Source organism: Motacilla alba, chromosome 4A (assembly GCF_015832195.1).
Source record: "Motacilla alba alba isolate MOTALB_02 chromosome 4A, Motacilla_alba_V1.0_pri, whole genome shotgun sequence".
Lineage (NCBI taxonomy): Eukaryota > Metazoa > Chordata > Aves > Passeriformes > Motacillidae > Motacilla > Motacilla alba.
The window spans coordinates 5,016,366-5,134,422 of record NC_052045.1 but is presented as its reverse complement, the minus strand read 5'-3'; the positions used below and the strand labels follow the sequence as shown (position 1 = coordinate 5,134,422).

Sequence of the window (118,057 nt, the reverse complement as noted above, 5' to 3'; positions counted from 1 at the left end):
ACTTCTGTCCTCTCACACATCTTTCCTTTTACCAGCACTGTTTTATTTGCTGTTTTGTCACATGGTTGCTCAACATCCTGAGCAGAGTCCCCATTTCTCTGTAACCCGTTAGATTTTCCTGCTGGGGTTGAGGCAGCTTTGACACATTTTACTGCACTTTTTACTTCCTTTTTCACTTTGCTGTTAAAAATGAGCCTCAGCCCCAGCTCATGGGGTGTAAATGCACACACAGAGCACCCTGGCACTGCTGGACTCTGTTCCTCAGACCTCAGTAGCAACCTCCAGAAAGTGACTCAAATATGAGCCATCCAACACAAAAAATGAAAAGCTAAAATCTTGTCACAGATGTTTTGATAAACATCATGACCAAAAATAAGCTGGATCCATCAAGGCAGTGCCTGCTTCATGCTGCCAGTTAAGTCAGGGCAGAGGAGCTGCAGCTTTTGGGGTGATAAACTCTGAGAATTTGATCCACACCATCTACAGCTGTGGCCAAATAGCTGATTTAGAAAAAAGATTTGGTTATGTAAAATCATGAGAACAAAATAATAGAGAAAAAAAAAAAGTAGTAATGTCATTGCCTCAGAGGGGAAGACCAGAGGTTCTGGTTCCTGCTTCCAGCTCTGCTGCTGTCCCTTAGGTCACACCAACCCTGTCAGGGCCAGTGTTTGTCCTGGGCTATCCAGAGGGGCCACCATGAGGTTAAAGGAAGGGGGAAAATGAAGCTCCTTGGAGGTCAGGTACCTCCATGGTCACCACGAGGTTGAGCTCCAATCATCAAGATAATAATTTTTGACACCATTTTGCTCAAGTTTCCTTCTATTGCCATTTTTTCCCCCCTGAATTCAGGGAAAAAATGAAAAGTCCAAGCAACCAGAGAAGGAAGGATGAAAACAGTGATGTGACTGAGTGCCATAAGGAATTGTGAGAATGATCCACTCAACTCATCTCCCATTGTCCCAGGGGCCCAACAGAGCTGTGAAAAGGGAATATCTTGGTGAGGCTCCAGCTCATGGAAGGTCATGGCTTTTACCACCCACAACGTCCAGCTTTGACTCCCCACATGCACTCCCACAAGTCCCAAGGGGAAAAAACTCATTTTGAAGGACTTAACCCACCCAAGCTCTTGTTTTGGCTGACTCCTTTCCCTCATGTGCCATCAGATCACCAGTCCTGTGACCAGTGCCATTATGTGGGACAAATCCACAGCCACAGGACACTGGATATTTAAGGGCAGAGTAACTCCCTGTGGTCACACAAACCTCGGCACAGCTCCAGAGAAAGTTCTCAGGAGACCTGAGTGAAACAGAAAGAGAGCTGTGAGGTTCTGTTTGAATGAGGTTTCTTAATTGAATCAACATTAACCATCAAAGCCCACAGCCTGGCCTGTTCCTGCTGCTTAACAGCCTAAAAATCCTAAAGCAGCACCATCCAAACCCAAAAAGAACAGCAGCACTGCCCACTTTGGTGTCATGCTGCTCCTGGAGTTCCTTCACTCAAAATTTCTCCCTCTGGGCTCATCTGCCCCAGCCCAGAGTCTCTAATGGGACTTCAAATCCCTGGTGAGATCTAGTTCAAATCACCACCATGCTCTGCAGAGAGGACACATCTTGCCTTCAAGCACAAGAGGGTTCTGGTTGGTTTTTTCAAAGAAAATATAAATGAAAACACAAAAAAAACCCTCAGAAAATCAAATGATATGGAGAAAGCAGAATGAAGGGTTTTGTGGAAGAAAACCATCAGCTCCACTGAGAAACAACAAATATTGGGATTTTTGGGTCTGCAAAATATAAATGTATGTGTTATCCAATATATCTGCAAATGGGATATTTATTGGAGAAACGCAAAGTGTTTCTGGTCTAGGGACCTGGTCTGGTGGGAGATGAACTGGCAGGGGATGGAACTTAACGGGCTTTAAGGTTCCTTCCAACCCAAACCATTCTGGGATTCTGAAGGCTTTGAAGATCTGCAGCTCACTTTTTCCTCAGACAGCCACAAATTTGGTTTTCCCTCAACCAAAGAGAAAAACAGGGCCTGAGAAATGCCCCAGCAGGCAGCAACCCTGGGCAAGCTGTGCTCAGCCACCTCCACCAGCACAGCCTCACCACGGCAAACCTTGGAGATGGGGGGAAGAGGAGCAGCCGTGGCTTTGGAGCATCCTCCAGGGATGCAGCAGTGCCCTGTGAGTCCTGAGCAGCACGGGAGCTGAGGGAGCAGGAAGGAAGGCAGCTCACAGTGAGGCACAGATGGATCTGATAAGCACAGAGCCCTTCCTGTGCCCCCGGGCTGCTCACGGGCACGGAGCAGCAGCAGCCCTGCTCACCACGGAAGTGTCGGCTCGGGTGTGTGAAAGTCTGATCCTCCCGCCTGTTTGGGGTTTTTCTGGTCATGAGACGAGGAGGCAAAGCTGTAACTGCTTTCAGCTTCAGGCTGAGTGACAACACACACGGGTAAGGAAAGGCTGGTGTGAAGTGAGGCTTCTACATCACTCTTCTTTTCAAAAAAATTAAGGATTAATTAGTGCAAAGGGCTGAGAACATGAGATAACAAAAGCTACAACCACCAAGGGCAGAGAATCCAAAGGAGTGAATTTCTTATCACCAAGTGACCACTGAGATCATCACCCCACAGAACCAAAGAGCCTCCAAAGCCCTTCCCTCCCAAGGGATTTTGGGGCATCAGGTGGAAGGTGCGGGTTTATCCATAAAACCATGGAATGGCTTGGGTGGGAAGGGACCTTTAAGGTGATCTCATTCCACCCCCCACCATGGGCAGGTGCAGCTTCCACTGGCCCAGGGTGCTCCAAGCCCCACCCAACCTGGCCTTGGACATTTCCACGGATCCAGGAGCAGCCACAGCTTCTCTGGGCCCCCTGTGCCAGGGCCTGCCCACCCTCACAAGGCAGGATTCCTTCCCAATATCCCACCTGAACCTCCTCCATCCATGGATCCGTTCCTGATGAATCCCACATGCTGACACTCTCATTCCAGAATAAAAGCACTGGGTTCCACACCAACAAGGGATTAGGTTTGTGGGAAGGAAGTTCCTTGTTCCAGAATCAGGTGTCCACCCATGGATTCAACCCACAACAGCTCCAAACATCAACAAGCCCTAAAATGGAACAGCTCAGGAGAGCCCAAACACTTCTGCAAGACACAAACCACCATCCACAGGGAGAATGAGTCTGCAGACAGGAAATTCACTCTCACATCTGTTAATGTGGAATTCAGGGCTGTCACAGCACAAAAAGAGAGAAAATACATTCAAGTAAACAGAATAGTTAAACTATAAGAAATAATTTCCTTGGGAGGTGGAGTGGAAGGTGGAGAGCCTCTAATTACTTCAAGACAGGAAATACACCCATCCTATTGCCTAGGCAATATCACAAATATATACTCATAATGAAGAAATAATGTTAATGCAATAATGTCACTGTAATTATCCATATTGTAATTATTTTGGTGGCAGCCTGGAAGCTTCAATCAGTGCTGGCATTTGGGCTCTGTGCCACAGCTGGCAGCACAGCCATCCCCCACCCGGCCTGGAATTAGGACAGGCAAAGCAGCTTTAATCCTTCCAAGCCTGACCTCGAGCTCAGCCCTCCCAGGGAGTTGATTCAGCCACAAACTGGAGGTTTTGGGGGCTGCACCCCATTTATCTGGTCCTACACAGCTCTGCTGTGACCCCACCTGCAGTGCTGTGTCCAGTGCTGGTGTCCCCAAGGGACTGAGGGACATGGAGCTGTTGGAATGAGTCCAGAGGAAGCCAAGCTGTCAAGGGGCTGCAGCACCTCCCCTGTGGAGACAGGCTGGGAGAGATGGAGATGTTCTGCCTGGAGAAGGTTCTGGAAGAAGAGACCTTGCAGTATCTGAAGGGACTACGAGGAGGATGGAGAGGGAATGTTCATCAGGAAGTACAGTGACAGAACAAGGGGGATTGGGTTCACATTGAAAGATAGGAAATTTGGATACACAGAAGAAATTCTCCCCTGGCACAGGGTGCCCAGAGCAGCTGTGGCTGCTCCTGGATCCCTGAAAGTGTCCAAGGTCAGGCTGGATGGGGCTTGGAGCACCCTGGGATAATGGAAGGAGTCCCTGCCCATGGAGGGGGATAGAATGGGATGAGTTTTAAGGTCCCTTCCAACCCAAACATCCTGGGATTCTGGGACACAGGTTCTCTTCAGGGTGCTCAGCGCTCAGATTTCAGCCATGGCTCACCCCACTCTGCTGAGCACAGCTGGATCGTGGGGAGTTTTCCAAGAACTAACCAAGTCCACCGGAGCCAGCCCAGAATTGCTGGAGTCCCAGCAGGCTCTTTGTCCCCCAGCCCTGCACAGCCCCTGGGAGTGCTGCTGGGGGTGGGAGGTGACAGTTTCTCACTGCCACATGGAGCACAGCTGCTCTGCAGCAGGCCCTGCTCAGAGCTGCACTCATCACCAGCAAAGCCTGGTTTGGACAAGCAGTTCATCAAGTCTGAGGTGCTAAAGCTCCTTTTCATACCAGCCTGAGGCCTCAGGGCATCTTTCAAAAGTCTCCACACTATCCCTATTTTTTTTTCTCCAGATCTTCATCTCAAGATATTTATACATGCAAAGAAGTTCAATTTTGATAGATTTTTATGAACAGTAAGCCTGGAGGAGAATGAAGTTCTAATTTAGACCATTACACACTCTAATGGAAGAGTCTGTCACCACAGCCACCCACGCCTCAGCAGTCACACAGAGCAGCAGGCTCTGCAAAGGGCAACAGCATCTCCTCTGAGAACCAAAATCAACTGTGCTCTTCATAATTGTTTCTCACATGTTTTTCTGATTAAAAAACCCCCAAATGAACTCACATGTAACGCTGGAAGAAGAAATATCCAGAGCGCCGCATTGCCAGCTTCATGTTGAAAAAGGTATTTAAAATTTACATCTAATTTTGAATTTCTTGGGTCAGAAAATGAACCTGCCAGCTCCCCGAAGGAAGCTGCCCAAAGTCCCTGCAGAGATCCCGCGCCCACAGGATGCTTTTGCAGTAAACACAGATGTAAATGAAGCTCTTACAATAATTGAGTTTGCATTTGCATCCCGGCAGTGTCACCCCCTCAGTCCCCACACCCATGGCTGTAGTACAGTTCCACTCAGATATTAACAGGGTTTTACACAGGTTAGTTCTACTATAAAAATGTTCCTTAATATAGATAAAAAACGAAGCAACGACACTGAGCAGCACCTGGATGAAGCTTTGATCAAACCAGTTTTAGGTTTAATTTTGGTAAAATAGCTGAAAAACTGTGTGTTGGGTGAACACAGTAAGGTTTTACCACTTACACACAGTTCACACCAAGTGTTTGCTGCCTGTGCCATCTACTGGTGCAAAGGACTCCAACTCGTGCTCCTTCCTGCTTCTATAGCCCAGCTGACACAGGAGCTGCTGAAAGCCAAACAGCATTACAAGATCCAAGGAATACCTTCAAATTCCAGTATTTTGGCTTGGACGCCCAGCCCCAGCCTAAAACACTTAGGGATAGATCACAAGGCCAGCAGAGCACACGTGGGACCAAACCCTGCTCACCTCAGAGCAGGTGAGAACAATCCGTTCCTCCTGTCCCTGGCTCCCTGCCTGGAACATCCAATAACATCCTAAAGAACTGCCTTCACTTTGTTCCAAAGGTACAGAAAGCCTTCCAGCCCATGTGGAAGCAGGTCCAGCATTCCTGGCTGGAGGTGCACCCACTGCATGGACACTGAGCTGGAAAGAGCAATTCCCAGGTTTTGTTTTCCATAAAATCAGACCTGGGTTACAAGCAGGCGATTCTTACTCTCTACAGCCAACACATCTCCAAGTCCTTTCACTCAAGGCTTTAAAAGAATCCATCCTGGTTATCCCCCCAGCCAATCCAGAGGAGCAGGAAATCACCTCGTCCAAGGACAAAAGTCTAGAGGAAAAACTTCCCAGGGCAGCTGCTTGTCCCACCAACACCTGTGAGTGAGGGGAACCTGGCTCACAGGAACAGAATTTGAGCTTTCTACAGCATTTTATTTCACTACATACTTCAGTTCACTGAAATACTCTCCTACACACCCTATTTTAGAGCCAAAGCTCTGGTTTTGGGACACATCCTTGGGGGAAGAGCTGTGTTAGTTCCTGTGCTAAAATTCCTGTGTTCTCCTTTCTCCTGCAAGCGATGACAGAGCAGCAACTCCTACAGCCATCTCTCCCTCCCCTGTTCTCTGTGCAGAAATCCTGTTTTCCTTCCAGCTGCACAATGCCAGGCACTTTCCAGGAAAGCCACAAGGGTTCAGCAACACTTCAGCTCTGAGCCCCAGCACTTCCAGGGCAGGACTCTCCTGTCTGAGCTTCCAGCAAAGCTCAGGGTCAGAGCTGAGGGTTCATTAACCTCGGCACAGCCCCTCATTACCACCCAGGAACACTCTGGGACAGGCAAACCTTCAATCACAGCCTCATCACCAGCAATATTCAAATGAATTGTAAATACACCCTGTCCTTGCAGTGAACACCCCCAGAGCTGGCCCTGGGGATCCCGTTTGGAGAGCTGTCTGTTCATCCCTCTGTTCCTCGAGCTTGTCTGGCACCACAAGGCATTTCCACAACAGCAGAAGAGGAAATTCAGCTTCACAAGCTCAAAAAGAAGTAAGAGGAGTAAGAGAAGAGCAATGCACACTGCCCCAGGCCCACAGCATCACCCCTCACCTCTGAGCACCAAACACAACACAAACACCAAGGTTTTAGAGAAACATTTATTATAGGGTTGCAGAATTTATGCCAATATAAAGTCCCTTAATAAAACTCTCAGGTTTATCAACTGCAGGACACTAACTCTTCATTCTTTTTAGACTGCAGCTTTCCAAAAAAAAGGGAACAATTCTCTGACTGCAGCAGTAATGCTACTTGCTCATAAAAAGTTGATCTAAAAAGTTTTATATAAGCCCAAGTAGTTTAAGTTTACAACTACAGTCACGTTCACAAGTGAGCTATACCAGAACAGACCCTGGAAATAGGAAGTTACAGGATAAACCAAGTCATAACCAAAAATACTGACAAGCTTTAAGAGCAACTCTATCAGAATCTAACAACTAAATGCCACAAAACCAAACTAAGGGAGAAGAACTCAACATAAGCTCAGGGAAGGTTCCAAATATACATACGAATTCAATACAGTAATTGCACAAAAAGAAACAGGGTAGTGTTAAAGGTTTCTGATCACTGAGCTTGGATTTTACATGCTGCACACATGGTCGTTAAAATAAACCTTTAATGAGCCAGATCAGGAAGGTTTTTGAGCCAGGATACGGAGTGCAGAGCTATTCTACAGAACTACACAAGATGTGCAAACCACAGATTATTAATATTAATCATTCTGTGAAAGTTAAGGTGAACATAACTGGTTCCAGCCAAGGAACTGGTTAACATTTTTATATATATATATTTTTCTGCCATTCCCAGATTACACTAAATCAAACACATTCAACAGATAAACTGATATTAGCCTTCTAAAAAAACCTTACTCAAATTTAAGTTTTACATGAGACAACTAAAAAGTTATACCAAGGATCAACAAAAGCTGAAATGGTGACTTTGTCTTCTGAAATACAAGCAATACACAGAAAATGCATAAGGCTTTTGATTATCACTGCACGGTTTAATTGCAGAAGTCGATGTCTAATGCTGACTTCTCCAAGAAGGTGTGACCTGGTCACCTCCCATCTGTCACCTTTCACTGCTGACAGATCTTTGTCTCAACCACGAAAGAGTTTTCAAAGTGTCTGATCGAGTGACAGTTCTCCGCTGCCCGTTTCTGCACACCTGGGGACGAGAGAGGACAAGAGGCTGAGTGAAGGGATCCACAGCCCAGAACAGCACTGCCAGCCTTCCATCATTGCAGGACACAGCCATTCAGTGCACTGAGCTTCTCCAGCCAGGAACTGCCACCAGAGCCTGCTGTGGGGTTGTTTTCCATCCCAAATCCCTCACCCAGTGTGCATTTGCACAGGGTGTACTTTTCAGAGCACTTCACCTTGGGAGGATTTAGCTCACTCTGGTTCTTCCTAACACTATTAAAGTGATTTTCTCTATTTTGGGATCCCAGGCAGTTTACCTGTATCAGCTGTGGCTCAGTAAGAGACAGGAACACAGCAATCCTACCATCAAAGAGCTGCTCTCCTCGATCACTTCCATTTGCAATAATTCAGAAGGGTTTAGTTTTGTTTAATAAGCAGATAATTGTTCAGATGAAGCAGGAGAAGCACCAGCTCTTAACCCAACCCCAGCAGGGCACTGCTTTGGTTTATAAACACCTAAAATCCAGGCTTGTCCTTCAATCCCAAGGCAGCAGGATGGAGGTGAAGTTTCCAGAGCCCACCTAACAGCCTGACCTGGGTTTCTCCCACATCTCCAAGTTACAACTCCAGGGAACTGACACAGCACCTGAGGTCAGTTTGATCTAAAAAATGAACACAAACTCCACAAAAGCTGAGAGCCAAGGCAGCACTAGCTAAATGAGAATAAATGAAAAGACTTTTTCAGAGAAGTTCCAGGAGTTCATCCATTGCAGTCTCATCTCTGTGACATGGCTCATACACTGTGTGCTAGAAATGAGATGGGGAAGGCAAGTCAAGACTTGCCCTGAACAATTTTCTCCTCAGTTGGATCAGATTTCCCACCCTCTCCCCTCCACAGGCAAACAAGGAGAGTTACAGCACAGCAGCTGTACCAGGAAACATTTTCCATTTACCAGAATCCTTTTGTACAAGTTCTCTGCAGGAATCTTTTATTCTGCAGCAAAGATGTCAACAACATGTTAGAGCAGGATGATTTCAGGGAACATCATAAACACTCTTCACAGGGCTGTCTATAGACTCAGCAGCTGTCAATTTAGCCTTGTTCCCAAAATCATTCTCACAACAGCACAGTCACACGCCTCTGCCTCCCATGAGGGCAGGGTGTTTAGTGTTCCTTCATGTGCCCTGCACAAACCCCTCTGCTGCTCCCACAGAGGGAGCCTTGCTTCCATCCACAACAGGATGTTGTGTGCAGCAAGCAGCAGATGTGGCTCCTGATGCTGCAACTGGGCTGAGGAAACTCTTGCCTAAGAGCTTGGCAGCCAAACCAGAGCAGAGAGTCCTGACAAACCAAACATTTGCATTCTGAAGGGCTCTAACTGACAAAGGGTTAGCTCACTGTGTTTGGTGGGAGCAGCAAATATGAAATGCTTTGAAGCTACACTGAAACAAAATTCACCATGTCAGATTTCTGCCCCCCAGGCCTTGTCCCAGTAGTTAGAGCAGACACCTCAGCTTAGTCCCTGGCAGGGGGTGGCAGGAGCACACAGGCAATAAAGGACCAGAGCTCAGCAGTTCCTCTGGAGTGTTCTTCCCCTTTCAGAGGGGAAGTCCGGCATGTCCGGAGCTCACTGTTCAGTTACTTTTTTTTTTTCAGAGCAAGTAAAGCAGCAGAAAATGTTTTTATTTGGTGCTCCTGTAACCCAGTTTTAGATAGGACAAGGACAGAATAAGCTGTGCCTACAGAGACTCACATTATCTGATGGATTATATGAATTTTAGGGTCAAACTAACTTATAACTTCAACCAAAAAACTGGAACAGAAACAGACTTAAATTTGGTTTGGGCATGTAACCTGTAATTGTGTAACTGAAACTTTCTCAGCATGTTCAAATGACAGTTCACATTCAGACAGCAAGGGAGTGGAAATACCCAGCAGGCCAGGAGTAGCCTCGGCTTCTGCTGAACACTCAGATTCCCCAGACTAAAAACTCCCCAGGTTTAAGTATTTATCTCTTCCCTGGTTAAACAATGCATTTGCTTTTTCCTGAGGGGAACTTACCCAAGATCTGGTCTCTGCGCTGAAGCCTGAAGGTCTCTTTTCCCACACAGAGCTGGTAGATGAAGATGCCCAGGTCAGACACGTTATCGATCTCCTCGGTGACCACCATCTCCTCACGCACCAGGTACGTCTGGGGCAGGTAAGAGCCAGTCTGGAAGAGACAAAGCCTGAAGATACAGACTGCTGCTGACAAGGGACAAACCACTACATGTCACTCTCTGCTTTGGAAGGGATTCAAGCAGCAGAGTTTTAACTCTGAGCTCAACCAGTCTCATACCAGGGAAGTTAAAAACTGACAGAGGCCATTTCCAGCAGCTGCAGTTACATTCAAACAAAGCACAATTAACCTCAACTCTGCAAGCCTCACGTGAAGCAAATGTAAATAGAACCCGGTCAGGTTTATCTGTACACAAAGTTTGCAGCTAAAAGAGAAACAAAATATTGTGAAAGACTCCAGGTTTGAGGCAATGTAAGTCTAATATAAAAAAGGCAAGGCAACCTACAAAAGGCTTCACCAGATGCTCCCAGCACTACTGAAACAGCTTAACAGCTTCCTACCCCCAACCCTAAAAAGAGTGGCAAGGACATACACTTAGAACTTGTCTTCGTGGAGCTATAAAAAACAATGCAACAAGCAAAACTAGAGCAGTGGCCTCTAGAACCAGGTGTAAGAGAGCCTATGATTTTTTTCTTAAAGTCTATTTGATGCATGATAGCCAAGTATTGCATTTAACTGGGAAGCAGCAGCCAGCTCTATCAACTTGACCCATAAATCATCTTGGAAAAACACCAGTTTTAGTCACTGAAGAGTCAAACGCTTGTGGTGATCTCATAACTGCAGTGCCAATAACTGGGGAACAAGTTCACATTGTTCTTTTCAGCAAAACCCTCACGGGGCGAGCGAGCTTGCCGGGAGTAACTCTCAGGTTTAGGCTTTCAATCATATTTGGAGCTTTATCAAATTCCTTTCTAACAGCTAAATTTAACCTTATCTGCTGGTTGCTTTCAGCTCTCATAAAGCCAGGTATTAATAAGAGCATTAGGCATGAATCTACTCAACATAATATACACTGACAGCTGGCCTTAACTTCAGTGCAGTGACTGAGCCGGGGGATTATGGACTTTGATGGAGGGAGGAGTGTTCTAGCAAGGGCCTGGAGTTCAGGAGCAGCACCCAGCACTCTCAGCAAAGGCAGGCTGTCAGCAGAACCCAGCAGCAAAGCTCCCACGTACCGCCAGCTTGGCGAAGAGATCCATCAGATTCCTCGGAGGCATGACTATGGAAGTGTTCAGCGGGATCACGTAGCAGTTCCCCAGCTGCAGGTCGAGGTATGCTGTCAAAAGCTGTTTTAAAAACAAGTTTTTAATTAGTCGGGGACCTTTGATTAGGAGAGCACAATTCCACCAGGAGCAAGGCAACCTAAAAAAGCTGGAGATCACTCAGAGCTACTACAAAAGTGATGCACTCAGGAACTGCCCAGTGTAAGTGAACTGTTACCACTTTGGCAAGCCAGCAATAGTTTAAAAAACTTTCCTAGATAAGAGAAAGCTGAATATAAAAGCAGCTTCTGCCATAATTGTAAAGGAGTACAGTTTGTACTAACACAGAGGAAGTATTTGGGAGTATGATCTCATAACTGAAAAGGTCTAATTAAGCACAGTGCAAACAAAAGGTATCCAGCTGCTGATAAACAATGATTCCCTTTAAATAGTTCTTCAGGAAAAGTGCTGGTCCCTACAAAAATCTCATCAGCATTGCCACTGAGCACAAGAACTGCAGCAACTAGAATTATCTGTTTATTCTATCTGCATTGCCAAGGCTGGATTTACAACCAGCCTCCAAGAGCTTTTACAGCTGACTGAGGATAATGTTAACACTATCAACACAACTTTGACAGAAAAGTCAAATGAAAGCCACCCTCTCCTCTTCGCCTTACACAAACTCCACGCAGCTACCACAGCACTGCCAGGTTCCAGGTCTCAGCTGCTTGAAGTGATTTTTCAATGCCCTTCTCCAAGGCTGACACCTGTTTGCAATTCTACATTTTGCTGTGACGTTGTGCTGAGTCCTCAATCCCTTAACTCACATTTAGGATGTTCTCCATTTACATGGGATTCTTTATCCAACAGCAAGTGGCACTTACAGATACCCACGGGCAACAATAAAGTTGCACAGCACCGCGATGCATTTTCTGGGCAACAACTCAGAGTTCCTACGCACAGTGACTGTACCACCCGTGCAGTTAATCCCTCTGTTCCAGAGTCAGCTCAGTCTGTTCCAGGGTCAGCTCTGCCACGCTTAAGCCCAAGGAGCAGCCTGTGCTGACAGCGAGCTCTCCAGCCCCAGAGCCAATCCCAGAGCTGAGGGTGCCCCCGCACTGACCCTGTCGAAGTCGTGCACGATGGCGGCGGGGTCGCTGTCGGAGAACTTGGGCACGGGCACGTCGATGATGGCGATGTTGTCGTCCTCGCGGATGTCGGCCTCCTCGGCGATGGGCAGGAAGTACGGCTCCACCGCGCGCTCCCGGCCCTCGTTCTCAAAGTAGCACATCTCCCCACGGTACACCTTGTGCTGGGACACGAGCAAGGGCAGGTAACGCACAAAGCAGCTTTAGCACCGCGCTTCTGTCTGCTGAGACTGAGCACAGGGCTGTCACACCCGAAGGACGCGCACTCGGCGTGTCCTCATCATCTTTCTTTCCCCCTCATCTTTCCAGTCTAATGATAATCCAGTTATACTTTTTTAACCAATGCTGTTGAAACAAAAAGAACTCTCAGGTTACCTTTGGCATGAAGTACTTGTAGATGCAGGCTCCACCCACAACAACCCCTGCCAAGATGAACGCCAGGCCCAGCAGAGTCAAGAGACATCTTCCAGATGAGTTTTCACCCCTGTGTGTGGCAACTTCTGGGTCCTTTAAATAAAGAAGGGGAGAACTGAGAAAGGGCAGCTGCTCTGAATTTAATGAGCGTTGTTATCAGCTGCTTCACTTTGATCCACTGTCTCCTATTTCTTCTAGGTGTAGGAATTACATGTCAGCACCATAAAATAAAACACTCACATGAAACGTTACTGCATCAGGTTAAGATCAGTCTTCAAACAGCACCAAGAGTATTTTCTGAGTTAGAGGATGTTTCCTAGACAAACCTTTGTCCAGAAGCTATTTGAGATGCACAAAACTTAAATAACTGTAACAAAAGATCCTGTGCTGCAGCCACACTGTAGTACAAAAAGCAGGATTTGTACATCAAGGTCATTAAAGGCACACAGTGTCTTCAGGCCTCTTCCCCTCCTCCTCTCGCTATCACGTGCATTAACATCACTTTTCCTCCCAAAGCTGGATTAGCAGAAGAAGCCAAGATGCAACTTTGGCTCTTGGCTGGCGAACAGACAACTGACACGAGTCACCAGGTTTTGGAACTTTTAATATGCACAAGCAAAGTCCATTATGAAAGAAAACGACTCGTCAGCTTAAACACAGCTTCCAATTATGCCAAATAAAAACAAGTCCCCGTGGCACATCCTACCTTGCAGCCTCAAAATAACTGTTCTCCTACCCAAATCCCAGGAAGTTTTGTTTCCAACAGCCTGAAACTTCTCTCTTTAGCTCAGCAGCTTGTTTTCCCCCACCCAATGTTCTCTCAAACAAAGATGATTGCACCCAAAGGAAACTCCTCTCCGGTGGTGGTGAGTTGTGCAATCCTCACTGCAAAGGCTGAGGTGGTGTCTGAAAGGAAAATTTAACCTTCCAGAGTTCCTGGAGCACCTTCCCAGACTTCCAGCTGTAAGGCAAGTGAAGAGAACAGCAAAAGTGCTGTCATATACCAAACAATCAGAAGAGACATTCCCTCCTGGAATCACACACTGGGCTTGAGTCTTTAAAAGGAAAAAACAAAACACAAAAACAACCACCAAACCCAAAATGTTTAGATAACCCCTATATTTGGTCAAGAATGTCCCTTTAATGATTCCTGACTCCAGGATTTAATAGCTTGCTTTTGAGATCTGCTCTTTGTCCTAGCCAGGAAGGAAGAAAATCGGATTTCGCAGTAAAAGATCTTTTCCTTTGAGGTGTTCCCAGAATCGGTGGCTGGGCACAGCAGCTTCCAGGGCCTTTCTTTATTTGGGTCCTGCAGAACACAACACATTTAGTGACCTGTGTTCCCAACAAGCGCCAGCATTATCACCAGGGCTGCAATATTTCCAAGCTCAGCAAGATGCAGCAGCATAAAAGTCAAAGCCATCAGTTATGCAAGCGCTGAAACAAACCCCAAGCTGTTTTGTGAAAGTCAATACTCCCACATTCCGCTCGCGCATCCTCCAAACACAAAAATGTTGGTTCAGCAGGACACAAGCTGCTACAATTGGCATGTGAAGCATTTGTTAAAAAAGAAACCAACTACAAAACCAAAGCCAAAGCCTGGTTTCAAGTGAGACTGATGCCACATTTCTGTGGCACTGTGTGAAAATCTCTTTTCAGGGTTAAGCAGCTGTAAGATGGAGATTAATTCTGTTCTCTCCACGTTCTCCCACCCTCACCTCCACCTTGGAGCACCTTACTCATCCAGCCTGTCCCTACTTGAACACACCAGTCTGCACCAGTTTTGGCACTGCAGCCATCCCAGCGCAGGGGTGATGTCGACATCTAATTAGCTACACTTGCCCTACACCTATTTCAAACAAAGCAAAGGCACTTGAGCATATTAAGCAGCAATGTGGGCAGCTGAACCTGAGAGGGAAGAGTTGACAGAGCTGCTCAGAGAACACAATGGCAAGATTTTGCTCGGGCAGGTTACAAAACCTCTGCGCAGAAGTAACAGGTAAAAGTCGTCCAAAACCCACAAAGAAAATGCAGCTCTAAGCTGTAACAAGCAAAGCAAACGAGGGATAGGAGACAAGAAGAAAAATCACTTGTTTTAACACTGCTGACAGCCCCAAAGAACCTGCAGGGAGAATATCCTGCAAGCTCAAGGGTTTTCTGCAGATACTCCAGGGGACTTTTATTGTGCTGTTTCAGCCAACATTAACCTTTAAGCTTGTTTGCTCTGCACAAATATTCCAGCTAAAGAAGACATTAACAACCACTCCAACAAGTTTGTCTTGGAGTAAAATTATGAACTTGATGTTTATATGCAACTCCAAGCCCTGAAGTCAGAGTGAAGAGTTGTTAAAAATCCCACGAACGTGTGTGCAAACACACAGGATATTCCAAACTGAGAGGAGCAGCTCTCATGAGAACAGAAAACAGGGGTGTGTTTATTAGAACTATTCCAGTCAGAACTTTCACAGTACAGGGCTAGTAAATATACATATAACCAGTTGCCTCGGGAATAGGTGAGGAGTTTGTCCTCAAGAAACTGGCCAGGCTAATGACATCTTCAAATTTTAAATCCTTTATCTACCTTGCTTTCCCACTTTCTCTCCTTTTGATCCTGCAATTGAATGCTACTGTATTAAATGTGCACGCATCAAACTGACAGCTCAGAAGAGTGCACTGAGCAAGAAAATTACCCTGCATCCCTTCTCCTTCCAAAGGAAGGCTATTTCAGGTGAGGCTGTGTAGGCTGGTAGGGAAGCTGCTTTCCTGATTACAGCTTAGAAGGGAAGGAAAAAAAAAATAGAACTACAGTCCAACTCCACAAGTTTTGTTGCTTGTAAAATTTTCTTACTCTCCTACTGCAAATAAACGCAGCCCATGCCATCTTCCCCGTCTACATCAACTGATGTATTTACCTACAGTCTGAGCTTCTCCATCTGCCCAAAACGCTGGACACCTTCAAAACAAATTTCCCACAAATTGGGAAAGTTCCGCTCAAGCCAGGGACGCGCAGCTCGCTGGGAAGGAAAAGCCAACCACAGGGTGCTCGCCTGGGTTTCTATTTAAAAGCCTTTATGGCAGGTTTCTTAATTTAAGCGCGACACCGACGCCTCACCGCAGCAGCCGGGAGGCTCCGAGCGCCGCCGGGAGCGGAGGACGAGCCTCAGCCCGCTTTGTTTGCCTGGGAGGCGCCGGCCGAGCCGAGCGAGCGCTGCCCGCGCCGGGGGGGCTCTCCCTGCGCTTCCCCGGCCGGCCCAGGGCCGAGCTGCGAGCTTTAAAGCGCCGTCAGGAAACGCGGCGCTGGCACGGGCCCAGCTCCACATAAACACCCGGTGCCGGCGCTGGCCCGGGGGTGTCACGGGACATCGCACCGCGACAGGGCTGCGCAGCGGGACAGCAGCGCGGCACCGGGGCCCCGCGGTCCCTCAAGGCTGAGGGGAGTCGGTCGCTCAGCCCCGGGCAGAGGGCGGCGGGGCGGCCGCCACACGAGCGAGAGCCCCGCGGCCGCCGCCGCCTCCCCCGGCCGCGAGAAAATGGCGGCGGCTCCGTCTCCTCGCGCCCCCCCTCACACCGCCCCGCTCCTCCCGCCGCCGCCGCCGGCCGGGACACCCCTGTGTCCGCACCTTGTCGGCCACCAGCGCCTCGGCCGCCTCCTTTTTGGGCTCATCCTTGAGGGCGAAGGGCGAGTTAAAGGCGATCTTCACCATGGCGCCAGCGCTGCTGCCGCGTCCCGGAGCGGCAGCGGGGACAGCGCGGAGGGCGGGGCGGGGTCTGCGGTGGCCACGCCCCCAGCCCCGCCCGCGGGCACCGCCGGGAGCGCCCCCTGCCGGCCGCGCCCTCGCACGGCTCCGTGCCCGCACAGCTCCCCTCAGGCGCCGGCAGCGCGTCCCGACATGGAGAGCCGGGATTAGGGACGCTGGGAAAGGCCACCGAGGCCATCGAGTCCAGGCTGTGACCGATCCCCACCTTGTCTCCAGCCCAGAGTACTGAGTGCCACTTCCAGTCCTTCCTTGGACCTCCCCAGGGATGAGGAGTACACCACCTCCCTGGGCAGCCCCTTCCAAGGCCTGACCACCCTCTCTTTCCACGGAGAAAATCCTGCTGATGTACAACCTTAACCTCCCCTGGCCCAGCCTGAGGCAGTCTCTCCTGTCCCTGTTCCCTGGGAGCGGAGCCCGACCTCCCCGGCTGTCCCCTCCTGTCAGGGAGCTGTGCAGAGCCAGAAGATTCCCCCCTGAGCCTCCTTTGCTCCAGGCTGAGCCCCCTCAGCTCCCTCAGCCCTCCTGGGGCTCCCTGGGCACCTGTCCCAGTGCTCTGCCTCCCCCCCCCCCGCCATGGAAAGAATTTCTTCCTCATGTTGAGGTGGAACTTCTTGTGGTTTAGTTCATGGCTGTTGCTCCTTGTCCTGTCACTGGCACCCTGGGCAGAGCCAGGCAGCATCCTGGGGCACCCCTCGGAGATATTGGTATGGATTGATGAGATCCCCTTGCAGTCTTCCCTTCTCCAGACTAACCAAGCCCAGCTCCCACGGTCTCTCCTCATCGGAGAGATGCTCCAGACCCCTCATCATCTTTGTGGCCTCTGCTGGACCCTCTCCAGCAGCTCCTTGTCTTTTTTGTCCTCAAGAAACCCAGACCTGGGCACAGCCCTCCAGAAGTGCCTCAGAAGGGAGAATGAAACACTTCATGCATTAGACTGTCTGAAAGAATCTGCTCCTTCATGTGGATGGAAATCTGTGTCGGTCTCTCTAGAATTTGACTTTACAGCTCTACAAAGAAATCTGGTTTGAATCTGGTGCCCACACCATCGACCTCTCCCTCACAGACAGCTGTAATTAAACAGAGCTGAACACTTATGCAAATATTGCAATAAGTAATTCTTCTAAGTATAAACAACATGCAGTGTGTATTCCAGCATTCAAAGCATGTTCCTGTTATTCCACAGATGGAATACGCTGTGTTTCCTTTCAAGATCATAGGTTTGATATTGCTGCCTTTCATGTCCATAAGAGTTTTGACTTAGACTTCAGTCAGGGAAGAACAAACTGTTTTATGTCTATCTAGCCTGACTTGGTCTAGTAACAGAAAACACTTTAACCTCATTTTACCAAGAAACCAGTGCAAAATCAATTTTCCTATTTCCTAGCTTTAGCGTGTTGGGAATAAGTCAAGCTCTACTCTCCAAGTCCCTGGAACACAGATTTAGGACAGATTAAGAAGTTTCCTGTATGGCCAATGCAATACCTGTACTCTCCAAACTGGCAGTTGATAAATGTTGTGAATAATTTTTGGTATCTTTATCTAATGTAATTATTTCATGCTTAAACAAATTGACTTTGTCTTCCAATTACCCAACACCTTTATTTAAAAAAGAAGGCAGAAATAAAACTAGAAAAGAGCAGAAATAGACTCCTGCTTTTTTTCAAGGCTGGTGTCTGTACATCCCAGCTACCTCACTGTCCATGTTCTGTTGCAAGGGGTGGACGCACCTGGAAATATTGTGCTCAGAGAAAAAAATAGTTAAAGAATAGAAGGGGGTTTTTACATTTATCTGCACTCAAATTTGCAAAACTGGAACTTTCATATCATTTGTTGTGGATTTTTTTTAATTGTGGATTTAAAAAAAAAATTAATTTTTTAAAATTTTTTAATTTGTTGTGCATTTCTGTAGTGTATGTGACAATAATTTATCTTAATATGTTCAAGACTTATTTAAAATGTGCAGTGTCTGGGAGAAAGTCATTCCAGCATTAGCAAACAGTTTTACACAGCTGATACTCTCAGTCCAGTCAGCACCAACTCCTTCCACACTCATCTCCTCCTACAATAATCTCAGTGTGTTTTGTAGAATACCAGGTTGGGAAGACATAAGAAAACTCAGATTTTATTTTTTTTTCCCTTCTAGAAATCATCAGGCTGTTTGACTGAATAAATACTAGAGAACCCCGTGAGTGACTCCTCCACTTCACCCCTAAAATGCTTTTTCACCTTAGTCCTGGCTCAGTTTTCTTTCAGACTTTTGGCATATGGTGATTGCAGTTAAGCTTGGAAATCCCAAGCCATCTAAAGAAGTCATATCCCTTTTTCTTTTGAATTCTGCAATATTTCTGCTTTTCTTTACTGTTTAAATACCCTGGGGTTAATTTCCTGACATTTCTTCTGAGGTTGTATTTATCACCTTGGCAGGGAAGAGATTATCCGCTGATACTTAATTATCTTTTCAATCCTTCTGGTGTCTGTAAAGTTAAAGCAACACCCCTTAAAAAAATAACAAATACGTGGAGCAAGTTGTTTTAGAGCCTGGAGAAATTTGGCCAAGGAAAAGGAGAACTGGAATGCTGTGGTGGCTGTGATGCTGTTACCTCTGCTCCCAGAGAAGAGAACTGTATTTCTTAGAAGTGCCACTAAACCCCAACGCCTCCCTTTAACAGCAGTGATGACATAAGGAGCCCAGACAGTCTAAGAATATTAAAGACCAGGCTTTGGAAGGTGAAGTTGTACCTTGTATTGCACCAGGCAGTGACTCAGCAGATAATCCCACTGGAAGCTCCTTTTTGAGCAATGCTGAATTAATTTTTAACGTGTAGGAGGTTTTTTAGCTCTTCTAATACACTTTTTAAAAACTCCAGCCATAAGATGTGTTCACATTTATTCTATCTCCTCTTTTTTTTTTTTATTTCAATGCCAGGAGAATGCTTCCTTACTTTCTGAGAGCAATGGGATCTTCTATTTATCCTAGTTTTTGAAGTATTCTCACACTTTGAAGTAGAAGGTGCTGTGTGTGTGCATAATCCTGACTCGTGTATCTTGTCCTGGCTCAAACAGAGCTGGGAGGAGGAGGAGGCTACAGGCTGGCAGGACGTGTGAGCACATGTTCTGCATTTCAGTGGTCACTCACACTCCTTAAACCTGAATAATGTTTTGTAAGACCTAAATCCATGCACAGAGTTCAGCACTGAAGTGTGAATTCACTCAGCTGAGCCTCACACCCTCACTGGTACTGCAGAGCTCACAGGGACAACGACTCCCAGAGCTCCAACCTGGACTCAGGGTGTGAAGAAACAGCAATTAATACAAGTAATAATTAACAGTTTTAAATATACTCTATATCCAGCAGTTGGTGTTTTTATGAGCAATGTAATTGCTGACAGAAATGCCATTAAAGTAAACAAGTATGTCATTCAGGGCTGTTAAAAATTAAAGAGAAACTACAAACTCTCTCCTTTCCAAAAGACCTTCTCCCAGTTTGACATTTTATATTTATCCAGATGTCTGAAGTTCTGCTTTTTGCCTCCAGTCCTTTCCCAACTCTCTTGCAAAGCATTCCTCCCTCAACACCTCCTCCTGTTTTTCCTCACTCTCCAGCTCTGATATTCCATCTCCACTCCTTCCCTAATCAGTGACCTGGGACCTCTTTCACCTTTCTTCCTGTTCCTAAGGCTGTTGATACCGAATCCATCCAAAACTGCAAAACTCAGAGCTGCCAGTTTAAACTTTTGCAGAGGGAAGTTTTTTCCCACTAAATTTGGGCCCTTGAGTGAGGATCTGTGTGTCTGAAGAGGAAATGTTGTTTGCTCCACTGCCTTCCCCTACTGCCTGGCAGGCTTTTCTCCACTGCAGCAGTGTTAGATTAGGATCTGTGGCAAGGAAAACACACATTACTCACTTCTACTGATGCCTTGTTACAAAACACTACAACAGGAACGTTGGCTGCATGGAAAGTTGCCTATTTCCATGCAGGGAGAAGTCGGGAGTCCCTTTTCTCTGCCGAGTCTAGCTGTGGGAGGAATGAGAAGAGGGAGCCTGAAGGACGCAGAGATGCTGTTGACGTGGTCAGGTCAGTGTTGAAGAGACCTCACTGCCCACACAGCCATTGCCTCACAGAGCAGAATTCCACAAGAAATTCCAGTGCTCTGGAGCATCTGCCAAGCAAGCAGCACGCCCAGGGTGATCGGCAGCCCCAAAGGATGGAAGGGCAAATGTGCCTGTGGTGTAACTGCAGTGAGGCAAGCAGAGATCTGTCAGGAACCCAGAGTCCTGGCAGGTCTGTAACAGCATTGCCACACTCTGCTGCTGGAGGAGACCCAACAATGGCTCAAAGCTCAGAGTGTCTTCTACTGAACCGGCCAAATAGACGTTTTTGGGCAGAGATTTGTGTTTGCCTTGGCACTGAGGGGTGGCATCCGGGATTCCCCCTCTTTCCTTTCAGGCACGCTTTCCTTCAAACCCACTCCAAGAGTTCTCCCTCTGGCCAGGTGGGCTGGCAGAGGCTCAGCTCTTCCAGGGGCTGCTGTAGGGAGGAGCCCCAGGCTGGGTTTCTTTTTGTTTGAACGGGGGCTGTTACTTTTTGGACACCCTAAATGGAAAAGTGCTGAAGAGAAGCCACCCCTTCATCCTCGGCATTCTCCCTGTGGGCTGATCCCTGCTCCAGCAGGAGCTTTAGTGGCTCTGTCGTCCTGCTGGAATGCTGCACATCAGGAGAGCCCACACCTACACATGCAGATGTTGCTGCAAGGGGCAGCCTCTTCTCAAGCTGCCCAGGTTGGATCCTGCTGTGCCAAGTCATGTTTGAGCTCAGTTTAACCATGAGTGTGGACGTGGGAATGTCTCGTTTGGCTGTGCCGTCCAAAACTCGACGCTGTCCCTGCCTGGGCCGGGTGAGGACATTCCCAGATGCACAGGGCTGTGCTGGCAGAGCCCCCAGTGCCCTGGCAGCACTCTGCAGTGGGTGGGGAAGCTCGTTTGACTTGTTCCCTGTGGGTTCGCTCTGTGCCTGTCGATAGGGCCGTGCACACAGGGACAGCTCTTTCCTGCTTTAATGGAAGCAGTACCCACAGAGCTGGTGCTCCTGGACTCAGGAAGGATCGCTGGGAGCTCACATCATCAGTTTAACATCCATTAAGTATTCCAGTGAGTCACAGAATCATTAAGGTTGGGAAGACCTCCAAGATCATCAAGTCCAAGCTTTGACCAAACACCATCATGTCAAATAAACAATAGCACTGAGTGCCACATGCAGTCATTTCTTTGAAGACCTCCAGGGATGGGGACTCCAGCACCTCTCTGGGCAGCCCCTTCCAATGCTTCACCACCCTTCCCATGAAGAAATTCCTCCTGATGTCCAACCTGGCGCAGCTTGAGGCCGTTTTCTCTCATCCTATCCGTGTTCCCTGGGAGAAGAGCACAACTTTCACCTGGCTGCCTCCTCCTGTCAGGGAGTTGTGGAGAACCAGCAGGTCCCCCCTGAGTCTCCCTTTCTCCAGGCTGAGCCTCCCCAGCTCCCTCAGCTGCTGCTGGAGCTCCAGCTCCTGCCCCAGCTCTGTCACCCAAAGATGCAGCTCTGGAAACAACCAAGGAAAGGCGAGCCCTGCCTTGGTCTGTTTACATCTGTGTGTGTTCCATGCATACCACCTGCACACGGAGCAGCTCCATCTGTTCATATGACATTCATGAAGGATTTATGGCCACACCACATTCCAGCTGGAGGATTTTCTTATGTACAAGATGCTGTAATTAGGCACCTCTAAGAGACTGTAGAAGGTTTTGAAGCAAGGGTGAAAAGTCACAGGTGAATCTTTCAAGGGCTTTAGCAGAGCTCTGTGCATCATTCAGAGCTGGATCCAAACTGGAATTGGGAATATCCAGGGATTAAAAAAGGCATAACTCAATTACAGAGACACCTTTTCTACAAACGTCATTAACACTAACAGAAATCAGCCCTGAACTGTGAGTAAGAACGCATTACCAATTTTTGTAGCCAGCTTTTACCGGAAGAAATAATACAAACTTTAAAATTAAAACTACTGATGGAAAATGAACCTCATCTACTTCACCCTCATCTACTCCTGTGGGTGCTTTTTTTTAGAATACAGGTGTCCCTTTTCATCTGTGCAAAGCCTGTCAAAAATAGCAATCCCACAGAACACCTGTGCTAACAGAGCCGGAGTACAAATCTTGTCAGTTAAAGAGATTTATGGGGCTTTTTGTGAAGTTGTGCAGGTTTTCTGTTGAGCAGCAGAAGTGGCAGTGGTCTCCTGTGCTGATGTTTATCTGTGAGCCAAGGCCTGCCAGCTCCGAGGCAAAGCCTCAGCAGAGTGTGGTGTCTGCCGCTGGGGACGGTGCCAGCTGGGGGGTGACAGTGCCAAGCCTGGCCTGTGCTTCCTCTTCTCCACGCAGAGAGCAGGAAGCCTCTGATCTGAGCCACGAGTTTCCTCTGTGCAGTGCAGGCAGGAACAAACGTGGTCACACACAGGCACGGCCTCAAAAAACCACCTTTACTCCGTGTATGAAAAAGTCTGTTGGAACAGACCTTAAGAAAACTCGTTAAGTTTTTATGTCGTACTTCGGAGAAGATGCCTTTTGATTTGAAGCAAAAGCAAATCTACTGCCCACACCATTTTTACAGAGCACTGGTTTCAGTGCAGGAGGTGTTTTTGTTTGTAGCACAGACATCACAGCATGATATGGGAAATAACTTGCGGTTCTTTCTTTTCCTGTTCCAAAAAATCTCTTCATAGTCAGGAGACACCTGGTGATGGTACAAGGCTTTGATGGGACCTGTGCTGCTGCATGTGAACGTGTTGACTCTCCAGCAGACAGCAGAGTGAACAATATTTGTATTTTGAAGGATTGGAATTAAGAAATCCCCCAAAAATCAGTGGCTTTCTTCTATTGCATTTTAGTATGAAAGCTCCCAGTTCAAAAGAATGTTTAAGGAAAGCAATTTGGGGCATATTGAAATCTCCCCAAGTTAACATTAAAGACATGCATTGGCCTGAATTTAAGATCACAGAAATATGGGAATGTTTGTTGGAAGAGAATTCTTTTGGTTTTCAGCCCAACCTCCCACTCAAAGCAGAACTATCACCAACATTAGATTTGGTTTTGTGCAGCTGAATCTTGGAAAACACCAAGGATGGAGAGTCCCCAGCCTCCCTGGGTAACCTTCTCCAGCACTACACTCCCTTCCTACTGTTTTTAATTTCCTTGAGGTCCAAGCTGTGTCTCCCAAGCCACAATTTGAGGCCATTTTCACCCTTTGGCCATCACTTCCTCAGGGACCAGTTGTTAAATAAAATGTTCTGAGTCTATGCTTCAAATAATTAATATTTAAAAATTAAAAATCCACTGTACTATGGACTGATGGGAATAGTCACACCCACAAACCCTGTGTTGGGATGCTGGGAGGATGCAGCTCTCGGGCAAAGCCCTGGGGATGAGTGGGAACAGCTTTGGGACACAGAGGCAGGATGGCTGCTCCAGTGCCAGCCCTGAAGAGGGGCAGTGTGGCCTCTGCTCTCTGACACCATTTCCATTCCTTAAGGACCTTCCAGTCTCGAATGTACAGGAGGAAATCATGTCCCCACTGCCCCATTTCTAACCCCTGGCTGTTCCTCTACCTCTCAGCTGAGGGTACAGGATGAAGGACTCCCAGCAATGTGTCCTTTTGGTCAAGTAAACAAACCCCTAGAAATTTCTTTACAATTTGGCATCTCTTTCTAAGTGCCCATTGTTTCCATGCTCGGAGCTGTTTCTTTGAGGTGGCAACGCGGTCATCCCAAAGGAAGAACCTTGCCAAGAGGCAGGGGAAGGGTTTACTTCCACTTCTCCAAGGATTGCATCCCACAGAAATACAGTTCTGGGCAGTTCTGGTGCAATATTTCGTGTCCTGGTAATGCTTGGATAAACCAAAACTGAATTATGGCCCATGTGACAATAATCTCAGAATCTTTGTGTTGGGAATTCCCACAGGATCATTTTCCCTAGAGACGCTTTACAGACTCTCCTCTTGGGATTTCTGATATTTCCAAAGAAACTAGAGCTGCTTCCACTGCTGCCTGTGCTGCCGTGTGAGGTGGGATCCTCATCCTTGTCAGGCTCGGCAGGAAAATGAGTTCAATCTCAGCACTGCTTGCGTGTCCCCTGGGGCTGCCAGGGGAACAATGACCTTATTTCTGGGTTATTTTCTCCTCCTTCTTCCCAAGTGGATATTCCCATTAGTGGAGGATGTGACCTCCCCTCCTGTGCCCCCCTTACTCAGTGTCACACTGGAGGCCTGGAGATGATGCCACCTTGAACCTAAATTTAACCATTCTCCTAAAATTCACCTGCTTGCTTTCAGCAGAGTTGGAGGGTGTTTTCTGATAGGAAAAGGTGCTGCTGAAATTGATACAGCTTTAGAAATTCTTCCACTCATGTGCTGTATTCCAACAGGGAATAATAAATACTCAGTGTAGAAGTTATATCCTTGGAATTGCCTGCTTCAGTTTCTTGGATGAGCTGCTTTTTCACCTGAATTAGCACAGCTGGATCTGGTTCCTTTCAAGGCTTATTGAAAATTAATCTCAGCTGAGGCAGTTACTGTTCAATTCCTGCATTCTAGGCCAAGGTTCATCCCCAGTCCTGGTTTCCATCATGGAGACATTAGAATTGGTCTTTCCACTACGCTGCTTTCCTAATGAAGTGACTCCCTGGGTTTTAATTAGGATAGGAAGGGTTGGAAGGCACAAGATGGAGCTGGGGAGACCAGGAAAACACCTGGCATGAGAGACACAGTGATGCAGGGCAGTGCTGGGAAAAGCCAGAAGGAAGTATTGCCACAATTCAAAATCCAGTGTTCCTTAAGAGCATTCTGCTCTTCAGAGTACTCTGGAGAGCTCAGAGCCCCTTCCAGTGCCTAAAGGGGTTCCAGGAGAGGGACTTGGGACAAGGGATGGAGGGACAGGACAAAGAGGAGTGGCTTCCCTTAGATGGGATATTGGGAAAGCATTCTTCCCTGTCAGGGTGGTGAGGTCCTGGCACAGGGTACCAGAGAAGCTCTGTCTGCCCCATCCCTGGAAATGTCCAAGACCAGGTTGGGTGGGGTTTTGAGCTACCATTCCATGATTCAGAGATCCATTCTGGGCAAGTCCCTGCAGCCATGTGGGAGCCCTGCTCTGAGGGCAATCGCACAGCTCTGGTTTTTCTCAGGAATTGTATCCTCAAGCTGAGCCCATCCCTGTCTCCTTGCATTCCTGTCTCTCTGAGGAACACTGACATTTTCACTTAGAAAAAAGGAGCAGAATCCTTTGCCCTGCCTCAAAGTGAAGGTTTGGGCACAGCAGAGTCACAATTTACAACTTCTATTTTTTTTTTTGTTTTTTTTTTAAAGAAGCTGGTACAAGAAAGCACACGAAAGGGTGTTGGCCTTTTATCTGGAAAAGGCAAAGACCTCTCCAAGGGTGGGGTTCCCAAGAGAGGGATTGCTCAGCCCTGGAGCTGCCGAGGGCTGGAGAGGCTGCAGGAAGCCTGCCCAATCCTGCCTGTCCATGTGCTTCCCAGCCTCCACAGGCTCCTGGACTTGTTGGCTGGGGATGGGCAGGGACTGGGGAATATTCCACACGAAATCCTGGCCAGGGAGACGGCAGCAGTCAGGCTGCTGGAAGGATGTGGCAGCTCCAGAGGGCTGGAAGCTCGGAGTGCTGACATCCAGGTCAGGCTGACCCTGGCAGTGGATGTGCTGATCCAGCCCTTCCTTCTCTCTGCTCACGCTGGATTTCAAGCCTTTGCTGCTCCCTTCTGAGCTAAAAATAATCCCAGACTGGTTTGGGTTCTAGGGGACCTTACAGAGTCACCCACCCATCTCACCCACCTGGGCAGGGACACCTTCCCCTATCCCAGACTGCTCCAAGCTCTGTCCAGCCTGGCCTTGGACACTTCCAGGGATCCAGGGGCAGCCACAGCTTCTCTGGGCAAACTGTTCCAGGGCCTCAGCACCTTCACAGGGAACAATTTCTTCCTAATATTTAATTTTATGTGATGCCAAGGGTGAAATTCTGCATTTCAACTCTTGATCCATGAGCAGGACCATTCCTTTGGGATCCATGACCTAGAGGAGACAGAAGGCCAGAGGGATGGGGATGCCAAGAAGGTTTTTTGCAGGAATGATGCCTAAATACACACATTTGTGGTTTTTTTTCTTGAAACCCCCTTTCAGAGAATTCTCTAGAGGAGAATTCTCTAGAGCTCAAATGCCCTCATCAAAAAATCCAAACCTCACTTGTTTTCCCAGTTTTTCCAGAATAATTTCAACTAGAAAATGAAAACTACCCACCAGGAAAGTACTGTGTGAAACAAAAAGGCCAAAGGGAAGTGAAATCAAACGAGAGATGAAATTTGTGCACTCAGGCTTTATATTTTGGGGAAGTGCTTGATGGTGAGGGGCAGGGAGGAGGATCTTGCTGGGAGGGGTGACTCAAATGCAGCTGCTGATATCAAATCCTGGAACTCAGCACATCATTTACATGGATTGTTACCCAGTGCACCTCAGAAGTAACTGTGGGATACATAATTAGGGGATTTTGCAGAAGTAAACATGAACCAGGAGGTGAATAAGAAGAAAAAGAGGCTATGGCTGCCCAAATACCCTTCTTTTGTCCCCATTCATGCCTCAGCTTCCCCACAAAGTGCCCTTTTTCTCCATCTCCTCCCTCCCAGGTAATATCACCTGGTTTGGAGCATGAATCCTTATTACAGAAGAAAAGCTGCATTGTTCAATTTCTCCCTCCTCTGAGTTATGCCAGTGGCACCTATTTTGACAGAGTCTTCATAGTTCCTCATATCTGACTAATTAGAGATGATGAAAGCCATGATTCATTAAAAAAACACAGATAATAATCTGAGCAAATCCAACCTCCATCTTCAAAAGGGGCTGAATTTTCTTCAGTACCCATCAAACCGCAAACAAATGATTTAATCTCAAGGCTCCATCTTGTGGCAAAGTAAAGCAAAGTCACTGATTGAGAAATTAATATTTGTTCTTCCTTAATATTTGTTTTCCATTAATATTTGTTCTGCCTTAATTTTCCCTGCTTCTTCTTTAATAACCTCATGGATGTGTTTGCTCATGTCCAGGGAAAGTTTAATTTAATACCCTTGAAAACCTAGGGCAGTATTCAGAGCTGTGGTAATTCTGAAATATCCTGAGATTCCCAAATTTCTGATGTCCATGTCCAATATAATCGTGCTTGGGTTTATTTATATTATTTATTTATATTATATTTATGTTTATTTATATTATATTGCGTTTATATTAAAAATTCTTGTAAAGCTGCAGGATTTGGCATTAATTTTTGGCTGGAATCTCTCATGGAGCTTCTTTAACTCCTTCATTTTGAATTGCACCAATGGTACAAAGCAGAGAAAAAGTTTTATGATTACCAAGAAGGATTTTTCACCTGTTAGAAATTCTGATTAAAAAGATCGTTTACAAGGGGCAAGGCGGTTACCTGGTGTTTGATCAGGTAATTCAAAAATCATAGAATCATTAAGGTCAGGAAAGACCTCCAAGATCATCAAGTCCAACCTTCAATCAGATCAAATCCCACCTCTACGGCCCATCACCAAGGGCCACATCTGCTTGATCTTCGAACACTTCCAGGGTGGAGACTCCACCGCCTCCCTGGGCAGCCCTTCCAGTGCCTGGCCACTCTTCCACGGATTAAATTCCTCCTGATGACCAACCTGAACCTCCTCTGGTGCAACTTGAGGCCGTTCCCTCTCCTGTCCCTGTTCCCTGGGAGCACAGCCCGACCCCCCGGCTGTCCCCTCCTGGCAGGAGCTGTGCAGAGCCACAAGGTCCCCCCTGAGCCTCCTTTGCTCCAGGCTGAGCCCCTTCCCAGCTCCCTTAGCCCCTTCTGGTGCTCCAGACCCTGCCCCAGCTCCGTTCCCTTCTCTGAACTCCAGCCCCTGAAACCCTCTGTCCCCAAAGCCGTGTCCCTGGCCCTGGAGGGGACAGGCAGCGTGGCCTGGCCAGATAAAGCCCGGGGGGGCCGGGCAGGAAGGGGAGCAGCTGCTCCTTATCTGCCTTCCTGCAGCTCCCCCAGCGCCGACGCTTTTTCTTTTTTTTTTCTTTTTTTCTTTTTTTTTTCTTTTTTTTTTTCTTTTTTTTCTTTTTTTTTTTCTTTTTTTTTTTTTCTTTTGCTAATAATAAAGCTGGTTTTTAGCAAGCAGGAGCTGTCAAGCTTCCAGGAGGGTGTCCTGGGCAGCAGAGATAGCACCCATGGGTGCTCCCTGCCTGCTCATCCACCTCCTCCAGCCACGGATCTCCAGGTGCAGGGTGCAGCTCCTGGGCTGGGCTGTTCCAGCTGGTACTTTTATCCTGGTGCTTTTATCCTGGTACTTTTATCCTGGTACATTTTTTCCAAGGCCAAGGAATGGCAGGACAAGGGGAATGGCTTCACACTGACAAGGTTCAGGATTAGATGGGATATTGGGAAGGAATCCTTCCCTGTGAGGGTGGGGAGGGCCTGGCACAGGGTGCCCAGAGAAGCTGTGGCTGCCCCTGGGAGTGTCCAAGGCCAGGTTGGACAGGGCTTGGAGCAGCCTGGGACATGGAAAGTGTGGAATGAGATGATCTTTGAGGTCCCTTCCAATCCAAACCCTTCTATGACTCTGTGAAAATGATTATTTCTCCTTAGTGTCACAGGGAGCAAGGCATCATGTCCCACGTAATTTCCTGGGTCCCCATGTTGGATATCTCACTGATAACAGCTCCCAGGCTGCTTATCAGCAGAGCACCACCATTCCTGCCTTCTGTGCCCGCCTGAACTGGTGTCTGTGAGAACTTCTGCCTTTGCTAAACTCCTGGAGAGCAATTGCCATTTGAGGGGGGATAACTGGAGTGATCCAGAAGCATTTAACAATTGGAATATCATTCTGCTCCGTGGCTTTTTATTTTTTCCTGTTCCAGCTACAATGTCATTCACTAATGAGTGCAGCATGGGCTGGGATTAGGTTTAAAGCAGTATTTTCCTGTTGCTGTTCCCTACATGTTGGTCGCACCCTTAATGATCTTCCTAGGAAATATTTACTTTGAGGAGTTTGCTTCTAAGTCCTCCAAGTGATCAAAACCAGGCAAGGCATGGCTTGCTCTCCTATGACTTCAGTTTTTCCTGGAAAGAAGCAGGAACAAAGAAAAATTCCTGCTTCCAAAATTAATGCAAATCAGCTTGAACATCATCTTGTCCCAATAAATGAACTCTCCCTTCTTTCTCAGGCAGGCTAATATTGGCTTTTAAGGGAGAAGAAACTCCGGGAAGAATCAGCACTCATTGGCAGGATGGGCCTTCTGTGAGTGGCCCCTGTAAGAAATCCCAGCCAGGGGTGCCAGGATCCCTCTGGAGCTGAAGTTTGAGAAGCAGTTTGGGCAAATCAGCAGCTCAGAGACTGCTGAGCAGGAGACTGCCACGTTCACTCCTTCCTTGGACATCTCCACCACGTCCCTGGGCAGCCCCTTGCAGTGCCTGGCCTCCCTTTCCATGGAGAAATTCCTGCTGACATTCCAGAGGATGCTGCCCTGAGCCTTCCAAGAGATCCCTCTGCTCTTTGCAATGCATTTGCAGTTTAATTTTGTCTGATTGTCAAGGAACCCACAGGACATAATTACACCCCAAAATTCCCCAGACTTGAAAGCCTGACTGTCCCTCCCTTGTTCTCCTCGAGCTGTAACTCAATGCAAACCCCTCTGTCTCTCTCCATTTTCCAGTTCTTTCATTCATTCCTGCTGAGTAATTAAAAATGGCTTCTAAATAAACAGCGGGGATGGTTTCCGAAATGTTCTGTATTTCCTTGCGGGGCTGGGACTTCTGTCATTGGCCCACTTAAGTGGTTTTGAAAGATTGTATACAGGTTCCTTTTACAATGTATTTGAAGTTTGTAATCCTGCTTAAACGCACAAAAATAGGAAGGATTAACAAACTGCCACGCTGAGGCCAAAAGAAGACAGAGCTAAAAGCAATCAAGGAGCAGCCTATCAGATCCATGAAATAAATTGGGGGAAAAGTGGAAAACTGTCAACAAAAATAATATGTTATGGATCCTCAAGCCTTTGTGTTTATGCTAGAGGAAGCCTAAAATAATCTGTGGTTTCTGATGCTTGATTTAGTTTTCCACAAGCCTAATTAACACCAGATTAAGTTTGCTGCCACTATAGGTTATTGCTTAGACTGACAAATCCTGGCTGTTTATTTGTTTCCTAAAAAAATGACTGGAGGCAATAACAGCATGACACAGTCAATAAGGGTGAAAACAATGCTGTAATATTCAGTTTTAGAAACTTCATCTTCAGGAGAAACCCCCTTGACTTTCTGCATTAAATTCTGGCCTCAGAGTCTTTACAAAGGGAAAAATCCCATTGATTGATTGTCCCTTTGGTTTAAGACGCAGCCCTGTGAATTTAAGCTAAAAATTATGGATTTGCTGCAGTAGATGGGTTTTCCCAGATGTTTCAAGCAACCCAAGGGCTCGGGGGCTTGGCCAGGTGTGGGCCAGGGGCTCATGGAATGGGGCTGAACAGGGCCGAGACTTACAGAGAGAAAATCCCTCATGTTGGCATCGTCCCCTAGTGTGGATTATTTATAGGGAAAACAGCCCAGAGTGGCATCAGCTGTTCTGTGACTCTGTCAGTGTGAATGTCACCACATCAGGACTGAACCTGATACCCAGAAACAGGGACAGGACACAGGGAATGGCTTCCCGCTGCCAGAGGGCAGGGTGAGATGGGATTCTGGGGAGGATTTCCTCCCTCGGGGGTCGGGCAGACCCTGGCACAGGGTGCCCAGAGAAGCTGTGGCTGCCCCAGCCCTGGAAGTGTCCAAGGCCAGGCTGGAGAACCTGGAGCAACCTGGTCTGGTGGCCCTCTGGTGCTTTTGGGGGCTGCACTGGGCTCCTGGCAGACCATCAGTCCCCAGAGAAATCATCCAGCTGGAGGGAACAGATTCTCCTGGAATGACTGAAATGCGGGCATAGACATGGGTGAACAAGTCAAATACGGATCTTCCCGCAAGGCAGACCCAACACAGTCACTGAGTTTTCATCCTTGAATCTTCATCTCCCTCTGAAGCAAAGTCCCAAATCCTTGTCTTGGTGCTGACCTGAACCCTGATTATTTCTGGAAAGGCTGAACAGAGGATGTGCCTGCTCAATGGCACAGCTGGGAGAGAAACAGAAATCCCAAAGCCAGCCCGAATGTGTGATGATAAGGGACAAATTTCAGCATTTAGTGGCTTCCTGCTCTTTTCTGCTCTGGCCTAAATCCCTGACAGCAGCAGCTCATGGAGCGTGACCCTGGCTGAGAGGAGCCCAGCCATGGGACAGCTCCCACCTTTCCTGCTGGCCAGATGTGGAGGTGGCACCTTGGATCATCCAAGGATTGTCAGGGACTCAAGGTCCTGCCTGATGCCTGCTGAGAGTATCTCAGGGTTAGTGCTGTGTCTGAATCCACCTTTTAGAGGATTCTTTTTGCAGCAGACCCCCCCTGTATCTCTCTGCCAAACTGATTTGTGCCCAGGGCAGCCTCAGTCGCACTCTGGTGCCACCACCCTGCCACAGCCACCTCAGCAGAGAAGGACAGGACTTACAGCAATTCCACCAAAAGGAAGAAAAATGATGAAAACCTCTCTTTTCTTCTAACATTTATCTAAAAACCTCCCTGAAAAAAAGCTCTTGCTGTGTTTAAGGTGCACTTGGGGAGCGGTTTTCCAGGGCTGCAGTTCATCATGCCCCGAAATATTGTAAATGTTGGTGTTCAGTGAGTCCGGCAGGCCAGGGCTGTGGAGCCATTTGGATTCAATCACTCGCTTCCATCCCTTAGCCCGGATTCCTCAACCAACTGCGCCGGGATTTATCGTTTGTGAGCTGTAAGGGAATGACTCGGGGTAACCCAATCCCGGGAGATGGCGGGAACGATCCGGGGCTGGGATCGGGGCTGTGTCCACAGGTGCCTCCCTTTGCTGGAGTTTTCAATCACGCTCAACGCAGCTCGCGTTAAAAGAGGAGGGCGATTATTTAGGATGCCTTTCCGAGGGAAATGCCCGGTGTCCTGCGCGGATGCTGCGGAGCTTTTCCCTCAAAGATCTATCCTTGGGAGCTGCGTTTTCCTGCTCTTTGCCCTCCCCCTTGGCTCCTAAGCCGCTCTCGGTGGCCTCATCCCAGCAATTCCCCTCCTCCCCAGCTGCTGCCTCCCGGCTCCTGCTGCTCCCGTGCCAGGAGATGCGAGGTTGGGGCAGCCCTGACACGGCTCGGGGGACACGGCAGGATCCAAATCCCACGAAAATGTGTGTTTTGGAAAGCCCGGCTCCTCCGGCTGCCTCTGCTTGAACATGGAATATTGTGGTTCAGCTCAGCCACGGAGCCGAGTCAGAAAGGGTTCCCTGGATGCAGCCGTGCCTCGTAAATCCCATCCCAGCTGCTCGGGGCAGGGGCAGTCCCCATTTCCCCATTTTCTTTCACCTTTCCCCACTTCCTTTCCTTTTTCCTCATTTCCCTTTCCCTGTTTTGCTTTTCCCACTTCCTTTCTTTTTCCTTCACTTCCATCTCAGTTCTTTTCTTCCCCCACTTTTCCCTTTCCCAATTTCCTTTATTTTCCTCTGCTTCCCTTTCCCTACTTCCTTTTTCCCCGCTTCCCTTTCCTCATTTCCGTTCCTTTCCCGATCCTTCCCTTTCCCTGATTCCTTCCTTTCTCCCCATTTCCCCTTCCCCAGGTGCTTTTTCTCCACTTTCCTCTGCCCACTTCCTTTCTTTTTCCCCCTTTCCCTGTCCCCATTCTCTTTTTGTTTCCCCCTATTTCCCTTTCCTCACTTCCCTTCCTTTTTCCCCACTTCCCTCTCAGGGAGGGAGCAGCGAGGTTGGATCGGCTGATCCCGGGGTGGTCCCTTCCACGTGGCCGAGGTTGGGATGTGCCCCTGGGCTTGTCCCATCTCCTCGGAGCTCCCCCCTTGTGCCAGGGCTTTGCCACGAGGTGGCTTTAAGATACAGGGGATTTGGGGGATATTCAGCTAAATCCTAAATCCGGGTCAAAGTTCCTTCTACTGCTAATCCCTCTCAGTCTTATCCCCAGATCACGGCGCCTTAGAGTGGGATTCAGGTGCTCGTGAGCATCAGGAGGTCAGCGATGCCTCAGGTAAAAACTGCTCCAGGGTGAAGGATTTTATGGGAAAACATCCCACAGAGACCATCCCTACAGCTCACCCAACCCAGCGTCACTTGTTCCCTGCCACCCTTCCCACAGAACGATCCTTGTGCTCAGCCTTCCTCCGTTAATTGCCATGGAAATTCGATAATTTCATCCTAAAGCAGAGTTGAGGAAAACTCAGGAAGAGATCCGATTACTGAAAACTGGAAAAAATTAATCTTGATTAAAGCACTTCCCTCAGGAAAATCGGGACCTCCTGAACTCGGCTGAGGGCTGATTGCTCTCCAAGCTGGGATGTGCCCAGTTTGTCCCAAACACCTTGGAAAGAGGAAAATTCCCTCCAGAGGTGGAATTTAGTGGGCTCCTGGCTTCATCCCACTCAGGGAAAGTGCCAAAAGAGGGATATTTCCCTCCCAAAATGTGACGGGACGGTCCCGTCAGCACCCGCTGGACCCACCAGGAGGGAAAATCGGGATGGGGCAGTGCCAGCAGAAGGAGCAAAAAAGGAAATGGACCCGGTTTGTTTGGCACTATTGAGATGAGGAGGGAAAAGTCCTTTTCCAAACCCAGCATAGGGGGGATTTGGTGTGTTCTGGCAGGTTGATCATGATGAAGGAAAGGAGGACTGGGATAGGACGGGCTAAACATGGAACTGCTTCTTTTATTTTCTTCTTATTTTTCTCTTACGTCAATCTCTTTTAATTTAATCAAATTTTCATTTTTATTTTAATTACATCTATTTTAGTTTGATGGCTAATTACTTTTTCTTTGAATTCCTTTTAAATTTTTTTTATTCAATCCATTTTGATTTTTAATTTATTCAGCGACCTCTCTGTGTGGATTTTAACACTCAACACCACAACCTGACCAGGTTTAAAAGAGCAATAAAGCCCAACTGCTGCCTGTCCCAGGCAGTTCCTGTTATCCAGCTCACCCAGCGCCTCTCCAGCTTGGATCCCTCTGGCTGCTTCCCACGGGACCATTTGTGGTGGGGCCAGGAGGGATTTAAGGCCATGCAGAGGTGTCCCTTGGAGACGTGGATAAGTGTGGCCTTGGCAGTGCTGGGGGACAGCTGGTGACACCACCACTGCCCTGGGAGCCTGTGCCAGGGCAGGACAGTCCTTTGGGTGGAGAAATTTTCCCTCATATCCAGCTAAACCTCCCCTGGGACAACCTGAGGCTGTTTCCTCCTGTCTTTCACGTTACCTGGGAGAAGAGGCCAACACCCAGCTGGAGGTTATGGAGATCCCAGAATCCTAGAACCACTGAGGCTGGAAAAGACCTCAAAGGTCGAGTCCAACCACCAAGCAGCCCAGAGCCCTGAGTGCCACATCCAGAAGATAAAATCCATCCCCTCTTCACGTCCATGGTGTGGCTGAGGCTTCACACTTGTCCCTCGAGCTGTCCCATCCCTCTGGCACCTTCCCACCCTCATCCCACCGCTCCCACTCGCCCCAAAGCACTGCAGGGCTGCTCCCCTGGACCTCATTATCCCATTGACAGCAGTCCATATCTCCCTGGCCAGGAATGTATTTACTCCTGGGCACATAAGAAATTCATTTCCCAAATTGAATTATCTGCCTCGGGAGATCGGGGGTTTTGATTGTGTCGCTGCACTTCGGAAAGCGACTGAAAATTGATAAAAGCCAGATGGGAAGCGGAAACAGTCATTTCATGACTCCTTAAACGTTTCACTTGGTTAACCCTTGGATTGCACAGGGCTTGGAGTCGGGCTGGAGTGTGGAAGCAATTTGTTGGGGAGTTCTCGGGACGCAGAGTGGGTTGGAAGTTCTCACCAGGGAAAGGAGTCCCTGCAAGGGGGAAAAAAACCTTAGGGCAGAGATGTTTCCCCATGGGAGTTGTTCAGCCAGAAGGATTCTAAGAGAACAGGACAATATCCTGGCTGAAGGGTGTTTGGTGCAGGGAATGTTCCTGAAGGTGTGGGAGATGAGCAGTAAATCCCTAGGCAGCTCTGGATGTGGGGAAGGCAAAGCCCAGAGTGCAAATGCCCAGCAAAGGCCAGGAATGGGAGTTTCCTCTCTTTGGGTGTGTTTCAGTTGGCAGAAAAACAGGGAAGAGGGGAAGCACGTGAGGGAGGAATGGTTTTCCAGGCTGCTCATCCTGGGCAACACCAGTCTGGCACTGTGGATTGTGCTGAGAAAGTTCCCCAGCACCTGTGAATGGAGAAAACCCAGAGACTCACCTTACTCCTCTTTCTGTCCTTTAAATTAACCTTCTGTAGGATTTCTCTAGGATTTTTTTCCACTGGAGTGCATTCCCTGTTCTCCCAGGGACCACACATGGCACAAATTCCCAGCTCAGCCCAGCAGGACCCGGCCCTAAACCCAAACCTTTCCAAAATATCTGCCAGCACAATTAAAACCCTCAAATTCCCTAATAATTAGGGAAGAACATGACACGAGCAGCCCATCTTTGGGATCTGCAGCTGGAGCAGGGAGTGGATTCCGGGGCACATCTGCATCGAATCCCGGCTCCGGCTCTGGGAGCAATAACCTTGCAGGTGCTGGGGCTGGGACGTCTCCCTGCATCCCAAATCCTCGCCAGATCCCTTCCCTCCGTGAGAAGCCTCCCAAATTAAATTGCCTTTAATTGGTTTAGGGTTCTGCTTCTGCCACAGTCGCATCTTGGAAGCTGCAAAAGGCTCCAGCCTGGAATTCTTTACGATCTCGGTTTCCATTTCGTTAATGTTTTCCAAGTTGGTTTCCTGTTTTCCTGTTGCCAAAAACACATTTCAGCAAAAAGGAAAATTATTTCGCATTCCAAGTTTTGGAAACCTTTGTTTCAGCCCAAAAATTTGGGAAAAGCTGATGCCTTTATCAGCAGACCCCGCGGTGATCCTTGTTTTCCCAGAAGGTGGATTTTCATCCCCAATTATTGGCACAAGAAGAGAGCCCGACGCTCCTGTTCTTCCTTGGATTTTGGGTCCAGAACTCCAAGATCTGGTATTTTTTAGATCCCACAAAAGCAGGGTTTCTATTCTTATCAGCTCGAAAATAATTTGTCATGGATCAAAACAAACAGGGAAGCTGGAAAAGGGCATGAAAAGGGCTCTGGGATCAGAAAATCCCGCTCTGTCTGGAGCTGCTCCTTCCAAGGCTCAGTTCAGGAGAAAGAAACCTGTGGTGTTGGGAAAGGCCAGGGAAGGAAAAAGCTTTTTACTGGGGCAGGAAGCCAAGGGAACTCCTCCAGCTCCACATCTCCCATCCTGACCGTTTTCCATGGTTTTGAGCCGTTGTCCTGCCCGTGCCTGGACCATTCCTGCTCCTCAGTCCCAGAGATGCAAATGTGGGAAGGAAGAGCTTGAGGTTCCCAAAAGCTGCTGCTCAAACTCAGAGGACAGTCTGAGTTGGCATATTGGAATGTTGGCATATTGGGATGTTGGAATAGTCCAGTTTTGGGATTATTTTCCCTGGGGAGGTGCTGCTGGAACATCCCCGGCCAGCAGCTCATGGGTGTCAGATCCCTGGAACATAAAAAATAAAAAATAAAAAATTTTAAAAAAATTAAAAATTAAAAATTAAAAATTAAAAAATAAAAAATAAAAAATAAAAAATAAAAAATAAAAAATAAAAAATAGATTTCCAAATTCCTCCAGATTAGGCTGGGTCAGGTCAGGGATTGGATAAAACCAGCGTTTTATTTTAGTTTATTTTTTTAAAATATAGGAATAAAGGGAAATTATTTCAATTTCCTCATGAGCAGCCACAAACCATCATTGAAAGGAAAAGCTGGGAAAGAGAAAGGGGGGATTTTACAGGAATATTTGACATGGGAATATTTTAAAGGAATATTTTATGCAGGAATACTCAGCTGGGGCTGTTTGGGAGAAGGCACAGGGAGATTCCCATTCTCCTGCCCTTCAGAGCAGGGATTTGGATCCATGAGAAAAACAAAAAGGAGGAAATCAGAGATTTCCAAAGCTGTGTCCCGTGGATTTCCTGGCTCTGTGCAGCTCCAGGAGGCTGGGAAGTGGCAATTCCTGCCAGGACAGGGGGAGAATCAGCTGCAGAGTAAGGGAAAATAAAATAAAATAAAATAAAATAAAATAAAATAAAATAAAATAAAATAAAATAAAATAAAATAAAATAAAATAGCAATAAAGTAAAATAAAATACAAGAAAATAAAACAAACCAAAACAAAATAAAATATGCAAAGGAAAATAGAAGGGAAAATTGAAGAAAATAAAATAATGAAAAAGAAAGAGTAAAATAAAAATAAATTAAGTTGATTAGACTAGGCTAAAGTAACATAAAATGAAATAAATGTAATTTCATTTTGAATCAAGGAGCAAGAGATGGGTTTTGCTGGTCAGACAGATCCTAAAAATGTAATATTGAGATTTAGGGCTGTTTTGGGCCAGGTCTAACCCAAAATTGATGTTCCTTCCCCTCCTCCAGCCTGCCTACTGAAAAAAAAATAGTCAATAAAATAATCAGAAAAATAATAACCAAAATTTAGAGGAAACATAGAGGAAAAGACAGAGAAAGCCCAGGGTGATCCCAGCGTGTTTCTGGGGTAATTTTTGTCGGAGTGATTATATTTAATGGAGTTAATTCAGATTCACACTGGGAAGCCCAGAGTCAGGAAGAAAAAGACACAAAATAAGGATGGGGTGAGGGAGAAAAGTGTAATACTTTTAATTAAAAAGACAAGAATTATCCAAAAAAGCTTCTACAATGTGGATGCATTTTAGGAAAAATCCAGGCAGTAACAATGACCATTTTTATCCCAGGCTACTCCTGGTAATTACTGCTAATGGAATTGGATGAAAAAAGTAATTTTATGGAAATATTGTGGCTTAACATAAAACCAATGAAAATTAATGTTTAAAAATTTCCCGGGTGATTTAAAAATAATTATTTTATTGAATTTTGATTGAGGGAAGGATGGGGGAAGGGGAGAACTGAGCCCCGTCTGAGCTCCCTTGGCTGCTGTGGCTTCACTCATCCCCCGGGATCATCATTCCCTGGATGCTGCCACAGCCCTGTGACTGCAGAACTGCTAAACCACTCACTTGGGAATTCAATCAGAATATTTCCCTTCCCTTTGATTCGCTATTACACAGCTTCAAGTAGGTAATTAAAGAGTGGGATAATATTATTGATGATTTTCTAAAATGTGAATTAAATAATACCCAGAGTTAAATAAACCCCGGGGGTCAGCAGCTCTTCGAGGTGAACTTTTCTCCTTCATACTCCAGGAAAATGAATTCATTTTCTACATTTTCCAATAAAACACAGCACAGAAACTGGGAAGGAGCCCGGGCTCTGTCCCTGCCTTTTGTCACCATGAGAGGAGTCGGCAGCCCCCGTCCCATCCCAATCCCAGTGCCAGCGATGCCATTGGCACTGCTGGAAATAATTGAGTTTAAGGTTAGAATTTACGGGTGTATTTTGTATAAAATATTTTCTTTATAGAAAAAGAGAGAGAAAATCAATTCCCTTCACCCTGCTGGAGTTTCAGAGGAAATTCCATGTTCCCACTCGAGAGCATCCGCAAGAGAAAACAGGGAGGGAGAAATCCTTGTTTCCGATCATAAAAACAATCCCAAAGTGGTGTTGCCTCCCCTCGGCTGAGCGGGATGGGATGGGATGGGATGGGATGGGATGGGATGGGATGGGATGGGATGGGATGGGCTGCACATGCTGCCTGTGGGATCCACTGGAAAATTGTGTTTACTCGAAAACCAGAGGATTTTATATTTCCATCGAGCATCCCAAAAAACCGAGAACGGACCGAGCGTCAGATCCAGGGAAATGTCTGGGATGCTGCAGGGAGTTCAATCGGCTTCTGGCAGGATCGGGAGGCTGAGGAAAAGCGGGAGCTCGCCTGCAGATGGCAGGAGGGAGGCTTGGATCGGCCGCGGGCTGTGCGGAAAACTCCGCGCTCCCAAGATGTGTGCGGGGCTGGTACCACCCGATAGCCTGGGGTCAGCACCCCCAAATCCCCGTGTAAATATCGCCCAAATCCCAGTGTTGAAACCCCCCCAAGTCCAGTGTTGAAACCCCCCAAATCCCAGTGTTAATATCATCCAAATACCAGTGTTGAAACCCCCCAAATCCCAGTGTTGAAACCCCCCAAATCCCAGTGTTGAAACCCCCCAAATCCCAGTGTTAATGTCCCCCAAATCCCGATGTTAATATCACCCAAATTCCACTGTTAAAATCCCCCAAATCCCAATGTTAAAATTCCCCAAATTCCAGTGTAAATATCCTCCAAACCTTTGTCATCACCCCCAAATCCCGGTGTCAGCATCCCCAAATCCCTGTGCTATCACCCTCAAACCTCTGAATCGCCATGCCCCTACCCCCAGTGCTGGCACCTCAAAATCCCAGCGTTAGCACCCCAAAGTTCCTGTATTGCCATCCCCAAATCCCAGCACCCACAGCTTGGAAAAGCCCCCTGAGATCCCCAGAGCCCAACCACTGCCAGCACTGCCAGGGCCACCACTGACCCATGTCCCCAAGTGCCACATCCACATGGATTTTCAATCCCTCCAGAGATGGGGACTCCACAACCCTTTTCCTGAAGAAATCTTTCTTAATATCCATTCTGAAGCTCTGCCCCCTTCCAGGGAACCAGGACCTGGATGCTGATGTTGAATATCAAGCTGTGAAAGGAAGAAGTTTTTGGGAGTGAATGAATTAATAGGGAATGAGGGGAACCACATTTTTTAACCCCTAAAAGCCTCTTTCGCCCAACCCCTGATGCAAAATGAAGGAGGTGAAGCTGCTTTTTGCGGGGTGGTTCATGCAGGATGCTGAACTTGAATTTAAATTGGCAGAGGTTGGGTTTAGATGGTATGTTGGGATATTGGGAAGATATTTAGATAGGATATTGGGATATTGGGAAGATATTTAGATGGGATATTGGGATATTGGGAAGATATTTAGATGGGATATTTGGATATTGGGATATTGGGAAGAAATTCCTGCCTGTGAGGGTGGGGAGGCCTTGGCACAGGGTCCCCAGAGAAGCTCTGGCTGTCCCGTCCCTGGAATTGTGTAAGGCTGGGCTGGATGGGGCTTGGAGCACCCTGGGGTAGTGGAAGCTGTCCAGAATTTGGAACTGGATGGGATCTACAGTCATTCCCAGCCCAAACCATCCTGGGATTCTATCTGGGAGCAGATTCTGGTGCCCGGGCAAAACTGAGTCACGTTTGCACAACTGTTTGCTAAGGAAGCAAATTGCACATGACAAGGATTCTGTTCCAGTTTATAACTGAGGGAGAAAAAGACAAAATAAACACCTCCTGCCTGGGAAGGGTTCACTTCAAATCTGGGAAACTCCAAGCTGAGCAGGCTGATAAGCATTGGCTTCCCAGTGTCCAAAATCCCAACGCTGAACCCTCCAGGAGGGGATTTGACCATGAAGGACGGAGGAACCGCTGATCCCCACTCATCCCACATCCTCTCCCATTTGAAGGCCAGGCCTGGGAGTGTTGTCTCATTTGTTATTAATAACATCCATGGTGTGCACTCGAGCAGAGCCTCATTCCATGTGTCCGGTGTTTGGGCATCGTGTGCCACGGCCCATCTGGGCCTCGTTTGAAGCCCCTCGCAGTCACAGGGGTCCATGTGCAACTGATAAAGGCCAATTTGGGGTGGCTGCGAGGGGGGGGCACCTCTCTCCAGGCCAATCCAAGAAGGACGCCCTATATGTTTTGGAAGTGCTAAACCCCAGGGAAATTACTTCATCCAAAGCCGCTCCAGACCCCAGTAATGAAGGCTGTGATGTAGCCAGTGTTCACCCATGTTGACTTTACAGTACTGGAATTAATCCATGTGCATTGCAGCTCGGTGAAATCACTTCCAGCCCGTAGCAGCTCCGGGGCTGACTTCATCCTTGCAGCCCCAGATGCAGATCCTCAGAGTCGGGGAAATCAGGGAGAGGGTGGGAAGGCTGCTCCCCGCGCACGCCGACGGCTCCGTGGGGATGGCACGTTGTCCCGGGGATCATCTGGATCTCCCAGCTCCACGAGGCTTCTCGGTGCTCTGCTCATCTGCTCCCATGGCTCTGCTTCCTGCAGGGCTGGAGACAGGGCTTTGCTGCTCCCTCCATGAGATTATTCCATTTTAACCCCTATAAAAATCCCAGTAATCTCGCCGTGACCACGGCTTGTCCAGAGTGCAAATTCCAGCCAACGCAACGGGCCGTGCCCAGAGCCTCCTTGGGAAGTGGTGTGCAAGCACGGGGCTTTCCTCTGTGCTATAAACCCCAGTGCTCTCCTCCTGACAGTCTTTGTGTCCTTTAAAGATGGACACTCTGGGTACTTTTGTGCTGTTTCAACCACAGAAATTTAAGTGATGGGGTGTCCTGGCTGCAAGTGCCCTCCTGGGAGCTCAGCCCAGCCCCAGGGTGTGGGCTCAGAGGAGCCAAGGAAAACACAGATCCCTCCAGGTCTGCGTGTGCAATCCCCTGCCCAGCCCTGCTCCCCTTCCCTTCCCTCCATCCCTATTTTTAGTGCCATTTTCTCAGTAAAAATGCAGCTGCCTTTTCCTGGGCAGTGCTCACTCCCTTATCTAAGTGAGAACAAGGAGCTCCTGCGACGTGAGCACCACCCCAAACCCCAAGTTTGGTGCTGTTCCGTCAATCCCATAAAGCTGAAATCCCATGGGGATGGATCCTGCCTGTCCAAGCTCTCCCTTGCTGCCTGCCTGCTGCTGGAGGGGGAAGCCCAGCAGGAGAGTCCCCAAACCAGGCAGATCTGATGCTCTGCTCGAGTCTCTGCAGCACAGGGAAATTAACGGGAATTCATGGATGCTCAGCTTTCTGCCTGGGCTGTTTAAAGTCTCTGGGGCAGCAGGATTTTCAAACATCTCTGAGGGTAATTCCTTAGGTAAGGGAGAGGGCTCTGGACACTGCTGTGGATATTCCAGGATGCCCCTTGGAATACTACAGGGTGTAGGGAAAGTGCAAATCGTGAGTATCCAAGAGGATTTATCAATCCTTGGGGTTTTGCTGGGCTGTTTGCTGTCTTACCTAACCCCTGTCATGTAATTTAATTACGTTTGTTTAATTTCTTTTTTTTTAAAAAAATGCATCTGGGACTGGTAAACTTAATTAAAAAGAAACATTGTTAAGCAGCCTGATACAGCTATAATTTGATTTAAAGTACTGGATGATACCAACATTATAAATGTAAAGTGATATGGCTTTTTTGGGGAAAAAAAAGGACATAAATGAACTTAGAATCCTTCTGCATTTGAGCCAGGGTTAATTGTGAAGTCTTTCTTCCTCCTGTTTTGTGGCTGTAGGGCTTTTCTGAGTGGGGGAAGAAATATTCCCTCCTCAAACAAAGGATTGCAGGATCATTCGTGCTCTGCAACCAAGCCAGGTCTCAGAACCTTTGTTCATGGAGTGCAAGATCCTGAGTGCCCCAAAATCAGTGCCAGAGCTCCCATGGATTTCAAAGGTACCAGAACATTGGGGGTCATTTGGATTTGTTTGTGGAAAAATGTCCTGGATTTCAGGGAATCTTCCACCCAGCTCGAGTCAGAGGGGAAGAAGTTGCCATCAGAGCCTGTTTATTGTAAATATTTATGTGCTATCCAGTGGGATATAAAACAATATTCCATGGGATTGATGTTTTTCCTGATTGAAATCCAATTAAAAAAATGATTTTGTAGGAGCTGCTGGGTTTAGGTTTTCCCTGAATTATTTGCAGGAATATCCCAGACAGGCCAGGAGGCAGCTGGAGAGGGGAACCCCAAATTTCCATCCCTGAGATCAGGGAATTCCCTCCCACAGGGATGCAAAATCCCTGGGATGGGTTTTGCCAGCCAGAGCTGAACAAATCCCTGGGTGCTGGGGTTGTGGCAGTGCAAATTTGGCACAAATCAAAGCCAGAACTGAACCAAAAAAAGGCAAATAATGAACAATGGGATCTTCACTAATTATATTTTGTAGTTTGATTTCTTTAACTGTGCGTGGAACTGTTCTGACGACGTGAGGAAGTAACCTCATGGACAGGCTTAATTCCACTTATTTTAGTTTTCAAATTAATACATATAGAAATCTTAATTGAAAATCTGGACAGTTGAAATCTAAATTAAAAAAACCTAAATTTCACTTTTGCATTACGCTTTCCTCTTGATTTATTTTTTCCCTTTTGCCTTTAATAAGAATCTACCATCCTGTTTCCCCCTCCTCCAGGGAAGGAGGACCCGCTGACAGATGCAAAGCTGGGATAGACGAGATGGAAAACACTAAAAAATTTCTTAAAGTATCATTTTTCCTTCAACCTCACTCGATCACAGCGTTCCGAGCTCCAATTGGAGGCACAGACCCCGAGCTGGAAAGTGTAACAGGTTTGAATTTAACTTTCTCTCTTTAAACTTTAAATTTTATGGATCTTTCTGTCTTAGAAAGTGCCCGAGAGCTCCTGGAGTGGCTCCGGCACAGGCGGGATCCCAGCAGGAGCTTTGCAGGTGTCCCGGTAGGAGAAGGGATTCCATGTTATTTGTGGAGTGGAATTGATAAATTAAAGCTTTTCTTTTTTGTCTTGCAAATTGCTCTCAACGTGTTCTTGATTTGGGGGAAGGTAAACAAACAGAGAGTTTTCAAACTCGGGGTTGTTCGCACATACAACAACTCCAGGGATCTGGGGGAGGGTTTGTGGGAGCTCGGGAAGGAAAACCCACGGATCCAGGGAACCTCTTTTTCTGTCACCCAACTCTATTTGCCACCCCTGGACACAGGAGTTTTCTAATTATTAATTTTTTACTAATTCTCTTGGTTGCATCCTGTCCTATATTACAGAGAAAAAAAAATCCAGGGCTGTGTTTTGTGTATTTATTCCCTAGGACTTAGAGGACAGCAGATCCATTCCTTATCTCCCAGAATCCTGGGATCATTAAGGCTGGAAAAGAGCTCTAAAATCATCAAATCCAACTGTCAACCCAGCACCACCACCCTGCTCTCAGCTGAACTGTAAAAATTTGAGGAAAACCCATTTTTCAGTGCTCTTACCTCCACTCTGAGCTGCCCAGACAGGGGAACACAAACACCTCGGGCCAGGGAATGAGGGAGGGAGGGAGGGATGCTCCTTCAGAGGGAGAAAGGATCACCCTGAGCCAACTGGGATCCATCAGGCACTGCCCACTGAACCCTGCTGGGTTTCTCCGGCAGGCAGGGAGCTCTGGCAGCAGCGCCTGCCCCATGTCCTGGTGGGAAGCTCCAGCTCTGAGCAGCACTGACCCCTGAGATGCTGGGAGAACATCCCTGGTGCTGCTGCTTCCCTACCTCTCCCCATCCCACAGCTCTGCTCTGCCCCAGAGCCACACCAACAAAACCCCTCAGGAAAGCACATCCAGGAAAAGCCTGGAGTCCTTTCCTGCCCTGCAGCAGCAAGGCAGAGCTGCAGCTGGAGCTTTCACAACCCCGCAGTGATTCCCGGAGTTTGCTGTTGCTGGGGTTGGGAATTGGAGGATGTGGGGAGCAGGGGCCTTTGGCATCCTCAGGACTGAGTTTTGTTGTGTTTTGCAGTGAACTGGAGGAATTTTGTTCGGTATGGAAGTGCTTTAAGTTTGTGGAACATGGGACAATAACTCTGAGCAGATGCACAAATACAGGCAGAAATCCAGGGAGAAGCAGAGTTCATCTCCCCGCAGTTTATGGACGTTCCCCTTGCCCTGCTTGGGCTCTGGGCTCTGCTGTCCCAGGAGAAAGGGGAAGGAGAGGGAAGAGTGAAGTCCAAGTGGGATTTTCTAAATCTAGACAAGTTTTCCTGGCAGCACTGGAGTCACCCAACTTCCTGCCTTTGGTGGCGCTGCTGGAGGAGAAGCCAAACCTGCCCTGGTGCTTGGTTTAGTGCTGAGCTCATCCTAAACCTTCACCCACAGGAATGCTAATGAATTACTAATTCTGTTCCAAGCAATGTCCACTGGCTTTCCCTTAGGGAAAGGGACGATTTACCCAGGAACTAAAGGGGCACAGCCAGGCTTGAGCAGCACTGAAAGGCAACATCCCCCTGAATACAACCAGATGTGCAAGGAATACACGACTTTCCATGGGTAAAACCTGCTGCAGAGCCCAAATTAGACTCAGCTGCTACTTCCAGGTCTTGAAGGTTAGGAAAAAGCAATTTTTTTTGTGGGTGAGCCATAAGCATGGCTCAGCCTTCTGGCCATGGCTGGCAGGGCAGAGTATTTATTGGCGAGGGCAGATGCTTCGATTGGAGATATTAAATCCATATTCCTGATCTTTAATTGCAGCTTGGCTAAAAACCCACACAAGGCAAGGAGCTAAGATCAGTGTGTTACACACAGCAAAGAAAATGATTTTGTCCCCTCTGAATCTTCCCCCTCTGCAGCATGGGCTCCAACCAAGGGTGGGAAAGTTCCCAGTGGAGGATTTCACATTTCCCACAGGAGGATCTCTCCTCCAACACCCACAGGCTTGGCTCCTGGAGACCCTGGATGTGAAACCACAGCTGGCAGCACTGCTCCATGTGCACAGTGGCTCTGTGACCCCCAAAACTGTGCACAGAGTCTTGGAGCTGGGACAGAGCATCCTGATGGATGGAGAAACACCAAGGGAGCAGAGCTGGGTGAGCTGGTGGATGCCAGGGAAGGGCCTGGGGAGCTCAGCCATGGATGGGACACCAAGAGGCAAAGAGGAGATGCTCCTGCAGAGCCCCTTTCCCTGCTGAAAGCCAAGGGATGCTTGCCTGGAGCTGGCTCTCTCCTGGAACCAAAGCTCTCCTAAAGCCTTCCCAGCTCACCTTGTTTTTCCATTACTCGAGGACTCAGCTCGTTTCTCTGAGCAAATCCCCTGCTAAGGTTGCTGGGATTTGAATTTACGGCCACGGGAGGTGTTGAGCCACCAGGCCAGATGGTTATGTGCTAATTTCCATGGGTTGGAGTGGTTTGGGGATCTCAGCACAACTGTCCACATTCCCAAACAAGAGAAAGCCATAGCTTGAGCTGTTTCCTACATTAAATCATTGCATGGTTTTCTTCTCCCTTATTGTAGAAGAGGGTTTGATTTGGGCTGTGTGATTTACACTCCATAGCCTGTGACCCAGTGCAGCCAGGAGGAAACTTTGGAAGGGGAGATAATACCATGGAGGCAGATTTTCCTCTTCCCTGAGCTGAATTCCTCTTCCTTTGTTGACCAGTTCAGCTAATTCTGATTTTCTTCTGCTCCAGCAACACCAGCCACTGACAGACTTAATTGACAGACTTTATCCTTATTTTGCACAACTCAGTGCTATTAGGTGGCAAGTCAATCACATTTATTTATGAATTTAAAATTAAAACCAGAAAATAATACCCATCCTCCCTGAGGGGGTGGCTGAAAAAGCAGAGTCTCACCCAGCTTTGCGCAGGGAGTTCATGCGGCTTTAATTTCCAACACAAAGAATATCTCGCTGGGCTGGGGGGCTGACATCACCCTGCTCCCAAAACTTCATGTGGTTCTCTTCCTTGCTTTTAAAGCTATTATTTTACATCTCTGCCGACAGATATTTGTGTTGGCACATCTCATGGAATATTAAGATTGTATCTTTTCTGTTTAATTTCAAAAGGCGCTTCCTAACCCCAGTGCAACTCCAAACCATGAAGATGAGTGAAAGCTTCCTTGCAAACCTCTTAATTTATTGTCCTTCTCCCCAGTGCCTCAGCCCTTCCAAGCTTTCATTCTCATCCCTCTATATTTGCATTTAGGGCCATAATTAGCTGCATTAACTGAGGATAGAGTAGCAAAACAAAGAGGAGCTTTCTGTTGGTCTCACCCAGGTGTGGGCTTGGTTTAAGGACAGAGTTTGAGTTTATCTCTGCACACAGGGAAGGATGGAAAAGCCTTCAGCATGTGCTGGGGCTAGAAAAGGGCTGGTGGGGCAGAGACAGCAGCAATGGAGAGAAATGAGTGGAAACAAAGCCCTTGGAAAAGCACTTTTCACCGGAGCTAGCAGGACTGGGATAAATCAGCACACCGTGTTTGGACTCACCTGCCCCAACCCCAGGGAAGGGGGAGCAAAGCTTAGTGCAGGCATGAGGATTTGGTGGAAGACCAAGCCCCAGAAACCTGCAATTCCAGCAGGAGTAAGCCCATCCCTGGCTTTCTCTGCACTCAGAGAATGGTTAAGCTTTGGAAGAGGCACCCCAGGGAAGTGGAGGCGTTCAAAAACCGCACGAAAGTGGCACTTCATGATGTGGTGCAGTGGGCACGGGAGTGATCACTCAAAAGCTGGACCTGATGATCTTGGAGATCTTCTCCAGCCTCAATGCTTCTGTGATTTTTAAGCCAAACTCCAAAACAGGCTCTTGTCCACACTGTGGAAGGCACCAACCAAGACCCAGTTCCCCCATCCTGCCCCATGTTCTGGCCATGGAGCTGCCTCCTCTGGGTCTTCTCTTCCTGCTGGGGTGAGGACACAGCCCCACAGGGGGCTTGGCAGCTGGAACCTGGGAACCAGGCCTGGAATGTCTGGAATGTTGCCATCACAGGGCTGGCGAGGGAGATACCCCAGGGGAGGGACCTGCAGCATGGACCCCAGCGCTGGCGACCCTTTGTCCAGGCGGGCTTGGCAAGCTGGCCCTGTTTGGGACATTTGGGACAGGTGTTGGGGCAGTGAATCCTCATCCTCCTCACCCCAAATCTTGGTGATCATGAGAGAATTGACCCATTTTTTCCTCTCAGAGCAGATGATGTGACTAAGGCCATCAAATCACCGAGGGGGGTGTCTCCAGGTGCCCAGTAACTGTTTAAAGATCCCAGCCTGGACTTGGTAAAAATAACATCCCTTCTCTCTAAAAAGGCTTTTCCCCCTCAGATTTCTGCCTCCAAGAGGGCTCCTGGGGCTCAGGTCCCAGTTGAGGTCTCCAGACCTCAGGATGCTGAGCAGGGAGCACGGGAAGGTGGCCCCAGCTGTGCCCAGCTCTTGCCCAGGAATATGGAATCGCTCAGTATCAGCTTCCCTGTAAGTATTTTAATTTCACTTCTCCTGTGTGCTTTTCCTGGCAGCTAAACTGAGAACTCCAGCTTTTCCCTCCCCATATTCCAGCAGCAAGGAGAGCAGGAGCGACCCTGGGGACAGGGGGGCCTGGGGCTCACCTGGGGTCACCCCATCTCCCTCCCTGGAGCCCTTCCCTGAGGTAAAGGCAGAGAGGATTCATTTTGGTGCAACTCTAAAGGTTTTCTACTTCATCCGTGTGCTGAGTTTTGCCTCTCCAAATCCCCCCTTATTATACATCCTTTAAGTATTTTCTTTAAGTGTTTTGAGAAAAGTTCAACGCATCAGGAATTTTCCCTGTTACTTAGAGGGGGAAGGGGATGGGTCTTGGGTTTATTTCTGAGCTTTGGAGAAGCCATGGTGAAGGAAAAGTGGTGGGAGAGCAGCTTGGAGGGATGGAAGGCTGCTGGCTGGAGAGGGGATGGAGCAGCTTCTCCTCATTCTCCCACACAACCACGAGCCCAAAACCAGGAGCTGGGCTGAGAAAAGCCACATTAAAAACATTCCTCATGGCACAGAGGTGAGAAATCCTGCTTTTCCAGAAAATACTCTGAGGTTGCAGAGAGATACCTCACAGAGGGTCCCATCACATCACACTGGAGGTCCTGCAGGAACTCAGCAGGGCACCAGCCACAGCAGGAGGAAGGTTCCTGTGGGGACAGGTGCCCTTGTAGTCTCATCCTCACCCCACCCCACAAGGGAATTATTGACCCTTCCTTGACTTCCCTGCATGTGAGGTGAACACCGCCCACCCCTCTCTCCTCCTGAAGTGATCCGAGTGCCCTAATTTGATTTAACTCTCCCCAAATGCTGTCTGTATTGTTTTTACTTCACTGAATCATTTCCTTAAGGTTTAACCCTGCTCCCCGTGCACACTCTAGGGGGGGTTATATATAAAATAACATAACAGAGATTTATTTTAATTTATCTTTAACTAATGCAGCACGCGCAGAGGTGAAGGACCTCTTTAGGAGGTCAACCAAGAAGCTTCAGCACTGGTTGGCCACCACCACAAACTGCTCATTTCTTGCTCAGATCTGCCATTTTTGCCATGGAATAAATTCAGGATTGTCCTGTGGACAAGGATACCTTGCCATCACCTCCTGGTTTGCATCAATGGAGTCTGCCCAGAGGTGCCACAGCCCAGCAGGGATGGAGAGAAGACACAGTCACAGAAGAGCAGAGGTTCTTCAAAGTTCATGAGGGGCAAAATAATCATGGAATGAAATTAAAGCTGTGCTGGGGAACGGGATATTTGAGAATGTCAGGGAAAACAATCTCCTGAGCACTGTTTCACACTACCACGGGTGTTTTCTGCCAAGAATCCCTCAGTCTTCAGCAGTTTCTGTTTGAAAGATTTTTAGGAAAAAGAAATATTTGTTAATCTGTTAATGACTAATTAGTTAATGACTCCTATGAAATGGAGGTTTCGTTTACAAAAATTCAAGTTGAATATTGGCACTGGCAGCTCCCGTAGAACCCAAGCCAGTGTTTTTCCAGCCCCCAGAAGGGTCATTCAGCTGCCTCACAACCTCTCCACTGCAGCCTCTCCACGGCATTTAAAACTGTTCAATTCCAGCTCTCACATCCTGCCATAATAAACCTCCCATCCCTTGCCCTGGTGGGTCACGGCAGCTCTTTGTGGCACAGTCTCATCCACAAGTTTATTTTGTTTCCTCCGAGGAAAGGGTGTTCTGTGCACAATGGAATACTGGATATTCACTTGCACTTCCCAGTGTGCCCCTGGCAGATGGGAGGCAGCATGTTCAATTCTATTTATTACATATTTCTGTGTTAGATTTTGGCTGCCCAGAGCAGCTGTGGCTGCCTCTGGATTCCTGGAAGTGTCAGGACAGAGCTTGGAGCCCTCTGGGCCAGTGGAAGGTGCCCCTGCCTATGGCAGGGGCTGGCACTGGATGGGCTTTAAGGTCCCTTCCAACCCAAACTGTTCTGGGATTCTTTGATTTGCAAGCTAATAGATTTGGATCTAAAAAAAATCTCATTTTTATTTACTGATAGCAGTAAGGTTGGAATCCAGGGAAAAAAGGAAGCTTGAAGGTGACCTCTGGAGTAAGAAGCTGTTTGCATGTGCAAAAAGGGTTAAATCTATCCGAAAATGCTTTTTTACAGCAGAGGAAAGAGTTTTAAGTGGTGGATGTAGTTGGTGCCACCAAGGCTGGGGTGGGATCAGTCAGGGACATGGGATCAGCCCAGGATTCTCTGCTTTGCTCCCTGCAAGAGGAGAGGAGCTACACCACCCAAAATATTGCTCAGAGTGTGTCCCACCTCACACGCACCCAGTGGGAAGAGAGATGCACGCACACCCAGTTGTAAACTCGACTGCTCATCACTCAATTAACATTGGAGAAGCGATGGCTGAGGCTCTCCTGGGAGCCAGGGTTTGAGTAATGGGGCTGCACCTCTCTGATCAGACTGCAGGGCTGGAAACCAGGATTTTCCCAAATATTAAATGGATAAAAATTTTCTTGCTAATGATTTGTGGAGCAAAGAATGAGCAACCCTTGAGTTTAGCCAGAACAATCCTTGAATTTGTCCATTAGAACCAAATATATCCACATACCAAATTTATAATTGCAGCTCTATATAAATCCATGGTGGAGTGGAGATATGAAAGAGATAAGTATTAGATGCATAATTGAGTTCAGGTGATATTAAAATATTATCTCCTAAGCCAAAAGGCAGGTTTGGTTTGCTTTGTTATTTTTTTCTTTTGTTTTGGTAAATGCAAAACAAATCTTGGCAAAATCAAGCACAGCTTGAAAAGAACTCCATCTCGTAAAATCTGCCCCAAAAGTGGCTCGACAAGGCTGTGTTTGGAGGTTACCTGAGTGCTTTCACACATTAAGGGACAGTATTAAAAGATCATTTCCAAGTTAAGCAAACATTTCTGGCATATTGTGCAACACTTGCTTTAAAATTAACTTAGTTATTCTGAACTTTATGCCAACTGATTATTTGTTAGACTCTCTGATGATGGTAATTCAGGACATTCCATCCCATAATTCCATAAAGACAATAAGATTACAAAGCCCAAGCAGGCTCTGAGTCAGCCTTTGACAGATTAAAGCTCCCCAAGTCCCCTGAAAACCCTTCTCTGACACATTAATTTGACCTAAACCCTCAAAATGTTCCTGATTATATCATCTCAATCGGGCTTGATTTTTGTTTTATTTTTCAGTGTAGGAAATTAAAAAGGCTCAGTTGATCCCCGGCCAAGTTCTTGAAATGTGTTGCAATGCTGAGGAAATCAAAGATTACTCGAAATACTTTTTAATAATATGTCATGTCAGCAGAGATAAAGGTTCACACTCCGTGCCCTCAGCTGGCTTCCATCAGCTCTGGCCAGGACCTGCCGGTCACCTCAAAATCATGAGCTTATGCTCTTCTAATTATGACCATGTTCATAAAATTTGATTAATTTCTCTTTGTAAGAAGAATTAAATCTGCAGAGGTGGGGCTGAACCTGCCTAGGAGCAAGAGGCAACCCCAAATTTCTTTCCCCTGTCCAGTTCTCCATCCATTTCTTGCCACAAGGGATCATGGAATGCTTTGGGTTTGATGTGACCTGACAGAACATCTAATTCCAGCCCTCCTGCCATGGACAGTGAACCTTTATCCTGTGGAATGGCATTCCAGAGGATGGGCAGCAGGGTGGACATTGTCCCACAGAGGCATCAGCCAGGAGCACCCGGACATTTCCTGCAGGAAACAAAACCACATCAGAGGCCACTGCTGATGGAGATCATGGAAGGATGGAGCAACACAAGGCCAAATCCACCCATAATTCAGATTACACCTCTCAGACTCAGTTGTTGCCCACACCAGAACTGGCACTGCAGTGGGGTCAGCAGCTGGAGAAGGAGGTGTCTTCCAGCCAGGTGTCCAGGCTGGATGTTGGGCTTGGGCTTTTGGCAGCTGTATCTGCACCCCTTCACTTCTTCTGAGATCTTTTCCCTGGCCAAATCTCTGTCCCAGTGAGATATGCCAGGAGTCTGGTGTGTAAATGTGTGCCAAGAAAAGTATAGATATTATAAATGTGTGTTAACATCAGTGGGCAATGCTCACCCTGAGCTGAGAAAGGAGCACCCTTGGGATGGGGGCTTGAGGACAAGAATGTGAGTCTGGGACAATTTAAATACACATCTGAGAACAAATACTGGCACAGAGAAGCCGTGGCTGCCCCTGGGTCGCTGGAAGTGCCCAAGGCCAGGTTGGATGGGGCTGGGAGCAGCTTGGGATAGGGGAAGGTGTCCCTGCCATGGCAGGGGATGGGTTGGGATGAGGTTTAAAGTCCCCTCCCACCCAAACCATTCCATGTTCTTCACAAAGACAACCTGCTGCCAGCCCAAATTTTGGGAATGTGTGCACCAGGACAGCGACTCTGACAGATAGAGCAAGAAATCCTGAAAAATGAAACATTTGGATGTACCAGGGCTTCCCTGGCACTCTGGGAGCACCTGGAAGCAGAGCATGGAATGCTACACCTCCCCTGCCTGTCCCAAAGCCACAGGGCCCTGTAGCAGCTCTGCTCTCCTCAACCTGCTTTCTCAGCTGGCCTGTGAATTTTATCCCTTTCCACATTTTTTTTCCCGTTAAGGCTCATTTATCCCGGCTGACCTCCCCGGTGCAGGGAAAGGCTGTGGGGCCAGGGGGGTTGGACACCCCCCTGCTCAGTGGGGACACTACTCTCCCCTCCCCAAAACCCACCTGAGCCCCAGAACCCCCTTTGCTGCCGGCTCTGGGAAGGATTCCCGCATGGAAAATAAATCAGCGCGGGGGTTCCAGCCTGGCCAGGGCGGGGAGGTCTCCGGAGCGGGGATGAAAATGCCGCGCAGATCCCGCGCAGAGCTTTCCCTGCGCACCTGAGGGTCCCGGCCGGAGCCCCCCGGCCCCGACCTTTCCCTTCCCGGCCGTGCAGGAGTTTCCCGGGACTCTCCGGGTGGAAAACGGGGATTTCTGCCCCTAATTCAGCGCAGCTGCTGCGGCCGGCGGGGCCGCGCTTTGAAGCGGAGCCGGGGAAGGGGGGAGGCGGAGCGGGCGGGGCTGCTTTAAAAAACACCCCGAAAACAACCAAACAAACAAAAAGCAGAGGAAAAAACGGGACACAAAGCCGGAACTGCTGCGCGGCGCTGTCACAGCCCAGTGGTGGCACCGGGTTTGTCGTGCCGGGGACACGGGCGTGACCGGCCCGTGGGGGCAGCGCGGCGGGGCCAGAGGCGGGCGCGGCTCCCTTCTCTGCTATCCCCCTTTTCCCTCTTGTACTTTCCCTCCCTTTTATTTATCTTTCCCTACCTTTTTCTTTCTTTTTCCACCCTTTCCTCTTTTTTCTCCTTTTCTGTTAATCTTTCTCCTTTCTCTCTTTTTCCCCCTTTCTTTTTCCTTTTTTCTTTTTCCCTTTCGCGCTGGTTCTGGTTAAACGTTATTTGCACTTTTGTTGGAAAAGTGGCCCCTAGTGTGCAATTATGTCAAATTTCTTTGAGTTTTACAATTTAATGGAGAACAGTAACTCTTTTATTGATCCTAGACGGGGCCGGCTCCTCTTCCCCCTCTCCCCCCCACCCCTGTGGCTCTCCCCTCCCTCCCCCTCCAACCCCCCCGTTACTCCCATGAAATGTCACTCAATGTTTCTTATGCTCCCACCAGTTTCCAAAACAAACAGAGGAGGCTGCAGCCGTCTATTGACTCAGTTGGATGCAAGAGGATCTCGCCGTGGCCGCTGCCCCCCGACGGGAGCCGTGCGGCGGCCGGGCGAGGGGCGCCGGGTGCCGGCCGGGATGGAGCCGCCGCCGCCCGCCTGAGCCCCGCTGCCGCCCGGGGGGACCCCTGGCAGCCCGGGGGGGATGGCGCTCAGCTCCCGGGCTCACGCCTTCTCGGTGGAAGCCCTGGTGGGACGCTCGGCCAAGAGGAAGGTGCCGGAGGGTCGCGATGAGGAGCCCGGCCCCGGCTGCCGGCCGGCTCGCAGAGCCCCGGAGGCGGGTGGGTACCGGAGGGAGCCCGGCGCGGCGGGCGGCGAGGGTGGCCCCCGGCCCCGGCAGCCTCCCGAGCCGCCCCCTGCCCTTTGTGTTCCCCGCAGAGAAGCGGCCCAAGGCCGGTGCCGAGAGCCGGCCGGGCGGGGTGCAGGTGGAGCTGCAGGGCTCCGAGCTCTGGAGGAGGTTCCACGACATCGGCACCGAGATGATCATCACCAAGGCCGGCAGGTACCGGCCGGCCCCCGCCGCCTCGCTCGGGCTTTGCTTTTCCGTTTTGGTTTTCTTTTTCTTCCCTTTTGCCTTTTTTTCCCCCTATTTTTACTTTCTTTTTTTTTCTTTTTTTTTTTTTCTTTTTCTTTTTTTTTTTTTTTTTTTTTTTTGGTGGGGGACAGTGTTATTTCTTGGGCTTTTTTATTTTTGTTTTGTTTCGTTGTCTCGGTTTCCTCTGTTCTATTGAAATATCCCACTTTGCTCGCCCCTTTTCCCGCTGTTTTCGTTGAGTTCCACTTTCCTTCCTCCCGACGCCCGTTCCCAGTTCCGCAGCCCCTTTCGGCGCCGCGGGCGGCCGCTCTCGCTCAGCCGCTGTCCCTGTGCCCGCAGGAGGATGTTCCCGTCGGTCCGGGTGAAGGTGAAGGGGCTGGAGCCGCTGCAGCAATATTACATCGCCATCGACGTCGTGCCCGTGGACTCCAAACGATACAGGTACGGGGGGGACGGGCGGGACCCCCACACCCCCGCGGGACCCGTCCTGCCCTGGTGGCCGCGATCTGCGACCCGAGCGGGACGCGGGGGTCACACAGGGGTGCTGGGGGCACTCACCTGTAGAATCTAGAGGTGCGGGGGGCAGGTGGGGACGGGCTCCCGGCGGCTGACGCGGCCCGGCCCGGGCCAGGTACGTCTATCACAGCTCGCAGTGGATGGTGGCGGGGAACACGGACCATTCCTGCATCACCCCGCGCCTCTACATCCACCCCGACTCCCCCTGCTCGGGGGAGACCTGGATGAGGCAAATCATCAGCTTCGACCGCGTGAAGCTCACCAACAACGAGATGGACGACAAGGGACACGTAGGTGTGGGGCAGCCCCGCCGGGGGGGCCGGGGAGGGGCAGAGCATCGCCCCGGGGTGCGGAGCATCATCCGAGGGGCAGCGCCGGGAGGGCGAGGGCCGCTCCCTCCTGCCTTGGGGCTCAGGGCTGGGTCCTTCCTGAGCATCGCCTCGGGTTTTCTTCCTGCCCTTCTCCCTCCGGGGGGCTCAGCCGCCTGTCCCCCGCACAGATCATCCTGCAGTCCATGCACAAGTACAAGCCCCGCGTCCACGTTATCGCCCAGGATTCTCGCTTCGATCTAGCGCAGATCCAGTCGCTGCCGGCCGAGGGGGTGCAGACCTTCTCCTTCCAGGAGACCGAGTTCACCACCGTCACGGCCTACCAGAACCAGCAGGTACCGGGAGCCGAGGCGGGGATGGAGAGCCCCGGCGGTACCGGGAGCCGAGGGGGGGATGGAGAGCCCCGGCGGTACCGGGAGCCGAGGCGGGGATGGAGAGCCCCGGCGGTACCGGGAGCCGAGGCGGGGATGGAGAGCCCCGGCGGTACCGGGAGCCAGGATGGAGAGCCCCGATGGCCGCGGCCGCCTCTCCCAGCCCGCCCCGCTCCCTAATAACCCCTTCGCTTTCACCCTGAAGATCACGAAGCTGAAGATCGACAGGAATCCCTTCGCCAAAGGTTTTCGGGACCCCGGCAGGAACAGGTAAGGGCCGGGGCCGCCCCCCGCCGCCCCCCGCGCCCGCCGGCCCCGCGGCTGTGTTCAAGGCGCTCTCGCCCCGCAGGGGGGTCCTGGACGGGCTCCTGGAGACCTACCCCTGGAGACCCCCCCTCGCCCTGGACTTCAAGGCTTTCGGCGCAGACAGCCAGGGTAAGTGAATCCCGCTCGCCGCCTCTCCCGGCCGCACGCCCCGAGCTCCCGCGGGGCTGCTGGGGCGGCTCGAACCATCAAAGACAACGAGGTGCGCCCAGGAAACGAATCCCTGCTCTTGGGGGACTTAATTCCGCTTTGGTTGGGATAAAACTCCTGTGAAAGTGGATGCGAGAAGCCGGGAAGAAGAGGGTGAGGGCGCGGGCTGCTTCAGCCCCCGGCTGAAACCAGAGTTAGATGGGCAGGAAAAAAATATCTGAGTGTGCAGGAGGCTAATTTGGAGTCGGGTTGTTCCGGCTTTGATCCTGTTACACTAATTGCTTCCAACCGGGTTGGGAATATCAACTACAAACGTGGTAGTGGTGACCGCCCGTGCTTTCTGCTGCGGCAGCTTCTGCGCCGACAAACGCGTTATGCAACAGAAAATAAAATTATCTGGTGTTTAGGATGCAGCAGTCGCACAGAAGTGCGGAGAAGAGGAGGAAAAAAATCGGGGGAAATGCTCTCCTTCATCCTGACAAGAGCAACCGGTCCTTTACAGCCCTTTCCCGGAAAAACGGCTTCAGAAAGTAATATTTGGAAACAGATTGTTCATAGCGCCGAAGGGAAAAAACTAACAGCTCGTTTGCACTTTGGAGCCCTCCAAGTTTAAAGTTTAAAGTCGCGAGTTAAATTCTCGTTTATGTCAGGGACTCTTCAAAGTCTTGGGACACACCAAGTCACCCCCGTGTCAGCCGGGAAATGCTGCCAAAGTCGCAGCAAAAATTCATGTTCTGCAGGCGTAGAAATGCGGGCACAAAGAAATCAGATTCGGGAGAAATGAAGAGGTTTATCAGTTGTAAAGAGAACTAAAATTATTATCATTAATTGGTGGTGGTAGTAGCAGCAGCTTTCTTAGTATTATTAATAGGTTTTTTATTCATTTTATTTTTAGAAAATATCTTATGCAAAAAGCTCCTTTTGAGCCCGTTTGCCGGGGGAGAGGAGGAGGTGGATGAGCTGCATGAGGAATGAAACAACAGCAGCTGCAATGTTAAGGACGCTAAAATATTATTGAGCATATAATATTACAGCTACCTGGGATTTTTGGATTTTTTTTCTTGTTTAATGTATTTGGTATTTTTTTCAGGACAGAATTCCTGGACTAATATAAATATAACAAAATCTGCAGTTCTACTACCAATAAAATATACTTCTGAAGAAAAGCCATAAAACTAAAATCCCAAAGCTCTAAAACCAGCAGGTAAATTAAAAGGAATTATGATCAACATGCTGAAGAAAAAATTGGTGTAGAATTTTTATTTTTAAGCCTAACAGAAAGGGCACAAAACACCTGCTCATTGATCTGCTCCATCATTTCTTTCTGCTGCAATCCCCATTCCCAAACTTGCTGTGGCATTTGGGTGGGATTATTGCTCGGGATGTGATATTATTTGCTCTGTGCAGCAGATACTGACCCTGCTTTGCTCTGCTGTATCCAGCCACGTAGGGGTCTGCTTGCTGCCTCACACACAAATGTCAGCTCAATCCTGTGTTTTACATGACCCAAAGTCCCTGAGCCTTGGAGGACATCAGGATATGTCCATGGAGAGAGGACTGGATCCTGCCCTGCCGATGTCAGGACTGAAGCAGCCACTGACATCAGCAGGGAAGGGTGAGACCTTCAAGCCACAGAACCTTCCTGGATTATTGTGATCAAGGGCTGGCCTGTGAGAGGCTCTGCTTGTTGGGAGTTTGGAAATTAATTTGCATCCCATTCAATATCTTTGTGTTTTTAGTGTTGTTTTTTTTTTTTAAGATTTGCTATACCAGCAGCTGTGGTTCAGTTTTACAGCTGATTTTGGGTCGCTGGTTGCGTGTCAGCTCGGATCAGATCCCAGCCAGGCATTGTATTGGTAGGAATTGAATGTAAATAGTAGCACAAACAGATCCACATTCCCTTTCGTCCTTTCCCAGTGATTTTGGTAAGAAATTAAAATAAAGAGGGGGGAGGGGAAAACCCTCTGGAAGAATTTGGTAATGAGTGTGCAGCAGACATTTGGCTCTCCACAGGCAGGAGATGAAACCAGCATCTGTGCAGCACCAGGGCCGGCTGCTCCCAGCACCGTTCCCACCTCGGAGCAGCCCTCCCGTCCCTGCTTCATTTTTACTCCTTGGGGTTGCTTTTCTCCCAAATTCTGAAAGTGTTCATTCATCCCTTCCAGAAAAGAGGACGTTCACATGACTTGTGAGTTTGAATTTCTGGAGACACCGATAGCATTCAGGGGAATGTTTCAAATTGCTTGGGAAGCCAAGTGAAATGAGTCAATTCCTGTGAGCAGGAAGGTACAAAAAAATTCTCCATCAGGCTGAATATGCTTTTTTGTTCTTATATCCAAGGGGAAAAAAGCTGTCTGGAATTTGCATGAAAAACAGGGAGCCTGAAATGGCAATGGTGTGGGTACAGCAGGGGAGGGTTATCGGTCGTGCAGCCAGGTACGGATCCAGGTGTGTGTGGAGCTGCATTTACCATGATCCCAGTCCCAGGAATGGGATTGGATGTGTATAAATATTGTTCTTAGATAAATACTAGCTAGCAATAACCATTTATGGATAGATCTTCCCATTTTCCAGGAGCTGGTCTTCGGAGCAGGTTCGTGCTTGGATGGCCACCGGCAGCAGGGAGACCTGGAGCAGGAGCAGGAGTCCTCCAAGGATTGCTTGGCTGTGGACACCAGTTAGCCCAGCCTGGATGATTTCTGTTTTCCTTTCCAGGTGGGAGCTCCAGCTCTTCTCCAGTGGCCTCCAGCGGTGGGACCCCCTCTCCTCTGAACCCCCTGCTCTCTCCATCGTGCTCCCCTCCCACGCTTCACTTGCCCGCGAGCAACCTGGGCATGTCGTGCCCCGAGAGCTTCCTGCACCCCCTCAACGTGCCCCTCTACTACAAGATCTGCCCTACGAGCTTCTTGAGACAACAGGCGCTCCTCCTTCCGGGCCACGAAAAACTGGGAGCCACCAACCCACATCTTTTACCCCACTTCATGGTGGATGTGCCCAAACTGTCTTCCCTGAAAAACGCCAAAGCCGAAGACTTAAACACTCAGTGCCTACAAGCCCCCGGTCCTGCTGGTCAAATGCTGTATGGATTACATGCATCTGGAAACATTTTCCCATCAAGTCCCATTGCTCGGGAAGCACTTAATTGTTCTTTACATCCTCCATATGGCTTGTATGGTTATAACTTCTCTGTGCCATCCAGACTGATGAATGCAGCAGGGCATTTCAAAGTGAGTGACAGCATTCCGGCTGCTTTGAGGGACAGCAGATGCAATCACTCCAGCTGGCACCCCACAATTAACCACTGCCTTTAGTGGGATCAGAGAATATTTCTGAGCTCTGTAAAGCAAGTCCTTCCTTCTTTCATAGCCAGGGGCTCGTTAGTTACTGACTTTGAAACACTGCATGGTACAGGAGCAGGATGGGCAGGCATTTAATCCTTTTATTTTGTGGACAGAAGTCTTGTGTTGTTGGGAGGGTGGAGGATGAGATGACCCTGAGGTGGTACCTTTTGGCCACATTTATGTCACAGTTGTAGGTTAAGAGCAAACTGTCGGTCACCTTTCTACTATTTGCACTCCCAAGTGGGGACACTGATGTCTGTATTTCTACAGCTCTGTTTTCTCTCTCTTGCTTGCCTTTAGTTAGCTCAGAGCCCTGGGGAGCTGCTGCTCACCCACTCAAGTTTTATCCCTAATTTCAAAGGGACTATCCAGGACCTGGACTTGGCAAAGGAGCCACATCTGACCAAGCACTCGAGCTTGTTCTGACGTTCTCTTGGCTCTAATGGGTCTTAATTAATGACATAAAAGTCCCTCATTCTCCAAGACCCAGATGCCTCTGTTATCAGGGTGGGGACATAAATCCAAGTACCTTAAATCCAAGTATCTGCTGCCACGGTGAAGAAAGGCAGGACAAAGGATGGATGGGGTGAGAAGCTGCAGAGGTGGCACCAGCATCGATGGTGTGGTGGGAAGGACAGGATGGGGTCACACATCTCTCCTGTGGTGAGATGGATCCATGCTGGGGACATGGAGGATGCATCTCAGAGAGTTGCATGGGATGAAACACCCCCAGGAGTCCTGCAGGACAATCCTTTGACCCAGAGCTCTCAGCCCCAGGGGACACAGAAGATCCACATGGGATCTCATCCAGCCTTGCCCAAAGGAGGGGGCAGGGATGTTCCTGGCTCAGTCCCACAGAGAACACGGATCATTTATGGAGAATTACAACTCTACAGGTCCTGGAATATGAGATTTTTAATTCCTTCCAAAATTCCTGTTTGTTTTCTTGTAACCTGTGGATTTTCTTGTTATTCCTGTAAATAATCTCCAGCTCCCGAGGGTGCCATGTAACTCACAATAAATCAGGACACAGGTTTTATTCTTCATTTGATTGATGTTCAGTCTCTACCTACAGTCAAATTTATCACTTGATAGATGGCAGAGATTGGAAAATAAGGCTTGTTTGGGACTAGCCCTATTTTGGGATTAATCCTATATTTTCAAGCACAACACACAATATAGAGGGGTTAGGCACAGGCTTAGGAATCAAAACTGATACCAGAGTTTTAATTTTATTTTCATCCTTAACAGATAACAAATTCAGACCACAACAAGCAATATCAAGAGCTGCTAAATTAACAAAAATCACACTTTTAGTTTCATGAGACTTTGATAAAATTCAGACAACATTGGTTTCCCTAATTTTCTTGATGTGGGTGTTCACAGAGCCCCCAGTGATGCCAGTATGAAACAGGGGATTGTGATAAATGGTCTGTACAACTGTAAAAATGAACAAACCCGCTTTCTCGGGCTGTTTCTTAGCAGTTTATCTCACTATTTTTATTAAAAAAGAAAAAGCTTTTTTTTTTTCCTTGGGAGTCCTTATTTCCAACATTGGTGGTGACTGAATTCCCGTGGCAAGTCCACTGCTGGCCCTGGCCAGGCTCTGTCCAGCTGAGTGACCACGGCCCGGCCCCCACATGTGGTTGTACTCCTGGGGAGCTGGAAGGCTCTTCCTGATCAGTCACGGATTTGTGCAACGGGGAACTTCCAATTTTCCAAATATTTGCGGTTGCATAAGATATTCCAGAGTTGCTGGCCATGAGCTGTAATCCAGTAAATCAGTGTCTGGTTAAAAATGTGACTGATAATGACTGGGAGAGATATTTTTGGTGCAGTGATTTGCTCTACCAGGAATGATGCTCGGCAGGTTCCAGTGGAATTGAGCTCGATCTCAAAGTGCCTCCGTGGGTCCCGTAGGATCCCAGGTTTCACCGCCCTCCCTCCTTGCAGCCACGTGGAAAACACACCCAGAGCCTGGTCCCTGCAAGGTCTGAGTGTGTCCCAAGGGTGCCACACTTTGGGAGGGTGCTCATCAGGCAGATTCAGAAATATCAATTTGTCTCTGTGAGAGGTCAGCATGGCATGAGAGCAGCTGCTTGATCCAGGTTATCTGAGGGTTATTTCCATTTTCTTTTCCTTCACCTCCAGCTTTTATCCTTCCAAAAGGAAAGAAATAAAGTCTAAGAAATAAAAAGGATTTGGGTGGTGTTTTCAAGCAGTCATGTGCCACCAAGGCCACCTCAGAGCAGACCGGGCTCCCTGGCCCTTCTGGCATAGGAATATTTTCCATATCCACAACGGTGACTCAGCTGATTCACTCACACTATAAAATAGATGGGTTTGTCAAGATATTAAAATTAATGTGCCCCAAAAAGCAGCTAACCTGCACTCTACACTCGCAGCGTCCTTTGTAAAACAGCCACTAACAGGGGGTGAGTGGCAGAACTCGAGAGAATAAATCAGATTAATCAATATGATTTATTAAATGTGAAACTGGGAAAACTGAGGTCGATATTTCAAGCAAGCCCATGTGCCTGTCAATACAATTCCATCACGTACTGCTTTGTATTTCTTGCCACAAATATTATAGGAAAACTCGTGGCCATTTCTAAGTTCACAATTCTTTGGACTTAGTGGGCAAATACAAACAGCACCTCAGGATTACCGTGCTATTTTTAAATGGGAACAGGGAGAAAAACAAAGGGTTTTTTTAAGAAGATGAAACTTGCTGAACAATCTCAGCTATTAGTCATTTGACCTTTCGCAAGAGGAGTTTGAAGTTATTTGGGAATATCTGAGCCTGTTTATAGCACTCGCCATGTAAAATCCGCCATCCCAGAGGTGCCGTGTCCGTACCCAGCGCCAGGACGTGGGATGGGCTTGGTGCTCAGACACAGGGGTGGATTTAAAATCCAAGGAGACAAAATATCTGGCAATAATATTTTTAATCAAAGTGCAGTTTACTCTCTGGTTTCACCCAAATTTAATCCATCTATTGGAGAAGCCAAAGGCATAGAGGGAGCATCGGATGTCGCTTTTTGAGATGGAAGTGCCTCGGTTTACATTTGATCTGCTGAGGTTGGGGCTGTAATTAGATGATAATTTGTATCACAATTATGCAAAGCAAACGAGGATTGGATAGCAAGATAGAGAGAACAAATAAGCACCCAGACCATTTGAAATGCATCCAGTATGGAAACCATGTCCATGTGTGGCTGGGGCCGGGGACATGTTGTTCCAATAAAGCTGCAGAAAGGGAAAAGGCCGGGATCGGTTCCTCCAAAAGTTTCAAATGCTCATGTTTACAAATTTGTATTGCACATTAATATGTAAACACAGCCTATTGGAAACAGATGAGGCCACAATATTTACGTGCCCTTTCCTCTTTGTTTTGGGTGTCTGGTTGTCCCCCAGAACACACAACATCTGCGGTGACTCATAAAACTCAGCTCAGGAAGCTAAAGGAGAGGTTCAGATAATTGTAAAATCGTTGGTGCCATGGTGACTTGCCCATGCCAGATGGATTTTGGGTTCCGGGTGCAGGGGGATGCGTTCACAACTCCTGTAGGGTTGTGCTACGAGCACTCGGTGACTGGAGCTGCACTTTGCAGTGCCACAAGTGAAGCCTCATTCCTTGACATTTTCTGGATGAATTTTATAATTTTCTTTACTGCTGTGTCACTTGGAGCTATGACAGGAACCATGGCATTTCTTGGAACATGCAGGAACACCATCCATGCCTGCTCCGTGCTCCACCAACCCTGCACCCACTGGGAAAAACAGCTTTTAAAACATCAAGAATGATTTTTTTATAAATTAATTTCCAAAAGGAAAAAGAAAAGCACCTTCCTCACAACGTAAATAAAATCTTTGCCTTGTTAATCACCTTTTTTTTCACTGGTTTATATGCATTTTGGGATGCAAACTCCAGGCATCCCTTTCCATGGCATCCCAGACTGCCGGCCCTGGGGAGTGAATGCCGATGGATGCAGCAGTTGAGGCTGCTGGGAACTGCAGGGGCTGAGAGGACTTTTGCAGATGTTGGGAATTGCCCTGCAAAATGTTTGTGCTTAATAGAGCTCTGGTCTCCCCAGGCTCGTGGATTTTCTTAATGTTGCAGTTATTTATAAAGCCATTTCTCTGCTGTGTCCTTTTGGTGACATTCCCAAGAAGGACCTATCGTCTACTTCCATCCATCAAACCATTTCCTTCCAGACTGCTGCTCCTAACGCACCAAGTTTTCAGTTTATTGTAGCAATTAAGTACAAGAAGGAGTCCAGGTTTTGAGAAGGACCCCTTGAGCTTATAAATCAAACAACACAAAGCAGCAAGTAAAAGTCAAGACCTTTCTGGAGAGGGAAACACCAGAAACAGGGAGAAAACATCAGAAAAATAATTTTGGCTGCCTAAGGAGGCAGATCTTGAACCAGAGAAGGGGGCAGGAGCTCAGGATGGCTTCTGCCTCTCTGCAGTCTGAAGATACATTGGACACATTTTGCAGATATTTTCAGCTATTTTCTCTTATTTCAAAAGCCTTGCCTTTTCTGGTTTTCAGAGAATGGTGTTTTGGAGAAATTCACTTTTTCCTTCTTGGCGCTGGCTCCAGATCTCACCTCGGAGCTGGGTCCCAGCTCCAACAATTTCCTCGGGGCCCTGCCCAGCAGCTGGGAACACTTAACAGCTCATCCGCCTGCTCTGCTCACCTGCCTGAGGAGCCCTGACAGGTCCATCTGCTTCCAGTCAGGCCTCAAATAAAACCTTCGGCTCCGAGGGGAAGAAACGAGTCAGAGACTTGTGTGGTGACTCAGAGTTACTCCTGAAATTGCTCAGCTGATGCTCCAAGGGATGGATTCTGCCCTCAACTCCTGGTCCATCTGAGTAAGCTGCTGCATCCCTTGCCCCTGGACCTGCAGCCTGAAACCAGCAGAAATATCCTTTTTTTGGCAGGTTTGGGTGGATATTAAACACTGAACCACGATCCTGCTGTGCCCACATCACTTCAAGCACTCGGTGGTTTAAACCATCACACGTTGCTTTAACCACCAGTTAAGGTGGTTTAAGGCAGTTTGATGAATTTTGGGGTTGGGGCTGCATTTCGTGTGAGTTTTCAATCCCAGGACAAAATGATGTGATCCAGGAGACTGGATTGGTTTTTTCTCAAAAGCACCACAATACCCTCTGTGCTGAGTGCTTTTTAAACTTAAAAAAGAGCATAAAACCAAATACAAAGCAATGTTTCAAGTGCTAAGTGACTAACATCCATATAATAGTGGATTATTATTATTATTACTGCTACTACTACTATTACTAATATTATTATTAAATGTCATGCAATGAAACGCAAGGAGTGGAGGCTCCTGTGCCCTCCGAAGCTGTGGGGACAATTAAAGGCACCTTCAAGTTAATCCAATAAGGTCCCATCCTCTCACAGGACTTGAGATTTCGGATCGGAATTAGGGATTTTTCTCCCTGCAATGAAACCATTTCACATGTCTATCCCTAGAAATATTCAACTAGGTTTGAGCACCACTGCCTGTGCAAAATAAACTAATTTTACGACAATAGCTTCATTTCTTGCAGAAACCATTGTGTCTGGAAGTGTTAATAAACCTAAAGATGAGAATGCACAGTCTTCAAAAAATTTGATTATCAACAATTTTTCTTCCATGGAGGGCAATAAATGTTGAATATCCAGCTGTCTCACTCAGGACATGCAGGTACCACATGTCTCCCTTCACCAGCAACACTTTTAGCTCCAGCCCTTTGCTGAATTCTTCCTTTATGTTCATTAAAGGTCGTACTGTAAAATTAATCAAAGTCGATATGCTATTTCCTGTATCGTATTTCTTCTAACGTTATCAATATTGCTAATAAAAATAGAGATTGGAACAGTATGTTGTAATGTCCAGGATATAAGCCAGATCCTGCTGCAGCTCAAATAAATATGAATTTGGCCTTTGGCTTTCATAAAAGCAGAATAATGTCTCTATCTGGGCTCCTCTAACGGGTAACATCAGCCCCCTTTGCTTCACTTCTCAGAATTCCCAGAATTTGAGAATCTAGGTTGGTAGAAGAAATACAACTCTGTGTCCTGGAGATTTTAGAGATTAAGCCAAATCAGTGTAAAGCAGAGCCCAAAACTTCATTCCCAGCTGAAACAAAATCTGGCATTTCCAAAGCCTTCGTGCTTTGAAAGTGCTGACACTTTCCTCGTTGGCCCTTGGAACTGCAAATGAGGAGCTCTTGAGGGACAGAATGGGAAGGAGAGCTCATATGGATCTGGTCAGGTCTGGGTACTCCTTTCCTGCTGCTGTTCTTCCTTCCCAAGACAATATCCCCTCTTTCTGAGGTGTTTTTTTGGTCAAATTTTTGGTTAAAAAATTAGGAAGGAATTCTTCTCTGTGAGGGTGGGGAGGCTCTGGCACAGGGTGCCCAGGGAAGCTGTGGCTGCCCCATCCCTGGAGGTGTCCAGGGCAGGTTGGACAGGGCTTGGAGCAGCCTGGGCTAGTGGAAGGTGTCTCTGCCCATGGCAGGGGACGGGACTTCATGGGCTTTAAGGTCCTTCCACCTTAAAGCATTCCATGATTCCATGAAATGGGTTTGGGTGGTGTTTGAGCTGTGCGTGCCAGTGAGGATTCTTCCCCTATGTCCAGCTCCTCTCGCCACCTTGAAGATCCTGTGGAGAGTCAGGATGAAGGATCCATCTGGGAATGCACAGCTTTAGCTCCTGCCCCTGGGAGTCTGTCTCCAGGTCCTGCTGGTGAGACAGCCAGAGCACCCTGCTCCAAACCAGAGCCTCCCAAATGACCAAATATCACTTATTTTTTAACTGGTTTGGAGTATCACTCATGCATCTGGAGCCACAAGCCTTAACGAGCCATAAAAAGGAGGAATTTTGCTGGGTAGGTCTCCTGGACACAGAACAGAGCAGAAGATGGAAATGAGATCCAGCTCTGCCCAAGCCAAAACTTTCCAGAGGCGATGGTGAGTGTCTCTGTTGGCCATCCTGCATTGGGCTCGTGGGGCAGGGATGCTCCTGCACCCCCTGACTTCTTCCATCACCCTGCATCAGATCCAGACCATGCTCAGCTCCTGGGAAAACTGTCTCAGAGAATTTGGAAGCTTCAGCGTCTCCTTGGGGTTGCATCCCTTACCACATGGCTTGGAGGCAGCAGGAATTGGTCCATGCTCTCCCTGTGGATTTGCCTCTCAGCAGGTGAAAACAGGGATCTGTTCCTCAGCTTAAAAAACAAAACAAAACAAAAAAAAATGAATGAAAACCTCTCTGGGGTGGAGAAAAGTGTTTCATTTGCAGAAATTTGGCTTGGCCAGTTTGGATCCTGGCATTACTGCCCCAGCAGCCACGTGATCCCAGCGCCAGCCCCCATATTTTAATTCCTCTCTTTTTTTCCTTAAAATAGGACACACCTGTAAGGAAGGCGAGTTTCTTCAAGACATTCCTGATCTGGAGCATATTAAACTGATATTTTTGTTTTGTATTTTGGATGATTTGCTCCAGTGATAACATAATAGCATGATATTTAGCCTGGGACTGATTAAAACATTTCTTTTGATCAGCGCAGCAGATTGGAACAGTTGTTTATTACTGGACAAAGCTTGGAGAAAAGGAATTAAGAAAAAAGAGCTGAAAAAAGAAACGGCTCTGGGTGGCTGTTGGGTTTGGTTTGTGCTGGGATATTTCCTTTGCTTTGGGAAAATTCTCTGTTCCAGCCGGGGTTTGGGAAGTGAGAGAAGGGAAGGATGATCCATCACGCTGATGGACAACGGCTGAAAAGCCGGGCACTGGCTGTTAAAACCACACGTGTGGGGAATAAAAGTCATTTCTCCCTCTCAGGACACACCGGTGGCCCAGATCATCACTGATGAATTTCTACATCCAAATTTAGCATTTCCTAGGAGGAAACTTCTCAGCTACATCAATCACTGCACACTTCAAAGCTGCCTATGTTTTAAAATATAAGATTTAACTTAAAAACCCTTTTATTTTGCTTTCCTGACCAAATGCAGAGTTGTTTTGTTACAAACCTACAACATCTGAATGTAAACGTGTTATTCTGGTATAGTTCCAGCTCCTCTAAAGGCTTTTAAGGCTATAGATTTTAATTACATGAATATTTTTAATAAAATCCCTTTTTTAACTGCTGGCAAGACTGTAAGGGAAAAAACAATAATATCTGGCTCTGTCTCTCTGACAGAATAATTCTTCAAGTTGCATTTGCCACATCCCCGCAGCTGTGACCAATAATCCTCTGTCTTTATGATTCTCCTCCGATATGAAATTAAAATGAACTGGAAATGTTTATGCTGCAAATGGTGTGCAACACATTAAACAGATAATGCCAGTGAAGGGTTTGCTTCTAACAGGGGTCCCTCCTCCACAGAGCCCCTCTGTAACTTAATCCCCCCTTTTCCCAGGCAGCAGAAATTGCTGCTCCGCAGAAAGCCTCGGACACATCACAATATCTTCATTAAAGGGGAATTACTTCCATCTCACCATTCCCAGGTGCCACTGAAAGCAGGGCTTTGTTTCATGTGGCCCATTGCAATTCCTGTGTTTATAGCAGTAGATTCCTTGGCTTCATGGGACATTTGGAGATAAATCTATTTTGGGTCCTGTTTGCTTCCCCTGGCCTTTTCCCTGCAGCATGTTTATAGCTGCATATTAATTCCTCAGTCATGCCTTTGGAATTTTTCACTGCTTACAATAAAAAAAATAAATAAAAAGAGGCCTCATCCTATTTAATCATCTCAGCCTGATATATTTTTTGCTGGTTTGCACCGATCGATACATTGGGCTGAATCAAATTCTTGTTGTTAATTCTGAGGGGCTCCATTCCCAAGGCCTGCACCTGCCCCATGTTTTCCTTGCAAGGGGACGCCTCTCCCCAGCTCCCAGGGTGACTCCCTGGTGTGTGTACAAAGGGATCCTGGGATGTGGAGAGCCTGGGGCTGGGGAGCTGAGAGCTGCACCCTGGTCATTTGTGTCACGTGTGTCCCACAGCCAGACACTGTGTCAGTGACAAGGGACGGGAAGGAGCTTGTCCTTGATTGGGGAATTTTTCCAGCACAACCAAAGGGATTTCCACATCCTGCTGCTTCCTGGAAACCACCACCACAGGATGGTTTGGGTTGAACCATAAAGCCCATGCAGTTCCATCCCCTGCCGTGGGCAGGGACACCTTCCACTGTCCCAGGTTGCTCCAAACCCCATCCAGCCTGGCCTTGGACACTTCCAGGGATGGGGCAGCCACAGCTGCTCTGGGCACCCTGTGCCAGGGCCGCCCCACCCTCATCTCTGCTCAGAAATATGATTTGTGCTATGTGGCTCTGACTTGAGGATTGGAAAGTCCCATCAACTTTGCTTTAATATTTCAAAGTGTTGGGAATCATCACTAATTGTTCCTCCAGAGAAACCCAACCCCTCTAGACAGCACTGGCAGAACAAAAAATTTAGATTTATAGGAGCACATTGTCATTTTGGGTTGGGCAGAGCTTATCCCACACTCTCTGTACAGCAGCATAAATCTGGCCGTGGAGGGAAGGAAGGGAATGGCAGCACGAGCTGTCAGCAGCTCCCTGGGATCTGACAGAGTCCAGCAAACACTCCCCCCATCCTGACCCTGCCTGTCAATCAGCTTTTGGGGAGAAGCCCCTTCCCACCCTCCCCTCGGCCCTTCGGCGAGGAGCAGCAGCCAGCTCCAATTTGGAGTAGCTGTCATTTATCATTATTTCGGGGGGGAAGGGGCCGGGAAGGTTCTCCTCACCCCGAAGGTGCAGGCAGAGCAGAATTTGAGATGATGGGTGGGGATTTCCACCGGCACAAATGGGAATAAGACTCGGAGCTTTCCAGGCTGCACCAAAAATAGCGGCCCAATTTCAATCTCAATTAGAGCTCGGTAACCCTGGAGTATAATTCAGGAGTCAGCTTCTAATATTTCAATTCAGGATGAAGAATAATATTCCACTTCCCCCTCTGCAGCCCGAGCGATTTTCATTTCATAGGGGCTAATCTTGACTCCAACATGTGTTTCAGTGAGATGCTCGAGGATATGAGTGTGCTAAAGAAAATATGGGGAAAAGTTGTGTAGAAAAGGCTGTGCAAAGGTCTGTGGAGGAGTCAGCTCCTTAGAATCACGGAATCATGGAATGGTTTGGGTTGGAAGGGATGGTAAAGCCCATCTGGTTCCACTATCCCAGGGTGCTCCAAGCCCCATCCAACCCGGCCTTGGACAGTTCCAGGGATCCAGGGGCAGCCACAGCTTCTCTGGGCACCCTGTACCAGGGCCTACTCACCCTCACAGGGAGGAATTTATTCTCAAAATCTGATCTAAAACTCCCCTTTTTCAGTTTAAAGCCTACCATTTATTTTTTTGGATGTCCCTATTACTACAGAGCTCCCACCAACAAGCCTTATGGAAAAGAAAAAAAATGCAAAAGCTCTCTCAGATTTATTCTTTATTTTGGAAAACATTCTTTTTCCAAGGCTTCCAATCAGTATTATTCTAATAATAAATTCCTCTAAGAATTAACATTTTAAAATTTCTGCCTGAAGAATATTTTGCATTTTAGAGAGTGAGTCTCAATCTGATTTCATTCTGATGACAAAGGAAATTAGCTTTAATATTCAAATTATTATTTAGGAAATATCATATTTATCACCTACATGCTTCACCCATGAGCACCTTTTTAGCATTTGAAAGTAGAGTTGTGTGAAGGGATTGATCCCTTGGGTAGGAAGACGGGGGAAAAACATACGTGTTTTTGCAAGGGCAAAACACAGATTTTCCAGCCCTTTTGCATTCTGTCACTGGAAATTGCTGGGGTAGAAAAGCTCCTTCAGAGTTTTTGCCCCCCGCCGGGGACTTTGCCTCAGCTTTGGCTCATCCCTCCAAACGACAAGGCCGGCACGTTGGTGAGTGCCCCTTCCCTGCACCGCCGGCGCTCACCCTCTGCCGTAGGAATTATTTCTTTGTTACTTAATCATCTGTAATTATCTCCTGGAGTAAATTCTGTTGGTGCATCAATTTTCAAACACAACAGTCATTTTTATCAGTCATGTTTATTTAATTTTAGCTGATTAGCACAGAACCTAACAAGTGGCTTAGACTAACAGTGTGTCACTGCCCAAGTATTTTGTAGGTAACAAGAAGACATGGAATAGTGCACATGTTGCTTTGTCTGCATTAATCTATTTACATTGTAATTCTTCAACTGTTTTTAATGGCTGGTTCAGCTGGAAGCAATTAGTTGTCTAAATTAAAGCCACATTTCTCACTTAGTGCACTGGGAAGGTTTTTTTGCCGTTGTCTTTTCTTTGCTTTTTGTTTTCCAAATCAAGATCGATACCGTTCGAAAATGCATGAAATCTTATTGAGGGGATTGATCTGGGTGTTTGAAGCTGTGTTCCTGTGTGTTTGTCTGGAAGCCAAAGTTTTGGATGGGCCAGGGAATGGTGTGTTTGGGGGTGCACCCTGGAGCAGGGCTGTCAGCACAGCAGCAGCAGCCAGGCCTCGGAGTGAGACCCCGGGGCAGCTCCGAGAGGAGTGGAGCAAAGCCAGGAGAAGAGAAAGCACTGGATCCTCTGGGCTGTCCTGCAGGGGCAGGAGCCAGTGGTTTATACATTAATTAAATTAAAAAATAGGTTTGTGTTAAGTACAATGTAATTTATGCAGCACTTCAGAGCACAGTGTCAGTGCGCGTAGGATCCCACCCTTTTTTTATTTTACAGGCTAAAATGTCACATTTTTAAAGCAGGCTCCATGAAATATTTGGAGTTAGGCTGGTGTTGCTCCACCCCATCTCTGCTCATCTCATTCTATAACTTGATGACATTACAGTTCAATGTCTCCCATGACATTTGGACTTTTTATGCACTTTGACATGCACAAAGTCAATGACTTCTGGAGGCAGGGAAAGAAAAACCCCACTGTGCCTTCCCTGGACTTCAGAACACCCTATAAAGTGGTACCCAATGCACCAGCCTGGGAAGGAGGACACCCCTACAGAAAAGAAGGATTTAAGTCGCTGTGTCCCAATGCACCTCCAGGGGCCATTGGACAGGCTGCAGTTCGAGCATCATTGAAATTGACACGTTTCATTTTCATTTTGGTAAAAAATTAATTTAAAAAAACATGTGGCCTAGTCCGGACTGGATCTTCGCTTAAGTCGATATTCCAATAAATAAGGTTTGGTCCAGATTTCCTCCTGAGGAAGGGTTAGGGGGTGATCCAGCAAAACAGGGTGAAGGGAAGGAAGGCTATCACCCTGTTTGCTGCTCTTCTCCTCACCTCCAAACCCTAAAGCCCCAATGGGGAGTTCTCTGCCTTCTCCAGTTTGTGCAAAGCCAGGAGCCCCTCAGATGTGTGTGTGTGTGTGTGTTCCTCTCTCTCCTCACACATTATGTGTGCTCCTTCTCCCTCAGACATTGAGTGTGTGCTCCCTCTTCCCCAGACATGGTGTGTGTGTGCTCCTGCTCCCTCAGACATTGAGTGTGCGCTCCTGCTCCCTCAGACATGGTGACTGTGTGCTCCCGCTCCCTCAGACATGGTGTGTGTGTGCTCCTTCTCCCCAGACATGGTGTGTGTGTGCTCCTGCTCCCTCAGACATGGTGACTGTGTGCTCCCGCTCCCTCAGACATGGTGTGTGTGTGCTCCCTCTCCCTCAGACATGGTGACTGTGTGCTCCTGCTCCCTCAGACATGGTGAGTGTGTGCTCCTGCTCCCTCAGACATGGTGACTGTGTGCTCCCTCTCCCTCAGACATGGTGTGTGTGTGCTCCCTCTCCCTCAGACACACGTGTGCTCCTTCTCCAGCCCATCCCAGCTGTCCCTCATTACATGCTCCGCCTGAGCCCCACGCAGGGTCGGGTTGCGCCGAGGCAAAGGTCAGAGGAACCTCCAGCCTGCATTTTGCCATCGCTTGATTATTCAGATAACAAACAACCTAAAGACTGACGGGGCTTCTCTGCGCCCGCAGACAGGGCCCGATCACTGTAGCAAAAGAAAAAGGGCATTTCTAATTCCTCCTGGCTTCCCTCTATCCTGAATCTCCCAAAAGTAATTCAGTGAGCAGATGGTGTTTGTGGGGCTGGTGCTCGGGCGCAGACTCCTCGCTCTGCCACGTCCTGCATTTAATATACTGCCCAGCATTAATCAAGCAGTTTAGAAGCATCCTGTATCAGTTGTGCAAAACAGGGCTTATATGATTTACTGTTGGATTCTTTCAGCTCCTGTTGGGCTCCTGTTTTTCTTTCATGTGGGGAGCAGGGGTCAGCGGCGGCAGGAGATCCGTGCTTTCACTCGGCCAACATTTGCTGCTGTCATTCCGAGCCCGCTCCGGTCCCCGCCGAGCGACGGATGTGTTCATGCTCCCAGCCCTGGATGCTAATTGATTTTAGGGAGCCCATTCATCAGTTAAATTTAGTAGATCACCCACCAGGTTTGCTGTTCACTGTCAAAGGTAATTCAATTAAAACTCCACAAGTGTGACTAACCAGTGGATGGTAAATATGTTCACCAGCTGTGTTTGCTGGGCCTTCTCCACCCTATTGTGTCTGTGCCTGGTGGAGGATGTGCCCGAGCCCTATAGCTTGGCTGATTAATGTATACAACAAATCTGCAGCGTTGCCAAAAAATTAAGCACAAATGCCACCTTTGGGATGGGAATGTCTGAATGTAAGAGCTTCAGAGAAGAGAAATCCTCAGAGAAGAGAAATCCTCAGAGAAGAGAAATCCTCAGGTGTGTTCAAGGCAGCAGTGCTACAGGGGTTGAATTAACTCAGGTCTTGGGTTTTTAAAATAAGCTTCCAAGGAATTTAATTAGGATTTTTGGTTTTGAAAATAACTTCCAAAGAATCCAATTTGGATTTAAAATCCATGGACAGTTTGGTTTCTCCTCATTCACTCCCACTTAGCCCTCAGCCATCAGTCAGAGTTGATGTGAAACCATCCAGTGTGGTTATTTTCATCACTAAAGCCACGGATAAATCAGGGATGCATCACAGGAGCTCATGGAAAGATGTTTCTATTAAACCCTGAGGTTGGGGAACCTTGCTGGACCCTCTGCCTGACCAACTGAGCTTTGAGTCTGCTGCCTGCTGCCATCGGGCACTCAGATGTGGTTTGGTAGTAATTAAGTGCATCGTTAGCGATCCCATTGCACACCACGGGACAAAATGGTGCGTCTGCTTAATAGATTAAAGGAAAACATTCTCTGAAAAGCACAGGTAAACAAGACACTCATCCCTCAACCTTTCACCCTGGAGGACCAAGGTTCACATCCCACTGGAGCACAAATAAATAGGGACTGGACTCCCCTGGCTCGCTGCTGGGGTTTTATAGTCATGGTGAGACTATTTTGGAGCATGACAGTTGGTGGGATGGGAGAGGATGAATGGGATGCAGGCTTGGAAGGGGCTCGGAGCAGAGAAATTCTTTAAATCCCTGCCCATCCAGAAAGTGACATGGATTTACTTACAGTCAATACTTAGAGTGGCTGCCTAAAATTCTTCTTAAAAATTAATTAGGCAGCAACGTGGAGTTTCCAGGAGCTTCCACTGCACAGATCCCATTCCAGCAGCCCCTTCTGCAAGGGCAGAAGCCCACACAACACTGAGATTTCCTGATTTCCCTGTGGCTGTAGGAAATAAATGAGCTGGAACGACTCTGCAAACCACCGGCCTTCCTGCACATCTCTGTAGTGCAGGAGGAGGAAAACCTGTGTGGTAAAGAGTACCCTGAGAAAACAGCCAGATTTCCCAAACATCCCCATAAACCTTAATGAAGAGCTTGGGAATATCTGGTTTATTTATTACTCCAACCACAGGCAAAAAAAACTTCAGCAAAAGCATTAAATTTGGAAAAGAACCTGGGATGTTCCATATTTGCTGCTTTAAACTCACTACACACCAGACAACTTGGGGTTTGGTGAGTATTAATCTTTGTATTTCTAAAATATTTGGATGAAAAAATTGTTATTGTTAAACGTAATAATTACCACTAGTAAATTATTAGTTCTACTCTCTTTGCACATAAAACTACTCTACAAAAAATGTTATAATTTCACATTTTACATGGAAATATGAAGATTTTAAGCAGTGGTCAAATACTTACAGAGAGGTAACTGGATAAGGAATGGCTTTGATATACAGCTGCTCCCAGGAATTCTCTTTTTGTTGGTGCTGTTGAATCTCTCCCTTCTTCTGGCATTATTAAATAAAGGCACCTGCTCTACAAATCAGCAGAAATCTGGAAAATCATTATCACTCCAACACGGAAACGATGCCCATCATGACAGAACAAATGGGGAATGGAGCCTACACAGGACTTTAAAAAAGGGCTCTATTTGTCAAATTACCAGAGGAAAAGTTGATCTTACTGTTATGGACTTTATCCACTTCCAGGTCACATCAATTAGTCACAGCAGGCTCGTGGAGACTGGAACTAATTTACAACACTCTGAACAGGCCCGCCAGCTTCTCCGATGGATTTCCAGGCAAATATTGGGACTTCAGATGGAACTGGGGACTGAAAAACCACCAGCAACAGAAATCCAGCTTAATGCTTCCAGTAATGACCCATTTTGCACCATGAGAAACAAAACTTTGATTGTGATAAGAATAAAGGGAAATATCTCCTGGAGAGACCCCAGGGTTATGTTTAGCTAATCTTTGAAAAAAAGAAAGGAGTCACAAAAGGTTTAGTAAAAAATACTGAGCATCTTTAAAGGAAGTTTTCAAATGCTTTCCTGCCTCTGACAGCTCATTTTGACAGAAATTGATTGTGATAAAGAATTATGAATCAGATAGCAGGGAAATTAAATTAAGCTGATTATTATCTTGTCAGATACACACATTATGTCATGTTCGTTGCTTTTGCAAAATGATTGTTTCACTCAGGTTTAATAAATTTAAAATATCCTAAGCAATACACACTGGCATGACTGTAAAACATCTTTGGTTTTAGACGTTTAGATTTTATTTACTTTGATATTCTTATTTATTTTTATTATTTATTTCTTATTTGATTTATTATTTATTATTTATTTATTATTTTATCGTCTTTTTTTGTTTTATTATCCTATATAATTAGCATGTGTATATAATTCTCTAGATTGTTTATACTATTAAATATGCAATATGAAATATTTTATTTAGATTAGAAATATGCAATATGAAATATTTTATTAGAAATATGCAATATGAAATATTTTCTTCTCTGAAATCCCCCTTATTTCGGTAAGGGCTGTGAGCAGCCTCTGTGCCGAGTCTGGATCTGGCAGCTCCTTATGGTGACTGGCACCACTGGAAGACCCTGGAAAGCTTTCCCAAAATGTGGATCCTGCAGCCCCTTTGGTTTTCCATTTTTGAACCACGTTGTGCAGCTGACCCAGGCTGAGTTCCCTAATAACGGGAGCAAAGGGAAGCAGGAGCCTGGGAGACTCTCTCAGTGCATCTTCTGCCAGTGAAAGCAGCTCCACTGGCACGTGAAATTAGTTACAGATTGTTCACGTGGGGCCTTTCCCTCAAGGAATGGTAATGAAGGGAGCTGCTTCCGAAACAAGCAAGGCCACTGACCCTACTCGGGGTTCCACTGCAAAAATACTGCTTGAAACAAGAAAGCTGGGAGCCGAGTGCTGTCGTGAGCTCAAAGCAGCCTGAGCAAGAGGTGAAGGCAGAACTGCAGAGAGAATCCTGAAATTAAAGTCAATCCATCATCAAACCAAAGCTCATCAAAGCTCTGATTGAAAAAATTAAATTTACCACTAAAATCCATTTCCATTAGTGCACAGTGAGGGTTTCCTTTTGTATAAAACAGAAGAATTATCAGGTCAAAAGCAGAACAACAGCTAAAAACCCCCAAGTTTTAACTAAAAATGAAATTTAAACCCAAGTTTTAAGCACAAGGTTATTCACTATCCTCCTCACTCCTAACAGATCTCAGAGACCTAAATCACCCCAGGGGCAGCAAAGGATGGTTGAAGAGTTTTAGTGCAGACTGAGCCCATTCGGCTGTGGCCCCGTGGATGTGCTGCCGAGCTGGATTTGGGGATCAAAGTCCTGGCACATCCTACAGCGAGTGGATACTGCCCAAACAAAGGTTCCACGGGAGACACTGCCCCCTGAACCAACCAGCCTTCCTTCAACTACTTCCACCAGACATTCTGTAGGATCCATAAAAGCAAAGCCTCAGGTGCCCTCTGCTGGCTCTTGAACGACTGAACAGAAATGTTAAAATTAAAGATTTTCAGGTGTAGGAAAGCCAAACCCAATCCCAAACTCAAACCCACGCCACCTCCTTGCAGTTTTCCAGGGGTCCCTTGTTCTGTGTGTAAGGACAGAAAATCCTCAGAGATTTTCCTCAGGGCTCTGTTTATGCACAGAGCTCTCTCCATATCATTAAACATTTTTAAACACCCCATAAAATTAGAGCTTATGTTGTTATACTTAATATTAATTACTTCCCAGTTGTCCCAAATCTCTCTCAGTAGTACCCACTTTATTTTCTTCTTGTTTTCTTTCCATAAAGATTGAATTTTCTGGATGTCTTCCCACAGGAAAGACATCCCACGTGCTTGTCCATCCATGTACAGAGACGTGCAGCAGCCACACAACCTGGACACACACCCAGCATGAGTTGTCTGTACAATTTTATTTTCCACCTGCAGTTACATTTACAAACTGTCCCATACAAGTAAAGCAGTTTTCAAAGTGAACTCAACCAGAGCTACAAAAATTATTCTCTTCTCTATACACAACACCAGCTTCAGAATTTATGTCTATACACAACTGCTGATTATATTTAACAAAAAATCACTTTTTTTTTTGGCTCCAAGGATCTCCACAAAGGCAACTTGATAAGTTTTATCACATTGCAATCATGACATTAAAGTTCTTGTTTTTGTTTTGCTTCCCTCTCCTTTCATCTGAAGCTTTGCATGGCTTTGTTTTGGAATTCTAATGAAGACAAAGCTACCAACAAACAGCAGTTTTAGAAACAGAGGATAAAAATGCTGAGCAAAACCATCCAGCAACATTTCAAGCAATGTTTCACTTTAGATGTGCCTGCTCATCAGCAGAAATATTGAAATTTTAGCTGGCAATAAGGTTCCAGAAAAGCACAAACAAGTGATTTAACATGAAATGAACTTTACAAACAGCCGACTTACAGAGACAAAACAAGGTTGGAGTGAGGAGCCAGAGCTGCTCAGGGAAGAGAAATGTTTTGAAGAGCCTGAAGGGAGGAAGAATGAAACTCAAATATTGCTTAAAGAGTAACTTTCAGCTTTAAGCATTTCCAAATGCCATGAGGAAAATGAATGCATTTAAAATAGAACGTCAACCTTTCTGGATGCAGCTCCCAGCCTCGAGTGAAAGCATTTCCCCAGGAGAGGGCAGGAGATCTGTACACAGGAGCTGCCAGCCCCAAACCCTGGCACAGCTGGAATAAACAGCAGCTCCTGGAATGGAGTCAACAGGGCAAAAACTCCCTGTCTCAAACACCTATTTCTGCCTAAGTCTCTTAGCACCACAGTCCCCCAGACATAACCCTAATTATGTCAGTCAAACCTTTGTATTTGTTAATTCCTTTCAAGAGACAAAACTGGAAATCTGCGCTGGCTCTGGAGCTCACCAGCCCAGGATAAAATGCAAAACTCCACAACAATCAATAATATAATGAAGCTTATTTAACCTTTCTGTTGCAGCAATCTCACTCCCAGTCTATTTTTAAATCCCTCCAAGGCTCACAGCAAGGCAACAGACTGGGAAAATCAGCCATGTGGGAGCTCAGAATTGCTGTCTGACCCTCAACTAATTCCAGAATGGCCCAAACCAGCCTAAGAGCAGCATCATTTTTAACGTTAGAAGCCAGACACAGTAGCTGGAGCTGTCTGCTTTCAGACACTGAACCCTCAGCAGTTCATGGACAGCTCCGAGTGAACTCCGGTGTGGAGCGATTCCACAGCAGGAAGCTTCCAGCACCCTCATGATATGAACTAACTGAATATTAAAAAGCTGAAGGAAGTCCAGCAAGGCAAAGGCACACACACAGTCACCCCAGCTGGGTAACTGGGTTGCATAGATACACCATGACCATGGTTACAATGTTCAGAAGCAGCCAGGGAAGAAAATGCAGGAAAAAGTCCTTTTCCAGGATGTTTTATTAATCATTTGAAGGAATCACAGCCAGGCTACAGCTGTCAATATGTGCTTTTTAAACACCTTGCAACTTCTCCTGTTTACAGGAGGAACACTCAAGGTGTTTACATTTATTTTTAACCCCACTTTCTTTCTAACAAGTGAAAAGATCCCATTTTAAACTCACGGTTTTAATTCAGCTGCCAATGTGAGAGAATCCCACAACATTTCAGGTTGTTTTGTCTATCTTTTTTTCCCTACTTTATTTTTACAGTAACCTTGATTATTTTAGTACATAACATCCTCCTCAACCCTCAAAGTGAGCTGGGTAACACATTCAAAATAATGTCTGAAACTGCCCTGAAATGTTTCATCCTTTTTGCACATTTTCACTGAAAAAATCCCGCTTGAATAAAAAAGTGAGTTTTTTCTCTTTCCTTAAACAATTCCCTAACACTGGAAAACCCAAGTGGCCCTGAACACCAGGCAATTAAGAACCAATTCCAAGCCTGGTGCTCCACACCTTCCCTCACCCCTACAAAGACAAAAAATAAAAATGAGCCCAAAAAAAAATCAGGAAGAGAATGTGAACGTCACCGTTTATCACAACACATTACAAGTGGTCTCAGGTACAAATTTCTACAATCATTTCTTATTTTACAACTGCAACAAGAGTTTGAAGCTACTGAGAGCAGTCAGACTCTCTTACTATGCAGAAATATAAAGGGATTGCTAAAATTAGCTCGTCTATACAACCGGAATATTAAAAACAATGGGATGTTATCTGCAGAGAGCAACAGACCTGGCAAAGAGTCCAAAAATATATTTTATTCCTCCTGTGCTGACATGATGCCACCATCCAAGTCCCCAGGTATATGAAATCAGCTTTTGGTAACTCATTTTTGAACTAAACTGCTAATTTCAGCACATTTATCCTAAATTTTAAAGACTAAAAAACTCAAAGTACACTTTTTTTGTTTCAACAAGTGCATTTTCCAGGAGGTCCACGCTGTCCATCCCTGTGTGTTCCAGGAGTTTGGCTCTGTAGGAAAATGATCTACAACAATCATCTGAACTGATACATCAGTTCTCCAACCAGAAACAGTTCTCATCATTTAAAAAAATCACTTCATAATTTAAAATATATCTCACTGACACTCTGCTTTGCTTGAAACTAGAATGTACCACCATTAGTAGCTGACTTAGAACATCAACTTGAATTTGTGAAAAAAGCTTGCAAAAAATAGATCAACTTCCAAATGTACAGAAAAGGACATCAGAGCTGATATTTTTGGGTCACTTAATGTATTTTAGAAAGAGTAGCAAGCTGGGAGTGAAGTACCCTACATTACAAATATTCAGACACCTAAGCTGGACTGTTTTACACCTCGAGTGTAGTGCAGGGTTAGTTCCAGACAGGGAATTTGGAAGCAGGTCCAAAGACCTGCAGCTCTGTTCAGTTAGACTTGATCACGTAGGCGGGCCAGTCTCTGTGACAGCTCATCCTGCACAGGTGGAAAACAAAAAGGGAAAACCAACCATCAGCAACAGGAAAAGCAACTTTTGCCACCTCATGTCCAGCTGATGAGAAATTCTCTCATGGCTTAACAAGATTTACTTAAGACCTCAAGCATGGCTGTGAGGGAGGAGTTTGAGAACACAAAATGAAGCAGAGAAAGAATTTTTTTCAAAGAACGTGGAATATTTGATAGGACAAGGGGGATGAAATCCTTCCCTGGGAGGGTGGGGAGGCCCTGGCACAGAGTGCCCAGAGAAGCTGTGGCTGCCCCATCCCTGGAAGTGTCCAAAGCCAGCCTGGACGAGGCTTGGAGCAACCTGGGATAGTGGAAGGTGCCCCTGCCCATGGCAGGGGTGGCACTGGATGAGTTTTAAGGTCTTCCCTTTAACATTCAACAAATATATTGTTAAGACTACTTTGATAGCAAGACTTTTAACCACACATTTTCCTCGGAACAGCTGAAATAGAATTTAGCAATTCAGCATGTTGTTTTGACTGAGTGAAGCATTAATTCTCACATCCCATTTCTCCAGAAAACATTGACCTCACTGGAAATCCAACATTTACCTGTTCTGCCGAGGCCACGCTCGTAGCAACTGAACCTGTCTGTCCTTGAGGTAGTTCCATGTTCAGATCAAGGCTAAGAGGAGAAAACAGAGCAAACACCAAGTCAGGCATGGGTGGATCAAGGGGGAAGCACAATAATTGACAGCAGAAGAATAATGAGACAGCACCCCCTGAACACTCCAGAGTTACACATGCTGGTGAGTAATTTTGACTCACTACCAGGACAAGTCAGGTATGTCCAGAGGTAAAAGGAAAATTGTGTTTTTTCTCTGCTTCCAAGAGACAGCTTATTAAAAAAAGGGTATTTGACCTTAGATATAATCAGCAAGGGCTGTGGAAACCAAGATTTATTCTAAAGAAATAGAAATTTCACCTACCCTGCTTCATCTGCCATTTCCTGCAGGAGCATGTCCACTTGGTTCTAAAGGAAAACAAAATGGATTGCTGCATTTGGAGTTTCTGACAACCTCTTGTTAGATTTTCAGAGAACAGGAATTATTTTAACAAAACTGATTTAAAGGTAAATGCCCTTGGCAGAATAGTTTTGTGCTTAACCACTAGAAGGTATGAACTCAAAAATAAGGAGCAGAGGTGCTCAGCAGTTAAAATGACATTAGTTGAAGTCTGGTTTGTAAATAATGCTTCTACAGAATTCAACTTACCTGTAAAAAAATCCAAACATATACCTGAGTGTTTCAAGTGCTGTTAATGAACAGTTTAGACACATAATTTAAGATCACCTTGCTAAAATAGATTTTATCATTCTTACTTGTGGTGTTGTTAATGTCGTAGTGTTGCTCATTGTGTCTTCCATCTGTTGTGTCTGAACATCCAGTGTCTCAAACTGATGCTCAAATTTGTCCATTAGTGCAGATATCTATGAAAAATATGAATCAAATCACTTATCTCCAGATAAAAGAAAAATTACATCTCAACTGGAAAACTCTTGATTGTATTTCCCTTTTTAAAACTTGTCCCTGTTGTCCCTTCTGCTTTTGATTTCAGCTCCAAGAAAATAAAGTCTATTTACCTTTTCCAGGTTCATGCTCTTCAAGGTGGCATCCATAGACTTCACCACCCCTGCCATCGACTTTGTAACCTGAAACAAGGGGAAGGAAATTATTACAAGGAAAAAACCAGCAGTTTAGGAACAAATCCTTCCCTGTGAGGGTGGGCAGGCCCTGGAATGGATTTCCCAGGGAAGCTGTGGCTGCCCCTGGATCCCTGGAAGCGTCCAAGGCCAGGTTGGACAGGGCTTGGAGCAGCCTGGGATAGTGGAAGGTGTCCCTGCCCAAGGCAAGGGGTGGTACTGGATGGGCTTTAAGGTCCTTCCATTCCAAATTATTCTGGGATTCTGGAATTTCCTACCCAGCTCTCTTATCTCTGTCCACAGAGCTTTGACAGTACCAAACAGGAGGGAACATCCTATTGCCATCTGGAATGTCATATTTTCAATAGCTCCTACCACTCCCAGCTCTAGAAATTAACGCAGCCACTTGAAATACACCTTATGAGGCAAAATTCACTAAAAATGAGCTTTATATGGCATTCATTTCTGCAGACTTGAGACCTGTCACTGTTAAGGGATACATCTGGTCCACAGTTACAATAAACTTTTCAAGGGGAAGAGCAGTAAATCAGTTTACCTTAAACAACTATCTACTGGACTCACAACTCCTACCTCACGACTTCACTTTGAAGGGGAGAATTATCTTTGTGAAACAATCCAAAGAGCAGCCGCCAGAGGAATTCCAGCAGCCGATTTACTCTTGGCTACCTCTAAAACCGAAAGCTCCCAGCTCGTTGCAGCTGGAACGAAGCCACTGCAGAGAAGATGAGAGGTCTCCTCCTTGCCCCTGCAGCACGGGGAGGGCCTCACCTTGCCCATGGTGACGGCAGTCTGGACCCTGGCTGCCACGGCGTCCACGCGGGCGCTCATGCGCAGGAAGTTGATGGCCTGGTTCTTCTGGCGGATGGCGTTCTCCGCGTGGATCCGCGCCACCTCCATGTTCCCCTTCTGGATGGCCTTGGCAAAGAGGGGGACAAAAGGAAAAGCCTGTTACCCTTCCCTGCTCCTGTACGTAGGATTTCTGTGTAGTCTCTTTTCACTTGGAAAGAAGCATTAATTAGTCACTATATCTTTTTCTATTAAAAAAAAATAAACAAATCTCTCCCTCCTTCCACAACAGATCGTAAACATTTCCAAGATGAGAACTCCTAACTTCTTTCCAAGGAAGGCATTGGAAAGAATGCACTGCAAATAGGCAGTTTTGCAGAGCTACAGAAACACAATTTCTGTTCCTAAAAACAGTTTCAGTCTCAAGACACAAACACAGGCACAGGTGGTACAGCTGTATCTCATGGGCAAAAACACATCAAATCAACTCAGTCTCTCTCTTCACGACTTCAAGGACTCAAAAGCTGTTTTGAAGCTCCTCTCCACAAGCCCATTTAACACAAGCTGATAAACATGAAGTGGTTTTAACTCTGAGAACAACAGTCTCTACCAAAGCAGATACAAGGCAATTCTCTAGGGAAGCAAATGCCACCAGCCATCCACGAGGATTTATCCTTACGCTTATTAATAAACACAGGAATATTTATAGTCACATATTTTAAATCACAAACATTGACCACACGATTACTAGCATGCACACCAGGGAAATGACAACACACCAGATGTCTTCCTGCCCTAACAGGCAAGCAACAGATCTAAAAACTTGGTTCAGACTTACCTTCTTAATTTTAGCTTTCTCAGCCTTTTCTTCTTTGTCGCATTTTTTGGAGTTCCTGTTAAGCTCCTTTGCAGCAAACTTCAAATTAAACAGGTGTTCTGCAGTGCAAGTTAAGGGACCAAACCGATTTCAGAGTGATAAATCCAACCACCAAATACCCCCCAAGAGGAACTGAGAGTGGTTCTCTGCTGGTTACTTCCACTCTCACACCAGAAGCCTGCGACTCCCAGTGAAATGATGTGGTTTCCTGACCTGCCCCCTCCAAAAAAACCCCAAAGCCCCTGAAGAACACAACAAATGAACTGTGTGACAGCAAACTGGCTCAGCTGGCCACGGCCAGCTACAACCCAGCAGGATCCTGGATTTAAATTGTTCTTGCAGCTCCTTCCCAGGCCTGGGTCATGTGAGTGATCCCAGGCTCCCAACAGCTCCATCATCTGACTTTTGGGCAGAGACTACTCCAGTCAGGAAGAGAAACTTTAAAAACAAAAGTTCAACTGCTTAAACTGAAAGCTCCAAGAAAACAGTAAGACAAGCCTCCAGAGTGATTTGGAATGACTGTACTAAACTATTACTGACAGAGAATAGAGTGTGCACTGTAAAGACAACAATCAAAAACCCTTTCTTGAAATACTGTTGATGAAACTGTCCAAATAATATCAATAATATGAGTCCTTCTCAAACAATATGTAAGTAAAAAGCTTTGTAGGTTTCTTTCCTGCCACCTGTGGTATCCTAAGAGGAAGATGCTGCAGGTTCTAAGATGATTACCAATTAAGTGGAAACACAAAGCTAAACACTATGAGTACTTGAGGTTTCTTCAATATTTCAAGCACATAAATTATTCCAGAGTGGTTTTCTGCCTTGAAGTCCAGCCATTCCTCTTACTCTGGCAGCAACCTGGAGACATTAGGAATGTCTTTTGTTATCCTATAAACATCACAAGCAGGCTACAAACAGGTAACAAATGTGACTTTGCATTTAGAATATCTATTAATGTAGCTACCAGAAGCAGAGCAGTTTATTTTGAAATAACGTCCTCAGTTACTCAGCTAGGGAATTTACCTGACATTAAACCAGCTCACCTGCCACCTCCTCAGCTCACCCATCTCTGAGGAGCACATTCCTGCTCCTCCCTTCAAGTGTCTTTCTCAACGTGCCACAAACCGAGTGGAACCCAACTTCCACCTCAGTCTGTGACTCACAGTCAGCTGCTCCAGCAATCCCTACCAGGACAACCGGCAATGCCAGCCCTGCCTGCACATTCCAACCACACTGAGACCACTGGAATCCACACTGAGACCTCTGGGCTCTGTAAGAGTTTTCTGCCCCGTGTGTTAAGATGTTTTCATACAGCAAGAAAGTTCCAGTCAGCTCACACAGGGCTCTGCGTGTAAATTCTTTCAAAGAGCAGGAAGCACAGCTGACGTGGTATATGTTTGAGGACAGCCCAGCTGACATCACTCCAGTTTACACATACGTATGCTGTCCCTCCTGTCCATGAATACTATTTTTAGTATAAACTGTGTTTTCTGCCTCAGGAACTGGGCTGTCCCTACATTCACCACAGCCCTGCCTCCTCCTCTTCACTCCCAGCCCAGGCTGCCTCATCACACCTTGGGAAGAGACACCGAAGTTCCCACCCACTTCCTTGTCCCTTCAGGGCAGTAAACCACAGAATAACCGAGGTTACAATGAACCTGTGGAGATCACCCAGTCCAATCCCCCGCCCTGGCAGGGTCACCTGGAGCAGGTGACCCAGGAACGTGTCCAGGTGGCTTTGGGATCTCCCCAGAGAGAGACTCCACACCTTCATGGCAGCTGTTCCAGCGCTCTGCCCCCTCCACGGAAAGAAGTTCTTCCTCGTGTTGAGGTGGAGCTCTTGGTTTTTAGTTTATGATCACTGCTTCTCATCGTGGTGCTGGGCAGAGCCTGGCACCATCTTCTGACACCCCCTGGAGATATCGTTATGGAATATGAGATCCCTTCTCGCTTTTCTCGTCTTTAAAAGACAATTCCGAGGCTGAGCGATCTCAGCCCCTGCCAGGGTCACACCCAGCCCTCCCGCTGCTGCCCCTCGGTCCCCGCGACCACCGCCATGAGGGGGATTCGCCCCCTCGCTCCCCGGGGCTCCTCCCGGCGGGGAGGCCTCGCTCCTCACCGTCACCGCCACCGCCACCTCCCCCGGCCCAGCCCGGCCCAGCAGCTCCCGGCCCGTCCCGCCCGCGGTCCCGCCCGAGGATACTCTCCATGTTGGACATGCTGGCGGCCCCGGGGGGAGCGGCGCGGCTCCGGACCGGGCTGGGGCAGCGCTGGGCCCGGGGCGGCGGCGGCTCCGGCGGCTCGGGGTTCCGGCCCCGTGACGAGCCGGGGCGGGGCCGCGCCTGCGGCTTCGGGCTGGGAGCGACCGGGAGCCTCATCCCGGCCCTCCCCTGCTGTGGGCCGGAGCGCATCCATCGGTTGGGGTGCTCTGAATCCCAGCGAGCCTGGCTTTGGACGCTTCAGGGGTGGGGGAGCTAGAGCTTGTCTGCCAAATCCATTCCAGGGCCTCACCGCCCTCACAGGGAAGAATATTCTCCTAATATCCAGTCTAAATCACAGAATATCCTGAGTCGGAAGGGATCCACAAAGATCATCAGTCCTGCTGGTGGCCCTGCACAGACACCCCAACAATGCCACCCTGTGCATCCCTGGCAGCGTTGTCCCAACGCTCCTGGAGCCCTGGCAGCCTTGGGGCCGTGCCCTGGGAGCCTGGGCAGTGCCCAGCACCCTCTGGGGGAAGAACCTTTCCCTGATCTCCAGCCTGACCCTGGCACAGCTCCAGCCGTTCTCTGGGTCCTGTCCCTGTCACCACAGAGATCAGCACCTGCCCCTCTGCTTTCCCTCACGACAGAGTTGTAACTTCGCTGAGTTTCCTCTCAGTCTTCTCCAGCTGAACAGACCAAGTACCCTCAGCTACTCCTCAAGGAACTTCGCCATCTTCCTGTCCCCTCCTTTGGACATCTTTCATTCAGTTTGGATCCATCCCCCAGAGCCCCGCCTCTCCAGGCCCTTGTAATAAATAAACAGTATTCCTTCATCTTTTTTCAGCTCCTTCAGGTACTGGAAGGCCACAATTAAGTCACCCCAAAGCTTCTCCACAGTGGACAAACGCAGCTCTCCCAGCTTTTCTCCAGAGCAGAGCTGCCCCATCCCCTCTAATCATTTGTGGCCTGCTCTGGGCTGGCTCCAGCAGCTCCACGTCCTTCTGGACCCCAGGGCTGGAGGCAGCTCTGCAGGGCAGAATCCCCTGTTCCTGCTGCCCGCACTGGGATGAGCCCAGGACCTGGGGGCTGTGGGCTGGGCCGTGTCCAGCCTCTCAGCCACCAGGATCTGTATTCAATGATATTTTCTGCTGAGGCATCTCAGACAAAACCTGCCAAGGAGTGATGCATCTGAGCTGGCAGTTCTTCCCAGGTGAAATGCCTGTAGGAGTTGTGGATACGGTAATAATGCAAGAGTGCTCGTGGCAAATGAACTGCAAAGAGTGTGGCAGAAGACACTTGAGCAAAGCCAGTAACTAATTATTCTTGCTGGTGTCTCAGGAGTCTGAATTTATAGTGATAAAGATCGCTGAGTCCTGTGAAAAGCTTTGAAACCGAGCTGGTGACACCATAGCAGTGACAGACTCCATGTGTGTAACAGGAGAGGTCTGCAGGAAAGACCCTTTTACCCAGGAGATGGGAAAGATGAGATTTTCTGGATCTGATAATTCTCAGTATCACCAGTTCACAGAAGTGTTATTATCTATGGTTTTAAACCACATCTTGGGAGGGCTGTAGAAGAGATTTAACATATTTAATTGTTCTCTGTTTAAAAGAGTCTGTTCCTGCTTGGACAACTATCCTGTGTTCAGCCTCTTGGAAGCTTGCACTGTAATTCTCATGAGTAATAGTTCTTTAAATGAATAAGGTTTTCCAGGGTCAGAAGCAGACACTAGATCATTGAATATCCACCTCCTTTTTCTCTAATATTCCTGGAACTCTCTCATTAGGACACAATTTGGAGGTGGCAGTGATATTACATAGGAAGTATTAGAGTGATCATCTACTCTGAAAAAAATGATTCATTTCAGTGCTGTCAAAGAGAAGAGAACCTGGCCTAATTACTCACCACAGTGTTAGAGAACAAAGCAGCAAAACCTGCTCAGAAACAGGAGCATGCAATGTTCTACCTCAATTAAACCTGGAGAAGCACCAATCAGTGTCACACAGGTGTCACAGGAGGAAACACACTGAGCTGCAGCTTCCTCAGAGCTGCTCAGGACATTAGCTCACAAATTCCAACTAAAAGCACTCCTTTTTCACTGCTGAGGAGATATCCTGATGGTATACCTTAAAAAGCTACCTGAGTTAAAAAAAGAAATAAATTTTATTGGTTAGGGGTTTTTTCCTGGTAATCATCACCGAATTTTCATTATTAAAAAGACTCCAAATTTGGAAGAAACACATTGCCAAGCAATTATCATCAACAACCTGAATGAAATGTTACCTACTGTGGGTGCAGGTGTAGAGATACACCAAGATGTTGGCACAGATTGCAATGAAACCCATGTAATTTAGTAATTTATAAATATTTTTGTTATAATAACAGCTGGAAGCCTAGGTGGGTCCCTCCTGAGCTGTGCTTTGGATGCAGAGTGAGGGTTTGCTCACGGGAGCTCAGTGCCCAGACCCTCCAGCCTCTCTCATGTAGGAGAAAAAGAACAACTTTGACATTGGAGTCCCTGTTTTTTTGACATCTGAGTCACCAATGGTTAGGAGGGAATAAAGCTGTTGATTGAACTCTTGGTAGAGACCTTCTGCCTTTAAAATGAGGAATTTGCTCTATCCCAGGTTTTGAAAGGTGAAGGTGCAGTTGGTGGCTTTTTCCAGCCAATAAAATTGTAAATAAATTGGTTTACCTTCAAACAATCATGGGTGTCCAGTACTGCTCATTAGACTAAAATCAGCTTGCACAGACATGATTTCTGAACAGTTCCCTGCTGCATTTTTCATTTCAATTCTTGATAAATCCATTTTAGAGCCCCAGTCATTCTGCACTAAGGTACCAGCTCTCAATTCTCAAATCTCTTCCAAAAGCAGCAATTTCAAGTCTGCCTCCTGCCTCCTCCCCTCCTACACATCCTCCACCTCATCTTGGATGCAGCAAATATTTATTTTTCCTTAAATTTTATTGAGTTGTGAATTATATGTTGCTCCCTCTGTAGCACTTTGGAGAAATAAAACTGACAAACTGAGCTGCACAAAAAGATGAGCTAGGGAAGAAGCAAACTGAAAATATGAAAAAAATCAGAATTATTAAATAAAAGTGCTGAAAACTCAGCAGAATTCAGTTTCCAGGCATGATGGAGGTGTATGGATTCAGCAGTTTAATGAGTGCACTTACAGGTGGTGATGGTGTTTAGGGCAGGAAGGAGGTGATGAGGTGGAAAACATTCATTAGATAAAATTTTCCTTCTCTGCCTGTGGTGTTTTAGCTCAGTCTTTCTCCTTCTTTTACTCTGCCTCCATCATGTTCTTTTTCATCTCTTTTTTTCCTGTTCCTGTGTGTTTTCACGTGCAGGAATTGACCAACTCAGGATTTGTTAAATATAATGAGCTTTTCAGTGCAGTGTGTTACAAACATTTGGCTTTTCCTTGATGCCTTTCAGCCAAGCCCACAGGAATACCCTTCATGTTTTGCAAGAGGGAACAAAGGTACATTTTCTTTTCATGGTACCTGAGATCCCATATTGCATAAACCCCCCAAAGAGTGACTATTACTATAAAATGTCATTTTTGAAATGCACCCAAACGTAAATATGACTTTGCCATTAGGTATAAAGGCCACAAACACAGCTTGATTCTTATTCTTGTGATGATCAAATCCTTTAATTTTGACGTAGTGATGACTTGACTCTGCTCAGTGAGATTCTCACCATGTGCAATGGTTACAGGCCCGAGCCAAATGAGCTCATGAGCTCTGGCTTGTGAACTGTGACACCAAGAGCGATGAGGATCAATTTTAATCACAATAATTGATCTGGTCCCTTAGTCACTCCCGGTGTCAGTCACGCATGAGGCGCAAGAGGCAGCAAATGTTAAATAGGAATTCAGGAAGTAGAACATCAGAACGAGCAAATCCAGGTGTGATGCAGCACTGCTGAGAACTCTGACCCTGCCAGAACACTTGTCATTAAAATGCAAGGTTTTTAGGAGATGCAAATAAATGCAACACAAGGACTGGACTTGTATTTAAATTCTACATACAGCAAAAAGAAATTAAGGTGATAAAGACATTGAGGGATGTGGGATCTTGGCTGCATCTCTGAGGCAGAAGCAGTTGGCCATGGGAGGAGGGGTGATGTTATCCCTTGGGATGAGCCAGGCAGCTTGGGGGGAGCAGCACTGGCACCAGGACCTGCACGCGTTGCCCACTGGCTACTGTGCTTTTCTACTTGCAGCAGATTCCCACAGAAGGAGAATCACTGATGGTCCAAAATGCTGGTGACTCACCAGATTTCCACTGCAGGTGGTTGGCAACTGCGCGAGTCCAGTTCACAGACGGAACGACAAATCAGTCCTGGCTCTGCAGGAGAGAGACGATGGCAAAATGCAGCTCTGCCCACTGTCTGGACCTGGGTAAACAGGGGTGTTCTGGCGGGTGTAAAGGGCCTGTTGATCCTGACAATGTTTGTACCACACATGGCATGGTTACATCCCCAAATGAGCATTCCCATGACTCGATAAAATCACTACAAGTATAAGGTAACCATAAAATCATGGAGTGGTTTGGGTTGGAAGGGACCTTAAACCCCTTCCCCAGCCCTGTTCCCTGCCATGGGCAGGGACACCTTCCCCGATCCCAGGTTGCTCCAAGTCCTGCCCAAGCTGGCCTTGGCCACTTCCAGGGATGGGGCAGCCACAGCTGCTCTGGGCCACTGAATGTTGTTTTGTTCAGCACTGAACTGTTCTTTCACTGAGACACTCCTGTAATAGCTCCACCTAAAAGACACCACTGAAAGTGGGCAAAACTGAATTTCTGTTCCACAGAAAATTCACCAAAAATTGCTCTCATTTAGAGTGCACACCAGAAATTATATGATTTTCCAGGAAAGCAGAGTCCAATAATTAATGTTTTAGAAAAAAACTAATTTTCTGACTTTAGTTTTAAATTTCAGTTGGTTCTGGTTTTGGGGCTTTTTTAATAAATCACCCTCCTCTTAGTCATATTTCATGTTCTTTAAACATCATTGCCTTTAAAACCTTCTGGCTGTCCTTTGAAATGTTGCCATCTCCTTCAAAGCTCCATGGCAAGAAAACTTCTTCCACCATGGGCATCATTTATCTGAAGCAGCAGAGGGATTTCTCCTGTCTCTTTGTAGAACAATGAAGACAAACAGGACTGTAAAGCCCAGAATGAAGTGTTTAGGAATTCAGGATCTGAAATGCAGCAACCAGAGGGCATGAAAGAACCAGTTCAATAAAACCATTTAATTCTCCAATAGCAGCATTAATGATCTGATCCTCCACCTCTGAGGTCTCCCAGATTGTGTCATTTTCAGAGAAATTGGTGTAAATCTCAGTTAGGTCTTTTTTGAAAGGCGGAAGGACAGGGAAACCAAAGGGCTCTACATCACTGGGCTCAATTATTTTTACTACTAAGGTTTTTTCCCTGTTCTATTACCATGAATTTCCTGAATAAGCTTCATTTCCAGCTTATCTCTGCCAGGAGCACTGGCACAACCTTCTACTGAGCTGTGCTGGTTGTGCTCTGCAATGGTTTGTGGATGTTCAATTTAAAATAGGGACGTGGGGTTTCACTCAAAATAGACTGAGGAAAACAAACTGCTAGTTCTGAAAAAGATTTGAATGTTTGTTTTTTTTTTTTCCCCACAAAATGCTCTCTGTCTGTTCTTAAATAGATTAATATTGAGCCTTTGAAAATACTCTCTCAACCACTGAGCAAATGAGAAGCCTGGGACAGATTTAAGGAGAAAATTAAACTTAGTTAATGTGACAGGGAAGTGATTTTTCTTCTGGAAAAAGACTGGTGGAAAGAAGCAGTTAAAAGAACCAGCGTGAAGATAAAAAATAAAAATTATTTTAAAAATTAAAATTCTCCTTTCAATAATAAATCAATACAGCAGCCAGGAATGGCTCTGCCATTACTTGGGGTTGTATAGCTGTGGCTGAACTCAGCCCAGCCTTGGAGGAAGACAAGGACCTCCAAAGGCTCAAAGACTTCAAAAGCTTTTATGTGGGATAGCAATTTTTTTCAAGGTAAAACGGTGTTTTTATGTCCTTGCTTTGCCTTTTGTTGCATTTTAATTTGGGGCTTTTAAGAAATCATCCTCCAGAGTACTTTTAGGGCTTTCCCCCCTTTTGTCCCCAGCTGAAATCATGTGACAGGGAACCTCCAGCAGCCTACGTGACTGCTCTGTGCTCCAGGGATTCAGATTTCTGCTGCCAGGGCTGTCTGTGCTGTGCCGAGCCTTTCAAACATGTTTTCTCAATGATGATCAAAACAAATCCTTCCTCTCAGTGCAGCATTTATCAGAGTTGTTGATTCTCTGAAGGAATCTCTCAGCACTTGCCATTCTTTGGGATTGCTGCAATATTGCACAACTCAGTAAATAATAATACCAGGCTCCACTGCAGCTCTTTCCACACAAAGCCCATGAAACTGCTCCTTGCAGCACATGAATCCCAGTGCGGAGCCTGGCTGCTTCTCCCTTACCGATCCCATCCGGTCTGTCCTGAGCCTTTCCCACTCTGCAGTGTGCAAACCGCGGCTGCTGCTCCGCTGCCCGGTGACTCAGCGCTGCTGCCGTCACGCTGAGGTCAGTCCCAGCTGCACGTCTGGCCTCGGGCTCCGGCACGGAACTGTCCCCGGGACACCGGTGCCACCAGCCACCAGCGGCCTCTGCCCCCGCTGGGACACGGGCTGCTCCAGCCTCTGCCCCGCTGGAGGGGAAGCGCCATCCCGGCTCTTTTCCCTGCGGGTCCGGGTCCACGGGAAGTTGGATCTGAGTCTGCAGTGTCCTGACAGCCAGGGGGGACATCCCTGTCCTGGGGGACACAAGGCAAGGGAGGGGATTGTCCCGCTCTGCTCCGCACTGGGGCGGCCTCACCTCCAGTCCTGGGGGAAGTTTTGGGCGCCACAAATAAGAAAGAATTAAACTATTAGAGAGCGTCCAAAGGGGGCAAAAGATGGTAGAGGGTCTCGAGGAGTGGCTGAGGTCACTTGGTCTGCACAGCTGGACAAGAGGAGACTGAGGGGACACTCATCACAGTCACAGCTTCCTCACATGGGGGAGAGGGGGATAATGGGAATTTACAGGCAGTTCATGCTGCTACAGCACCAGGGAGTGCAACAAACCCACTGGAAGGTGTGTGGCCAGGTGTGATCCCACTGGGGACATTGCTGCTTCCAGTGGCAGCCAGCATGCCTGGTCCAGGCAGTGACACAGTCCTGGCTGTGGGGACAGCCCCAAAGGAGGAACACAGTCCTGTGCTCCCCTCAACAGCTTAGGATGGCTGGAAAAGCCCTGGAGCAGGAGATCACAGAATCACAGGATCATTGAGGAAGGAAAAGACATCCAAGGCCATTGAGTCCAGCCTGTGCCCAGTCCCCACCTTGTCACCAGCCCAGAGCACTGAGTGCCACCTCCAGTCATTCCTTGAGCACCTCCAGGGATGGGGACTCTGCCACCTCCCTGGGCAGCCCCATCCCGCTGCCTGACATACCACCTATGGAACGCTTCATGGATTTGTGTGTCCTCACCTGGCTCTGAGGGTGAGCAGCAGCAATCTCATGACATACTCGGAGCACTGATGCAGGAAGGCATTTCAGCAGTTTCTCTGCTCATCTACAGTATTTCATTCTCATCCCTCAGGTGCTCCAGAGTGCCCTACACAACACAATCAAATTATTGGAGCTCTACTAGGAGAGAAGATTGGATTAGCAGCTAAACAAACCGGATCAGGTTATAGATTTCTGTGCAGTTTTATTTTCTTCCTACCACCACAGGGATATGTGTAAACAGGCACATATACAAAGCCACCAGCACTTGCCAGGCAGGGACATCGTGTTATAACGGCCACACATTTCTGAAGTGTAAACATTTTTTATTTGGGATCTGATACAGGAGTCAGAGGTGAAGGGCACATACAGAACTTGTCTTTCCTTCTGACTGGATAGGCAGGAAACAGCATTTTCTGAGCTTCCCAGCTGTCCATTGATGACGAATTCCTTCTTGTTCCCATTTAGCCCAGCTTCTGCTGGCCTGAATATATTCTATTTTAAAGTGCCCTGGGATTAGTTCAGGTTGCTCCAGACTTCAGCGTGCTGACGTTGGAGGAGATAAACAGAAGTAATTTGCTGATTCACCATTACAATTTTCATAAAATATGAGTCAGGGTTTTCTTCTTTCATGTAACACGGAAATTAGGTTACCATGCTTTGCTGAACACTGTGCTGCACTGTGTGTGTTCCCAGAAGCATCTCATGTTCCTGCTGTATATTTTTGGAAGAATAACCAGATTTATGAGGCCACATCTTCTCCTGTTTCACTTGGCTTTCCAACACACTAGCACTCACCACTCTTTGCCTTGAGTTAGAGGCCTCTTCTTCACTCCATTATAGAGTCATGATCCTGAGTGGATTTTCTGCAGCCTCTCACCTGCTGGACTGTTAAACCACTCTTTAAATTCAGCACTTCCACGAGCTTCTCCAAACCTGGGCATCTGGAGCAAGAGTAGCTGAGTGCTCATGGCAGAGGGGTTGGAAGAAGAAAATCTTCAAGGTTCCTCCCAACCCAAACCATTCTATGCTTTGTGTCCAAGGATCCCCCTCAGATTCCGGAGTAGGGAGACACATCTTTCCTCAGATTTCTTCATCTTGGAGCAGGGTCTTCCTGGCAGCCCTTGCATGCACATTCCCCCTTGGATGTTTCTCCCATGTTCCTACTGTTGCCTGGCTAAACCTTGCCCTCCTTGTGACTCTGACAGTGCCTTTCTGGTTTAACACAGAGTAAAATTGAAGTGGTGACTGGAGAAAATGACATCAGCATTTAAATAGATTTCCTGAGGAAATTTTTAATGGTCATTTTTATAGCTTATTTTGTGCTTTTTAACTTTTTTCTCCCTGGTCAAAGGTCAAGGAATTATTTCATACAGACCAGTACAGGAAAAGAGCTAATTCTGACTAATCTCAGGGGGTTGATTGTTTTGATTCATTTTCATTCTGAGCATTGATGGCCTTCAGAGAGTTTCTTTGGATAAATCAAAATATTCTCCACTTCTGGGTTTAGGCAATACAAAAACTTAACAAGTCACTTCACTTTTAAGAGTAAAACTCCATAAAAGCGAGCAGGAGCTATAAAACTCCTGACCTCAATGGACTTCTCAGACTTTCTCAAGAGAAATTAGCACAGCAAGGAGCTCTCAGTACTTCCACTCAGTGGCTACTAAATTGAATATAAGTTCCTTCCAAATCCGGCCCAAGTGCTCAATCCAAGGTGCTTGGGGATGAGAGGAAAGAGTTTACAATGTTCTGAGAATCCTGTGTGCAATCTGGCTTCACTCTGGCAGGCTGGAAAGAAAACTTTCTCCTGGTTCTGTTCTCTTTGTGTGTGTATGTGTGTGCAGAAGTGAATGTCCAGTTCACCTGGGAAATGCACTTTTACACAGCTCCACGCTGGTTCAGCAGCATCTGCCTAAAGTTAAGGCCATGGGGAATGTTTCTTCTGGGGTGATTTCCTTTGAGACAGAATATGCATCATTCATGACATGAAATTCTGGAGTTTTAGAAGGAAAACATAGCCCTGTGATGGAATTTTCCAAAGGTAAAGATGATTTTCTTCCACCTTGCTGAACTGCAGAGCACAGAGCTATATGCACAGGGTATCTCAGATCTAAATACATGTGAGAACTGGGGGAGTGCAGATCAGGCTCTGACCTTTACAGTTCCAATCTTCAGCGTTTTACAACTGCCTTTATTGCTCTCACAGTTTGAACTTGTTCTGCACAGCCAAATCCCTGTGAAATTTGATAAAATCTCCAGGTAGGGCTGGACCCCACCGTTGCTGTGGAGGATTTAGGCTCTGTTATTCCAGCAAAACATGACCTTGCATTAGGTTATCCGTGGCATACTATGGACCTTGAGCTCTGCATTCATAAAACCCCACAAAGGGCACAGTTCCAAGCTCTGTGAAAAACTGGCTGTGCTTCTACAATTTTATTCAGCAAGGAATAAGTGCTGTGCGTCACTGGTCAAAAGATGACTAAGCTCTGGTTCTAAATGATAGAAACTGTGAGGATTTACAGTTTGATTATCCCTTTTTAGTCCTTTGGAGTAATACCTTACTTCTTCAACAAGGAATTAGAGATAAGCAAATCTTTAAATTAGGTGCTTGCTCAAGAGCTTTGCCAGTGAGAAATGTATTTATGGATACATGAAGTGTTTTCTGGAATTAGGACCAAAGCAAGAGGAGGCAGTAAGGGTCCAGGTTTAGGGATTGTTTCTTGTATATCAGCCCAGGAGACCTGGCCTCAGGAGTGGCCTTTAAAATCCTCATTTCCAAACCAAACAAAAGGAGCTGGGTGAAATCCCAGCTTTAATGAACTCAGGAGCAGGAGTCCCAGCAACCTCAATGGCCATGGGATGTCATCAGAGAGATGTCCTTGTCCTTCACCAAGTCTCCTGCCACTTTTCCCCTTGGAGAATGTGGTGCTGCCAGCCCTGTGGTGGCATTCCTGACCTGCCCGTGGCCAGTCCCAGCAGCCTGGTGACATCACCATGGCACATTTTTACATCTGCCTCCCTGAAAATGTGCAAAGAGGTAAAGGCACAATTCCAAGAGAATCCATCTCTCCCTACCTGACATTAAATTGGGTTCATTGCCCATTGAACACGAGCTTTTCTCAGTCTACTGAACACCATTCCCTTGCCCAGCCCTGCCGTGGTGCTGCAACTTCCTAGTGATAAAAAGAGGGAGAAAAAAGAAGATATGCATCTTTTCCTAAGTGCAAGAGGACCATGAACTAATTAATTTGCCAAATTAATCACTCAGTAGCTACATACAATGGCTGGGCAAGCCATGAGCTTCATCCTGGCCCAGGCTAAGAGTTAAGATGCTCTCCCATCACATTCCTCTCTCCAGCAATGCTCCCTGTCCAGGCCCTCTGGGCTCCCTCCAGCTTGGCTGTGGTGGCCCAGGACCAGGCAACTGGAAGAGACCTTTTGGGGCTGAGATTTGGTTTGTGTTTGGAGTTTCTGTGATTTTCAAATGTTTCCTCACCTCTTTTTCACTAATTTGTGAACTAGGAATATAAATTAATATAATAATAATAAACAAAGAAAAGAAATAATAAGCTAGTACAATAATATAAAGTAATTTAAATATAAATGCTTTTCAGAGCTGGGAATATAAAATATTATAAACTAACTTTATGGCATAAAATGAAGGTGTCTCAGGAGTGGGATTCTTTAATGTGAAGTGCTTTGTAATAGCTGCGATTGCTCCATCATAAAACTATTCCCAAGAGGAAAGATGTTTTTAAGGGCCCTAAAGAATAACAGATGGTCTGGGGACTTTTATGTTCAACAGGGGTCGTATTTCCTTGCTGTGGATTCTTTTAGGGGAAAAGGTTAAAATCCTGCTTTGGTGTAATACCCAAGAGCCAGGCTAGAAGTACCTGGGTGCTGGAAGGTCAAGTACAGACACAGCTATTTGAGATAATTTTATATTTCCCTATGATAAAATGCAGTTTAAAATACTTTCATGACCTTTTTTTTGCTCATTGTTATGAGTCACTGTAGTACTAAACCTGCACTTTTTTCAAAACTAATCGTGGCTTACCCATTTGGCATATTTTCTCAGAACAGTTAAGTAAATTATCTCTCGTTTTAGGTCTGTGTCTGAGCAAACTTAAACATTGTACAGCAGCAAAGGTATTCAGTGTCACAGTGCAACGGAAATTACCAAAAATGGCACAAATGCCATAGCCTCATCCCATGCCAGGTTTTATCCCATCCATCCAGTGAAGTAATTATCAAAGATAATAAATTTTTAAAGCTCACGTTGGAAAGCTTGGTTTTTAAATTGGGTGTTTAAAGCCAGGCCTGAGTCTGTGACATCATGCCTTGAACAGGGAGGAGCATATGGAATGTTTACAGTGGGACCACCTGCAAGCAGAGCCACGCTGGAGGAGATCCTGGTTCCAGAGCTGGGATTACACAGCAGCCAAGCACTTTTCTTCTCTGGAAAGGGCAGAGCTGCAGGTGAGACAGAATTTGGGGGACTGAGTGGCCAAACTGCAGGTGCTGGTGCTCACATCACCGATTTCTCCTCAGCCATCTTAATCCTTCTATTTGCGCTTCGGAAATGTCGGTTTCCTTAGATTTCCTTGCCAATTACATCCTGTGCGTGTGTCTTGTCCAGAGAAGCTGTGGCTGCCCCATCCCTGGCAGTGTCCCAGGCCAGGTTGGACAGGGCTTGGAACAGCCTGGGCTAGTGGAAGATGTCCCTGCCCATGGAAAGGCAGCATGATGCTCTTTAAGGTCCCTTCCAACCCAAATAATTCCAGGATTTTATGAAATAGTGAGGCCAAACCCACAGACTATTTGTGCAGGAAGGACTTCAAAACCAAACAAGTTTAGTTCTGACTTTTCTTGGGTTTAGTGATCTGAGAACTGCATCACCAGGATAAAAATGTTTGCCACAATTCAGTGGGACCTTCTTTCCATCGTCTGACAGGACCCTATGTTGCACCGGGAGGGTCAGGTTGGATATTAGGAAAACTTTCTTCACGGAAAGGGTTCTTAAAGCATTGGATTGGAATGGACTGCCCAGGGCAGAGGTGGAACCACAGTACCATGGAATATGCGGAGCTGGAAGGAACCCTTCAAGATCATCAAGTCCAGCTCCTGGCCCTGCACAGACATCCCGACAATCCAACCCTGCTCCTGAGAGCATTGTCCAAGTGCTCCTGGACCTCAGTCCCCGTGCCTGCCGGGATTTAGCAGCCATGTGGATGTGGCGCTTGGGAACATGGATTAGTGATGGGTTTGGCAGTGCTGAGGTCTCTCGGTGGCTTTAGCGCGCTTTTCCAACCAAAACAATTCCCCGATTTTATGCTTCTTTGATTCCACGCTTCGACGTTTCTGTGCCCTCCACCGGCAGTGTGCGGCAGGGAAGGCGGCCGAGGCGATGGTGGCCGCGTCCTCTCGATGTCACCGCGGGGCAGAGCGAGCACGGCCGCGGTGCCGGCGTGCGGACCCTCCGAGCCGATCCTGCGGGCGTGCAGGGGGCTGACAGCGCCGCCGGGGGTACCGAGCGTGCCGGGGGTACCGAGCGCGCCGGGGATGGCGGGGCGCCGGGCGGCGGCGGGCGCGGCCCCCTCACGGCGTTGCCATGGCGGCCGTGGCGCTGCGCTGCGCGGGGGCGGGCGCGGGGCGGGGCGGGGCGGCCCCTTCAGCACCAGCGCGGCCGCGGACAGCGGCGGCCCCGGCTGGAGCGGCGCGGGCACCGCGCGGGCAGCGTCCCGTTCAGCCGCACGGTGAGTGTCCCCACACGCTGAGTGTCCCCACAGCCGCCCGCCGCGTGAGAGTCCCCACAGCCGCACGGTGACTGAGTGTCCCCCGCAGCCGCACGGAGCGTGTCCCTCACGGCCGCTCGGGAACTGAGCGTCCCCGCGGCCGCTCGGTGAGTGGATGTCCCCCGGGGCCGCTCGGTGGATGGGGGTCCCCCGCACGGCGAGCGAGCGTCCCCGGAGCGCCCAGCCCGCAGGGCCGGCGGGTCGCGGGTGCCCGCGGGCTTGGGCCGGGCGGGGCCGTTGCGGGAGCGGTTGGGCTCGGTTAAAAAACTTGGAGAAACCCGGAGCGCTCGGCTCGGCTCGGGCCTTTTCCTTCTCTCTCCGTAAGGCGTTTTCCTTAGAAACTTTAGGGGTGAACTTGTGAAAAGGGCGGCTGGGCGGCGCGGCGGTGCTGGAGGGGGGTCTGTGTGTGCGTGTGGCTGCACGTGAGCTCCGTCCCGCCACGGGCGTTCCTCCGCATGGATCCCAAAAGCTCCCTGGATCTGGGCGAGCCCTGCCTCGCCACGTTCGTAGTAGCGGTAGTAGGAGCGTGGCATTCCTTACTCGCTGCTGGAAGCTCTGTCATCCCGCTTAGATGGTGACAGCCCTGGTAGCTGAGGCCTTTTCTGTGTATTCTGCAAGGACCGTCCGTGTTTTGGGGGAGGTCACGCCCCGGAGGTGACAGTGACAGTGAAGTGACAGTGACAGCAGGCTGCGATTCTGTGCCCTGAACTATTCGGAAGTGCCTGCATGCAAAGCAAAACTGCTTTCCAGCAACTCGGGGCTGGAATTCTGTGTCTTCCCAGCCGGGAATCACTCTCGTGTGCTCCCTGCCTTCTCTCACAGGCATCTCTGATACCTCTTTGAGCCGCTGCAAATCTGTAATAGCATTAATTGTTCCCTCGGAAAGAGGAGGCTGGGCTCTGCAGGCTCACACGTTGTGTTCCGTGTGCTGCCTTGAGAGTAACAGCCTGTTCGTGGCTCCCATGAAGAGCAGCCAGGTGGGAATGAATGGGGATGTGCCGAATTCCCCGCTAAAGGCCGAGGGATGAATAATAAATGACAGCGACTCCAGAGCAGGGACTCTCCCATGCTTCCTGCTCCTGACTTCTCCTTAAGCTCTAGAGGCAGATGTGATGTGTCTGTCCCATTCAGAAATGTTAAAACCAATCCTTGTGCCCTTTCGTCCTCCATGTGCTCTGCCTGCAGCATCCAATACTTGGGAATATGGGCTTGATGTGTGAAGGGAGAATAGCTGTCTGCATTATACCTTCTATTCCTTGTGTCTTATCCCTCTGGCATTCCCACAGCTTAGTTCAAAGGGAGCACCAATAATTCCTTTAATTTGCAGTGCTGCAGACCTTTGACCTCGGGGCAGTGCTGCTTGCACATCATCCCTGCCCAGTTGTGCATCCCAGGCATAACTTTACAGTAAATTTAGTTTTGTTGCCTCATTAGGCACCAGACACACAGGGCTGTGTAAGGACTGTGTGCTCTGGAATGATTCAGCTGCCACACAGACACACGGTGACCCTTGTGAGCAAAAGCCTGACCCTAAATTCCTGCCCTGCAAGATCAGGGCTTGAGCTCCTGCTTAAGCTCAGGAGTAACTGCTGACACAATAGAGTCCCATAATTTATGAATCAACCGTAAATCAGGGAGACAGAAGTAGACCAAGTTTCTTGAAAGATCACATTGAGACTGAGTTATTTTGGAGAGTCAATTAAGCAGCATTTAGGCTGGCAGTGGAAATTAATTCATTAATTAACGGTGCTTGAAGGAATTAAATTCTACCCATGTTTCAAAACACTCCTAATCCAGAGTGGTTCTGGGCTCTGATGATCAGACTGCAGGAGGGGTTTGAGCTGTGCCACACATGCTTGGCCACAGCAGGGGGGGATCTTGCTTCCTTTTGCTCTGCTTTGCCTCTCTCATTTGTGTTGTGAAGCCCTTGGTAGGTCCTCCTGAGGCTCTTGACAGTGTTGAGTTCTCAGTACCTTGATGGTCTGTACATGTGGGGATAGATTTTTTTAATGGATTTAACACGTAGTTATGTCTTCCATGTCACATACATGTCTTCCATGTCATGTATCTCTTATGTGTCTATGTTTAACCCAGTGGTTTTAATGGATGAAAGGCAACGAACAGTCAGAGGATTTGAAGGCAAATTCCAAGCCAAATGTCACCATCAAAGGATGGGTAACATGGAGTGAGGGATGGTGCGTGGAGAGTGGAAGCCAACCCAGAGTTTACATGGCAGAACTCAGGTGCTCAGCCATGAACAGGCAGGCCAATTCTTCTCCCATTTACACCAGAGCAATTCCTGCTGAATTGAATTGTTTTTCAGTCAATTCCTTCATCAGGAACTATCGTGGTGGGATGGGAAGTAATAATTTCGAATGGAAAGATGGCAGATTTCACTTCAATATATGGAAGGAATTGTTCCCTGTGAGGGTGGGGAGGCCCTGGCACAGATTCCAGAGAAGCTGTGGCTGCCCTGGATCCCTGGGTGTGTCCAAGGCCAGGTTGGATGGAGCTTGGAGCACCCTGGGAGAGTGGAAGGTGTCCCTGCCCATGGCAGGGGTTGGAACTGGATGAGATTAAAAGTCCCTTCCAAGCCAAACCATTCCATGATTCTATGAATTTATGCCATTTAGAGTCAAACATTTAAAAAAACACAAATATTTTGGGAATTGCAGTCTGGCTTTTTGCCTTTTCCACCATGATCTTCATACAGAAATAATTATTCAAAGCATCAGCAGAGAATCGAAGATGCCCCAGGGAATCAGCAGTGTGCCATTGCCTATGGCCATGCTGAGTTAGTGTGGTACAGCAAAGGAGAGTCCAGCTGCAAAACTTCAGCACAATATTGAGCATGGTTCCTTCATGTTGCAGAATTGCTCACAGGTAAACCATCATTTCAGTTCTTTTCTAGGAAAAAATATTTTAGAAGCTCTAAAAACTTTCTTTCAATGTGTGCCACCAAAAGGAGAGTTTTCCTCCATAAAATGCCACAAACGGGTACAGCAGATGTTGATTTATGTCCACATCAGCTGATTTTCTTCTCCATTACCCTTTCTGCTGGATCTTTGCTTATCCAGCAGGTCCTGTTGCCCTGACATCCGATGTCAGGTTGGATGTTTTTGCACATTTGGTGAAAGCTTGACTCAGTCTTTCTCCCCAACTTGGTGTCGTCAGGTGCGTGATGGTCATTATGAATTATTGATAGTGATGGAAAAGTCACGAATGCACAGCTGTGCTGCAGGGCCTGAGCCTTTTTCTTGGGTTTAATCATCACTTTATCTCCTCTCTGCCTTTTAGTAATAATGTCAACAGAGATTTCGTGCTGCCTTCACCACAAAAGAGGAGCAGTTCCCTGCTCTGCTGCTGCAGCCAGAATCCTTTTTCCCTGTTGTAGTCTGCCCAGAGTTCTGCAGATTTTTCGACTGCAAACTCTAGAAAACACTTCACTTATCAAAAAACTATTTTCTGTGGAAATCTTGGCTGTTACTGATGCAAAATTAAACATAAACTCTTGTGCAGCAAATACTTTGAAGATAATGAATAATTCATTTCTTTTCCCCCACTTTTACGGTGTAACTCATAAAATTGGGAAAATGGCATTAAAATGAAATCCCACTGCTGTGTTTTGTATTCAGAGAGTAACTTTCTAATAAAAGTATGGAAATTAATTCATAAAAATATGAATTCTATATGAACATTGTAAACACAAATAGCAACATAATTAAATAATGGAAGATACAGTAATCTTTGAGTAGCCTGTGAGATACATTCCTGTGGAGGGGCCAGCCCAGCCTGCTCCAGGATACAGAGGTTTTCCAAATTGAATTTCAACTCCCCCCTTGCTGTAGCAATAGGGAAGAGCCTTTATTTGGAGGGATCCTAAACTGCTTCACAAATCAACCTGGAGCCTGGGCCTGGAGCTAACAGCTTCTGCCACGAAATGAAAATACTCCTGGAGTGGAACAGAATAATTGCTCAACAGAAACACTTTTGTAACCTGAGCAGAGCAGAGCGGGGTGAGGCAGAGAGGCCTTCAGGGTGCATTTCCTTTATCCTTGGGGCGCCTCCCGAGGAAAACTCCAAATCCACGCTGGGTGAACCATCAAAACCCACCCTCCAAACCCCAATGGCTCAGTAGTGCTTTAGAGGGGAACCCCCACACTGCATTGACTGAAGGAACTAAAGGCAGCTTCCAGCAAGGGGTTTTGGGGTGTCATCAGTCAAAAAAGAGAAATCCGTTCAGTGGATGTGGTTGTGTTGGAGCCCTCTCAAAACAGACAGAAATGTGATCCAGGAGGATCCTCTCATGGTTTAGTGACCATGGGGATATTTGAGAGTTGACCTTTGGTGTAGATGAGGGGAAGATGGTTCTGGAGAGTTCCTGAGGGGAGCCTTGACTTTGTAATGCCCTTTTTACCCTAAAAGCAGCTCAGCTTTAGGGCTGCAGTAGCACATGGCATCCCTCATCCCTCTTCCTGTGGCATTTGAAGAGGAGAGATGATTATGAAGATGGTTAATAGATGGAAAAGAAGGATTGTTTCAATTTTTACCTTGCCTGCTTTTGCTGCAGTTTAGTCATGAGAGTTTTTGATAAGTGAGCTTTGGATTGAGTCACTGGGATCTCGAGTGAGTAAATAGATTTTGGGATTATTCTGAGGAGCTGAGCAGAGCAGTCAGGGGAAGCTGCAGCACACAGGGGGAGGAAGGAATCTCTGGGACCCTTGGCTCTTGTTCCTGCCACTTCAGGGGGCATCACCTGGAAATGCCCAGGGAGAGCTCGTGAGGTGCTGACATCCACCAAAGATTTGAGGTCCACCTGGAAGGTTTGAGGGTCGATATTCCTCAGGGTGAGACCTGGGAGTGGGGACACCCGAAGGAGTGACCAGCTGGGAAATTGTGGCACAGAGGGAAATCCAGGGCACAGAGCCCCACGTCATCTCCCAGACCCTGCTGCATCTCAGGAGAGTCCTCTGCTCCTTAGGCACAGAGACACCAGGGGAAAAGGCTTGGGAATGGCTTTGTTGGTGCATGTCGCCATAATTCACATCCCCAGTTCAGGAACAGGGAAACAGTCTCTTTAAAACACAGGGTAATTGTTGACATTGTCATTTTTATTTTTGTTTTTCCTTCAGCTGAAAAAAATCCTGGGAACCCTGAGCGTAGAGTAAGGAAATGATGCTTTTTCCTGTGGTGACTGAGCCAATAAAAGGCAGCTGTTGGGAATAATGTCCCAGTAGGCAAAGCAGCTCATCAATCTCAGCTGCTGCTTCTATGAACATATTATATAATAATGCCTCTTCTACAAAAAAAATGCTATAAAGGTCTCTCTCTTCTTCCCCTAAATATCACCAGGGGAAGCCATAAATTCTGCTCCAGTGTTAATCTGTTCTATCAGGGTGATATATCCATTAATGGATATCATATATCCATTAAACCTTCCATCCTTGCACAGAAAGAAATAACAATATTTCAGCATTAAAAAGAAGTTTGTATTTTTTTTTTTTTTTTTTTTGCAAAATGACTGATTTGTCTGACTTTTCCAGACTCCACATGCTGAGATCCTTTTATCTAAGCAGCCCAGAACTCTTCCCTTTGCCATCAAGGCCTAACTGGCTGCTCACTGCCAGGCTCAGAGCAGAGCTCAGCCCTTGCCAGACTTAACCCTTTATTCCAGCTGCCAACGTGAGCCGTCAGTGCATGGATTTGGGAGCAGGTCAGGAGCATGCATTCAGCTAATTAGTGGCCCATCAGGAGTTGGAAAGCAAATGAAAGCTGCAGACAGGCCCTGGCACAACAGGCAGGTCCTCACAGGGTGAGCAAAGCAAGTGCTGTGCTTCTGGCAGCACTAAAATGGCATTTTCAGGGATAAAAATCTGCCTGCTGTAGCAGGGAGGAAAAATCCATTCTATTTCTAATATAGGAATAACACAGTCCATACCTCCTTGGGCTATAATTTCAGCTTTTCCAGCAGATTATGCAGATTTTTACATTTAAATCATAGTTTAAATATTATCTTTACTAAGAACCATATGTAATTTGAGCATAAAAGCTGAGACTGTGGAACACAACTCAACAAGGAGTAAATTTCTGTGAATACCAAATCATCCAGTGGACAGGCCCTGCTTGGGATAGTCAGGGAACTTGAGTGGTTGTTGTGAGATTTGCAGGATGAGGTGCTGGAATGGGAGGTCTTGCAAGGAAAACTTGAGAATACTGACTGTCAGCACATGTTTGAAATGAGAAACAAATAAAAGGAAGTGCCTTTATGATAGCAGGTGAATATTTACAGAAATACTTCATTCCAGCACATGGCATGAACATGGAAATTCCAGCAACAGGGTCCTGGACTTACTCTAAATGAACCAACAACCTCATGTGCCAGGAAACGAGACCTTCCTGTCAGCTGCACACTCTAATAGAAAGAATCTAAAGCCACTACACAATTCATAATACTTCATTCTGCTGAATTATTATTCATTCTAAATTTTATGTGATTCTACTACATCCCTGCTAATTTGCATGTCTATTAATAATATTAAATTCCCACTCAAAATCCCGTAGGGAAAATGGCAGGTTTGTTAATATCCTTGCAGAGGATTAAGCATGACCTGAAACCCAGAGTCTTTATAGACCCTTTGGTGCTTTTTCCCAATTTCAAAGTCTGTTGTTACACCTGCAGGACTGCCAGGCTGTAATGCATCATTTATTATGTCCAGCAGGTGACCAGTGGTTAACATTGATCTCCAAATGAATGTGATTGTTTGTTGGGTTTTATTTCCTGCAGCTTTCCCGGGGAGCTTTGTGTTTCTGTCAGCGACAAGATGACAATTCATATTTCTACCAAATGATCCAGTGACTCATCCTATTAACTCTGCTGGAATACACGCTCCCAGTCGTCCTGCCACGGTGAGTCCGTGGGATTTTGCATTCTTGCTGGGAATATTATTCAGGATTCAGTCTATAAATATGTGTTTGGTAGTACAAATAAGCTTTTCCTAAAGCAGCAACTTCCCAGGGATGACCACAGCCCCAAACAGACCAAAAAATTCCATATAGCAGCTATTTTTAAAAAGTTATTGAAGTATTTTAGAGCAATTGAGATACTGACCTCCTGTTTTTTAAAGGGCTTGGTTGGTTGGGACTGGAGGACCTGTGAGAAGGAGCCTCAAGTGTTGTGGGAACTGATATCAAGTCATGATAAATAGGCCCTTGAAAATGTTGCCCTGTGAGGGGATCCCCATCTGGCTAAGGATGAGTCTACCATGAGTCATGGTGGAAAAGTGGGACATCCAAAAAACCCCAAATATCCAGCATGACAGAATATGGATTATGATTTCATACTGGGTGCCCAAGTTAAACTCCTCAGTTTGTGCCTCCTGAGAATTCCTAGCTCATCGAGCCAATATCCTGTAATATTCCAGTAGAAACAGAATTCCAGGATGGTTTGGCTTGGAAGGGACCTTACATCCCATCTTGTTCCATGGGCAGGGAAACATACTAGAGTGGGATGCTTCAAGCCCTGTCCAACCTGGCCTTGGACAAGGATCCAGGGGCAGCCACTGCTTCTCTGGGCACCCTGTGCCAGGGCCTCCCCACCCTTAAAGGAAAGAATTTCTTCCCAATATCCCATCTAACCCTGCCCTCTTTCCCTTAGAGCCATTATCCATGTTCCTTTTGTTGGGTGGAAAAAGTAGGACACGTTTTTGTGGATCAAGTCTCGTCCTGTGTTTACTTTTTGTGCCCTTGAAGGTGCCACTCTGTGGCACAGCCCAAGCCCACAGCTTTGCAGTGCATTTTGCCCACTTTGCAGCCTTATCTGCCAGGGAAGAGCTGAGTTCTCATTTGTTATCCCAGGGAAACTCGATGGGAACTGGACTGAAAACTGATGGCAATTCATGCGTTATCTCTTGATAACAGGATAAATAAACACTGCCTTCACCGCCTGCATTAACATTAATGCCAGGAAAATCTCATGGAAAGCACTGTCAAACCGGTTTAAATATGTCCCCATTTAGGTTTCCCAGATGTTTTACTGCTTCTCCTTGTCTCATCTGGGTTTAAGTTACGACTGGAAGTTCCTCCACATTTGACATTCCTGCCTTTGGAGCTTATGCCAGCTGCAGTTCTGAAGTAAGTGAGCAAAATACTTCCAAATGTCCAGCTTAATAGAGAAATGGATCTTGGAATTAAAATAAAGCTTTAGCAGGAGATCATGGACATTTACAGTGATGTTTATAATGTGTAAGCAGCAAAACCAGTGCAGAGGCGAGAGGAATGGCAGAATTTCTGTGGGTGTTTCTGGAGTGATCCCCCAAAACAAGGCCACCACAGCAGCTCCCAAGACATTTTGCTACATCTCTTTTTTTAACCTCTTCTCCCAGGGAACAAGGGACAGGATGAGGGGAAACAGCCTCAAGGTGTGCCAGGGGAGGTGCAGGTTGGACAGCAGCAGGAATTCCTTCATGGAAAGGGAATTCCTCCATGGAAAGCTTTGGAAGAAGCTGCCCAGGGAGGTTTGGAGTCCCCATCCCTGGAGGTGTCCAAGGAAGGACTGGAGGTGGCACTCAGAGCTCTGGGCTGGTGACAAGGTGGGGATCGGGCACAGGTTGGACTCGATGGTCTTGGAGGGCTTTTCCAACCTCCCTCATTCTGGAGTTGTGTGATCTGTGAAAGGTCCCTGCACAACTGATTTCAAGTGCAAAGTAAAAAGAACTGGAGCATTTCAGTATTCCCAACCTTTATTGTAAACAGAAAAACATGGGAGCAGATAGAAGCAAAGGGAAGAGGATGGAGCTGCCACAGCTGCACAAAACCTATTTCAGCTGTATCCTGCCTGAAAATGCCAGCACATGGCAAACCCTTTGAAAACACACTGAATCAACATTATGGAATATATAAAAAGAGAATCTAAACAGTTTATCAGGAAAATATGAGCTAAATTTGATGAGACTGTTCTCTAGACTGCAAGTATCTGTTTCTATGAAAGTTGTGGGGAACATGAAAGCTGTCATTAGCATGGCAGATTTGCTTCATTCAGATGTAAAGCCAGATCTGCTTGGATTTTTTTTTTGATGAAGCTCATGCACAGTGAAGTGGTAAGAGGTGGTTAATGAAACATTTTAGCATCATTGTCAGCCCAAACTCAGAGTTGCTTGCTCCAAAAAGAAAATTAGAGCCTCTAATTTCAATAGGAAAATAAATGATAAAATTTAACAGTACTGTGTTGAAGTATCCAAACATTTTTCCACATTGTGACTGCTTTATCAGGTGAAGGTGACCATTCAAGGACAAGTTGGAAGTTGAGTCAGGGAAATATTTTTCTAACCTTATAATAAGGATGATATATCACAAGACTTGACTGGGTCTGATCCATCTCATTCCATGCTTCTCTAGCCAGTGTATGTAAAAGAAAACACCCTGAAAACTGCTTTTCCTCATCCTTTTTTCTGGCAGAGATCTTAAATCAGATGGGATTCAGGGTCTATTGCAGTTTATGGTAACATTTTAAAATCCATAAACAAAAAAAAACTTCAGAAAACTCACTAGGAGAGAATCTCAGTAAATTAAAATATTGATGAAGTGTGGAAAAAACACCCTCTTTTGGATTTCATTGCCATGGTGGTGATGTTTGTGCAGCTTCCATTTGCCCATGTGCAGACTTTAGGACAGGAAAACCCTGGATGTGGAACACCTGAGATGCTTTGGGGTATTTGTGTGGAAGGAGTTTCACAAAGGGAATTCTTTGGCAGGGTGCAGCAGGGAAGGCTTAGGGACAGCTGGGATTGGGGGTGCCAGTGAGGGATCTGCATCCAGGGACCACACAATCCCAGGATGGCTTGGTTGGAAGGGACCTTAAAGATCATCCATTTCCACTGTCCCAGGCTGCTCCAAGCCCTGTCCAGCCTGGCCTTGGACACTTCCAGGGATCCAGGGGCAGCCGCAGCTTCTCTGGAATCTGTGCCAGGGCCTGCCCACCCTCTCAGGGAGGAATTTCTAATTCAATCTAAACCTCCCTTCTTTTTAAAACCATTCCCCTGTCCTATCACTCTCTTCCCATGTAAATTGATCAGCCTCCAATGCAAACAGCAGCAGTTTCCAAGGAATAAAGTGATTTTCCAGCCCCTGTTCTAATTAACCAGCTCAGTACTCGTGCTTGGCTTCATCCAGGTGCTGTGGTCACGTGCAGGGAGTTTCCTTCCCTTCATCCCAGGATCTCTTGTTTTACACAACACTTGGACTAATTACAGCCTCAGTGTTGCTGCTGATGTATTGTAACTGAGGTTAATTACGTTAATAATAACTGCTGGCATTAACCTGAGCACCTCAGTAAGTAAATTTGCCCCTGCTTTGAGAAATCAGGTTCCTAATGACTGTAAAAGTGTCTGGAATTGTTCTTTTTGCCAGACAAGATTGAAGAAAAGAACAAAATAAAATCCTTCTAGGAGAGTGCAGGGTTAAAGTATTGGATTGCAAACTGGCAGCAAATTAGTAAATAATAAAAATACTAATAATAAAAATAATACTTATTTTGGCTTACCTGCACATTAACTATTTTTTAAAAATAATTTTGAAAATTGAATTCCTGGGTTTTTTTCCTGGTACATTTTTCTCACTTGTCAGAGTTGAAGGTGTTATTTCAGCACAGAATCCTTTAATATTTATCATAAAACATTAATGGTGAGACTGAGCTCCCAAAGCGTCCTCAGATTCTCCAGGAATCACTTCAGAGAAATGACATTTTGAGGGATGCCTCTTCAACACAAAAGAGAGATTTCCTGACATTACCTTCTCCTCTCAGTTTCAACCCTCAGTATATTGCAATAACATCTAAAATACCTAAAAACATGTAGCAATAAAGGAGCGATTTCTAAACTTATTTAGAGATATGTCCATCTTCTGACTTTCCAAGTGTTTGAAGAGGGCCCCTCTGCTAAAAGGGGGTTGAATTTCAACACTCCCTTCTCTGCTCCCTTTTTTTTTTTTTTTTTTTTTTACGTCACAGCATCAGCCTCAGAAAGGTCAAGGTTTTGCAATATCAAACAAATGCCATAATAAAAACTACTGCTTAGACAACAATTCTGGCAATTTTAAGTTTGCTAGGGGATCATTTGGGCTGGTCCACAGTAATCTGGCATATAAAAAGCTGGACTTGATGATCTTGGAAGTCTTTTCCAACCTTAATTCTGTGATTCTATGAATGACTCAAGTGACAACATGGCAGCAAAAACACTTGAACTAAACCCTCTCCTTCCAACCTGCCTCCACCCAAGGCTGTCCCACTTCTAGAATTAACAGTAGCTCTCTGTAAAAGCTGGTTGTTAGGATAGACTTGTACTGAGTTGTCATAATGGCTCTGAAGGATGCATAGCTATAGTTTTAAAGGAATAAGCATGGGATTCTATTGAGTATTTAATGGTGAAATCATTAGCATGTAAAATTGGCAGTGCTGTGGGGCGCAGTTTCCCTGATTTTCAGTTCAAATGTTGTGTCCTCTAAATGCCTGCAGGAAAAATGTGTGTATTTCTGAATACACCTGAAAACATACCTGTCATGGGTGTGGAACTGTACACTATGTACATGATGCCAGGAGCTACGTGGTTGTGCCAGACCTGTGGGACTGATTCCAAGACCTTCACGCTGTCAATTAAATTCCCAACTTCAGTCCTGCTTTAGCCAACTTTTAAAACATTCCTTCAACTTCAAACATCTGCTTAGTCCCATTCTTTGTCATGAGGCCAGGAAGGTGCTTGGAATTACATATGCTCCTGATCAGCTTAATGGGAGCTGAAATTCCAGCACAAGTATGTGAAATAGAGCTCTGCCATATTCCCAAGCCATTTGGCAGCTCACAAGTTACTTGAAATTACTAAAATATTCCAGAATGTGGAATCTGAAGGCGAGGGAAGGGGAATGTATGACAACGTACATATGGAGTCACCACTGGTTAGAGAAACAACAGTGGGGACTTTTCAGTAGTGTTGTTACTTAGTATGGTTTTACTTTATTTTTATTCTTAAGCTTTGGCTGAAAGAATATGTTTGAGCCATCTGGCTGCAGAAACACTCGGGGGTGTTTCGGAAGCAGGTTCTGGGTGCTGGCAGACTCCCAAAGGCACTTCTTCCACCCGGCTGGTGCCTCACTGAGCCCCTTCAGATGCCACCTGGCCACCACCTGAGTGTCTCATCTCCTTGTTAAATGTGATGCTATGAATTCAAGATATCATTTTAAACTGAGAAATTCCCAAAGCTGAGCTTTATCCCATGTATTCTATAGGTGCTTCTTTCTTGATGTCCTTTTTCCACAAGACTGGGAGGGGTTTTCTCACCAGGTCTGCAAACCACGATGTGCAGCATTGATACATTAATGTAAAACATGGCTTACGGCTTAGAAGGGAAATATTTTCCACAGAAACATTGTGGAAACAACTTGACAGTTATCAGATATCCAGTCCTTAAACCACAAGTGATATTAAAGGATGCGTGTGATTAGATGATCCATGGAGACCAAAGCTCATCCAAGGCATATGGCTGGATAAACAGGGAGCAGGTTGCAACATTCCTGCTTTTCACAAAAAAAAATTCCTGGTTTTTTAGTACTTTTAAGTATTCAAATCACTGAAGGGAGATGTTTAGGCAGGAGAGAAATAACAAATTTGCTCATTTTGCTCGTTTTATCTCTTCACGGCAAAATTTATTTGGAGTTCCATTAGAACCACCAAGTACTTAGTGTTATTAACCTTTGAGTAGTTTTAAATTGGGTCTATATGGTTTCCTGCATTTACTTTGAGTCATGGGTTATACAATAACGTGATGGCTTCTCAGCAGGATTAAAACCTGAGTACATTAAAATTCAATTAAAAGCCTGTGACAAGTGCAGTGGTTGACTCAGACCGTTAACTGGGGTTGTGTCTCTAAAATGAACAGCTCTGTCACTACACTGAGGGAGGAAGTTTGGTATAACCAAGTAAAATGTCCTCTCTGGTATTCCAGATAATTCTAACATTTGTCTCTGATTCCTCTTTCTTCTTGTTTAGTCAACCAATATCACAATGACTGAGGACTTGGACCACAGATTCAGTTATCTCACCTGGGATCAGATTAAAATCCTGGATCAGGTTTTGACTGAGGCTATACCTATTCATGGGAGAGGAAATTTTCCAACCCTGGAGGTAAAGCCAAAGGATATAATCCATATGGTCAAGGAGCAGCTCACTGAGAAGCAGATCCACGTCAGGGACATCCGCCTGAACGGTTCCACTGCCAGTCACATCCTGGTGAAGCACAACGGCACCAGTTACAAGGACCTGGACATCATTTTTGGAGTGGAACTTCCCAGTGAGCTCGAGTTCCAGGTGGTTAAGGAAGCAGTTCTCAATTGCCTATTGGACTTCTTGCCAAAATGCGTTAACAAGCAAAAAATCACGGCTCAGACCATGAAAGATGCCTACGTGCAGAAGATGGTCAAAGTCTCCACCGACCACGACCGCTGGAGCCTCATCTCACTGTCCAACAACAGCGGCAAGAACGTGGAGCTGAAGTTCGTCAGCTCGCTGCGGCGGCAGTTCGAGTTCAGCGTGGACTCCTTCCAGATCATCCTGGACTCCATCCTGGCCGTCTACAGAGCCTCGGACCGGCCCCTGACACAGGACTGCCACCCCGCCGTCATCGCCGAGAGCATGTACGGGGACTTCAACCAAGCCATGGACCACCTGAAATACAAACTGATCTCCACCCGGAACCCGGAGGAGATCAGGGGAGGCGGCCTCCTCAAGTACAGCAACCTCCTGGTCCGTGACTTTAAGCCGGCGGATGAGGCTGAAATTAAATCTCTGGAACGTTACATGTGCTCCAGGTTCTTCATTGATTTTCCCGACGTTGCCGAGCAGCAGAGGAAAATCGAGTCCTACCTGCGCAACCACTTCATCGGGGAGGAGAAGAGCAAGTACGACTACTTGATGACCCTGCGTGGGGTGGTGAACAAGAGCACAGTCTGCCTCATGGGGCACGAGCGAAGGCAAACCCTCAATATGATCACAATTCTGGCTTTAAAAGTGCTTGGAGAACAGAACATCATCCCCAACGCGGCCAATGTCACGTGCTACTATCAGCCTGCTCCCTATATCAGTGACAGAAACTTCAGCAACTACTACATAGCCCATGGACAACCCCCTGTGTTCTACCAGCCGTACCCCTTCCACATACAGCTACAGAGCGGGATGGTGTAGGAACGCTCCAACCTCCAAGCACTCACCACTCCTCTCTTTCCAGTTCTCTCCTTAATAAAGGCCTCATTAAAGCGAGTTTTATCAGCACTTTTGAGTTAAGGACATATTTTTGTGCAAGTTGCCAAAGTTGTTTGGTTGGTCAGTGTCAAACTCACCATTAAGCAGGTGAAATAAGTGAAGCGTCTGTCATTCGTGAAGTGTTTATACCTTGACATGTGTTTGGGCTGTATTTTTTTGCAATGAAAAGAGAAGGATGTAAATGATTCTAATTTTATAAAAATGAAATGCACTAAGTTCTGGGTTCTAAAAAAAAAAAAAATCTTAAGAAAAATTTAAATGGTGTCAATGAAAACTGAAGCCAATGAAATACCTCTCTGTAGAAATGCCTGATGTTAGAAGGGACAGTGCTCTGGGTACATCAAAGTCAATCATCCCTTGGTTTTATCCATGCAGTTCCAGCAACTTTTATTTGCAGCACCTTTGAAAATACACATTGCTGGGTCATCTCTTGGTGGCTGGTCGTTCCTCAGGTCAGTCAGAGCCTCGGGGTCACTCCCCTCCCCAGAGTACTGGTTTGTACTGGTGAGCAGGAAATGCCCCTACCAAGAGCAGACTCAGCATCTTGTGTATCTGAAATTTCCACTGATCCCAGGGAAAGATTTGGCTGCTCAAGTCAAGGCAGCATCAGAGCCCAGGATCTCACAGATAACAAAAGCTGTAAGAGGTACAACTATCCTGATAAAATTGCTTTTGAAAACCAAGGCAAGAGAATGAGAAAGGAGGTGAAAATTGAGCAGAATGGGCTCACTTTCTATCACTAATTTGTTATTGATCACAGCTGCTTTAATGCACAACAAACAATGTCAGGAAAAAACTCCAAAAGCCCAGGGCTGGCGCTATTTTTAGGTGAATTAAAACAAATCCTTGGCAGTGGCATTTGAAAAACTATTTTATACTGGTAAAGTCCTCTCTGTGTTTAGATACCTGCACACATCCACCGGTAGCAAATGAGGATTTACGATCAGGAAGCAAAACATGAGTTACACATTTGTGTGTGTGTGTGTGTGTGAGTGTTTACCAAAGATAAGTTTTAAACATGTCACATAAGTGCCTCCCTGTGCCAGTTGCTCCATGAAATGCTGGAAATGGTGCCAGAGAGCTCCTAAATTATGGAAAGGGAAACGTGGAAAGGGAAACACACCCTGAGGTTGCAGAGTGTTTGTAGCAGCAACGGGCAGAGGGTTTGCTCCAGGATGAGCAGGTTTGGGACAGATAGATGTAAGGTGGGGTCACCAAAGCCAAACTTGGGAAAAGGAATATGGAACAAGAAGGACTAGCGGGAAAAGGAGGTTTGGAAGGGGTGTGGGTATAAAATGGGAACAGCCAACTGGAAATGCAAGCTGTAGAGTTTCTTACATCGACTTTGTGTGTCGCTGTGTCATCCCTGTCACTGTTCATCCTCATCTCCTCCTGCTCCAGAGCAGTGGCTGCATTGCATCCATTTACAACAGGTGTCAGGCCTTGGGAATTTCTTCGACTTGGGCACAAGAGTTTGATTTATTTTACGGAGAAATGTGGTCTATAAATGTGCTGTTTTGAATCAAACATTTCTAAATTTTCTAAGGTCTGTGAAGTCCGATTGCCAGTGAAATGTAGCTTCCCTTTTCCCCAGTATATTCCTGTACATTTGAACAAAGAATTGTTCAAAGACCATCATCACTAAAGTCAACTTTTTTCTGTAAAATACAGTGCAAAAAATTGGTATTTCTACAACATAAGAAGGGTTTGCTGATGAATCTGATTCATTTTGTGGTGTCTTTCATGAATAGAGTACTGTTACTTTTGCTGATTTTTCAGGTATGTCCAGTTTTGGTGTCTGAAAGCACACTTTATTCCACTTCCACCGAGATCTTTCCATTGGTTAAACTATAAATAATAAAACCATCAATTCTAATTGCTCTGTGATCAGCTATGGTAACACCATGTTTGCATGAAAGCACTTCTAGGGAATCCCCTCTGTCAGGAGTGAGACACGGTGGATTCCTTTCATTTCTGTTGTAACTGAACTGTTGGGATGACAAAGGGAACCTTTCCATTTAGTTTGGTGTTTGTCATGTTAAATAGCACTGTGAAATTCTGTAAGAGCCTTACGTGGGTCATGTCCCTGCTACTGCTTGGGGTCTGCAGGGATGAGGAGCTGAGAGCTGGGCTGGGGAATCTGTGGGAATCAGGCATCCAAATGCCTTAAATTTCAGGAGGAAGGGGGCTCCTAATCTCTCTAGATTTGTTGGAAAGTCTCAGTCCATCTGCACTGACCTGTGACCTTAATGTAGTGTTGCCACATTGATTTATTACTCCTCCACTCCTGGTCTCCGTGGTTGCTGCGTGGAAAAATGGGTTGATCTTCCCCAAGAACCAGGGAACAGGTCAGGCAGGAAGGAGCATTTTCAGCGTGTCTTGCATGGCCAGTGATCCAAAACCCAGAAAAATTCTTCACTAAGGTGTTCTTTAACCAACAAGTAGAAACATGCATTGGGCAAAGCACTAAAATACTTTTAAAATCAGATATTGTGGAAGTATCAGGAGTGGTGAACTTGCTGTGGATTTGTATAAACCAGCCTGTGCACTTGTACAGAACTTTATTTAAATGTATATTGAATTCTGTCACACCTCTCTGTTGATCCAGGTTAGGTAAGGAAGGGCTCAGCCAAAGTCCATGGAGCTGGTGGGAAAAATCCACCTGGCTGCAATGGGCTTTGTACCCCAGGAAGGAGGAAAGACTTAGGAGAACACCTACAGACAAAGGTACAAAGACATCAATATGCAAAAATCTCTCAGGTATAAATAAACCCTTTAAATTTGTGGGAAAAGGTCTTATATTTCTTACCTAGAGGTAGTTCAGTTCTGAGGGTTGAGGTTGTGATTTTGTATATGTAAGCATATATATATATACATATATATATGTAATTTATTTAGCCTTACATATATAAAATCTCGTGTATCTACACCTACAGGGGCAATTAACAAAACCTGATGGTTTTAATTATTTCCTTCCAGAGGTTCTATTGATACCTGGCAGCAGTAATTGACCTGGAGGGGCTTTTTTTGTTCAAGGTCATAGTGACTCTGTAAAGTAATATTAAAAGGGGGATGATGTATTGACTGCTGTTTGCAAAACACTGATATCAGTGTGTAGGATGAAATATTGGAACCTCTTCTCCAGTTGTTACTGATTTTATCATGTGCAGATCTAAATCTACAAAGAATTGAGAGTTTTCTCAGTGCCAGTCTCCTGAGCTTCATGTTTGCATTATAATTATATCTCGTTGTTACACTCTGTTCAATGATTATAATGCCTGGAAATTGTAATGCTGATTTTATTTAATCACAAAACTTCTTAGGGTTTACAGCTTAAAGTAATCTAATGTTGTCAGGACCTAAGTGTTACAGTTTCAAGTGCTTTCCTTAAAAAAAAAAATGTCCTTTGAATTTTGTGTTTTGTTGTAAAAGGTCTATTTGAAGCAAATACTTTATGGTAGTTCCTTTAAAATGTATTTTGTGAGCTTTATACTCGACACGTTACAGAGGTTTTTGCAATGGATAAAAGAAATGGAAATTGTTCTCAGTGGAGGTGTTGCCTCTCCGTGTGTTACCTGGAGCCTGAGGATCTGTGAGGGGATTTGGGTGGTGTTACGGGAGTTACAGTGATAAATTGGAAATAAATTTGGAGTTATTCAGGTGTGGATTCAAGATGAGCTGCAGAAATACCTGGAGAAAGGAGGGCAGCGAGCTCAGTTTTGGTTTGGTCCTTTTTCTATTAAATAATCACATGGAAGGGCGTTCAGGACAAAGCTGTTGCAGATGAAATATTCCTCTTAATGTGCCATCTGAAGCTGTGGAAAAAATATTGTAACGCTACAAATGTGTAAGAATCCCACCAATTTGTAGGTCATTAGTCCACGGTGTTGACTGGTGCCTTTGGGTATTTGGGGGGTGATCATTAAAAGAACATTTTATTTAACGTGTGGTTTCCTGTCATCCCTTGATTGCTCCAGCTGGAGCGGGCAGGTTTCTCCAGGAAGCCAACCTGGAGTGTGCAAGAGAGATGAAAATTTGGTTACAGCTCCTCGGGTGGATACAGCACAGGCTCGGATTCAGCCTGGCAGACCCACAGGGAAGGTCCTAGAAGGGTTCCCATGGATCTGCCATCCCTTGGAATGGCTCGGTGCTCCTCGGCACCAGGCTTGTGGCAAATACTCACATTTGAAGTGCTGACATCTCTACATTTACACAATAAAAACCTCACTGTCTGCTGGGTCAATAAAATTAATACTTCAATGACTTTACACATGCACATC

The 118,057-nt window shown here is 46.8% G+C and overlaps 4 protein-coding genes and 2 long non-coding RNA genes across 12 annotated transcripts; 2 read left to right on the top strand and 4 right to left on the bottom strand.

Moving 5' to 3' along the window:
- Nucleotides 1-6,724: 6,724 nt before the first annotated feature.
- Nucleotides 6,725-16,445, bottom strand: ITM2A (integral membrane protein 2A). The gene is made up of 6 exons (XM_038122796.1): nt 16,288-16,445; nt 12,629-12,760; nt 12,229-12,417; nt 11,079-11,189; nt 9,846-9,996; nt 6,725-7,808 (listed from the first exon to the last, which is right to left on the bottom strand). Exons 1-6 carry the CDS (start codon nt 16,369-16,371, stop codon nt 7,720-7,722), a joined length of 756 nt encoding a protein of 251 aa, XP_037978724.1. The 5' UTR covers nt 16,372-16,445; the 3' UTR covers nt 6,725-7,719.
- LOC119695022 lies at nt 13,254-16,280 on the bottom strand. The gene is made up of 2 exons (XR_005255035.1): nt 15,580-16,280; nt 13,254-13,976 (listed from the first exon to the last, which is right to left on the bottom strand). It is a non-coding gene; the product is annotated as an uncharacterized LOC119695022 (long non-coding RNA).
- Nucleotides 16,446-53,703: 37,258 nt separating the features above from the next.
- Nucleotides 53,704-60,010, top strand: TBX22 (T-box transcription factor 22). Of its 5 annotated transcripts, none has more exons than XR_005255085.1 (10): nt 53,704-53,767; nt 54,256-54,588; nt 54,686-54,809; nt 55,182-55,283; nt 55,474-55,648; nt 55,858-56,022; nt 56,264-56,328; nt 56,408-56,493; nt 57,623-58,818; nt 59,248-59,334. XR_005255085.1 is itself a non-coding variant. In XM_038123186.1 (9 exons), the coding sequence occupies exons 2-9, from the start codon at nt 54,453-54,455 to the stop codon at nt 59,841-59,843; spliced, it is 1,449 nt and encodes a 482-aa protein (XP_037979114.1). In that variant the 5' UTR covers nt 53,704-53,767; nt 54,256-54,452; the 3' UTR covers nt 59,844-60,010. The 5 variants fall into 5 exon arrangements, 3 of the variants coding, with proteins under 3 accessions (XP_037979114.1, XP_037979115.1, XP_037979116.1); XR_005255086.1 differs by having other exon boundaries at nt 57,623-58,720; nt 59,248-59,305; XM_038123186.1 differs by lacking the exon at nt 57,623-58,818 and having other exon boundaries at nt 59,248-60,010.
- A 17,515-nt stretch (nt 60,011-77,525) lies between these two features.
- CHMP1B (charged multivesicular body protein 1B) lies at nt 77,526-86,248 on the bottom strand. The gene is made up of 8 exons (XM_038123002.1): nt 86,098-86,248; nt 83,853-83,950; nt 82,997-83,143; nt 82,148-82,216; nt 81,887-81,994; nt 81,495-81,538; nt 81,118-81,190; nt 77,526-80,536 (listed from the first exon to the last, which is right to left on the bottom strand). Exons 1-8 carry the CDS (start codon nt 86,111-86,113, stop codon nt 80,492-80,494), a joined length of 600 nt encoding a protein of 199 aa, XP_037978930.1. The 5' UTR covers nt 86,114-86,248; the 3' UTR covers nt 77,526-80,491.
- Nucleotides 86,249-89,916: 3,668 nt separating this feature from the next.
- On the bottom strand, nt 89,917-92,696 carry LOC119712825. Its single transcript, XR_005259881.1, has 3 exons — nt 92,613-92,696; nt 90,389-90,461; nt 89,917-90,050 (listed from the first exon to the last, which is right to left on the bottom strand). It is a non-coding gene; the product is annotated as an uncharacterized LOC119712825 (long non-coding RNA).
- Nucleotides 92,697-99,338: 6,642 nt separating this feature from the next.
- On the top strand, nt 99,339-117,703 carry TENT5D (terminal nucleotidyltransferase 5D). 3 transcript variants are annotated; one of them, XM_038123174.1, is made up of 4 exons: nt 99,339-99,436; nt 106,260-106,381; nt 107,491-107,605; nt 112,509-117,703. In XM_038123174.1, exon 4 carries the CDS (start codon nt 112,524-112,526, stop codon nt 113,697-113,699), a length of 1,176 nt encoding a protein of 391 aa, XP_037979102.1. In that variant the 5' UTR covers nt 99,339-99,436; nt 106,260-106,381; nt 107,491-107,605; nt 112,509-112,523; the 3' UTR covers nt 113,700-117,703. The 3 variants fall into 3 exon arrangements, with proteins under 3 accessions (XP_037979102.1, XP_037979101.1, XP_037979104.1); XM_038123173.1 differs by having other exon boundaries at nt 99,353-99,582; XM_038123176.1 differs by lacking the exon at nt 107,491-107,605 and having other exon boundaries at nt 99,353-99,582.
- The last annotated feature ends 354 nt before the right edge of the window (nt 117,704-118,057 follow it).

Excerpts from the sequence above, each read along its gene's own strand:
- TBX22 (XM_038123186.1), top strand. The coding sequence starts at position 54,453 with ATGGCGCTCAGCTCCCGGGCTCACGCCTTCTCGGTGGAAGCCCTGGTG. Across the intron at positions 55,649-55,857 it reads AGATGGACGACAAGGGACAC|ATCATCCTGCAGTCCATGCA; the intron begins GTAGGTGTGGGG and ends TCCCCCGCACAG. Across the intron at positions 56,023-56,263 it reads CGGCCTACCAGAACCAGCAG|ATCACGAAGCTGAAGATCGA; the intron begins GTACCGGGAGCC and ends TTCACCCTGAAG.
- CHMP1B (XM_038123002.1), bottom strand. Across the intron at positions 82,217-82,996 it reads CTGCCGTCACCATGGGCAAG|GTTACAAAGTCGATGGCAGG; the intron begins GTGAGGCCCTCC and ends CCCTTGTTTCAG. Across the intron at positions 81,539-81,886 it reads CGACATTAACAACACCACAA|AACCAAGTGGACATGCTCCT; the intron begins GTAAGAATGATA and ends GTTTTCCTTTAG.
- TENT5D (XM_038123174.1), top strand. The coding sequence starts at position 112,524 with ATGACTGAGGACTTGGACCACAGATTCAGTTATCTCACCTGGGATCAG.
- ITM2A (XM_038122796.1), bottom strand. The coding sequence starts at position 16,371 with ATGGTGAAGATCGCCTTTAACTCGCCCTTCGCCCTCAAGGATGAGCCC. Across the intron at positions 12,418-12,628 it reads ACAAGTACTTCATGCCAAAG|CACAAGGTGTACCGTGGGGA; the intron begins GTAACCTGAGAG and ends CTCGTGTCCCAG. Across the intron at positions 11,190-12,228 it reads TCGTGCACGACTTCGACAGG|CTTTTGACAGCATACCTCGA; the intron begins GTCAGTGCGGGG and ends TTTTTAAAACAG.